The sequence below is a fragment of the Passer montanus genome, unplaced genomic scaffold, assembly GCF_014805655.1.
Source record: "Passer montanus isolate IOZ18808 unplaced genomic scaffold, ASM1480565v1 scaffold43, whole genome shotgun sequence".
NCBI lineage: Eukaryota > Metazoa > Chordata > Aves > Passeriformes > Passeridae > Passer > Passer montanus.
Window position 1 is genome coordinate 2,767,354 of NW_024369151.1, and position 144,179 is coordinate 2,911,532.

A 144,179-nucleotide genomic window follows, 5' to 3' on the forward strand; every position below is an offset into this window, starting at 1 on the left:
ACAACAGCCTGGGGGAGCGGGGACATTAAGGATCATTTCATCCCATCCCATTCCCATGGCAGGGACACCTCCCACTGTCCCAGGCTGCTCCAAGCCCCATCCAACCTGTCCTTGGCACTGCCAGGGATCCAGGGGCAGCCACAGCTGCTCTGTGCACCCTGTGCCAGGGCCTGCCCACCCTCACAGGAAGAATTTCTTCCTTAACTTAAATTTCCCCTCTGCCAGCTTAAAAACATTCCCCTTTGTCCTGTCACTACTTGCTTTTGTAGTGTCTCATAGATGTATACACACACACAAATATATACCCACACATATCCGCATAGTCATGTTACCAATAAAAGATCTGAAACCCATCTTTAGAAACTCATTTGTTTGAAACAGAAATAATTTATAAGACCAAGCCAAACACTGTCATCATATATTCACTTCACAGACACTCTTAACCTGAGTCTGTGTCTGTGTGCACACCCACACCTATCTCGGGAGATGTCTGAGGGGCCCTCAGTCCTGGGTGTCCCCACCCTTCTGTGTCCCAGAGGGTCCCTGAGTGTTCTTGGGTGTCCCTCTGTGTCCCTGAGTGTCCCTGGCTGTCCTGTCTGTCCCTGTCTGTCTGTCCCAGTCTGTCCCTGTGTGCAGAGGTCAGGGCAGGCCCAGGCTCTGCCCCAGGCCCAGCCATGGCCTCAGAGCCACGGGCAGGGCCTGAGCCCAGCAATTCCCCTGCCCAGGAGGCAGAACTGCTGCCCTGGGCAGTGCCAGCCCTGAGCAGAGCCCAGGGAGGCTGTGGGGTCTCCCTGACTGGGAATATTCCAGAACCATCAGCCCTGTGCCCTGTGCTCTGGGGTGGCCCTGCTGGAGCAGGGAGGTGGCACCAGTGACCCGCTGTGGTTCTGTGATTCTGTGAGCTAACACAAAGCAAGATTCTCAGTGAGGGTTTCCAAATCTCCACATGGCCATGTAACAGGCTGATCTTTGTGCAGAAAGGCCAAGTGCAGAACAGCCCCCAGCAATCTGCAGTACCAGCAGGACCCGGGCAGTGTGACCCTCTGGGAGGGAGCAAAGCCCTGGCAAAGGGCAAAGCCCTGGCTTTGGAGCTGGTCATGCAGCCTTGAAATGAAAAACAAAGCAGCTGGAGTTTCTTTGGCCAGGGACAGATGCAAAGCTCAGAGCTTTTTTGCTACAGAATCACTGAAGTCTCTCCATGCATTGTCACTCTGCAGTTGAATAAAAGCCCCTTGCCAGCCACTGCTGCTATTTCTTCTCCAGATCAAGGTCTAGCAAGGTGTGCACAGAGTTACCCTCTCTGATGTGGGCCCTGCTGCTCACACAGCTGAGTGTGCTCACTATTTGCTTTCCTGCTCTACTCCAGCTCCAAACAGCCCAGCCCTGGCAGCTGCCTCTGCTTGTGGTGCCTTTGGGATGGAGCTGAGGCAAAATCCTCATTTTTACTGCAGATGAAAATGGCTCTTTTCCTGTCCCAGGGGTGCTGTGTGTCCCCAGTTTTGCTGCACTGCAGCATTCCCTGGGTACCCACAGAGGTACCCTGATCAGGTGGTGATTATTCAGTGTTCAGCTCACAGGAGGAAAATAGATTTTTCCAGCAGCCTGGGTGTCACAAAGCCTCCAAAACCAACACTCTGCTGAGGTGAGAAATCTGTTGAGAAGTGCCAAACTGTAACAAGGAAAGAAGCTCTGAGGGCACAGATTGATGACATTTTTCATGGGAGATGCAGAACTTTCCAGACAGGAGCACTAAAGCTGGGAGTAGACCATTACTGTTCCTTTACCTTAATTTTGTTCACCACCTGCTCGAGCCTGAGGCACATGACACAAGCTCTGATCTGGCTGAATCCCTCCTGGGATACATACACCCTTTGGCTCTCCTTTTCTTTTCCTCTCATGTCCTTTGAAGCAGAGACATCAGTGATTTTACAGGAATCACAGAACTCTTACTCATAATCACACCTGAACAAGAAAGAACGTTATTCACTTACTAGGATGGAGTGGAAGGGGGGGATCCATCACAATATTTGGGAGTGCTGGTGATCCCTGAGTGCCTCAGTGTGGGGCTGAGGGCACAGCAGCCCCAGGGAGTGCTGTCAGCTCTGAGATCAGCACCTGCTGCCACCTGAAACCTCGGTGGTTTCCTCTCGCTTTCTAAGCTGAAGGAAACACTGACATTTCTGCTGAGCTGGCAGCACCCTGGGGTCTGAGTCCCAGTGGTGCTCCCAGACTGGAAATCATTATGGTTTTATAATTCTTGTAGATATTCATATGTAGTTTTATAGTTATATGTGGATGTTTGTGGGCAAACACAGACATGGATGGTTTTTACATGTATATACACACCTTTATACCCATATATCCTTTAAAGTTATACACTAAAGAATTGCTGGATTACAATAGATGAAAAATATAAAAACTAAAATCCTAAGGCATCGTTCACATCCCTCTGGAGGCTGTCCCTGTTTGGCAGCACACATCAGTGCCCCCCTGCTCTTGGGGCATCACTGAAACCCCAGGAGGCAAAGGCTGGCAGGTGGAACCCAGCCCCAGGAGATGCCTTTGCCATGGCACAGCCACAGCCCCAGTGATGCCTTTTTGGGCTATCTAAAAGCAGAGGCTAGACAAAATTAAGGCAATAAAAAACAGGTATATTTATTGAAGGGCCTTCAGGTACATTTTGGGCAGACAAAGCCCCTTAGGGGCTGCACGCAAAATGGACAACGGGTCATGAGTTTCACACTTTTATAAGTCTGGTCCATTTGCATACTGGGGGTTAATCTGCCAATTACAGCTTCAGATAATGAAGGAATTGACCCCAAGTTTGCTCCCCCCAAAACTCACTTTTGTTTCCATCTCTGGGGACCTGAGGCAGTGAGGTGTCCTTGATTGCCAGGCCTGGAGAGGAATTGTTGTGTCTGCCCAAAATGGGAAAGCAGCAGCTCCCACTGTGTGTGGAGTGTGGAGTTATCCACTAAAGAACTGCAGGGTTACTGGTCCTTCAATAAATAGAACTGCTTTTTATTACCTTCATTTTTTCTGGCCTCTCTTTTTAGGTAGCCCCCAAAAAGACATCATCACATCCAAGAGCTGCTTTTCCCTCCAATGTCAAGTGAGATGAGAAAGGTTTGGCATGGGGGAGATGCTTTGGGCTCAGAATTGCTCGGGGACACTGAAATTTTGGTGGTTGAGAGGCTTTTCCCCATTTCAGTGACAAGTGTTCAGAGCAGTGGCTGGAGCTGTGAGTGCTTGGAAAGCCATGAATCCAGGTATAGCCAGGGTTGGGATATCTGCACACAAAAGGCTTCAGAGGAGACTCCTCAGGGCTGATGGGAGACTGCCAAAGCACAGAGCTGCCACCTGTATGTACCTTTTATCATGAAAAAATTTCAATTGGTTTGACTGCTGCGCCAGTGCTGCATTGTGTGTGTGGGTAATTTCCAGGTAGTCTGGTTACCATAAAGCAGAGAATGCACATAGATTACACTGAAAACGAATAAAAATTATAATCTCAGGGGTCCAATCTAATTTTTACTATTTATTTTCTAGGGAAAAGTCAAATGCTTCAGCATATAAGGCAACTTAGAATATGATTTTTTAACTTTTGTTCCAATTTCAGCCATTTACACTTCTTTGGTTGATCACAATAGAGTTGAAACATTCAAAATAGTCTTTTAAAACCTTTTTCTAGGGAAGATCTGGTGGGTTTATATTTGCTGAGTACCTTCTTTGCAAGCAGCATTCTATTTGCATGAAAGCCTAGAATATCTTGTTAATAAAAAAGTCCCAGCACTTCCTGAAGTTGTGACTTTTACAATTGGTGTGATGACAAAGTGGAAATTATCTCTCAGACTAAATCTGGATGCTTGTGCTCTCTAGTGACACAGCCAGGCATTTTTTCTTTCACTTGGACAAAACCCAGCCTTTTTCACATTATTTCTCCTCTCACTTTCACAGAATCACAGAACTAGAAGGACAAGGCACGAAGTAAAGTAAAAGTAAAGAGGCAGAGGAAGGGCGGGGAGGAAATGAGCACTTTGAGTCCTGAAAGTAGTTTCGGTTTAAGCAGGTGACCAATTTTCAGGTTAGATGTTGCTTTTAACCCTCTCTGCTGCTCTAAAACAGAGGGATGTCTCTGGCAGAGGCAGCCACGAAAGTGGGAGTGAAAGGGATTATCTGCACCAAAATCGCTGTGTATTGGTTTTCCCCCCACCTCAATCTCTCTATCTGTGCTGGTGTCTTTCTCTCTTTCCTATTTGCAGCACAGAATTTACAGTAAAAACACAGGAAGCTGAATGATTTCCTCTGAGGAAAGTACCTGACGAGAGGTGAAGGAGCAGAGTCATCAGCAAACCCTTTCATCCATCCCTGCCTATGCAGTCAGTGATGCTTTCAGGAGGTGCTGCCTTGGAACCAGACACCTTTCAGGTGGTTTTTGCCAGGTCAGGCAGGCTGGCACAGGAAGATTGGCAATCCCAGAAAAGGGAGTCCTGAATTTGTGAGTAGCAGTTGGTGATTTGTGAATAACAGCAGATATTTATTTATTTGTGATGCTGCATTTTGTGCACCAAAAACCACTTAACCACAGTCACTCTGCTCACAGTGGTGTGGAGGCCCCTCTGTCCCTCCAGAGAATGTGAGATAGCCCTGAGGAGGGACAAAGAAGGCACTTAGGGAGGAACAGGCACATTTTTAGCTGCCATTCCAAACCTGTCCCTCCCAAAGGAGCTGAGCTGGGAAAGCCAAACAGCAGCACTAGGGAAGGAGACCTGGGCCCCCTCCATTGCAAGACTCCTTGGAAAACCTCAGCCCAGACTTCCAAAATTTCAGAGGTCTTGAAAGGGGACTTTTGCCCTAAAAATACCCAAAGCCTTATCCTCAGTGTCATCTGAAAGGGCACAAGTGAGTAACTCTGCAGATAGCATCTCAGAGAGACCATGAGCTCCCCCATTTCACTAGTGACTAAAGCTGAAGTGGATTTTTCAGCTGAGTGGGCCTAAATGTAGGAGTGGAAGGGATACAGCGATGGGTACAGCACCAGCCTCTTTATTTTGCAATAACTTCTCCTCTCCAATAACTCCTGCCTCCTCCAGGAAACTTTCCTTTAGCTTACACAGCTGTTGAAATGCTTGTGTGGGGTTATATTTTCCTGCTGCAGCCTCCACTCGGGATCTCATTGCCACTGCAAAGTGCAACAGGCCTGATTCATTTTGCAGCAGGAACATGATTGATGCAAGCCCGGATGGAGACTCATTCTCAGCCCCGTGGAAATTCCTCACCAAGGCTGCAAGTCAAGTGAAAACCTCACTGTACAATCATCAGGTTGTGTTTCTACTCCTAAACCTTTGGGATGGAGCCAGGAACAGCTTGTGAGCAGGCGAGGGTGACCCAGAAAGCCAGAGCAGTTCTTACATCATCTTTTATTCTGGTTTTGCTCTTTTTTTTTTTTGGATATTTTTTTGCTGAGAATTGTCTTTCCCTCTCACCTACACCAACTCCTTCACCTTTAGATTGAAGGCCTGATTAAGATGTGTGTTTTTCCAGGGCCGTCCAAGAATAAAAATCATCCGTGCTGTTCTGGCTGAGCTTTGCTTGTAGTCTCCTGCTGACAAACCACACCTTGTTTATCAGGACCAACATTTGTTGAACACACACAGAGCTGCTGGAGCTCTGAGCGCTGAGATTTCTGTACCTGCTGGGGAAATCACTGGGGGAAAGGTGGAGGAACAAAGACTGGAGCCGACTTATTTCAAAGAAAATGTTAAGGCAGTGCTGAACATGGGCTCCAAAGCTGCTGGGGGGGTTCATGTCTCCTTCTGTATTTTCATTTTACATTATTTTACCCACTTCTCATTAAACAAATGGTATCATTTTGTCAATTCTCTGTGTTTGTAACACTCTGTGAAGAATTATTCTCTGCCTTGACCTCCTGATGGAGTGCAGAGAACCAGCAGCAACCAGCCAAGCACCACCTCAGCAATCCCAGCTCTATTCCTGCGTCATCTTCTCATCCCTGCAAGTTAGAAATAAAAAGTGGCAAGTTACCTGTGAGGCTGATGCCACCTCCTTGCCATTTTTTGGGATCAAGCTACTGCTTGTTGATGACACTTGAACATTTCTATTCTGCTTTCCTTTCTAATCAAATTGTGGTAGAAAATGTTCAGTGAGTGAAGCACAAAGAGTGCTGAGAAGAAGAAGAAGAAGAAGAAGAAGAAGAAGAAGAAGAAGAAGAAGAAGAAGAAGAAGAAGAAGATGATGATGACGATGATGATGATGAAAAGGAGAAGGAGAAGGAGAAAAGGAAGAGGAGAAAAAAAAAGGAAAAAAGGTACTGCCCCTTCAGAGTTTAACAGCCCCAGGATTAACATGGCAGCTGCAAGAAGGTTTTTCAAGGCTGCAGTTTTGGATTCAGATAGTGAAGCCTGAGACCAAATGAGTCACAGGGAAAGCCACTGGATCTCTGTGTTCTCAATTTCTTGTTTTCCATGCTCTCTGACCCTCAGTTATGCTCAACTGCTTTTAAAGCAAACCAAGCCAAACTTGTAATTTGATTGAAGGGACATCCTTGGACAGGAAAGATGGGGAATTTGTGTTTTCTGTCACAATTCACTGAGCTATTTATTCACTATTGCAGGCTCAGGTGAGATTTCCTGGCTTTCTGGTGACATCCAGCTCAGCAATGGGTGAGATCAGTTCCCTTGGCTGGAATTGCATGAGGAGAGGAGGTGAGGGAGCTGTTCTCAGAGGTGATGCAGCAGATGTGGGTGCTCCAGTTCAGCTGACACCAAGGTGACACCTCTGTTGCAGAGGGAAGAATTTAAGGTATCTGTCATCTCCCACATCACTCTGGAGTGCTCTAATCACTACACACTCATGCCTGGAGTCAGAAACAACCACAACCACTTAGCAGTCCAAGTCTCACAAAAAGCCAGGGGATTGAATAACTTGAAAGCTGCCATCAGCCTTACTCCCCCAAATCATGCATCCAGCTGACTTCTGCCCACCTGGCTTGAAGTTTTCACCTCACTTAAGTAAGAAACCCAAGCATGAATTCTTTCTCAGACTGTAGTTAAGGTTAGGGCAGTGACACTGGAAAAGGAATTTTCCATCCACTTGTCTCAAAAATACCTCATGGATACAGTCCTAACCTCATAAACCCCTCTCATGCCCCCAGATATCTCCTTCAGTGCCTTTAGGACCTTAAATCTGACTGAGGAAATAATTTTGAAGCCCTTCCTCTCCTGCCCCCTTGAGGCTCCCAAACTGCTTCATCACGTTAAGGATGAACCCCGGCACTGAGGCTTGGCAGGCTCATGAACAGATTTTAAATCTGAGCATGTTTTTAAACTCTTCTCACGAGTTACAAACAGGAAAGGGGGAAAAGCCAGTGAATTTCCCTTCCAGGAGCCTGTAGTGGAGCTGCTGGTCTCAAATCAAGCTTGTGTCAGCTCTGAAGGGTGTTTTGGCAGGTCTGACTCCAAGGATTTGCCAGCTTCCCTCTCTCAATGGGGATCATGGAGAATACCAAGCAGGGCATCTGTCAGTGAGTAATTACAGGAAATATCAGCTTCCTTTTGTGCAGCGTGTTCGACTCCTGTCTGGGGCGAGGCACAAACCTGAGCCTGTCTCCAGGAGCTCTTTGGAGCTGCCAAGGTAAATGACACCAGAGGCAGAGCCAGACAGCTCTGGGATGTTACCAGAAATGAGGAAATCATCCCATAAATGTCACTTCTTCCCCTGACTGTCTGCAAACAGACTGCCAGAGCTTTCCAGCACCCAGAAACACGGATCCAGTGTCATTTCCTCATAGCATGGAAAGCATCTGGAGGGCAGAGCATCGTTACTGGATTTGTTCTCCTTTATGCTGACTATCATTTACTGTGATGAACACCTAGGAAGGGTGTTAATTACAGAGAATTAATTTAATATAGTGCTGCCAGTGCCCTGGAGGGTCAAAGGAAATTTATATTCTCTGTGCAACACAAACAATGTTCAGGAGTGTAACTTCAGCCAGGAGTGAGGCAAGAAACATTTACAAAACATTTGCAAAATGTTTGCAAAATGCAATCTTGAAGTAGGGCAGAGAGACTGGATTAAAACAAGAGATCTTTTATTGTCTTGAACTGCAGGGTGTGATACAGAGGAACTACATGGATTTTCATTCATATTAAAAAAAAGAAAAAGAGAGCCCTTTATTTACACAAGTGTTCAAACTGCCCATGGTACCTAACAACTCTGGGTTCTCTTTGTTTTGCTTTGTTAGTTATTCCCACCTAGATGGAGCAAGCATTGGTCAGTAGCACTTAGAAAAACATGGAAGAAGCTTTTGGGTAGGAAAAAAAAAAGTTCTCTTCTGAAAGAACCCAAATCCTCATGGGCATTTCACTGTAACAAACCCACCAGAATAATTACAACTAGTCACTGACAAAAGGAACAGTTTTCAGTAGGGGCTCAACACCTAATTCATTTCAGTCTGTCTTTATTTCCCCATCTATGTAAATATATCCTGGACATGCACAAACTCCACATGGATGAAAAAAAAAGGTAGAAATTTATTTAAAAGTAATTGTGCTTTTATTTATAAAAAAAAAAATTTACAATCAGACACTGTCCTGCTGTGTTTCCAAAAGCATGGTTCTCTTAAAAATGACAAAATGTAGCTTATTATTATTATCATTATTATTATTATTTCTTTGTGTTTATATTAATAATATTAATCTTATGCTTAAGTTTAAAAACCTACTGCTTTCCCTTCCCATTCCCTCCTCTGTGGTACTTGATATATATAGAAAAGGCATCCACACCACCAATTATTTTAACTTATATCTAATAATAATAATAATAATGATAATAATGATAATTAATCTTACACATTTCTGTGTGTAGAATGTGGCTGGTTCTAAAACAAACTACCAATGTACAAAGCTGTTCTCCCTCCCCTCCCCTGGGCCACCCAAGAGATTGTCAGATGTCGGAAGAACTATATCCCAGATGCTTTCTGGGAAAAAAAATTAAAAAAAAATTAATAAACCAACACAGAACCCTTGAGATCGTTGTCTTTGGTGTGGAGGACGTTCCTGGTGGGCAGCTGGAGCTGCTCTGCTGGAAACTCTGGGATGCTTTAAGGCTTTTTTTGTTTGGAATGCTGCAAAGCCTCTGCCGGGCCTCGGCTCACCGATGCTTTGGTACCAGTCCCAGCTCCTCACAGCCCCAGGCCAGCGATGCCCGAGGGTCTCCCCACACCCCCCTGTCCATCCCCTCCCCAGCCCCTGCCCGCAGCCCCCGGGCTCTACGCCCGCTTCCGACGCCCCTCCAGGTTCCGGAAGCTGGAGGGTCTCAGCTTCATCTCTGCAAACTGGATGGAATACTCGTGGCCCTTCCAGTGGAACCAGTTGACGCCCTGTGAAGGCAAAGGGGGAGGTTGGAGGTCACACTTTTATTTGCTGCCCCTGGTTCAGACTGAAGAAGTTTCTGGTTTGGGTACCGAGGCACCATGAAGTGGAGGAGCTTTGTGAAGCACAGGGGTTGTGGAATGTTCAATCTGTACAAACCCACCCACATGAGATCACAGAAACCTGGAAATACACACTGGATGGGCTGGAGTTGACATTAAAGATCATCTTGTTCCACCCCTGCTGTAGGCAGGGACACCTCCCACTGTCCCAGGCTGCTCCAGCCTGGCCTTGGACATATCCAGGGATCCAGGGACAGCCACAGCTGCTCTGGGCATCCTGTGCCAGGGCCTGCCCACCCTCATAGGAAAGAATTTCCTCCCAGTATCTCAAATAAACCTATTCTCTGTCAGTGCAAAGCCATTCCCCCTTGTTCTGGCACTCCAGGTCCTTACAAATCTTCCCTCTCCATCTTTCCTGTGGCCCCTTCAGGCCCTGCAAGGCCACACTGAGGTCCCCCCAAAACGTCTCCTCTCCAGGTGAACAATCCCAGCTATGCCAGCCTCTCCTCCCAGCAGAGCTGCTCCATCCTCTGATCCCCCTGGTGCCTCCTCTGGATCTCTGCAGCAGCTCCAGCTCCTCCCTGTGCTGGGCCAGGGCTGGGGCAGCTCTGCAGGTGGGGTCTCACCTGAGCCCAGGGCACAGGGGCACAATCCCCCCTGCCCTGCTGCCCACGCTGGCTCAGCCCAGGGCAGGGGTTCAGGGCTGGGGCAGCTCCAGCTCTCACCCCCAGAACCCCCAGGTCCCTCTCCAGGGCTGCTTCAGCTGCTCATCCCAGCCTGGATTGATCCTGGGCTTGCCCCAACCCAGGTGCAGCACCCTGACCTTGATCTTGTTAAACCTCTGTCACTCAGAGCTGTCCCTCCTTGCCTGGCTTTCATGGGAAGAGAAATATTTTTGTTTCACATGTTGAAAACTACAATTATTTCCTGCACAGTTGGGATACTCCCTTGGAAAATCAGACACAGCCAACAAGATTTCACCAGCTGATGTTAAATTCCTGTTTTGTGAGCCCATACATTTCCCTATGTTCCGGGAGAGTGGGAGGAGGGGATGCTGTGAGTTTTTGCTGGCTGAACAATCAGAAAATCTCGTAATTGCAATTTCCCTTCATCTCAAGCATTAGAGATGCCTTCAGAGCCAAACTCACCTGACTGTGGCTGTTGTCACCATATCTGCCCATCAGGTTGACTCGGTGACAGTTCTTGTACCAGAAAGCTCCTTTGTACGACAGAGCACAGTTGGTGATGGCAGAGTCGTGGTCCTTGTCAAAAGTGGAGAAAGACCTACCATTGTGGTAGGTCATGGAGTCACCTGGATGGGGGGGCAAAAGAAAGAGCAAGGTCAGTGGGTTGCCTGGTTTAGCTTTCATGAAAATATTTGGACTGTGCCATGCTCTGTCTGCATCTAAATTTTTAAAGTTTGACTTTTTTCATACAGAGAGAAAGGCACAATTTTTGGTTTTGCAGGCAGGTCAAAATATTTTTTCACGTGGTCTCTAATCCCCAGTATATGAAGTGGTTTTTTTTTCCATGCAGGCCAATTTCTATACTTCTTGCTAAAAGCTGGATTTTACAGTGTAGACAAGCCAAGACCAAAAAGGTGTTCACAAGGAAGGAATCAAGATCAAAAGAGTCTCTATACTCACTGAATCTTACTCATGATAGCTGTTACTACTACTCTGCACTAGACAATTTGCCTTAAATCACAGAATCATAGAATGGTTTGGGCTAAATTAAATGGACATTAATTCTGCTGCTGCATTTCCTTTGTATCTCTGCAGTCTGGGTAAAAGCTCCTGTGCTCGTCACAGGGCAGAGCCCACACCCACACCTCTGCTCTGGTTTATGCACCCAGCAGTGTGAAATTATCTCCTTTTAAGACATATTGTTAAACTGGATTTATCTCTTAATCCTATGAAGCCTTAAAAAAGACTCACCAAGGGCTGCAGGGTTTGCCCCAGTGTGATTACAAAAGGCAGATGATTTGTTCAGCAAAATCATAAATCACATTACAGCAGGGCTTTGCTGCAAATTCTACTGACAGGAGAAGAAGCTGTGCCAGGCTATTACTGGCTGTATAAATGACAGCCAAGATTGGCCAAATGAGATATATTGTGCTTTAATACACTTGTTTCAATGCTGCCATAATCAGGCCATTAAATATGGCACAAAAGTGCCTGGAGGATATAAAACAGAAACATAAATATATTGATATGTTTGATTTTTGAATACCTCACTGTCCTGGGTTGTAAGGTATGGTTTGGGGGTGTGTATTTCCCATCTGTCACAGCTGGGCAGTTCTCTGTTCATGGGGCAGTTTTTTCTTTCTCTCTCCCACAGCCAATCCTCCCTCCAGCAGATCTCTGCTGTCCATGGCCACTGAGTGTCCCTGCAGGGCTGATCAAATTCCAGCATCCCATGGGGAGATGCTGCGCATTTCCCATCTATCAGAGGTGGGGCAGTCCTCCTCTGTTCATTGGGCAGTTTTTGCTTTATCTCTCCCACAGCCAATCCTCCCTCCAGCAGATCTCTGCTGTCCATGGCCACTGAGTGTCCCTGCAGGGCTGATCAAATTCCAGCATCCCATGGGGAGATGCTCTGCCCAGGGCAGGAGCCAAGCATTCCTACCTGGATACAATCTGAGCCTGGAACAGCACAGCAGCCTCTGCCCACTGCATTCCCAGAGGAGCAGCTTTCTCCTGCCCTGCATTCCCAGAGGGAGAGCAGGCCCATCTCCAGCAGCCCTGGAGCTGCAGAGGAAAACTCCCCCCTTGTGCAGGATCCCTGCTCCAGCAGAAGCACAGCTGGCACTGCAGGAGGGCTGAGCCCCCATGGGATGGGACTGTGCCACCACCCTGACCCACAGTGGGCAGGGCCTGTTCTGACTCTGGCAGTGTTGTTTTATATTACTGTATTGTTTATTTTATTTTTAAAATTTTCTTCCCTAATAAAGAACTGTTATAATTTCAAAATTATAATAACTTGGACAGAAGGTTTACATTTTCTATTTCAGGGGAGGCTCCTGCCTTCCTTAGCAGACACCTAAGACACTCACGCAGGAGAGGCACCTGCTGATCTGCAATATTCACACAGTTTCCTTGAGTCAATGGGAGGAAATGGGTCATTAGAAGGAGGAAAAGTCAGTTTTTGCTCTCACCTGCTGTGCCACTGTAGCCATCCACGCGCAGGCGGTAGCGGCTCTTGGCGTCGCCCACGCTGAAGCGATCATACACGGCATAGGCCGTGTCCCCCTTGTCCCTCAGGTCCACCCGCAGCTCATACTGGCCCTGAGAAGTGATTTTGTGCAGGTTCTCCAGACCTGTGGACAGGAAGGAACGTTTGTCTTGATGCCGAATGGTTTTTTGCCTTTTTTCTTTTCTGAATTCTCTGTATTCTTTGCACACATATTTGGAACTCTGTAGCCTATTGCTGCATTCCTATTTTGTTTTCCCAGTGCTTTTCCCTACCTTTTCCCTAGGCAGAAAGACAAAACACATTCCAAAGCCCCTATCCCATCTTGGTTCTCCCTGGGAACCAAGGCAAAAAAACCCAACTCTTTGAGACTCATTTTCATCAACAAAGTTCAGTTCCATCTGAGGGGGGAGGATTCAGAAGGGGCTTGAACTGTGGGGAGATTGCATCACCACTTGCGGTCCTAATTGGTGATTTTTTCAATTATGATAATTTGCTAAATTTATAAAAACTGTGTTCACCCCCTGGTGGAGGGGCTTTTGTGGACATTTTCCATATTCACCTCTAGAGGCCTCCAATAAAGATCAACATTTGCATTACTCCTATACTAATGTTACCTCGAAACTGTTTTGTTTGATTTCTAGGTTTCTTAAGGCATCAGTCTCTCCATGTTTTTTTCTTTTTTGTGGTGGGTTCAGTGCTGGTCACTGAACCCAAAGCCATTCAAAGATATTGCTGAAATAGAGAAGTGGCCAAATCTCTCCCTCCCATGCAAAACCAGGACATTTGCCATGCCATTATTCCATAAATGGGACCCTACTGGACTGTACAAACAGAGCAGGACACCAGCACTGGTGAGGACACTGAGCTGGATCAGCTCTAGGGTGATGTCAGCACAAAAGCAAATAAATAGTTCCAAAGTGACTGGGAGAGCTCTTCCCTTCAAATAATGGAAACAGGTTGGGCAAAACAACCAAAGTTGTGTTGTGTGATCATCATCAATCATCATCAATCATCATCACCATCATCATCATCATCATCTTTCATTTACAACCAGAAAAATGCAGCACAACCTTTGAAAATGTGGAGGGTTTACTTCTGTTTTTCCAAAATGTGAATTTATGACTTCTATTTGCCTGCTTTTCCTCTCTGGATCATCAGCCTTTGCTGCTGAGGGTGTCCCAGGAGGACAGGAAGCAGAACGTGCTTCCCAGGTCACATCTGACTGCTCCCAGAGCCTCAGTGAGCACTGGATGGGTTCAGTTGGTGACCCCAGCATGGCACCTTTGAATTGCAGCTGGAGGACTGCCTGAGCCTGGCCCTTTCAGTCTCCCTCATGTAGGGTGTCCATGGCTCCTTTTCTCCTGTTCCCCTTTACAAATATTCCTGCCAGCTAAATGAAGGCCTCTCAGTAGCTCCTGGACTTTTGGGCTGTGCTTCTGTTTTGTTTGTTGGGTTTTGTTGGTTTTTATTTCAAAAATACAAATTTGCAGCACTTACCTATCCAGAATTCATCCTTAGGATCTCCAAACCCTGCCACGTAAGTATTCCAGTTCTTGTAGAAATCTTGCTTTCCATTCTGACGCCTCAGGAACACCTAAAAGCAGGAAATGTTATGGACAGACTGCCCTGGCCAGAGGGGAAGAGCTTTTACAAACACAAAGCTCAGCATTGCTCCTGCCCTTCCTTTACCCCTCCCAGCAGAGCTCACTGCAAGGACTGAGTTGCACACAGGTTTTTGGATGCTCCATGTATTTTTTAAGTGTCCAATTTCTCTGTTGGGTTCCCAGGCTCCTCTGTATGACATGGCCTCTCAGTTTCTGTTTTCTGCTCCTTTAAACCCATCCTGCAGCTCTGGATTTCTCAGCCAAGGGTTTTTCCATCCCTCATCTCCCAGCCAAGCATTCCTCCAGCTCCTCCTGCCTTTCTGTGCCCTGGCTCCCTTTGGCATGTTCAGATTTGGGGATGTCAGTGTGGAGAGGTGGCGTTTACTGCCATTCCTTTGTTGGCTGGGTGGGATGTGTCACTTGCACAGTGCCTTTGGAAGCCACTGCACCCTGTGGCTGCTGAACAAATGCTTCCCCTGGGCCGTGCTTTAACCTCCCTCACTCTCTCATTCAGACAGAGTCAGTTCACCCTCCCCTCTCCTTGGTGATTATTTAGATGATGTGTTATCCAATATGGTCATTTCAGCAGCCCTTCCACCAGTGGAGAGAGATCAGGGCTGAAACCAGGGGTGTGACCCATCCTTTGGAGACACCTCTCTTTCCTCCAGCTACAGACAGAGCTGGCAACCCTGTTCTGGGCACTGGGGCATCCTACTGTCAGAATTTTTCAAGAGGGACTTCTCTGCCTAAGTGAATTGAAGAAAGACTGTTTTAGAGGTGGTAAACTGACTGGAAATTATAAGTTTTGTTTCTTTACATTGTCAGTGCAAAAGGAAAGGTTGTGGGGGGAGGAAAAGTGTTCTGAAGGGTTTGTTTAAATTCTTACTTTTTTTCTTTCCTTTTAGTTACTGTTAATAAAATTTTCTTTATAGCCTTTTAAGGTCTGGAGCCTGCTTTGCCTTTCTCCTAGTCCTACCTCACAGCAGGAAGTGAGTGCAGTGGTGATTGGCCAGCACCGAACCCACCACACTCATTGGAGCATTGGCTGGGAAACCTCAAAATCGGTGAAATCTCAAATTGGCGAACCAAAACCACTACACCTATCCAGGACAAAACTCCCCAGATTTACAGACAGGCCAGCCCTACTGTGATAATAACACTATTGTCCTACTGTGATAATAATCCTCCACACTCATTGGTGCGTTGGCCGGGAAACCTCAAAATTGGTGAAATCTCAAATTAGTGAACCAAAACCACTACACCTATCCGGGACTAAACTCCCCAGATTTACAGACAGGACAGCCCTACTGTGATAATAACACTCTGAGGGTGCCTGGGATGAGCAGGATGGGATGTGCTGTCCCTGCCCCATACTCACGATCCAGCCGCCCCCATCCTCGCCCATGTCACAGAACACTTGCAGAGGCTGAGCCTTGTCCCCGTTCAGGTAAATTGTGTAGAGCCCAGAGGTGGCTTCTCCATTCAGCAGGGCCTGGGAGCAGTCCTTGGGGTAGGGATAGAGGAGCCCAGCTGCACACACAGGGAGGAGAAAGCATTCCTTAGGAAATCAGCAGTTACAAGGAATGTGCCCAATGCAGACGGCTGAGGAAAATCCCTTGTGGGACAGCTACAGATCCCAGGAACAGGTTTGTAATTGCATCCTGCATATAGAACATCCACAGGGTACAGCTGGTCAGCTGGTGAGGTGAATTCTTCTTTTGAATGTGGTTTTTCACAGCTGTCTACACTTCTGGATGTGCTAGGAATGTGAGATAACTACTCCCTGCTAGGATGGCAGTGCATCCTCCAGCTAAAAGCTGAAATTCAGGAGCTGTGTTACAGCAATTTTTGGGGAAAAACAAATCTACCAATCTCTGCTCATGTGACAGAAAATGGAAGGGGGATATAAAGACAGGACTTCAATCAAAAATAAATTAATTGTGAGTGTTTTGCTAGCAAGGACAATATTAAATGTGTTATAAAGATACACTCCTAAAAAACTAAACAAACAGCAACATTTGAAACTACAGGAAAATGTTGTTAAGCTTTTCTTTCTGACAACAAGGCAATAAAATCATTGCAGTCAGAACAATTTCTAACCCCCCTAAAAAACCTTTTCTTTTTTTTTTTTTTTTTTCCTTGACTCAGGTCATTAAATTTTTCAGCCAATTAGATGTTGTTCCAGGTGTATCCAAAGAAGAGTTTTTACCTGCAGCTTCTCACAGAGTGGCTTCTGGTCCTTGCCAGTGTTACACATCCCTGCCTGTACTTCAGCTCCAGAGAATTTCACAGAATCATGGCATTGTTAAGGTTGGAAAAGACCTTTAAGATCAAGTCCAACCATTAGCACAGTCCCACCATCATGTTCACCACCATGTACCCAGGTGCCACCTCCACGTTTTGAATACTTGCAGGGATGGGGACTCCAACACTGCTTATTCCAATTCTTTACAGCTCTTTCCATGGAGAAATTTTTCCTATATAGAATCTAAACATCCCCTGATGTGACTTAAGGCCACGAAAGTTTCCACCAGCTTTGGGATTTGGAGAAAAGTGATTCTACAGAGGGCTCCTTCAGTGTTGCTCTGTCACTAAATAGACACAAATGTATTTTTGGAGTTAAGGCCAGTCTCTGCCTGAATGAGTCTGACGCACATGGCTGAAGGCACCTGGTCAGTCCCTATTTGTGATCAATTTGCCAAACATCACCTAAACACACCCAGATTTAATTCCTCTCCTGTTTCTGGATGTGTTGGTGAGTTCATCCTGCTCTGCACAAGCAGTAACAGGGCAGACTTGGGGCTGGGTAACTTTTGTCAGTCCTTGGGCTGGAGTTGGTGCCAGCAGCAGGAGGGGAATGGGAATGACTGAAGGTCCTGCTGGGCCTGAAAGGCTGAAAACTGGGAAAAATGAGACAAATGACAGGCAAAGTGTCACAGCTAGTACAGAACAACTCCTTTTTTAATGTCAGCTGTGAAGTGACCTTCAGAGAAGCCAATTTATCCTTGCAGAGCTGTCCTGTTGGGCCGGAGCTGACATGCAGAGGGGCTTTGAGACAGCCCATCTCAGAGAGAGGAGAAAAACCTGCCCAGAAATCCATCTGCTCAGCCCCCAGCACTGATTTGTGTGTGCCTTTGTGGTTTGCTTCATTTCAGCTCCAAACTCTGATTTGTTTTCCCTGCTCACTGGAATCAATACAGGGAGAATTCTAAGTGTCAGCTGGATTTTAAAGAATTCCTGCTGATATTTCACATGGGCAAGGAAGGATGTTAAACCAGACTGTGAGGGTGATGTGGATGGATATTGGAATTTCATCCTGCCAAGGAAAAACAGGTCTGGGGTAACAGGGACTTTGCACCAACACTACAAATGGATTAAAATCTTGTGTGGGGTCTGTGTGTCCTCACAGCAGAGCTCAGCAGTATTTAGATTATTTTAGATTAGTATTCAGCATTATTTTAGATAATTTGGATTATTTTAATGTCCTTACTGGTGGTGAAAATGGTCTGGATGGTTTTGCTCCGCAGGGCTCTACTCAGGGCCTGCAGTTTCACTGTGTACTGCGTGGAGGGGCTCAGCTCTGTCAGGCTGTAGGAAGTTGTCTCGGGGTTTAGGATGACTTCCTGTGGAGAAAAGAAATAATACAGGAAAATCTCAGAGAAATAAATCATAATGACCAGAATGGTTACATATTTTAGTAGTTTTTTTTTTTTTTTTTTTTTGTCATAATCATTGATGGTATCTTTAACCATCTAAAATAATTAATATAAAGCTACTCCTCTAAGATTTTTACCAAGCTAATCTTTAAAAGTTCAATAAAGCCTGCCTGGAAATGAATGTTTACCATCATAACGTACAGGCTGGGAGGTTTGAAAGCAAGGCAGCATAAATGTTTACATGTCCTGAATGTACAGATTGTGAAATTAATTTAAAAAATGGGGAACTCATCCTTTAGGCCAGGGAAATGTTGCAATACAGGCTTTAAAATGCAGTTTTGCTGTGACATTTTTTAATGACCGATTTTCGGTGTGCTTGAGGAATTTGCCTTCCTGAAAATTAGAATCCTCTCCATTGATCCAGGCTGGGCATCCAATTTTTTTTTTTCTGGGATTTACCTGATTTACATTTAAGCATTTATTGTTATCTAATTACGTAGGAACTAATTAAAATTATAGGAGAATAAGAATTACTTCCACAGGCAGTTCATCCTTCCTTAGACACCCCTTTATGTTGCAGTGTGTCGTCATGGTGTGCCTCAATTTCCCTGGTTTCTCCCTGAAGTTTCCTTCCCCAGGTGGTGTGTCAATCACCTCTCCCTTCCTTTACCTTGACACCTGCTGGGCACTGTCTATCAACCCAGAAATTCCAGGGGAGCATGGAGTGATTGGCAGGTTCAAAGGATGCTCTCCAGCCCCTGGGGGGCCATTGGCCCATGCAGGTGTCCCTCTCACCTGAGACCCGCTCCCCCCATACCTGGTTGGTGGTCCTGGTGTTCCCTACCCCTCTCTTCTGGGTAAAATGATGGGCACACCATGTGCTTGAGGAGTCCTTGTGGACTTGTTACTGCATTCAGAGTCCATGCGGCCCGGAATAAAAACTCTGGATTAACCCTCCATCAGGACCGACTCCTTCTTCACCATCACCTTAAAAGGTTTCTCCAGCACAGGGAGGCCTCAGGAGTGACCCTTTTCTAGCAGAAAGCCCCAGCATGTAAGAAGTGGAGCTCGGCATGCCCTGACTTGTCCCCACGTGCTCATAGCATCTCTGGGGTGCAAAACACCACAGGTGCCGCTGTTTGGTTCAGCAGCAGGGATCAGACAAGCCAAGGTACATCCCTTTCAGTAATATTGGTAAAAACCAATACCTTTGCACAGGGATTCCCCTGAGTTTAGAAAAGTGAGTCACATCCTTTTGGGGTATGAGTTTACTCCATGATACAGGTCTGGAATGAAGTAAAATGTTTGTGCTTTTATCTGTATTGTGGAGGGATGAAAGGCAAAATTCAGTCTTCAATGGAGCTTCTGTTTCAGGGTATAAAGTAAGAAAGACCTTTAGGAGGTTTTAAATGCATCTGTTTTCAGTCTAGCACTGAAAGAGGCAGTGAGTAGTTTTAAATTTAGTGTTTAAATTAAGGCACAAAGTTATGTTGCATTGCTGGACACTTCAGAGCCTCTCTACTTCCCAGATTTGAGACACAGCCCCTCAGGTTTATTTACCTTGACTCTGCCATCGATGGATTCATAGATCAGGAGATATCCAGTGACTGGAGCACGGGGAGGCCTCCAGCTCATCACAGCTACTTCTGACTGCACCTCGGTGGCACTCAGATCCCTTGGAGCATCCAGCCCTGCAGGAGACACCACAGCAATTACAATCACATCCATACAAAGTGAATTCCACAGGTTATCTTGTGGGCCATATATTAAAACAAGCCAGGAAAACAAACCTTCTCTCCAGAGAAATTTGAAATGAAAAAAACATTTCAACCTTAACTTTTGTGGTTAAGAATTATTTTTCTCGTTGGTAATTTAAAATAAAGGTGTTAACTTTATCTAAGTTAAAATATTGGCTTGTTCCAGGCACCTTATTTTATGAGCAGTTGCACTGAAATGTCTTTTGAGACAAAATTGTGCATTTCATTATTTCTCACAAGAAGACAGACTGGTATTTACATATTCCCAGGAAATAAAACTCTGGTTCCAGTTATGCTTTTTTCAGAACAGGAAAACTTTTGAGAATAGGAAACCTTTATAGAATAGGAAAACTTTTCCTGCTTGGTCTGGTTCCAATCTCCAACTTCCCTTCCTCTCTGTGATTACAGGACTGGATTGGTGTGGCTCCCTAATTAATACCCAGGGACAAGCCAAGGCAGGAAAATGAGAAACATCCCTGATCCCAATGATGCTCATTGAAAGCCATGAGTGTGAAACCAGCTGGGCACCTTCAGTAGCCAAAGAAGAGCTCCTGCTCTGTGATTATGCAGAACTGGTGAGCTCATATTTTTATAAGTTTTGGTCCATTTGCATATTTGGATTTAATTGTCCAGTTATAGCTTTAGCTTATCAAGTCCCCTCCTGCTGGTTTTTCTCTCTTCACTCCACCATTATTTATGCTCTTGGGCCTGAGATTTGGATCATTTGTCCTTGGTCCCTGGCACTGTTGAGTCAGGGACAGAAAGACTCCAGTCTTTAGGTGGATCAGAAGGCAGAAGTGTTTAATGAAAGTAGCGGGTCTTTAATAATGTGACTCGTTAGGGTGAGACTTGATTGATTTCAAAGTAGAAATATCTCACACTATTGGTGAACTATGAATAGCGCACTGTGGAAAACTATAATTATAAAAAAATTATTACAGAAGGAGAGACAATAATTGTTTTAATTCTTTCCTCTAAGATTCTCAGGCTGAGCCTGGGAGACATTATCTCTGTTATTCCCTCAACTGAACTGAGAATATCCACAGGTCCCCAGCTAGAGAAGGAATTGTTTTGCCTCCCTGCTCTGTGAAGAGCGCTCACCATCCCGTAATATGAAGACCAGACCCACACACCAAAGCAGCACAGAATAGGAAAAAAGTAAAAAAGTTAAAACCTGAGGCATCAGTGACAGAAAACCACCTCTGGTCAGCCCCAGTGGAGAAAGGTTGATGCAAACACTATGAAAATTCAGGTTTCCAGTGAAAAAGGCACCAGAGGAACAGAGAGCAGGTGGGCCTAGGAGGGCTGGCAGCTGTGGGTGGGATGGCACCTGTGGTGAAGTGGGTGGAGAGGCTCTCGCTCCTCTGCGTGCCCTGCTGCGCGTGGACGCTCAGCGTGTACTCCGTGGCAGGCTGCAGCCCCTTCAGGTCATACTCCACCGTGTTCCCGGAGACCAGCTGGGTCACTTCTGGCTCTGAGAACAGAACACAGCAGAAAAGGGGTGTTGATTTCATTCAGACACATCATGATGTGCTCAATTCCATGCTCCACTCACTGATTTGTTTTATTCCTAGCTGGTGCAAATGCAGAATGGTAAAAGTCCAGGGCTGTGCTGGCACGTCTGCTGAGTCTGAGTTCCACCAGAGCCCTTTCTCTAAAACTGTGAGCTCTCTCTAGTGTTCACAGGGATTATAACACCACCTCTGCTTCCCAGGAATCTCCCTTGTGTTTGTTCACGGCTGAATCGAGAGTGCTGAATTAAAACGATCAATTCTTAAATGCTTCCAGCAAAGCCCCTACTCCAAATTACAGCCCTCAGGCTGCCAGAGCTCCAGGAGCCTTTGGACAGCGCTGCCAGGGATGCCCAGGGTGGGGTTGGTGGGGTGTCTGGGCAGGGACAGGGGCTGGACTGGATGATCCTAATGGGTCTCTCCAACTCTGGATATTCTGTGATTTTCCTAGAGTTACAATCAGCACCTCTTGAGAGCTTTAACCCTTCAGCTCCCACATTCCCAGGTCCTCTCACCTTCCTCAGAAGAGTAGGACACCACGTAGTTATCCACAGCAGCAATTGCTGGCTGCCAGGTTGCCAGAGCCTCAGAATCTGTGATGTTCACCACTACCAGGCCTGACGGGCTGTCCAGAGCTGGAAGAAAAACAGATTGAAGGAATTTGACAAACATTCTCAGCTCTGTGAAATGCTCTGCTGGAAATTCATGAGAGAAAATGCCCAAAACTCAGTGCAGATTTTATGACTCCCTTTGGAACAGTGGAGCTCTGCAGGAAAGACGTCAGTGCCTATGAAGAGACATCAAAACCTCCACTGGAAAGGGAGGTCAGTGCTGGAAGAGATGAAATTCTGGGAACAAACAGACCTAACCATGTTCTCAGATCACTCTTGATACCATCAATCTCAACAGCTCTGTCAGAGCTGACATATTTCTCTTAACACCCTAAAATCCGGGTTGTTTTTTAGAACAAATTCAGAAGACAGAGCTGGGAAAAATAACCAAAGTGACAGCAGCTGATGGCCACTGTGACCTTCCAGCAGCTTGTTTGGGACAAACCAATCCCACAGCCAGCCAGGCATCCAAAATCCCCCCATGTCCTGCTTTGCCTCCTCACAGGACTCCACTTTTCACACAGGTTTATCCTCTCCCTGAATTAAGATGGATCTTTGCCTCCAGAACAGCTGGAATGGTTATAAATCTCCTGTCATTATCCAGTACTCATCATCTTGCTCTTTGCCTCAGCTCTCTGAATGTTTGTTAGCCCCCCAAAAAAATACAAGGAGGGGTCAGCAGGAGCAGAGGAAATGAAGCCTCATTTCCTGCACAGATATTTAAAGAAAAAATCAGGAGACAGAATACTAAAAAAATATTGAGAGAATATGGAAGGAAAAAGTCAGGAGGGAGAATCTTTTTATGCTTAGGACAGTCTGGAACCTGGGACATGTGAAGTCCACAACAGAAACTGGCCTGAACTGCTCAGCTGAGCTGGCCCTTTTCTCCCTCATCTCAAAACCAGCATTAATTAAAAAAAGAACCAAACAAACTTCTGTTTGTCTTTTTTTTTTTTTTTTCCTGGTGAATTAGAACGGTAAATACATGAATTGTCTCCCTCTCACAGGTTTATTTAGCATTTAGCAAATGGGAGCCTGACCAAATTTACAAGTTCCATCTTTGTGTAAAATGCAAGACAAAGAAGGAGTGGGAAAAAGAGCTCCTTACAGTTTCTGTGGGCAGCAAAAATAGAATCTTGGTGGGCCTGCAGCTCCAGTCCCTGAGTCAGATGATCCATTTAAAGAGCTGCTGTTTCCTGCTTTTACATTATTACCTGTTTTCAGGATGCCAGAGACAGGCTCGCTTTCTTCAAAGCCTTTCACGGAGATGACGCTGACGTTGTAGTCCACACCTGGGACCAGCTTCACCAGCTTGGTCCTTGTCTTGCTCCCTTCAACTGTGACAACATTTGGAGTACCTAGGATGAGGCCAAAAGCCAAGGGATGAGTGACACAATACTCCAGGAAATCCTTGAAGGGTGTTTTTCAAGTTAAAGACATTACTGCCACCATGGATGTGCTTCTACAGCAGGAGATGAATTTTCCCAGTTAGTTACAACCACTGGTGTCAAATACGGTTGCCATAACACCTAAATCTAAATCACTGGTTTGTATTCAGTAAGAAAAATCAACATTTTTAGTGGAAGGTGTCCTTGTCTGAGACAGGGAGTTGGAATGACATCAGCTTTAAGGTCCCTTCCTATGCAAACCATTCTGTGATTTCTGTTCAGAAAAATACAATTTCCGAGACAAGGTGTAAGGAGAAACCCCAGCAGTTTCTGCCTGGGAGTTCAAACACCTTGAGGACAGGACTTGCAGTTTAGATCTGCCTTGTTTGTGGTGAGGGCTGGAAGAGTCTCCTTTACCCACCTCATTTAGAATAAAGATAAATGTTTTTTTAAAAGGTGCTCTGTGTGTGGCTGAGGACTTAGCACCCATATTTACTCCAAATCCTGGGTTTATTCCAGGAAAGCACTTAGACAAGTGCCTAACTTTATGACTGGATTCCTGCTCTTCTGTGGGACCACTGTATTTAAAGCTGCATGTGTGCTTTCAGGCTATATTGTCTCAAGATCTAAATCTTTCCCTGTCTCAGCCAACAGCAGCAGGTTTTTGCTGCTGATGTCTTTAGTGTTTGTTCTTTAGCTGTTTCTCTTCAGAGATGTCCCTAAATTAGGTTAAAAATCTGTTGAAGCAGAGGAAGTTTCTGAAGTTGGACACTGAACCAGAATGAGACTGAGTAAATCACTGCCTTGAAACTTGATTATAACCATGGATTCTGATGATTATTTCCAAGGGCCATCTTTTCCAGTGTGCTCAGCTCATGAAGTGCCTACAAAATAATGACAGTTTGGAAACTAATTCTTGCTGAGGAGGCTCGGACCGACACTTCCTAGGAGTACAACCACTCCAGCATCCACTTCTGAGCTGCCTTACAAGTTCTGCCCATGGGATGTGGACACGGTGTCCAGACAGAGGTTGGCTGCACTCCCTCATTCCTGAGGAAGAAAAAGAGATGATCTGTGCAAGATCACCTGGAGATGCACTGAAAGGAGGGATGGTAGCCCAGCAAACCCTTCCTGCTATCCCTGGCACCCCCTGTCCCTGCTCACCTCCTGTGACGGGGACGTAGGAGATCCGGAAGTTTTCCACACGGGAGCGAGGTGGGGTCCAGCTGACTGTGGCAGCATTTTCCGTAATGTCAGAGAAAGAAATTCCCTTGGGAGAGCCAACCACTGTTGGGGAGAACAGAGAACACACCACACAGGAAGAAAAGGTAAATAATTTGTTTGTCAGTCCTTAGTGCTGGAAAACTGATTTGTTTTATCACCCTAAACCATGAGCTGGTGCTGTCAGTGTTCTGCTCTGAACAACATTAATGCAGGGGGTACAAAACAGCAACAACCTCTTTGCAACAAATTTTCCTTTTTTTCAGGACCATTCCAGTATTGCATAGGTTAAAAATACCCAATGTGAATCTACATATAAAAATAAGAGAGATTTCAGTGCTCTAGAAAAGCAGGAGGAGCATGCACAGAAATTACATTCTGCTACCCATGGGATGCTGTATTTAAGGTTTTTTCTATCCCAGTTTCACTTGGAGGATTTTTAGACCTCCCATTGAGCCCCAGAGCTCCCTGTGACACACAACAGTGACAGCCATGGACAGATCTCTCTTCCTGAGCACAAAGTTCCTAATGCAGGATGCTCCAAAGAGACCTGGCCTCAGGTGTGGGAGCCCATCAAGGCTCCTCTCAAGGACTCACTCCTGGAACTTCTGTTGGCTTCAAACCAGAATTAACAAGATTTTCCTCGTGGAATCTCTGTCTGAGCCCATGATTTTTCTTTCAAGCACATCCATCCAGAGAATGTCCAAGTACAGCCATCATGAGGAAGGCACTTGCAGCTCTTTGTCATAAAACTCAGCCTTTCCTGTCAAAACCTGAGCACTGCACTTGCCCACATAAATTAAATCAGTAAGCTGGGCAAACAAAGCCCAGATTTTACCAAAAAGAACCCAAACTTAAACTCAACATGTATCTGAAACATTCTAGTTGGAGGCTTAATTAAGATCCTGCAGAACAAGCATGGAAAGGGCTTTGGAAGGATGTTGTGAAGAGAGCTGCCACTTCCAGGTTTACACTGAGCATCCCATTTCCAATCTTTCCAGCTTTTTTTGGCTGTAACCAAAACAATCCTGAGGTATTAAAAAACAAACAGCACACACAGAGGAAGCCATTAATACAGAGAGGAGAGATCCCAAACATCAGCCACTTGAAGAGGAATGGAGACAGGCTGAGAGCAGGGGAAGGGGGGCAAGAGGAGGAAAAAAAAAGGGATTGGGCTTGAAATAGTCTGGAAAGAACGTGCCTGCGGGAAAGGAGTCAGAGGCTGTTTGTTCCATGTGTCCCCAAAGCAGCAGGGCACTAAATCAACTCAAAGACAAGGAAAGAAAAACAACTGAGCTCTCAAGAGAAATGTAAATTATGTCTCTGGAGCTCGCTAGAAGTGTTGTGTTGGTGGGGTTTGCTCACATGGATAAGCCAAGGGAAGAAAAGAATTACAGATCAGAAGGGAAGCTAGGTAGGGTTGGAAAAGCTACGTGGCAAAAAAAGGTGCTGCTGATTTAGGTACAGGCTGAAGGAAATCAGAGAAAATTTTAAAAAAAGGTAGGAAAAAATAGAGAAATTAAAATTAGGTTGGTTTTGCTTTACTTTATAGGTGGCCTGAGAGACTGAAGAAAAAGGGAAGTGGTGGTTTTGGAGACCAAACAGATGGACCAGCACTTAGTGTGCATACACATGGAGAATTTCAGCCTTTCCCAGAAAATAAAATCCCCAATCCGTCCCACTTGGACTCTGCTGTGCACATTTCCATGGGCCTCAGGCTTGTTTTCTGCTCCAGGTGAGCTGCATGACAAAGAGCAGTAAGAAGAGCTTTGATGTGAGTTTTCCACATCCCCAAGTCCCCCAGCTGCAGCTTTCCTGGGAGAGAACCTGGCAGGAAATATAATAGACCATCAGAGCATCTGTCCTGGAATGAGTCCCAGAGATGGGAGAGATTTGCACCTTTGAGCACAGGGAAATGAAAAAGAAGCAAATGAAATAATCTTCTTGGGCTACCTGAAAGCCAGAATGAAGCAGGCATGGAAAGCAGCCAGTGAGCTCCTGGCCTGGCCCTCACAGAGAACCTCAGGTCATCCGTGGGTCAGGCACAGGTGAATTATCTTTGTCCTCCAGCATCATCCCCAAAGAGCTGTATGAGAGACAGGGAACTCTCCTGAGAGGCTGCTGAAGCACCCAAGGTACCTGGGAGAGGCTGTTTTTTTAGGGATTTTTTTTTGCTAATTGTTCTTTCACTCCTAGCAGACTAGAGGAGGATGTGCCCTGGCTTTCTTCTCCCAGTCAACAGGAAGCAGCAGGTTGCATTTATCACAAATCAAGAGCATGTGAAGTGTTTTGTGATCATCTCAGGAAAAAAATGCTGTCACATTGTGGCAAAACAGCACTGGAAGAAGAGGAAAGGAGCAGCATGAGACTCACACCTCCCACAAGGATATTAATTGGACCATAGATGTGTTGTGATCTCCTAGTGGGGGTTAAATTGCACCTTAACTGAGATTTTACAGATAAATATCTAAAAACCACCAACTCTGAGAGCAGCAGTGGATAAATTCCCTCTTCAGGAATAGAAATGTTTCCTTGCAACCACACTGGAAATGCTATAAATATCCATATGTTTGTGCAATAATCCACTCCTAAAAAAGAAATTATTTGGCTGCCTTGGCAGCCGCCCACCCAATGTGGTGTAACCTGCAGCCCAAATTATTTAGCTGGGTTTTTGTGGCTCTATTGTCCATTATTCATGGGCTATTTACAGCTGACAAACATCTCTTGGGCTATTGGCTCCAGTAGGTGACATGTGCTAAATCTCCCTGCAAAGGCTGCACAGGGATGTAGTCATGAGGAAAATGATGACTCTCAGTGGCTTCCCATAAATATCCTGGAGCCTCTGAGGATGGGGACCTGCTGCTAACAAGTGCAGTGGGATTTAAACATCCCTCTCCATTAGGAGTCAACGAGCAGGAGCCTGGCCAAGGGGGGCTGCTGATGCACCTTCTGCTTCATGGAAGTGTCTGGGGGATTGTGAGGGTGGCCTGGCTGTTTATGGCAGGGATGTGATGGCAGGAGTGCAGCTGAGCCCACAGGCAGCAGGGTGGAGGATGAGGAAGAAGAGAAGGAGAAGCTGTTCAACACTGAGGTTTTGCTGCCTGGCAAACGCCTCCTTTAGGCATTCCTGTTGCTTTGCTCACTCGTGGAACTTACAATCATATCCTGAGCTGGAGGGACTCACCAGGATCACCCAGCCCAGCCCCTGTCCCTGCCCAGACCCCCCAGCAACCCCACCCTGGGCATCCCTGGCAGCGCTGGCCAAAGGCTCCTGGAGCTCTGGCAGCCTCGGGGCCGTGCCCATTCCCTGGGGAGCCTGGGCAGTGCCAGCACCCTCTGGGGGAAGAGCCTTGCCCTGAGCTCCAGCCTGAGCTGCCCTGGCCCAGCCCCAGCCGTGCCCTGGCTCCTGTCCCTGTCCCAGAGCAGGGATGGGAGCTGCCCCTCGGGAGGAGCTGCACCCCTGGTGAGATCTCCTGTCTCATCCTTTTCCTTTCCTCCCATAATTAATTTGATTTCAAATTACCCCATTTTCACATCAGCAAGCTCAATATTTTTTAAAGACCAAATTTGGCTCACAAGACTTTGCATCATATGCTTCAGGTTTGAATGTGCTCCAGAATGCAACCACGATTTTGGTGTGGAAAAAAAGATTGGAACACTTCATTCAAAAGTGCCAAAATGAAACGCTTCAATTATGAACCTGAATCAAAGCTTTGATTTTGCAAAGAAACTCAAGTAAATTTGAATTACCCAGCACATGTTGCTCCTGGTAAGATCAGTCTAAATTAATGGTGCTTAGGCCTTTGCTGATCAAACCATAAATAAACTTCTCAATGGCCCTGGTAAATTCATTTTGTCATAACTCTTTCCTAGGGAGGTAAACTGTTGTGCAGAGCTGGGATGTAATTAGTCACAGAAAATCACTGAAAAGGCTGATGCACAGACAATATTTCTTGGCCCTCAAAGACAGTGTTTTAATTGCCACACTCTGCTGCCTAATTCCTGGTCATTAAAGTAATTCAATTAGACCATATTAAATAGACAGTGACGAAGCTTGGGAAGCTGGGACTGATTACAAATAACCACACCACACTGAAGCAGTGACTTGGACAAGAGACATGCAGGAGCCAGTTCAGGACACCTCTGGAACAGCACGAGCTGGCTGTGAAAAGAAGCAGGGAATGTCACACTTTCCCCACTGCAAAGACAATACCTGTGGATGCTACTGTGTTTACAGGCTGGGAACGTTGTCCACTGCTAATTCCATAGAGCTCAATCTCATATTCAGTGCCCTCTTTCAGCCCTGTTATATCCTGGGTGCGCTCATGGCCTGGCACTATCAGCTCCAGGGGGTCAGATTTCCTTTTGGTGTCCCTGATTTTTAGAACAAAGCTGTTGAAAACCCCCTCATCTGCAGTCCAGGAGAGACGGAATCCATCTGGGGTTGCATCTGAAACCAGAAGGTTGTCGACCTCGGGTTCTGCTTCTAAAAAAGGAGAAGATAGCAGTGGGGGAAAAAAAATAAATTTTAATCAGTTGATCTGAGACCTGCCTGAGGTCTGGCTATAGCACACTGCAAGAATCCAACCACAGTTCAAAGCAAGGGGAACAATCTGCCAGCTATTAAAAAAAAATAAATATTAGTGTTATACAGAAGAGATAAATGTGAGTGTGTGCAGGCCCATTCTAATTTTCACTCTTGAACAGCAAACCACTGCACGGACACACAGGTTTGTCTCCCACATGCAGAGTTACACATGCTAAAGGTGAGTTTCCTGGGCATTTATCCCTCCCTACCTGTGTGACACATTTATGGCAATGAAAACAACCTCTTGTTACAGAACTGCATGTCTGGAACATTGTAAGACCTCTCTCTGCTAGGAGGACAACATAGGAGCCTCTGAAAATTCTTTTTCTCCATGCAAACCCCTTATTTCATGCACTTCTGGCAGCTGTGATGATTCTGATCTGATGAATCCCTTACTGTGCTCCTAAACAGCAAAGGGGAATAATGAAAATTCCTCTCTTAAACAGCACCCTTCAATCTAAACACAAGAGCTGCTGCCTTTGGTTAATGAACCCATTCAAAAGGATCCCAAGGGTTTTAAGTTATTAATTACCTGCAAAACACCTCTAACTCTTATGGTCAGGCACCATTAGCTAGAGAAATGCTGCTGGAGTGGTTATGTCCTACAGCCCCTCCAGTGCAATCCTTCCTTCCACACACAGCCATTCCTATTTATTTCCTCTCAAACCTCCCACCAGATTCCCTTTCCCAGCTTCACTGCTGCCCAGACAGGAATGTGCAGATGAGAACTGATGGTTCTGGGGCTGGAGAATCAGCCTGCAATCATTTCTCAAGAAAGCTCAAGTGCTGCTGGAACACAGCAGCTCTGATGTGGTTGGAAACAGGAGCTGGTTTGAGGAGAGAGGTGCCAGCTTTGGGGTGGCAATGATCCCACTGTGGGTGGAACCCAAATGGAGAGACAAAGAGAGGAGGCCATGGGAAGAAGTCCACGGCTCTTCCTGAAGGTCCTGGTGGCTGGAACGTGGGAGAATGCTGCTGTTGGAGAATGCTGATGTGCCCAGCTGTTAACAAGACGAGCTCTGCATGCAGCCATTCTTCTTTCAAGACTTTGTTAGAGGTACCTGCAAGACCAGAACTTTCACCCCTCAGGCCCCCACATGCTCCTTCACAGGATCCCTCAGAGGGAGACATCCAGTTAAAGGGAACAGAATTCCACTGGTGAACCCATCAGTCACGAGGAGTTACGTGGAGCCACGATGCAGAGAAGGATGCAAAAGCCAAGGTTTGCACTAAACATCTTCCATGTGAGAAGGAAAGTGAGAGAGAAAAGAGTGGAAGGGAACAGTTTGCTCACATTGAAATACCTGTAACAGCCAGAGCGCTCAGGGGCTTTGTTTGGTGCCCCTTGGCAAACCCATAAAGCAAAACCTCATAGCCAATGCCAGTAATTAGGCCTTTAAGCTTCAGTTCTCTCTGGGCTCCTGAAAGGAGGAACTCCTGTGGGTCCAGCAGCTTGCCAGAATCCACCACGACTACTAGAAAGTTGTCAAAGGCATTCTCCGATGCCATCCAGGACACTGTGAACCCATAGGGGTTCATATCAGACACTGTTAGGTTTTCCAGTGGGGGCATGGCCTCTAAAAGAAGGGAAGGTGCAAAAACACACACACACAGACAAAAAAAGAAGTGAAAAACATTGCAAATTAGAAAGTGTCACAGATTCCATCAAACAAAAATCACATTTCCCCCCCTAGTGTGGATCTAATAGTCAGGACCACAAGATGAGGATTTTCAATGGAGCTCAATTTTGAATTTTTCTCAAGGCTGTCTCAGCACCTCCTCTCACAAGCTCCACTGGAACCCCTCCCAAGTTCTCTTTGTAAGCAGATTTCTGCTGCTACCCTTGCACTGTAAGAAAGTTATAACCAAAACTGCTTTAGAAATTATTCACATAAAGCTTTCAATTATATTTTTACTTCTCTCCACCATCAGTGCTTTAGGGACAAGCCTCAGTTTGGGCATTCCCAACTCCTGTATTTTGCTTTTTTACCTATTGCATGTGAGTATCTCCAGTGTTAGTTTTCAGTTCTGGAGGGGTCAGAGGTGCCAGAACAGGAACATTAATCACTCAGGGTCACAGCCAGTGCAAATCAGCTGCTGCTGGACTCTGTTGACAACTTAAAGAAATTCCACTGAGGGCTCCTTTTTCACATCAGTGTGACATTTGTCAAAGTGAAAAGATGTGGAAAACACTTCAAAATGTATCCACTAAGTCTCAGCAAAAAAAAGGCCACAAGGTTCTCAGTGTATTTTGTTCACTCAAAATCTGACAAGTCAAAGAGGAAGATCAGGTGGCTCTGCTAAGCCCTGGCCTTGATCCTGGAGCTCAGGCACTGCTTGTATTTCTCCACAGTATTTGTCCAGCCTTGCTCTGTTGGCTCAGAAGCTGATTCAGCCAACCTTCCAACCACTCAAAATCCCACTCACTTCAGAAAACACCAGTGAGTTAAAGGCAGAACCTTCTCCTGAAAAGGGCTTTGGGCTTGCTTTTGACATTTCACAAACACTGAAATGGATTTTGTTAGAATTTGGCATAAAAATTCCCCCATGAAGAGTTATCATTTGGAATTCCTTATGTGTTAATATTTACACATTTGAGTACTCATTTTAGAGATATTTTTGCATCTTATTTACTTCTAGTCAAGCAATCGCCAATATTCATATTTTGGGTAGGTCTCTGGAAAGGAATATCCTGGGACAGGAGGTGTTCCATGAGCCAGTCCTGTCTGATGAATTTCTGAGCAGCAGGCAAATTTCTCCCTCAAACTTCTGGAGTTATAAAAGATTATTAGACATGGGAGAAAGGCTCCAGAGGGGTCTTAATGACAGAACCATGGAATCACAGAATAATCTGGTTTGGAAGGGACCTTAAACTCATCCAGTTCCATGGGCAGGGATGCCTTCCACTATCCCAGCTTGCTCAGAGCCCCATCCAACCCAGCCTTTTAACTCCCTTTAAACTAATCCTGCTCCTGGGAATTTTTTTAAGGTCAACATTCCTGTTCTGACCCCTCCTTGCAGCAGGTTTTCAAACAAACTCTGTGCTGTGGAGGTCCTTTTTGGGACACACACATTTCCCTGAGCCAAGAAAGGGACTCGAAAGCTTCGAGGTACCTGTGGTGACAAAAGCAGTGAGGGGCTCAGTGTGGACACCTGCCCTGGTGGTGCCCTGAATGTGAATGTCATAGGCAGTGTGGTCTGTGAGGCCTGAGATGTGGGCACTGCGGGTGCCCCCTGGCACCGTCAGCTCCTGGGCTTCCTGTGCCGCCAGGGAATCTTGGATTTTGATAACAAACGTGGCAAAGGGCCCATCTCGGGTGGTCCAGGACAGGTTGAAGCTGTCGGGGGTAATGTTTGTGAGGGAGAGCGTGCCCAGCTGTGGCTCAGCCTCTGGGGGAGAAAGGAACACAGGTGAACAGGCAGCTTTACTCAAGGGGGTGGGGGAATCAACAGAGTGGGGGTTGGAGGTGCTCAAAAATAATGTTTTAGGCTTGTTTTGCTGTGGTTGAATAAAAATAAATAAAAGAAAATTTTTTTTTTTTTAAAACAGCATTGCAAGAGCTATTTTCTCAGGTTTTGGAAAGAAGCCACTGAAATTAGTGCTGACTTTTATATTTTTTCATTAAATTTTCTTAAATAAACTCAGCTTGCCTAATGAAATCTGGGCCTGGTTTACAGAAGCACCCACCAACAACATACACATGCAAATTGTGGAAATTCCACACTGGGAATTTGATGAGAATACAGACCCACAGCAATTCCAAAATAGAGAAAGTTGGATTCAGGCAGGAATCCTTGAAATCACAGTCCAGGTTCTGTTTGGTGTTTCTGTTGCCTGGAGTTGTAGATACTTCTATTTTTGGACTCTGGGGTTTATGAGGGATTTCAGGGATTATCTCAGCACTAATCTCAGGCCAAAACCTCCCTGGACTCCATAGATAAGGTGTTCCTCATACTCTGATTAGGCACAATCAGAGAATGTCTAATAAACAATAAGCTCCACAACACTGCTCTTGCTCTCCTTCCTGACTGTTCAGTGGTCAGGGCACTTCCATAAGAAGCCAAAACTTTCATTTTCTGCTGGAGAAAATTCAAATTCACATCTTTTCCCTGCCAGGAAAGAAACTTATCCTTCACGAGAGGGAGAGCTCCTTACCCATTCTCTTTTGAAACTCTTACACTTAGCACAAAAATCATTAAAGTTTCATTAAAGCCCAGAGAGAGAACAAACACAACCCAACAGTCAGAGGGTCAGAGAATCCTGTGTTTGCTCTCTGGGCTGATCTGCTAATTTTTATGTTGCCAGTTGAGTAGGAACCAAGAACACCTTGAGAAATGCAGCCAGTGAGACACAGAAAAATAATGATGGAAGAGTGATCCATGCTGGGAAAGAAGTCAGAGAGGGGATCCCACCGACAGAGAGTGGTGAAAGAGTGAAATATTTTTCTTTGCTAGAACAAGTACTGCTGCAAGATGTTCCAACTTTTACTCCCATCCCTCATTGCAAGACTTTTAAATAATAATCCACCTCCTTCTCTGGAATTGTCTGGGAAGAGGTGAATGGAAGTGGCCCCGATTAAGGACACAGATGTCACAGATGGCATGCTATCAACCAGTGACCATGGATGCCTTCATGGCCAGCAGGGAAAGGAAAGTACCACCATGGTGCTCTTGAAGACAGGCAAGGAGATGAGAAAGTATCCACAAAGCAAAAAGGCTTGGGTGGAAAACCCAGGAAAACTGAGCCCTCAGCCCCACATGCAGCTCAGAGAGGGCAAATGGAGCCTTTCCAACCTCAACATGGCATGGCCACATTCTTTCACATGCCACCTGCATCCATGGTCAGGCACATTCCCATCATGACAGCCTGACTCCCAGGAATGTTACATGCAAAATGAGGTGGAATCATATCCTCAGGCAAGTCTTAGTGATCTCCTGCCATCCTGGAATCACCACCATCCAGGGAAACAAGACAGGCTGTGGAGACTCAAAGGGAGCAATGCAAGGGACACAGTGGTGGGCTGACCACCAAGAAAAGGGGAATTTGTTTTTTGAGCCCTGCTCTGTGATGAGAACATAAAAATCCTGGGCAGAGAAAATATCAGAACCAGCAAAAGGTGGCCAGACCACTCCATGCAGTTTGGGTTGATCATTTCACATGCGGCATGAAACGCCTACCAGAGATGCAAATGCCTTGGGAGACATTTGGGTTTAAGGAGGACAAAACTGACATGCAGGAGCCTCTCCAGGCTGAGAACCACATGGAGGCCTCTCTCCTACCCCCAGCAAAGCAAGTGAGGGTGGGATGAACAACTTCATTCAAGATCAAGTGCAAAGATGCTGAGTGAAACACATCAACCATCTGGAGCAAGGCAATTATATATACACTGAACTTGCAGAGAGGTGTGTATATATAAGGAAACCATCACGGTTTACTACTGCCTCCCTTAATGCTGGGGGCACTTTTCCAGCCTTTTCCATTGCCACAGATCTTTTTCCAAGCCCTCTCAGTGCATTTCAGCCTCCCCTCATCGTTGGAAGGATCCATACTATAATTCTCCAAGGGAATGATGATAAGTTGGAACCACGTTCTAGAGCAGTTCAGTGAACAGCAAGAGAAAGGAGAATAAAAAGCAAACCTGGAAGGTGAAACAGTGAAATACCTGTGGTTGCCATGGCTGTCAAGGTCTGCCCACCTTGCCCATCAATTACCCCATGGAGCTGGACTGTGTAATTAGTAGCAGCTTTGAGGTTGGTCACTACAGAGTGCTGGGAGTCCCCTGGCACTGTGAGCACCAGGGAGTCCAAGGGGAAGTCAGAGTTCCTGACTTCCAGAATATAGTGATCAAAAGCCTTGTCCTGTGCCTCCCAGGTGAGTGACAGGCTGTCTGAGGTAGCATTTGATACACTGAGTTTGCTAAGGAGAAGTTCCTCTACTACAGGAAGAAAAACAAATGGAAACATATCACAGTTATTAAAAGCCAAAGCAATAAAATAAATTAATAGAGAAGTTTGAATTCACAGGAGCACGGGTCACAAGGGTCACCCAGCCTTGTGTTTCCCTATGTTTCCCATACACCTGCTGCCACCCTGACCCTGCCACTCATCCTCAAATGAGGGTATTTACAATCTGCTGCTGGAAATTGATATTATATTATCTGACAGCTGAGATTTGATATTTTGCTTTCACTGACCACATTACTCCATTCCTATGACAAATCACTATGGCAACTTTTCCTAGAGGGGCAAAACTTGGTGGAGGTGTTTAACAATCATAACATGAGCCATTATCTGCCTACAATAACAATGTTCTGTTTCTGTAGTCCAGTCCTCACTTTCTGCTCTCATCCTGAACATTTGACTTCCCTGTCTTTTCTGGGAGAACTGTCAGCTGTAAAACCTTGAAATGTTCAACGTGCCAACAACCCAGTGCCTGCCTATTCCTTCTCTGACATCAACTTAAATGGACTTTCAACATGCCAACAACTCAGTGCCTGCCTATTCCCTTCTCTGACATCAACTTAAATGGATTTTTCAATCTCTCACCCAACACAACCCGAATAATGAAGCTGAATTCAAGCAGTGAATGTGCCTCGCAGGATTGTGCTGGCACAGACTGAAACGTGCCTGACATCTTTTGGGAGAATCGGGGTAAATCTGTGTCTAGAAATCAGCTTTTCTGAGAGAAGCCGTGTCCTGTCTGAGCTGTGGGACAGATGCACACACAGGTTGAAAGGTGAACATAAGGAATCATCTCCCACTTTGTTCTTGGGATATTTGCTTTGCTTCTCCTCTGCGTCAGAGGCTGCCTCAACCTTGATGTCTAGACTCATTGTGTGAATGAAATCCCAGCACGATGGGATTGCCTGACTTTGCTGGATGGGATGGTGGCTCAGCATTCCCAGCTCACAGTGTCCCCAGCTGGTCTTCCTTGGAAGGTGTAGAGGCAGAGGGTTGGGAAATGGGTGGGTTGTGGGGTAGCTGAGGGCAGGGAAGGGGGCACAACCTGTAAGGAAGAGTTCAAAAAAGCAGAGTTAGTGCTGAGGTAGGTTTGGTGTACCTGTGGTAGCTGCAGCACTGATTGCCTGTGTGCGGAACCCACGAGAGATCCCGGAGAGGTAGACAATGAAATCAGTGCTGGGAGAAAGCCCTGAGATATGAGCAGTCCTTGAGTTGCCTGTGAAGTTGAACTCCATGGGCTCCAGCAACCTGTTAGAATCAATAATTTCAATGGTAAAGACGTCGAAGTCCCCGTTGGAGGCTGTCCAGGAGAGGTTGAAGCTTTCAGGGGTAATGTCGGAAACCATTAGCTCAGCAACGCCGGGCTGCTCTCCTGGGGAGGGAAACAACACCGTCAGAAGGGCCCCCGACCTCCTCCTGCTCTCAAAGGCTCCTCTCTGCCATGCTGGCAGCACTGCCAGCTGGGGAAGGGGTGTGAGTAAAAGCTTGCTACGAGCAGACAGGTACTAAGGGGAGGAAATCAAATTAAAGCATTGCAAAATGTTAGATAAGGAAAAAAAAATTAAATAACATTTAAAACTATGGTTATTTCCCTTTCCCTGTGGGAGCAGCCATGTCTTTGAGGTCGGAGCATGAAAGCAGATGCAAAAAGACTGTCTAGAGTGCCCCATGGGCATTTGGAAAACACAGCTTCCAGTTTTAGGAGAAGCTAAAACCAAAGCTGTTACAAAGGGAAATCTTGTGTTTTGTTTACTCTTCTACTTTCCCTTTCAGCTTAAGTCTGTGAAAGCTGGCTTGTAATTTTAGAGCTGGAGCCAAAATGCAAAACAGGGAGAGATGCCTTGGGGTTTCTTCCTCTCTGCAGACATCCCTGTAGCGTTACAGGAAGGTTCAGATATTTTTTAACAATTGGAAGTCCCCTGAAGGGAAGATTTTGAAAAGCCGGGTGCTGAGCATGACCCAGAAAGGGAAGGGAAAACCTCAGCAGGGCTTTTTCTGCTGTTTTCACGAGTGTAAAGGAAGGGAGCACATTGCATATTTAGGCAGGACACCCATGATGAGTTTCCTGCTTTGTCTCTTTGTCCAGCACATTGCTCTGTTCTCCACAGGCATCTGCTCCCATCTCCTGGTGAGGACTCTCAAAGCTCAGCACTTTCCTGGGACACAGCACAGCCATTCCTGCCCAAGCCAGGCTGCCCTAAGCACTACAGAAACAAGCAAGCTCTGCTGCTCTCCATGCTGTAACTCCAATTAGTTCTCACAGGTGCTTTAATCCCTGTCTGGGCTGGGTACCATGTGCTTGGGGGGGCCTGGCGCAAGCCTGCTCTGGCTGTCTCACAGAGAGAGGAGGTTGCAAAGGGCTGCAGGGGAGCCCCGAGGCAGCAGAAATTGTCTACAAGAAATTATCCGAAGGCAAGGCCACTGGTGCCCCTTTAGTGCCTATTAATTCACACTGCTCATTACAGTTATCATAGCACCTGGGAGGATCAGAGAGCCACACAGCAGAGGTGTAAATATACATTTATCTCTCATGGTCAAAGCCTGTGATAAGCTCTTATTTCAAACTGTTGCTGTTTATATGACGAGCCAAAAAATTATTTTGGGGCCCTTGATGAGCTTCATGCAAACTTCTGATGGCACAGAGCTCCCCTTCCTCCTGTCAGGCCAGTTTTATGCCAGGGTAGTTCTGCTGAATTTAATTTTTTGCATTATATCTTTTTCAGGCCAGACTGTTTCATGATCTTAGATAACTTAATAAATTTTATTAGTCTTATTAGGAATTAATTTGTGTCCTTTCCTATATGAGAACATATGGAAGGTGTTTGTCCTTGCCCTGAGTCAGGCACACACAACTTTACTGAGTCTGAATTCACACAGAAGCTACTGAAGTATTTCAGAGGCAGCTTCTGAAGGGTAAAAACTGAACACACTCTCAGACTTTGATTATCTGGGCTGGTAGAGGAATGATTTTTATAACTTTAACAGGCAACCTGGCCTTCCCCAAGCGGGTACAGTATCCAGGTGGGCTTTGCTGTTAGTGTCAGCCAGGTAAGTGAGGAAAGGGAACAAAAAAGCTGTTCTGAGATGGGTGGAGGAAAGCAAGGAGGGAAGGGCTGCACCAGGGCACTGAAACTCTGCTGGGAAGCCTGACCATGAGGCATTTCCATGCCAGATGTGTTCAGCCAAGCTTTAAGGAGCTCAGGGCTGGGCATGCAAGGCTGTCCCAGAGAGCAGGACCTGCCCAGCACTCGCAGGAGCTCGGGCTCACATCTCTGTCAGAAAGAACGTGGGGCTGCAGGAAAGGTACCTGTGGTGGTCTCAAGAGAAAGGGGCTTGCTCCTGTAGCCCCGAGTGAGCCCCTGAAGGGTGATGGTGTAAGAAGTGTTGGCCTTGAGGCCGGTGACGTTCACAGAGCTCAGTGTCCCTGGAACTGTGACATTGCGGCTCTCCTCGGGGCTGCCAGCCTCCTGCACCTGCAGGACAAAGCTCTCAAAGGCCCCGTCTGGTGCTGTCCAGGTGAGCTGGAAACCATCCCAGCCAGGCTCTGACACTGACAACTTCCCCAGCTCAGGTTCCTGCTCTGGATAAGGACAGAGAGGCAATCTGTTACTTGGGTTGCAGAGTGGTGCTGATGTCGGATTATTTAATGAGGTTCTGTGTTAATGAATTTCACATTTAATCATGGCCACAGAAATGGCCCCCCTGCCCTCCTACACTTACATTATCAGCTGCCTCAGATAACTTCAATAAAGTCTCTTTGGAGACATGACAAAACACAACAGTGAGAGAAGAATTGTAATAATTAATAAATATTGAGAGGCTGCCCAGAGAAAGCAGCTGATAGAAAATCTTACAGCTATAAGTGCTTTATCAACATTAATTAAACTCCCTATGAGCTAAGTAGGTATTACTATGACAACTTTACTCAGTGTGATACACTGAGCTGTGAAACAACTTCACTTCTGTGCCATTCTGAAGTAACTGTGTTGTAAGGGTAGGAAAGGGTATGGTTTTGAGTAGCTGGGATTCAGATATTTATGCTTTTAATTGCATCCACTTGAAGGATGCTGCTTATGCTTCCAAACTATTTCTAATGCAAAACAATAAAGAAGAGGAAAATGCCTCCATGTCTGTATGTCTTTAATGGATTTGTCTTTTAGCTCATTATTCTACACACAAAACCTTTCTGTGGGTGGAGACAGGACTTCCACAGTTACTGATATTAATCTAAAATCAAAGTGTTCATTCACAGGAATTAATATTCTCGCAAACCCCCACAGGGGTGGCCAAGGAGGTTGGGAGCCATCAGAGGTAATTCTGCTGCTGTTAAATCTGAAAGCTGAGGTAATTTGCTCAGCAAGAGTGGAAAGTTCTTTGTTACAAAGGAGATACAACTGATTCCTTAACATTAACAGTCAGAGGGGAAAATGAGAGAGCACTGCCTGGTTTTTCTACCTGGAAACTCTTCTGTGCTCTATCACTGACCTGTGGCCTCTGCTGAGTTTCTAGCAACCTTCTGATTTATTCGAATTGTTGCACATAAGTGTTACAGTAAGAACAGAGTGTCTCTGAATACTCCATTCTGCATGACTGAGAATTGATAAGAGATACTGCATGAAGGGAAATGGATCTGATTTGTCAATTGTAAACTTCAACTTTATGCATATTGTAATACAGAAGTTAAGGGGGCACTGGAATAAATGAAATTTAGGATCAGCAGCATCACTCATATAGAGTTTCTCCCTGTAAAACCAGAGTGATTATTGCATGACTGCTCAAAGCCTTAGGCAGGCAGCTGGGGCTGGATTTTCAGAGCTTGAGCACTCATAGATCATAACAATCTTCAGTAAAATTCATTAACAAATCAGTAAATTGCTACTATTCAGGAACAGAAGTTCTGTTGAGCTTTTCCCATCCTGTTAGAAGGAAAGAGATTGTTTATGACATGATGGCAATGTGCAACAACAATAAAATAAATGCATTAATCCAGAGCTGTCTTCCTTTATCAGAAACAGAAAGGAAACTCATTGAGATAAAATATGAATTCTGTCAAAACAGGACTGTAGTCTGGAAAAGAGAAAGCAGGACAGAAAGGGAACTGGTTGTATCAGAGATCTGTTGGTGGCAACAGAAACAAATAAAACAAATTTGTTTCCTTAAAATTAAAGTAAAACTAAAATTATAGTGAAGGTAAATATTTTAAATAGAAGTTTGGTTATAATAAGTAATGCAGGAACCATCACAGGTTGAAAGCAATCCAGATTTTTCTGAAAATGCTCAGTTTCATTCTCCTCCACGATGCAGAGCCCCTTTTCCTGCCATTTGTTGTTCATGCATGTCTGACAGAAAAGCAAACAACCCTCTCATGCCCTCCAGGGACCAAGGGATTCTCCTGTGGAATCATGCACCAAACAGGATTGCTGGGGATCTCCAAAATCCTCAGCCATCCAGCATCCAACACAGATGACAAAGCAAGCACAGTGTCATGGTAAAGATCAAGGGATGATCTTTCTTATTAAAAAAACCCCAAAACCAAAACAATAATCAGAGAGAACAAACCATGGAGAGGTGAGGCTGTTCTGGCTCTGTGAAATAATCTTTGTGTCTCTACATGAATAGTTTACCTCGTGTTGGGAATTTGGTTTTGAGGGATGTGCAGTCCTTAGTCTCCAGATCTGAGCTCACACCCTGGTGCTTTGGTCATTACTGAACTCAGCCCTGTCACCTCATGAAATTCATGGAACAGGGGTAAGAGGTGGCAGTTTTTAGAAAGGTCTCACAATCTTTTTTTCTCTCTGACATCATCACTTCCATGCTAAACTCTTCCTGTGTTCAAGCACAATCCAGACAAGCACGTGCAGCATCTCTCTGTTCCCACATGCCTTATCAGCAGCAGATGCATCAACGTCTCTCTTTGCATGCAATTTGAAAAGAGAGATTTGATGCTGCATCACCTTCAGAACTGCATGGGGCATTGTCCATGCTGCAGCACCCCAGGCTCTCATTCCATATCTGTAGGAGTTTCATCCCATGCAAAAGTTAGAATAAACCAGGCAAGAGGAAAAGCATCACTCACAAAGCCTATAATCTGTACCAAAGCCATATGGAAATGAAGTTCTGGATTTTGAAGCAGGAAAGGAACACGTGGCTGTGAATCCATGGGAAATACCTGTAGCAGCTAGAGCTTCCAGGGACCAAGAGGATTGGCATTGGGTACTTCCATGGAGGTTAATGTGAAATTGTGTGCCAGCTGGGAATTTCCCTTTCTCAAAGATTTCCCAGCAGAAATATTTCCTGTGTTCTGTTCAAAATGAACAGTCCTTTCAGGGTGATAGGGAACTGATCAAATACCTCATCCTGTGCTGCCCAGGACAGGGTGGAGCTACTGGAAGTCCTGGGGGTTATGTTAAGGTTGTGAAGAGCCCCAGTGGCTTCTGAGCTGGGTGAGTGAAGGGGGAATAAAAGCAGAGCAGGAGGCTCAGGGCAGGGGGATGTTAAATAACTGAGCTGGGGAGGTGCAGGGCTGGGAGGATCAAATGGTGTTTCACTGATTGGTTCTCCAGGTGTGCTGGCCAGAAGTGCTAAAATTTCCTGATAATAACCACCCAAACAACAGCTGACAGGTGCTTCAACACACTCCGTGTGCTGTGCACTGGGGGCTCTGAAAACAAATCAAGCAGAGGAGTTCTCCTGGTTTTGGAGACTGAATCCAGGCCTTGAGCAAAGGGAGCAGCAGCACACACAGCCTGGTTCTCACAGAGCCATCCTGAGCAGCAGATCCAGAGCAACAACCAGCAAACAGAGAGGAGCTGGAATGCTTCCAGCAGGGAGCTGGCACATCCTCAGCTGATGGAAATCAGTTCTCTTTGATTATTTCCAAAGAACTTTGCTCATTTACATCACATTGGAGTATCCAAACATGCCCTTTGTCTCTCCTACACCCATCAGTGACTACTCCTGATACAAATCATGAAGGGAATTCATGCTGAAAATCACAAACACATCCAAACCCAGGCTGAGAAATCACAGCAGACACATGCTAAAGCTCCTCACATCCTACCAAATACAGGCTTGGAGGAGTTACCCATTGTGATACATTCAGAAGAAAGTGGAGGGGACACACATTCTTGCCTAAAAACTAGGATAGAAAGAACTTAAAAAATATTGCTTATAGGAGACTTAGGAATGGAAAGGGGAGAGCCCTGGCTTTCAACATGCTGAGTGATCTGTGGATATATCCTGTAGGACAGTCAGATTCTGGAAATCTGAGAGCTGTGGAGGTCACAAGCAACGTGTTTCTGATGCCAGCCACAAGGCACCAGGCAGAGGATTTCTCTGACATGCAGAATTATCTCCTCATTAGTGGGAAGCCACATCATTTCACACCTCGGTGACTTCCTCGCTTTCATGCTCCACTTGCATTCAATAAGAGAGAGCAAGCCATCCAGCACCATCCATCAGCTCAGCACAAATATCTACTCAGGATTCATTACATGTCTCCAAATTCACACATCCATCACAAAGAAATACATTTTCAGAGGAGCAAAATCAATTAGAAATGTTTTCAAATAGATGCAGAAATGTTATCTTGTAACTATGCTCTCAGGTAACTACAGGTGTGAAAACATTGTTTTCTGCTCACCTCTGGGAAGGAGAGAAGCCTGTAAGGCAAAGACTGATTTATACTTATATATAATATGAATATTTATATTTACATATGTCATTGATATTCTTGATTTAGGTAAGAACTGCTCTTAAATCCCCCCAGACATGACCTGAACAGGCTCTACCTGTGCTGCAACCTGGAGATAAGCATGTTTCCATCACACCAGCACAGCTACAATGCTCACCACTGCCATCATCCCCTCTTTCCCAGTAAAACACTGTCAAAACTGTTATCTGCCTGCTCCAGGGCTGCTCGTGGAACAAAGCAGGAAGGTTTGGAACCATTCTGCAACTCCCAGCTGCTTGTGCATCAGCAGGTGCCAAGCAGGTCTTTCCTGTTCTGGGAACAGGCAAAAAATTGCAGCATCAGGAGCGATGGTACTTGTTTAGTCTAAAAGTTGTTCATTTAACAGGCACAGAGATGGCTGGGCTTTGCTGGGCTGGGCCTTACTGGGCTGGGCTTTGCTGGGAAGGTTTCTGCTGAAGACAAGAGTGGGCAGCCCAGTGGGGAGGAGAGGGCAGCAGTGCATCCCATGGGGACATCTCCCCCTGGGAAACTGAACCCTGAGCTGGAAACTGAAGATAAAACCTTCCAAAATACAAGAGACAACATAAAATAAGAGTGGCATTTCATTCCTGATGTACTGAGGGTGTGTGAGAGAACCCTGTGTAAGATCAGTCAAAACTGGCCTCTCTTTTTCCCTCATTTTCCCTCATTTTCCCTGACCACCCCAAATTTCTCTCACATCCCTGCCTGTTCTTGCACAGCCATACAAGGATTTGGTGACTCCAGTCTGGATGGAAAATGCAGCAGCAGTTCAAGTACATTATAAAAACCTGAGGGACCAACCACCTGTGTGAGATTTAAATCCAGAAATTTGCTGGATTCACAAGTGAATTTATTTTGTTGTGCCAACTTTGGCAGCTACATGGAGGTTGCCATGTACAGGTTGTCCCATAGAACACAGGGAATGTAATTCTGAATATTGCCTTGGGCTTAATTATTCCACAAACGAATTTGTGGGTGAGAAAGAATGGTTTTCCTCTGCCACAGATATAAACACTCATATACCTCACATTAAATTCATGTGTATCAGGGGAATATGTGGCTTTGTACAAACAAACAGGAGATGGACAAATGAAAATGATATGAATACATGGAAAATTCTCTGATACCACAGAAATATCAGTGTTCTTTGTTTAGCAGGCAGAATGTTGTAACAGATAATGGAAAATCTGGAAAACAATCAAACTGTGGAGCTCAAACACTTGATTTAACAATGAGGGCAGAAAAAACAGAGAGCTCTGGGAGCTTTAGGTGGGTGGGTGGGTGACAGCCAGAGAATGATTCACAGTGGTGAGATGAATGAACAGAGATAGAGGTTGAAAAGGGAAACTGGATGGATAACAAACATACTCTCTTCCCAGGCTGGAATACTTCTTACTGTCAGCTTAGGAAATAGCTCAATATCTCTTGGTAAAACATCCAGGCTGAGCCTGGCCTGAATATGTCTGTGGAATGGTGTTGGCCTTTTGAGGAATTCCACTGGAATGTTTCTCTGGTGGTTTTACTAAACAGGATACTTGTGACATTTCCCCAACTCCTTGGGATACAGCAAGAAGTGTTTTGTATTACTTCCTGCTTCTGAATCTGGGATTTTCAATTATTCCCCAAGAGGGGCTCTCAGCCACTTTCCCAATCTTGTGTGAGACATGATGACCCAGCAAGGTTTTCTTTTCTGTCTTCTATGGCTAAAGCTCTTTCCCCTCTCTTAATCAGCTGATTGAACAGTGCCTGTGAACCTCTGTAGTTCATGAAGAAACCACTGCAGCACATCACAAGCCAGAAATACTCCAGAAATGGAGTAGCTGCCTCTAAAAACCCTCATCTTGAACTCAGGCTCCAGGTGCTCTCAGAGGAGGAGTCAGCTGAACAAATGGACAATCTTCCCTGGCAAATTTAGTTTCCCAGTGCTCAGCACTGCACTTTCCCATGGAACTGGCTCACCTAATCATTCTTGCTAATGTTTCTTTGAGTTTGTATAAAAAAGGGTGGCGCAATCTGAGCCTTGGAGAAGCCAGGAGAGGAAGAGGGGCTGACGCACACCATGGACAAGAGCCTTTGGTAAACAGCATAAATCTTGTGAAAAACATTCAGCAGAATGGAAAAGTCACTTCTCCAAGCATGCTCTGCTGTACAAGCTCACTTCCAGAGGCAGGACAGTATCACATCCACGATTCATCAACAGTTGCTCCACAATCTGGATCCTTCAGCAGAGGAATTTGAGCTTGGCTCTTGGTTTCTCTAATGCTCACTCATTTATCTCCCCAGGCCTCTCATGGCTAATGGATTGCCATCCATCCTGCTCCAGGCCCCACATTGTGCTCTGCAGGCAGGGCTCCAGAGGCAGAGCAGAGAGAACAAAGCTGCAGTCTGAGTGCTGGGCTGCTCAGAGCTGGGGACGTGCTCACCCTACAGATGAGCTGCTCATCTGCTGGGACATGCTCAAGGCAAGGTCCCTCCAAGGAGTACAATGGCTCCTTTTCTTTAATTTCTGAGTCAAACCTTCATGCAGTGGCAGGTGGGACCCTTGTGATACCTTCACTAATAAGAGAAAGGAGATTCCTGTTGGAGCCACAGCTTCCAGAGGAGCAAAGTGCTGCTCTCCAGCCCATCCACATACCTTGGTTTTTAGGAAATATTGGTTTGGAGGCTGTCAGTCCCAGCTCCCAGGGCTTCTCTGGGCAGGAAGAGCTCTGCTGTGACACTTCCATGACTCTAACACAAAACTGCTGTGACTTCCTGTATTCACACACCACAAGACACTAAAGCTGTGTGGTCTGTTCCCCTCAGGACCACAAAGTCCCTCATGGAATTCTCCTGCATTCCTGAAGCCTCTGGAGCAAAAAAAACCTCATTCCAGGGAGCTCCTCTGGGTCAGGACCCAATGCTTACATTAGGATTACACTACATGGAGCTACAAGAGACAAACAAGCAAATGGAAATGTGAACTATTCAGTCTTTCCTTTTCAGCAAAATTTAGCAAACTTCACTCTGTAATTTTTTCCATCCCTTGAGTGCAGGATCAGGGATATCATTAAAAAAGACTTTGTCACTTGAGCTATACTTCATCCCTGTGAAAAGACAGAAGCAACAGTGGCTTCCATCCTGTGTTATGGAAGATTTTGTGATGTGTGCTTTGCTAGAGGTTCACAAGTTCTGGATTTTTCAGCTTGCCTCCACAAGAGAGGGCAAAATAAGATTGTTTGGCTTTAGCCTGAGGACTTGGGACCTCCCAAGTCCTGGAACATGGATAAAGAGGAGTGTCTTGAGGGTAGATGGAAAAGCAAAATTTTGGAAGAGACCACTTGTCTTGTTCTGCCCAGGCTTCCAGAGAATTTCTGCTCCCTGTGCTCTGTGTTTGGATTTGTCCATTCCTACGCAGCAGAAAGGTCACAGAGCCAGGTTATGTCAACTGCTGCTCCCAGGAGCCCACTGCAGAGCCCTCTTTGTTTACTGGTGCTCTGAGTAAAGACATCAAACAAATACAGCAGCCAGACTAAGGTATTTTTAAAGAGAGGGGAAAAAAAAAAAAAAGGCAAACTAGGAAAAAGAAGCCTCCTTGTGAAGCTTTGGGAGCTGGTGCTGGAAAGACCAGGCTGTGAGATTCCACAGCACATTGTTTCTGCCTCTTCACCATCTCTGCACACTTCCTTGAAACCTCTCAGTCTTCCAATAGAGAAAGCTGGGAAATGGAAGCCTGCTCACTCCTGCCACACAAACCTATGGCTTCCTTTTTTCTGTATGTGCCTCAAGGCTTCCCAGATTTTCGCTGCAGTGGACACAGGCCTGACTTAGGCATCAAACAACTCATTCAGGACTGATAGTTTCCAGACCATGTAACTCTCTGATGGATTGCTATCTCTATAAAGCATTCAGAGGTTGTGCTGGAGTGAGCACTGCCAGGGAACATGAACCCAGCTTTGATCATTTAAGCTGTGTAATTATTAATTTGTAAAATCCACAATGTCTGGCATGTGCTCACCTCATAGATAGTCTTTGGGGAGAAAAGGATAAGCACCTCGGTATCTGCTAAGGGCAATAACTGTAGCCCAGATGATTGTGATTTCCCTGTCTCTGTGTGCTTAGTACAGTTAAGGCTTCGCCTCACAGGATATAGGCTGAGAAACCTAAAGATTCAGGACTTATTTGTGTTCTATGCTGAGATATAATTCTCTATGCAACAAACTTGGGCTCAAAATGTTTCACAAAGGATAAAACCTTGTTCAGTAAGTCATCTGATACTGGTCAGTGGGAGTGGTTTGCACAAATGGAGATGGCAGAGACAGAAAAATATAAGTCACAGTACCCAGTGGAAATGGTGGCTTGCATCAGACTGGGAAAGGAGCCTTTTCCCCTTTTGGACGAGAAAACTGAAAGAGGGCAACATCAGAGCCCCACTGGCCCTGCTGAGGGATGATGGTCTGCTGTGAAGAGAACAAATTAGGCAGGAACAAACCACGTTAAACACATTCTGGTTACTCTTCCTCTTAGGTTTTTGGCTGTAGAAAGCAAAACACGTTAGAAGACGTGATATACAAAAATACCCAGCCTAGCCTAAAACAAAGAATGAGTTCTACATCCATGCAGGACCAGTGGATGAGCTCTTTGTGAGGCCTCTCAAAGGATGAGCAAGAAATCATTGGGAACATGGAGGTGAACACAGCAGGGAGGGACACACAGAGCTATCCTTTACTCTCATGCTGGCAGAGCTGTCTGCTCTGCAGGAGGTTCCCCAGACATGGAGAGGAAATCAGGTGAAGTTATCCCTGGGCTAGTCCTTGCCCAGTGACCACCATGAGCTGCTACTCACCCGTGGAGCCCTTGACAGTGGTGGGTTTGCTCTTGTGCCGTCCCTTCTCTGCCAGCAGGCTGATGGTGTACTCCGTGCCTGGCTCCAGCCCCCGCAGCAGGAAGGAGGTGCTGTCCACTGGGATCTCCACCTCGCTCTTCTTCCCCGAGGGACCGGTGTACACCAGGCGGTAGTGGTCAAACTTGGCCACCGGCCTTCTCCAGCGGAGGGACAAGGTGGTCTCAGTGGGCTCGCTGACTTCCAAGTCCTTGGGGTTATCAAGATCTGCAGGGTGAAAAACAAGCAAAGTTGAGGTGTCTCTGAACTGCCCTGAGAGAGTTTTTCAGGCATCTGTAGAGGAATATTGTGGGATTAACATTCTCTGAACCTGAGAGGAGCAGTGAGAGAAGCAAAGTATGATCAAAACAATTCTTATCTCATTTGTTGTGCCTGTGTTGTGCCAAAGTGAAATACAATATGAAAATTGTTTACCCAGAGTGATGGGGTTTTGTTTCCTTGGCCTATCAGGGCCAAGTGTGTGTGTCAGAACTGTCAGCTGACAGTCATGAGATGAGTGCAGTTGAGTGCAGTTAAGTGTTTAGCAAATTCAGTTTAAATGTAATGTAATACAGTGTAATATAGTATAGAATAATATAGTATAATAAAGTAATTAATTAGCCTTCTGATATAATAGAGTCAAATGCATAATTTCTCCCTGCCACGGGGGTCACTTTAATTACTATAGAATATCTCCATTGGTAGTCTGGCAGCAGCTCAGCATCTGCCCACCTTTGGGACCCTTTGAAATGGGTAGAGAATGATGATGTTCTCCTTTACAGAAAAAAACAGAACAAATCTCTCCCGCTAACACTTGAGAGGCAGAAGTAAAGCCTTCAGATAATTCACCTGGGAAAAGGGGGCATTGTGTGAAAAATTCTGTATTGGGAGGTCAGTCAGGAGTACTGCAACCTCTCTTTGTCACATCAACATTTTGGCCACCACCATGCCTGCCAGAAACCCTCACAGATAGAGGATGGCCAGAGTGATCAGTGCAAGCATAATCATCATTAAGAAGCTCACCTGGAGATGAAACTCCCAGAACATTAAGAGGAACAGGAAAAAGAAGTCAGATTCAGAGGTCATGACCCCTCTGGGAATTTTTTTTTTCTTTTCCTTGAGGTGAAAAGTAGCAAAATGGAATCGAGAACTTTCTAAAATATCTCTTCCAGCATCTCTTAAAAATGAAAGAGTGGCTCTATCTGAATGGCTTCCTCCAGAGCTGTAATGGGATCAGGACACTCACCAGTGCCAGCATTGATGGTAGCAGGAGCACTTTCCCTGTCATTCCTCACTGCTGTCACTCCAATGCCATATTCAGTTCCAGGCCTCAAACCTATAAGATGAGAAGAAGAAATATGGGTTCCTGTCATATGAATATGCCTGCAGGTATTTATTGGAATAAGGAAGGCTGAATGGATGCAAAGTAAGAGATCTGCTTTCCTCTATGCAGAGAACTGAGGTTTCTGTTGACCCTCCAGGTGACAAGCTGCAGACTGGCACCAGTGAATCCCACCCCTGGCACATGAAAATGCCTCTTGAGGGATGTGAAGCCACTCCCACAATGCTGCTTAGAACTAGGGGAACCGATTCATTGGATTCAGGGATGCCTGTGGAAGTGAAATGGTTTCATATCTTCTGCTGGCTGGTAAATCCATTTCACATGGCTTTCAGTTCAGTTTGGTCTACTCAAATTATAGAATCATGGAATAGTAAGAGTTGGAAGGGACATTAAAGATCATCTCATAATTTCTAATTTGTAACCTCTTGTCCCAAAAAAAAAGTGCTTGAGATCACTGAAAACTTGTTTATACCTCTAATGTATAGTGACCTCAAGGACATTTTTTCTCCATGTCCGTGCCCTGGGGTGACAAAACCAATGTGACATTAGTGGCAATCTCTCCATTCTCCTACCTGTGAGTGTAGCTCTGGTTGTGGCCTGGCTGCCCTTGGGCACCGTGATCTCCACGTGGTCCCCACCAGAGATGGGGGCAAACTTGATTCGGTAATTATCGACATTGGCGTGGCTGTTCTTCCACTCCAGGGTGATGCTGCTGTCCGTCTGGGACACCCGCTTCAGGTTCCTTGGAGCATCCAGGTCTGGAATCAACCAAGCAATAAATAAATCGTTAGGAATATTTATCTTCTGACAGCAGTCTCTTGTGACAGTGTTTTTTAGAAGGTGAAATGATCCATAAAGCTCCTCTCACATTATCCTGTTATGTCTTAACTACAAAAAAACAGAGGTTTTCTAGCATGAAAATCAGTTCACCAGCTTCAGTTCAAGAAATTTAACTTCTATCTCCTGAGACAAAAATAACATTTTCACTTGTAATAATTAGCTTTTATTACAAAATGGGTTTGTGGAAAAACATACTTGGATGAGAATAGTTTTCCTTTACAAATAATTTAATTTCAAAAAAAGGTGAATATTATGGAGAAATTAAATGAACTTTCATTTTTCACACCTGCAGTAGCCTCAAATCCTGCTCCAAAATAACAACTGTATTTTAGGATTGAAAGGGATGTAATTAGCAGGTTTCTTAATGCATCAAGCCTTGATAACCTGCTCCTCAGCTTTCAAAAGGTAAAAAGAGAAAAGAACTGGTCATCTCTAGAATTTCTGTTCAGTAACGTCTTGCATTCATGGCTGGAAGGATCTCTAAGTCTCAAAAAAAGGTGAATATTATGGAGAAATTAAATGAACTTTCATTTTTCACACCTGCAGTAGCCTCAAATCCTGCTCCAAAATAACAACTGTATTTTAGGATTGAAAGGGATGTAATTAGCAGGTTTCTTAATGCATCAAGCCTTGATAACCTGCTAAAGGACCCACACTTTCCAAAAACATTCCCGGAATCACTGAGGAACACAGTAAATTTATAAAAGAATGGTAGGAAATATTTGCAGAACCGAAGAAGAAAAAAAAAACCAGTTCTCTGCTTCTAAACTAATTAGGCACCTTAATTGATGCTTGACCTTAATGCATCAAGCCTTGATAACCTGCTAAAGGACCCACACTTTCCAAAAACATTCCCGGAATCACTGAGGAACACAGTAAATTTATAAAAGAATGGTAGGAAATATTTGCAGAACCGAAGAAGAAAAAAAAAACCAGTTCTCTGCTTCTAAACTAATTAGGCAAAGACAAATAAGATGGAATAGGAACTATGGAAGATATTTAGCTCATCAGACAGACAAATGATGCAGAGGAATTTGCTTTTTGAAGAAGGGATTTAGGGTAAAAGACACAATAACCTAATTCCCATTTTTAAAATACATTTAGGTTCTTGTGGGAGGGTCTAAATATTTTGGTGACCCAACAAGACATAAAAGGCACAGGAAATTATTCTCTTCTTTCATGTACCTCTAAGATTGGGCTGATTTTGTGTTGATCAGTAACTGCCAACTCCAGCAACAAGACACAAACAGCACAGGAGGATGGGTGGTCCCTGTGGCACCTTCCCAGCCCCTCACCTGTGACAAAGACTTCCTTCACAGGGTCGCTCTCCATGTCCCCTCGACGAGAGACGAGCGTCACCTCATACTCCGTGTGTGGCCTCAGGTTGCCAATGGAGTATTGGTTCTCATCTTCAGAGAGGTCAATGGTTGTCCTGTCCCCTGGAATGTCCTTGGGGCCATAAGTGAGCTCTACACCTTCAACTTCAGCCAAGGGTTTGGACCACGTGATGAGAGCCGTGGTGTCAGTGACATCTTTGGCCTCCACCTGGCTGGGGGCATCAAGCTCTGTTACCAAGAACAAGAGAGGGGAAAAAGGGCTTTAAAAAGAAATCTTGCCATGAAAACCACCCATATTCTTATGCTTTTAATTGATGATTCTGGAAAAAGTTAAAATTAGTATCCTCATTTACGTTCTTCTTTGGTTCCTATAGTTTTAGACTCCAAGTGGAATCAATCCATCAGAAGCAAATCCATCAAAACTCCTTCAAACCAGGATATGCCAAAGGAAAGACAAGCAGGAACCTTAAGATCTTCCCCACCTTCACACACTCTTCATGCAAATATCACCAGGATGAAACAAATTCTAGCAAGAAATTCTCGTTCCTGCTGATGTACATCTTGAAAAGGGAATAAAAGTGCACACTGCCTGCTACCTTCTAGCTGGACATAAATTTCCTTTCTGCTTCAAACAGGTAATGTGGAGAAGAATTATTTTTTCCTCATGTATTCATTAGCACTATTTCCTTCCCCTGCTCCCATTAACTCACAGTGTAGAGCTTGACTTTCTCTGTTTACAAAACCTCAAACAGCAGATGTTTTGTTGGTGGCCAACTAAAACCAGACCAAACACAGGCTGTGCTTACTTGTGGTGATGACTTTGGACAGGCCTGGTCCTCTGGTGTTGTTCTTCACTATATGGATGGACACATTGTACTGCTGCCCAGGTGCCAAACCTGGCTGCATGTAGGATGTCTCTGGCCTTTTCAAGCTGCTGGTTATGTCACCATTATCATCTTTTTTCTGGAACACATGGGACAATTGGTGAGTAAAGACATAAAAATACAGGAATTTTCACTCTATACATGAAACTGCTTCCTCACCATATTATGGAAGACCAGCTCCCAGCCATCAAAAGAAAAGTTCAGAGGGTCCCACTCCACCTGGACAGATGTTTCCCGAACAGATTTGAATCTCAGACCTTCTGGAGCAGGCAGATCTGTGGCAGAAGAAAGATATTCTCACATGAGAGCAAATTCCCATAAATGGGGCACTGGGGTAGGACATCTTTCCACTTCTAGAAATATCTGCCAGGTGGGGATCTGTAGTTGAGGTGGTTAAGCTCTCCTAAGATCCAACTATTGTGGCTTTGGAGAGATGTTCCTGAGCTGGTTAAATGTCACCTTAGAATAAGAAGAATTTTACCCTCAAAATCTCTTTTTTGTGCCCTCTTGAAAGAAGCCTGTTGTTAACTTTGGAAGTCAGGAGAAGTAAATCCTGCCCCAGCTCACCAGAAATGAGCTCAGTGACAGAAGTCAAAGAGCACATTTTAATATTTGGATGTTTAGATATGACAGTGATGTGCACAAAACAAAAAGAAGATGAACAACAGAAGTACAGACAGGCAGATAAAAGGTAAGACGTAGTAAATCACAGCAAAGATGCATAACAAATATAACCTCTACTTTAGGCAAAATAGTTTGAATTCAAGTGATTTCATATTGCTCTTGTATATGCTGCTATATTTTTAATTTTTTTTTCAGGAAGAATTACCAGAATTTTTTTAAGTTAACATTACAGTAAAGAAATGTACATTATAATAAAGAAATGTGCATTTTAATAAAGAAGCCAAGGTTAATTCACAAAGACACCATATTGGGAGACATTGAGAGCAGAAGAGCTTGTGAACTGTGCTTCTAACACAGTCCCTGGCATTGGAAAAAAGTGCAAAATGGAAGTGCAGAAGGCTGTTTTCTCCAGGCCAACATTTGAATTGGAAGTAGAAAATACAAAAGAAATTATATCCCAGAACTGGAATGTAAATCAATACATCTAAACCGAAAATAAAAAATGCAGAATAAATACCCCTAAGAAAGGAATGCAAGCCAACACATATGAAGTGAAAACAGAAAATGGAAATTAAGCAACACCCCAAAAGAGAGATGCAAATGGAGTGGACAAAAGGATGAATACAGGGAATATTAAACTCACATGTGGCTACCCTGGCGCTGACTGGAATACTCTTCTTGTTTTTCAGGATTGCAAAGACACGGATAAAGTACTCCACCCCAGGCTCCAGCTCGTGGATGGTGGCAGCTGTGTGGTTCCCTGGCACCGTGAACTGCATGTCCAAGCCGCCACTGCTGGTGGGGACGTAGGTGATAAGGTACTCGTTAACGAGGTTCTCATGCTTCCACTCCAGATTGACAGTTTTATCTGTCACGTTGGTCACAGTCAGCTCAGTTGGAGGAGACACTGGGAATGGGAAAAAAAAAAAACCAACACAACAAAAAACCCCAAACCTAAGTTATAAGAAGTTCTCAAGGCTAAGGAAATAATGACTTGCCCAGTTTCACATTTTCCCAGGAGCGGTTCCTAAGGCTCATCTCACACGCAGGGAATGGGGAAGGTATGTCCCACAAATTAGCTGCTGAGGAAAGGAATGCTCAGCTGATGGAGACTACAGACATTTCCAGAAGCCAATTTCTGCTCTCACACTTGCACACAACCTCTGGCTGACTGTGTTCCAGCTGCTCCTCTCATGGCTGCAGCACAAGACTGCTATAGCTGGGTCCCGAGGGATTCAGATGTTTAATTCAGCTGCCAGCAGCATGTGATTGTAGAGCTAGAAGTCCTGGGATGTGCACAGATTTTCCAAAGTAAAATAAAATATTATTATTTGAGTAAATACTTGCAATAGATCTGACTGTGCAAGATCACAAAGTGGGGCTTAGGCACCTTCCAGAAGGAGGAGATGAAGGATGGGAATTTCTTTTAAAGGGTATTCATTGTCTTTTATAGTGTTCCCAATCCCAAAGTACTCTTTCATTACCAAAATTTAGTTTCACAATTTCTCCCCCAGGATCTACTAAAGAAAATGACCTCATTTACGGTGTATTGCCTGTCATTATGAGGCTGCCAAAATTTTCTATCAATTTCCATAGAGTCACTGGTCCTGGGAAACCAAGCATGTGACTTTATAGCTAAGTTTCCACTTCAGGTGATCCCATGATTTTCCTCTGAGCTTCTGTGAGATCTAATATACACAACATCCATATATATACATATACATATATGCATATATATATATACATATACATATATAAGTACACACACACTTGTGGAGAAGACTATGGACCATTTCCCTTTTCTCCTTAGCTAGAACAGCTTCCTTCAGCTTTTTTTCCTAGCATCAAGAGGTACTATGAGAAACTGAAGTGTCATGGTGACAAATCCCAGCCAGTACTGGCTACAGCATCGTGACATTATGGTGGGAGCTGACATGGAGGTGACAAAGGCACTTCAACACCATCAGCAGCCTGTTGTATTGATGACCACCAAAAGCCACCAGAAACTACTACACTACTTGGCCCTAATATTTCAGGATGCCAAGAGCTACTGGTGTTGTTGCATCCCTGATCCTGCTGTTTGGACTATGTTGGAAAAGCAGCAACAAGGCCCAGCGCTATGGAAAACTTCCACAAAGTGTTCAGGCTATTGGCCGGCCCAAGGGGAAGCAGTTCAGAGGGACACTGCACCTACCATCAGAGCAGTCATCCCCGATGTAGCCATCCTCGCAGACACAGCGCCCGTCCACGCAGCGTCCCGCGTTGTTGCAGTCATTGGGGCAGGAGCGTTCCCGGCAGTCCTCACCCACGAAGCCCTCATGGCACACGCAGCGCCCATCAATGCAGCGCCCACGCCCGTGGCAGTTGTTGGGGCAGGCCAGCTCGCCGCAGTCGTCCCCTGTGAAGCCGTTGTCACACTCGCAGCGGCCCTCCACACAGCGCCCGCGGTTGTGGCAGTCATTGGGGCAGCGCAGCTCGGCACAGTCCTCGCCCGTGTACCCCTCATCGCACACACACTGCCCATTGACGCACAGCCCGCGGTTGTGGCAGTCATTGGGGCACCGCAGCTGGCCGCAGTCATCCCCGGTGAAGCCCTCATGGCACACGCACTGCCCGTTCTCACAGCGCCCGCGGTTGTGGCAGTCACTGGGGCAGCGCAGCTCCCCGCAGTCCTCCCCGATGAACCCCTCGTGGCACACACACTGCCCGTTCTCGCAGCGCCCACGGTTGTGGCAGTCGTTGGGACACCTCAGCTCCCCACAGTCCTCGCCCAGGTACCCCTCGTGGCACACGCAGCGCCCGCCCACGCAGCGCCCGCGGTTGTGGCAGTCGTTGGGGCACCTCCTCTCGCTGCAGTCGTCGCCCACAAAGCCCTCGTAGCACACGCACAGCCCGTTCTCGCAGCGCCCATTGCCGTGGCAGTCGTTGGGGCAGGTGAGCTCCCCGCAGTCCTCGCCGGTGAAGCCCTCCTCGCAGAAGCAGGTGCCGTTCACGCAGCGCCCGCGGTCGAAGCAGTCGTTGGGGCAGATGAGCTCGCTGCAGTCCTCGCCGGTGTAGCCCTCGTCACACACGCACTCACTGTCCACGCAGCGCCCGCGGCCGTGGCAGTTGTGGGGGCACAGGGGCACGCTGCAGTCGTCACCCACAAAGCCCTCGTGGCACACGCATTGCCCGCCCACGCAGCGCCCGTGGGCGCCGCAGCCCTGGGCGCAGAGCTCCTGGCTGCAGTCTGGGCCCGTGTAGCCCTCGAAGCACACGCACAGCCCATCCACACACTTGCCCTGGTCGTTGCAGTCGGAGGGACACGAGGCCTGGCTGCAGTTGGGGCCCTTCCAGCCTGGCTCACAGATGCAGCCACAGATCTCGATGCTGTAGTTGCCGTGCCCGCTGCAATAGGGCGTGGTGTCCAGGCGACCTGTACCAACGATCCCAAAAGCCATTACTCCCAATGGCACTAGGATGCCTTAGGCCAGAGTGGCACATATGACCCAAAAGGGCTCTGATTTTCCTAGTCCCCTACAGGACATCAATTTTTAAAGTTTTTAAATGAGAATCTCTCTTTCTTTCTCCAGCTAGATTTACCTTACCAGGAAAGCTTTAATTCACGCTAATGCCAGGGCAGATCCCCTGCCAGCAACTTTGTAATTGAGCATGCTGAATTCTTCCTCCCTTCTCAAAATCCTCTTCCACTGACTGAGCAGCTTTCCTGACTGCTTCATTAGGGCATGCACTATGGAACATCATTCATCCATTCACCCCAGAACACAAAAAGTCAGGGAGCACATTGTGTCATGAGCTGTATCAGCAACTAGGAGGCTGCTCTGAGCTCAGAGGGACACATTGCACTTAATAAGACTTGTATTTCTTCTTTTACATGACTAACCCCTTCCCTCAACTTAAAAATCAACCAGACAGACACATTTTTCCCTCTTCTATAACTATTTGTGCTTGTCTATTGCTTTATGTCCTGCTGTATTTTTATTGGTCTCTACTAAAGAAAACTTGGAAGGAAAAATAGTTACATTGGCAGCTTCCTCAAGGGGACAAAAAGTGGAGCCAAGAGCTTGGACTGTGAGTTTTAATCTCAACTCCGACACAGATTTACCATGTCCAAGTGCTGTCCATGCTCAATGCCACAGCTACAAAGGGTCCCAGACCAGCTCCTGACCCACAGATCCATAAAGCTGTGTAACTGTGAATGAATGTACCTTGCACACTGGCCAAACACATTCCCAGGTTTGATTACTCATTTCAAATTTAAGAGGTTGACTTGTGCTCCTTCTTGAAAGAGATTGGAGTATCACTCTAAACAACATCAACAGCCAGCACAAGAATTTCCCCCAAGAGCAGCTCCCCAGCCTGCCTTACCTTCTACTGCCTGGGAATTAGGACAGCATCCAGCCCCGCTGGCACACTGCTCCCGCAGGGAGGAGACCAGCCCCTCCAGCTCCTCTAGTCTGCTCAGCAGATCCTTAATGTCTGGGGCAGCTGCACAGCCACAAGCCCGGCGGGGAATGTTAATCCTGTGTGTAAAGACAATCTGGTTCCCCTCATTCACCGTGTGCTCCTCGTAGTTCTTGACGGGCTCAATTTCTGCCTTCAGGTCGGAGTCTCCACTCGCTGTGTCCAGGTCTACGGAGCAGAGGGAACCAACGGGCAGCTTAATGTTGTAGACGTGGTTGAAAACCACAGGATGATTATCCTCTGGCAAGGTCACGTTCAGCCCAGCCTCCCTTTTCTGCCGGATAGTTCTTTTGATGAGTCCCCCAGTGACGTGCTGGGACAGTAAAACAAGGATGGCACAGGCCAAGACCCGGCTGGGGAGTCCCATTGTGGTGCCCGGTTCCCTTTTGAAGCTGAGAGAATCTTAGGTCTTCTTGGCCTTTGTAATCTGTGGCAGAAATTGGTTTGAGCCAGCACAAACCAAGCTGGAGATCCTTTTTTTTTTCCCGGTGTGTTTGTTCCCTGAAAGAAGAAGGAACATTGTAAAGGATTAACAGCAGCTACACCAGCCAGAAAATGTGTGACACTGCTCGTGTGCTGCATCCTCAGAGAACAGGACCATCACACTTCACCCAAGTGAAGTGTGCTCTGCTGAACTTTCTGTGATGTATCATTAACAGCCCTTTTCCAGGATCTCAGTGTGATTCTGAAGGAAATGACACCAGAAATGAAGAAAGCTGCTGTTGTTTCCAGGTTAGAGCAAATACAGTGGGTTGTAGAAAGTTTAACTGCCTCAAGCAGAAGACGGGGGCAAAGATGCCTGCTGAATCTCAGCTCAACTGAAAACTGAGGTAGATAAAATAAATATGTGCTCTGTTATGATTTAACCAACATTAAACTGTGTATTTCCTTCATCCCTCCACTGCTTGAAGGCTGCTCAAGGTTGGACCATGCAAGAAACTTGAGACATTGTCAAAAGATGCATCCATATCACCAAGCTCATTCTATCCCTTTACTATATGTTTTAAATTACTCCAAGATTGCTGTGGAACTGAACTCCAGGGCTTGTAGCTCCATAGTAAGTTCCACTATACGATGATTTATCAAGAGCATGAAGATAAATGGAACTCTCTGCAGGTGGAAGTTTCTGGTGTCAGCACTTGTATCACAGGGATATTTTAGTATAAACGTAGTGAGACTCAAGAGAAGCAGAGACTTCAACAACAGAGACAGCAATAAAACTACATGTGTAAAAATGCCTTTTTAGCAGCCAATATCCCTTTCCATTAGGCAGCATTTCCCACTGTCTGATCTTTCCTGAGCTGCAGCACAATAACTCGTATACAGTTACAAGCACCTGGCTGGGCTCTACAGCTCCTCCTGAAACTCATTCCTTTTAATTAGCTCCACTGTTTCCTCTTCCTCCTCAGTCTGTGACTGTTCCTTTTCAATGGAATGAGCCAGGGGAGTGGAAAGACATCCATTGCCTTCCATGCAGGATCAGCCCCTCAGCACGTAGAGTGAGGAGCCAGAGCAGTAATGGACTGCCTGAACAAGCACACCTAATAAATGTCATCTCAGCATTTGTTTTCCTTCCCACTCCCAGAAGAGCTTGGTTTAATGGTTAGATCAGTGACTGTGCTTTCAGTGGTTGCAAGCTATGAAATGCCAGTAATGGAGGAAACAGCAATTTATTCTCTGAACATCATAGTTTTGATGCTAATTTATTTGTCAGATGAGAGACCAGCCTCTTCCACCCTTCTGATTCCCCCAAAGTGGTGGGATTGTTTTTCCCATGCTATCCCAGCTGCTTTTGTGAGGGAATGACAATAACACATCAGACACTTCACTGAAGTTTAGTGGGTTTTGTAGGGAATGTTGAGCTCACAGAGGGCAAAATTCACCCCTTTATACTGGGGAATAATTCAGAAGTAAACAAGCAGCAAGGAAGATTTTTTTCCTTGTTACAGAAAACCATTCAGCTTTAAGGCATTTCTAACACTTACCCCATTTGCTCAAATATTTCTGCAAGCTCTGCCTGCATCAGAAGAGATCACAAGGTTATTAATAAAGAATAACAGAGATAGACATGGTCCAGGTCTCATTTCTGACTCAATGCCTAAACTGGGTTGCCAGTTCATGAAATGTGTTCACGTTGGTATTTGAAGTGGGATTTTAGTGTTGAGCACTCCACTTGGGCTTTGCAAAGTGCTTGCCATGTAATTCCATGTGCTGCTATGCACTTTTTGCCCTACAACAAGGTCATACAGCTACAACTGGTGCCTGGCCTTCAAGTAGTCATTGAAGGGGCAGGCTGCTTGACAGATGGATCACCAATGGAAAATGGAACAAACTGGAGGCAGCTCTGCATCTCATTCTCACTGAATTTTAGTGAAAGTTGAGCATCCATTTCCTTATGGTTTCTGTAAATCCCAACCCACAGGAATATGGGCTATGCCCAAACCAAGGAAATTGTACTTTTTTCTGCTGACCGGTGTGAGCTGACAAATCACTTAAAAATGGTAGAAACTTTAATGATTTCTTTAATATGCTTAAAAAATGACAAACCTGCTGTGGCAAGAGCCACTGTCACTGTCATCTTCACTACTGGTGAAAGCCACATGAACCCCAGGACTCTGAGTGGACACTTGCTGCATTAGAGGCAGCCAAACCTCTCAGCTCATAGATGAAACTGGAAGAATTAACATGTCTGAGCTGACACCTTTTGAAGTTTCTGAAGAAACATCGTGGTGGTCTAGGAGCAGCATTCCTTGCCAGCTCTGTGACCCCTGTGCTTTGACACCTCGTGTGATGTCTGAGCTAATGCATCCCCATCAGGTGTTTCCCATCCCATCTGCCACGGGCCCAGCATGGTTAGCTGAGCTCCACTCCTGCATCTGACATCTACAAAACAAGACACCTTCCTCCAGTTCTTTATACGTCAGCCATGGTCTTGGCAGGGAGAACAAAGAGGACATCCTTCTCTCCAACCCCAGCTCCTCAGACACATCCAAACAACAGCTCTGACCACAATCGACCACCCGGGAGCAGGAGAGAAATGAAGCCACAGCGACTGCCAGGCTCTGTTGTCCCTTCATTTTCCCTCCTCCTCCCTTCAGAGCAGTTTGTGTAGATTGTATTTTAAACCTGCCTCTTGGCGTAATCCTCTTGATATTTTCTTTGCAGACATCAGCTGCTGGATTATTTAGGGGCACCTAAAAGTCTTGCAGCAAAGTTTGGCAAAAAATGACCCTTCCCAGCATGAGTTTGGCCTTGTGGTCTGTAAGAGGAGCTAGGTGATGTCTGACATCTCTCAGGTACTTTGAGAGGTTTGTATGACCCAGAGTATGTCTAGTTTTGCAAATATTTTCTCTAACAGGGAACACCTATCATCTTAATGAGCTGAGCCCTCAGGTCTTTCTGCCACCCTGATTACAGAAATCCTGAACATGATGATGTGGATGATCTGCAAAATGTTCTGCTTGTCATGCAGGATAATAAATCTAGAGCTTGTGTTGTTCCCATCTGGACACTGGTACCTTCCCATCTTCCCTGGGCAAGAGTTATCTCCTGCTCTCCTGCTCCCCAAGGCACAACCTCAATATAAATAAGAAAAAAATATATTGTGGCCTTTCACACATCTAAAATATCTGATTAAAAAATAGAGATTATGAATTGAGAAGCAAATTGTTAGCATCTCTGCAGCACCAGATGGAGGAAAAGGAGATTCAGGCAAGAATTTTCTTACATTAACTTTAAAAGTTAGGTTTTAACCAAAGAGCAGAAAAGGGCTGTTTCTAGAAAACACTCCTTAAAAACTTGATCACTGCCTGGTGATACATTTAATATGTGGTGGAGGTAAGGTGGACTGTCAGTAGCACAAAGGCAAGGAATAATTTTCATTTGCACTGCAGTCCTTTCATCTGAAGATCTGAAAGCACGTCACAGTCTGGCTGTAAAAATGTTATTAAAAAGGGTTATTTCTTTGTTTAGACATCCCCCCTTCCCCTCACCCCCTCCCGGCATCATAACTTTTTCAGGACCTTTCCATTTAATTAGAAATTTGTTTCTTAATAGGAAATTTTCAATCAATATTGAAAAAACCCCCCAGGAATCCTGACTCCTGGGGAATACTAAGCAAAGGTAATGCATGAATATTTCCCTTCCCCAAAGCCATATTTGCTGGAAAGCAGCAGGTGTGAGAAACTAAATTAATGTCTGCATACTTTAAAGTCCTGGTGTAGCACTCCAGTCTCTCCTGAATGTTCAGGAGTGGCAGAATTGTGAGATGATTTGTGGGTATGCGGAATGATAAATATGCAGATGAGAGCCCTGTGCAATTTTAATCAAAACAGATTGCAGCAAGGAAGGAATGGAGGTGTTAAAAAGTATCTCAGCTGTCCTTCCTAACGAAGGCAGAAGGCTGATTAGATTTGCTCAGACACCCTCTACATGTCATGACTTGGAAATTAGACATGAAAATGGCAGAGAAAAAAGAGGTGTGGGGGGGGGGAGTAGGAAACAATTCCTGTCTAAGCAGATATTTCCTACATTTCAGCAGGAGGGGATCAAATATTGTCAGCACCATACTGGATTCAAGAATATCTTGTTAAAATCTGGGTAAAATAGCAGCAGGCTGGATTGTGACAGGGAGGAAGACTCAGTTGGAGAAGAGCCAAACCCCTCTCCGGGGAACACAACAAGGAGCATTTTGAGGTTTGTAAATTGCTAACCCCAAAACAGCTCTCTGTGATCTGTGAACTGCAGGAAGTTCATGCTTCCAGGGCTTCCACTAAGGCGTGGTCCGTGTGCTCCCTGCAGCCTGGAGTGCCCAGCAGGACATGTGTGGAGGCACTGACACCACGTTATCACTGCCCCCCTCCTCAGCTACTGCCACAAAGACAAAAAAAGAATTATCTCCTGGGGATATTGATCTGACCTGGACCATTCCTGTCTGCAGACATGGGGAACTGGGGCATTTTCTGCAAGGAATGCAGGCAGTGCTGTTCCACAGGACTCCTAAATTGAGACCAGAGGGCATTTTCACAAGGCAAGGCCTCAGAAGATGCAACCCCTCACAGCCGGAGTGCTGGGCTGGTTTTACCAAGACCCAGTGACTCCTGGGGCTCTGGGAATCTACTCCAGAAAAAGTGGATTAAATCTAAAGTCAATTGAAATGTTCTTAAAGCAAGGGACTGGGGGGCGGGCCTGGAAGTTTTGACGTGTCAGGCCAAAACATGAATAGCTCTGACTTCATCATCTTCCACTGCTGTTTCCACACATTCATAACGGCAGAAAATAATTTTCTTTCCATTCCCAATTCCAACAGGGTGAAGGAATCAGCAGGGATACTCAGTGCAGGTCAAACTACATTAAATCACAGTAGAGAGCAGAAATTCATAACAGTCCTAAGCCATCAGGCCTGAATCTTTTCAGCAGAAATGATCAAAGCCAAATTGTTGCCTTCACCACACCCCCCCCCATCTTCTTTATTTACATTTTATGCATTCTAAGGAGAGGAATTTTAAGGCAGCCGAATTTAGAGTAATTCAGAAAATCCACTGTGCTCCCCAAGGCTCCCAGAGAATGTGTGTGCAGAGAAGTGTGGCAATTGTTTCAACCCCAATTAGACCCCACAGATATGAACAGGCCCTGAGGGTGTGCAGCTCCAGAGGGAAATTTTCATAATTCAGGGATTTTCTTTAAAGTCTTAATTAAATCGGCTGCACAAAGAGTTGAAAAGAGGGTCATAACTTTCAAAGAGGACAGGAGGAAGCTGATTGCCTTTTTCTCAAATGGTTCTAACAGATAAAGTGCAGAGTGATAAGCAGGAATCCATCCAGGTTCCAGGCTGAGGACTTACCTTGAATTTATGTTCAGGCAACTTCACTTCTACCTTCACGGCCAGGTCACAAAGAATAAAAACCCTTCAAATGTTCTACAGTTTTCTAGATGAGAAATCCCACATCTGGGAAGCCCACACAAAATTATAGATCCAGGCTCGGTGACATCCCTTTAATAAATAGCAAAATGTGAAAGCCCTGAATAAAAAGCCTTTGCAACCCCACCTATGCCATATTTTCAGACTAAAGCTCTTCCTGGAAATGACAAAGGGAGATAAGCATTAACCAAAATGATCTGGCTGGTTGTGGGAGTGCAATGAGAGTGAAAAAGAGGGAAAAAGCAAGAAAGGATTCTCTGGGAAAACTCCATGGAGAAAGGGGCAGAGAGGAAACAACTGGAAGGAAATTTTAAAAGTTGTTTAACTAGAGGAGTTGAAATGTAGGGATACAAATGACACAAATGCATTTTTTTCTATCATGGAAGGGACTCAGTGATGTTCACAGCCCCACAAGAGGAGCCTCATGGCATCCACATGTGCTGGAGGAAGGCAAAGAGCCTCTTCTCTGAAAGCTTTTTGAAATAGAATGGGTAAGCAAAGCACACTCCTCCACTTTAAATACAGAAAACTGGGACATGGAGAGGCTGACACTGAGGCTCCCAAGCTCCCCAGGAGCCTCTGCCTTTTTACTGAGGTATTTTACCCACTGCAAGCCAGAGGAAGCTGATGCAGCTTTGCTGAGTCCCACCACAGTGGTTCAAACACCTCCCAGAAGGCATTTATGACTCTGAAAGCACATAAAAGCACATTTTCCTCTGGATGTGCCTGCCTTTGTGACTTGAATCCTTCTCATTCCAGAAGAAGCCAGCAGTTTGTGTTTGATGTGGGTGAGCAGCCACAGCTCAGGGCTCTGGATGCCCCCTGGAGCCACCTGTGTCCCATCTGCTGCTGGCACTGCACATTTCAGAGCAGTGGAACTCTGTGGGACTGAGGAAAGACACGACCCAGAACACTCTGAGTGCAGAGATGGGAACTGCTCTGCACAGCTAATTCAGGATTGACTCCTGAGCTGTCACAAATGACAGTTTCCAAGCCCAGAGTGCATCCATCATCCATTCCAAGGGCTTTGCCCATGCCACTGGAATTAGTCATAAGAACAATAGGAATTTTACATTATATTAAATCCTATGAGAGGTCCTGTGATCACATTTATGCTTCAGACTCTTTCAAAGAACTGCAATTAAAACAATTCATGGGTACTTTTTGCCCTGTGCAGACCCTGAGATCCTGCATTAAATATCACTCATCTAAGCCTGAGCTCTTCCCTCCAGCTCAGTTTTCACCTTTGGCTCTTGGATGATGTTCCTGTCTTGGGGAAGCTGTAGGGTCTCTGGTTCACAGATCCTACTGCACAACATCATGGAATAAATCAACGTGGATGCATTTTAGCTTCCACCCATTCTACCTTGGCTGGAAAGCAGCACTGCCAGGGTTTTGCCAGGGCTGTTTTGGAAGGAATTTTAATTAATTGCTTTGTGTACAATTTAGAATTTAGCAAAGGCTCATATTTCAAAGCCATCAGCATGACAGTGCCACAAAGGGGAAGGAGAAATAATCCACTGAAGCCAACATCCATAAAATGTGAAAGAGCTCTGGTAAATTCTGAATGATAAGCATAAAAGGAGACCCATGAGAGACTAAACCTTCTGTTGTACTGTGACTATTTTGAGGTAAATTAGCATGATTATTCCATTATAAACTACTTTTGTTTCAGAAGTTTTGTCCTCTGAGCCATGGAAAATCTCTCCAGGTCTATCCTTGTTCAGGATCTCAGAGAGAGAACAGAATTTTCCAAACTAAACAATGAATTTGGCTCTTTTACAAAGCAGAGTAAAAATGCAGGGATTGGAGGCGGTCTTATTCCAGTATCACTGACATCTTTGATCAATGAAATATTGAATATATTGAGCAAATCTCATGAATTAAATGAAAAGCAGAGATACAGCTGGGAGAAAATGACTGCTGAAAACATGTAATAATTAAAGAGAAGTGAAAAACAGATTATGTGATGCAATAACAGGATATGGAACCCAGCAACCAAGAGGTGCCTTCCAGTTTCTGGGTCCTACAGGCTCTGCTGATTTATGTTTCTTAGGAATTACCTGGCTGATGATGAGAAAAGCAAAGGAATACTGCCTGAACATTCCATTGCTATTGCTATTCCATCAGGAGCAAAGCAGCAAGAGCTCAGGGGAGAGCCAGGAATGTGGGAATGGCACTGATCTGGGACTTGGGAGAGCTAAGATCATCCCTCAGCTCTGCCATTTCAGCCCAGTCAGTTCTCACCCTGATTTCCAATAAGTCTAAACAAAGTACAAATAACTAAGCTTCCTAATTCTATGTTTGCAACTGCTCTAGAAACATTCCTCAGTTACCCCAACAAAAAGGATTCCTCTGCCCTCGATTTCTCTGCATAAACTCTATTATGCTCTTCATGCTAGAATGTCTTAATTCTTTCAATATATCACCTGGATTAGAGGTAGCCCCAAGGGTGTTAAATAAGAGGAGCCAAGTATCTACAGCTCTTAATAAGGTTTAATCACAGCCACCCTCTAAACAGGTCACAGGTGGGGACAAGATTGATGGTGAAAAGGACAAAGGAGAACTTTGGAAATGGTACAACTTGGCAGGAGCAGAGCTGCTCTGACACCATCACTGTGGTGTTTAGGGCAGTACTTACTCTTCAGGCTAATTTATTTGTAGAATAAACTCAAACCTTGAGGCTTTGCAACATCTCTCTCCAACAGGTATCCCAAGCATGATGAAGAATTCACATTTACAGGAGCAGAGCCAAGGAAATGGCATCTGCTGAACCCTGTGATATCCAGCTTGCCTTGGCTCATGTCAGAGCCTTGCAGCTATTCAAGCTGTTTAAATGGGAAGCATCCAATGTGGCATTATGTAATAATTATATATAGGCAGCCAGCCTCAGGAAGAGACCACACTAAAACCAGGAACCCAAAGCTCTTGACTCATTTTTGGTACCACTACATTTAATAAAATTATCTGTGTTAAAAATGAGTGAAGGTAATTGCTGAGTGACTTAGAAACATGGTGCAGAATTAATCAGACCACACTCATAATGTGGCGTTTAATCTTTCATGTAATTTGCTGCTAAATGTGCATAATTAGAAACAAATAAATGATACATCTCAGTGTGAGCCACAGATGTGCTGCCTTCCAGCATGGTTATGAGCTCCTAACTAGGGATAATGACCCAACCAGGTCTCCAGCTGGGGACTTGAAAGTGATGCCTCAGGTTTAACTTTATTTTTTTCAGTTTCTGTACTGCTATAATGTCTGGGTCTGGGCTTCATATGAGGGGATGGTGAGCTCTCTGCACAGAGCAGGGAGACAAAACAATTCCTGCTCTAGCTGGGGACCAAGGACAAATGATCCAAATCTCAGGCCCAAGAGCACAAACAACGTGGGCTGAAGAGAGAAAAACAAGAAACATGGGACTGCATGGGCTAAAGCTGGAACTGGACAATGAACTGCAATCTGCACATGGAGCAGAGCTGATCCCAGGGAGAGACCCCGGGAGCGCTCGTGCATTTTGGGACCATTTTGGTTCATCTTGGGTGCAGCCCTGGCTGGGGTCTTGTGCTGCCCAAGGTGGATCCATGGAGGAGATCCTTTTAATCAATCCCTGCTTTATTCTGTAGCTCTGTCCATCTCTGTTCTAGGTCAGCCTGCACAAGGCATCAATAGGATTTTGCCTTTTAGTTCATTTTACTTCAAGAACTGCAGGAGTCCTTCCTACATCTCCCTGGAGACTTTGTTCAGCAAAAGTGTGCTGGGGTGGGGAGCTGCTTACCACGTCCTCCTCTTCATCACAGGGGTAACAGGAGCTAAATCTTGAACTGAGATCCCAAAGCAGCTGGCTGGAAACCCACCAGCATGGATGACATCCTTGATATCCTTGGCATATTGGTGCTGTCCAGTGTTAGGTGCTAAAGGCCTTGAGAGGACCAAGACACAACAATGCTGATGTTGCATTCACATTCTTTGGAAAAATCCCTTCACCCAGGAAATTTCTCCTGGGAAGACTGAGAAGCCTCAGAGAAAAGAAAAAACATTCTTATCTCATTTGCTTCTCCTGTGTTGTGCTCATGTGGAATGTGTTTGGAGATTGTTCACCCACAGGTGATTGTTTCATTGGGTTCTGCTGTGAGATGTTTTCACTCTTTGGCCAATCAGGGCCAAGCTGTGTCGGGACTCTGGAGAGAGTCACCAGTTTTCATTATTATTTTTTTAGCCTTCTGTAAGTATCCTTTCTGTATTCTTTGGTATAGTTAGTATAGCATTCTTTAATAAAATACAGTATCATAAAATAATAAATTAACCTTCTGAGAACATGGAGTCAGATTCATCATTCCTTCCTGCCACGAAAGTCTCTGCAAATTTGATATGGTGTCATTTCTCATCCATCAGGGAGGGATTTGTGCCACCTTTTTGCAGAGGGGGAGTTTGGGGATCGCTGTGTGTGACCCCCAGAGCTGCTTCCAGCTGCCAGGGCTCTGAGCATCCAACAAAACCCCAACACACAAAGGGAGCTGGGAGTGAAAACCAGTCCTGCTCCATGAGTGCATCCCTGTGCCAGGGCTGGCTGCTCCTGCAGGGCAGTGGCCCAAAGGCAGCTCCAGCCAGCAGGGCAGGCTGCTTGGGAGCAGAAAATCTGAATTTCCATAAGCGTTTCATCCCAGCCACTGAGGAGGACATTGGCAAAGTGTATGCCCAGCCAAGAGGAGGTGGATAAAGCACTTCCCAGCAAAGGTTTATTTTGGGTGTGCTGGAGGCTGAATTCCCGTGCTGGAGTAATCCTGGGGATGAGGTCATGTGTTCCCTGAAGGGGTTGCTTTGTAGTGCATGTTAGTTAGCAACGCTTTTTCTCTTATCAAGCATCTGATTAAACTCACAAAAGAATGATCTTTAAGAAACAGGCTCAGGCAGAATTTAGAAGTGAATAAATACATTGAATCTGGGTTTTTTTTTGGTTTATTTGTTTTGGGTTTTTTTATTATTATTATATTTTGAATTTTGCCCAACAGTAAAAGCAGACAGGAATAAGATGGGAAAGGGGGGTAAGACACTGATTCCTTGTTCTGAGATGACAGAGCAAAGATCTTCATCTATTTTCAAGATTTCTACAGAGGCAGCCCTGTAGCAGACACCAGTTACACCATCCATGTGGTAAATGTCACCTGGGAGAGTCACAGTGCAGCACCCAAAGAGCACAAACCATTCCACACCTCTCCCTGTGGAGTGACCCAGCACCCACCTTCTGCAGCAGTGAAACCCTTCACAAACCGGGCTTTTGATCCATTTTGGAGGAGGTAAACTGAAACTGGACTCCAATTTTTATTTGACCTGAAGAAAGACTTGGCTGGTTTGCACTGATCTCTCTGTAAGCACTCAAGGATATTTATAAATTATATCTACTGTACTTATTAGAATTACAGTATTTCAAATAAGTTATTTGGTGGTATCAGTGGTCCCCTATATTAGAAGAAAACATTTCTTTTTGTTCCTCTCACTTTGTCTAATTTCATTCAGTGTTTCCCTCCATTGAGGGAAAGTTCCAAAGGAACTGGAGCCAAGTGATGATAAATTAACAAGTACACTACCTGAAAGTTTTTCACAACACATATTTGGTCATTGAAAGGCGTCATTTTTCATTTGATTCTGAAGACTCAGCAAGAAGGAAACTAAGAGGGACTCAGCAGCATTTCAGGAGTTCCTATTCTTGAGGAAAAAATTCCCTGACAAATCTTTTTTTGCAAATCTTTGGAACCAGTAATGGCTTGCGTTGAACCAAATGGCTTGTTGGAAAGAATACCAACCTCAATCATTTCTTCAAAGGATTCCTGCTCCCTTTTCTAATAAAAGCTGGAGCAGCCTGGCCTTCAATTACTGAGTGAAAATTTATCAAAGTGAACCCACAGTGCTCATGCTCTCCTGCACCCCAGGACAGAAAAAAGAGAATTAATCTCATGTTCATCCCACCTCTAAAAGCTCAGAGTCGTGCCCATCGGGGAGTAAAACATGTCAGTGCATCTCAAGCACCAAACTGTATTTTCAGGCAGCAAAATACTTCAAAAATCCTGATCCAGGAGCCAGAGGGCTCCTTATTGCTGGCTGCTCTGCCCAATTACCTTCAGCTTGTTACAATCTCAAAGCACAGGGATTCTCCTTTTCCCAAGACAAATTCTGCTTGTTATCCACCAAAGGGTTGTAACTATGGATAAATAACACTCTCCTGCCCCCCAAGATGTTTGGCTGAGAGTCAGCTTGGCTCGAGATGTAAAACAAACAGCTTGGAAGAGAAGAGAACAGAGCTGGGGAGGGGCAGCAGAGGAGACAGACAATGAGATTTCTCAGGTTTGGGATTTGATGGTGCTGCTCTGGTGTCTTAGACAACTCCACTTCCCCTTTGCCTCCACAACATGTTAGACCAGCTGGTGGATTTGACCTGTTGGCACTGCAGGGATTCACAGCAGCTAAAAATATGTCTGTGTGTTATGTTTTTTAAAATCCTGGTTTTGTTGGAGGCAAAAAAAAGGGATAAGACTATGCAAAAAGGATGCTGCTGAATGAGTACAAGGGAATCATGCAGCTTGGAGTAGGTTGGCTGAAGTAATGTCTCACTCATGGTTTATGTTGCTCTTTCTTAGAGGTGCAAAGCCCAGGAAATGAAAAAGCTGCATCTATAAAAAGCAAAGGGTTTTTCTTACAAATTAGATCTATTCCCTTTAGGATGTGAAGAGATGAAACTCTAAATGCTGAGCTGGAAAAGCCAAAAAAAATGCTCATTTGGAGTAATTTTTTTTTTTTTAGAATGTATTTCAGCTAACAGTGGCTCACGTATGGGTGTGATTTTGATCCTCGTTCTCATGCAGCATAAGGAAAAGAGCAAATTCCTTCTGGATTTCTCCTGCAGGCTCCTATGGAAGGTAATGGATAGGAAAGGGGGCACAGAGCTCACCTGTGCTTTACCACAGAGCCTTGGTTTGGCTCTGTGACCTTGGCTGTAACCTTTCTGGAGAAGATAAAATCTTCTTTATGGAATCTGGGAGTACAAATTGCCAGTTTGGTTTACCAGGGAGTCTCCTGAATAATGGGGAAATCTAAACTGGGATAAAGTTTGAGGTGAACCAATAGGGCAGCCAAGGAATATGTTCACTTTGGAATTAGAGTTTAGTGGAATGGTGAGGAACAGAATTAAGGTGTCTTTGCAAAGTGGGAATGAACAGGTCTCCCAATGAATGGATTCCCTGGGCTTGGAAAAACTACATCTCAACAATAAAGGTTGAGATAAAACCTTCCTGACTGAGGGTCTGCCATCCCCAAATCTTTTCCATAACAAGAGAAATGGACCCATGGAATTGCCACAAAACCTTGTGCTCTCAGCAGAGATTCCAGGAAGTGCCCACAACCCTGGCATTAAAGATGTGGTCCCATGGTTGGGACTGAGGACTGAAACTCAGGCATCCTGCTCTGAAATTATTTCATAAATCATCTGCTGGGCCTCTGCTGAACCTCTGGTAAAACCTCACAGGGACCCTGTGTGTCCCTGTGAATGAAGTATTCCAACAACCTCACAGGAAAGGTGCTGTTAAATCCTCATTTCCATAATTAAACATCTTCCTGAGGAGTGCTGTAAAATTGTCAGAAAATACATCATTAAAAAGCATAGAGCTGGAGTGTTATCCCTGCAGTGTAGGAGGGAAAGGGAAATCTGCAGAGCTGCCCCAGCCCTGGCCTTGGGAGGAGCTGGAGCTGCTGCAGAGATCCAGAGAAGGCACCAGGGGGATCAGAGGAATGGAGCAGCTCTGCTGGGAGGAAAGGCTGGGACAGCTGGGATTATTCACCTGGAGAGGAGAAGCTTTGGGTAATTACAGCTTTCCAGGTCCTGAAAAAGCCAACAAGAAAGATGGAGAGAGACGTTTTACAAGGGCTTGGAGTACCAGGACACGGGGAATGGGTTTAGACTGACAGAGAGCAGGAATACATGGGATATTGAAAAGGAGTTCTTCCCCATGAAGGTGGGCAGGCCCTGGCACAGGGTGCCCAGAGCAGCTGTGGCTGCCCCTGGATCCCTGGCAATGCCCAAGGCCAGGCTGGACAGGGCTTGGAGCAGCCTGGGACAGTGGGAGGTGTCCCTGTCCATGGCTGGGGTGGTAGAATGGGATGAATTTTAAGGTGTCTTTCAAACCAAGCCATTCTATCACTGCTTAATTATCTGAAATTTTTTTCTCCAAAGAAGAAAATCTGACCATATGTGCAGCACAAAAGCAAAGAGCCACAGGACAGCCTGGAATTCTGGGGTAACCATAGAAAACTGCAGCCTTACTCTGAAGCCAAGAGGTTGTGCCAGGCCAATTACCAGAATGAGAGGATGAATCCATGGAAATAAATTGTAAGGTTACCAAAACCCACGGGGAAAGACACCAGAGAATTTGAGAAAAATCTGTAACTGACCCAAAATGCACGGGTCCAGCTCATTCTCTTACATCAGTTGAAGGTTCTTTCATCTCTGGAAGTTTTATAGGATCTGAGGGATCATTCTCACACATGTGCACGATCCTCCTGCACCTTGGTGTGCCAATGTTTGCTGCTGTTACACAATGCAAGTGATTCACCCCTGTGCATGGAAGTGCAGGAGAATCCTTCATCCAGCTCTGACCACAGAAGGAATTTTACAGCAGCCACAAGAAACAGCCTGGTTATTTTATAGAGCAGATCATTCAAATGTGTTGCATATGAAGTAGAAAAAAAGAGAAGCAGCATTAGAAGAGGTAACCATGGGAGAACTCACACCAAACCCAGCTGGTCTAACTCACAGGGTTTGGGATGAGGCACAAGTTAACAGGGAAGTCAGTCTGCCCTTGGAGCTTGGTTTTTTGTTAAGGGCTCGGACACTTGATCATCAATTTCTGGAAACGGGAGCTCAGAAAAGAGAAACAAAACGAGCAGGTCAGTGGGGTGCTCTGGAGCTGCATTCAGGCTCCTGGCAGGGGGCACAGCAATCAGCCAAGTGGAGCAATTTGCTATAAACTCGGGAGAGGGGAAGAAAAGCCATCTTCTAAATACTTCTTTCTCACATCTGCAAAGCAACCTCTGTTCTTGCTGTAGCTGTCAGAAGGGAAAGAAAAAGTCCATGGCAGATACAGCCTGGACAAAAACTGTGGATTAGAAACAGCAGGGCACACCAGAGATGGGAGCAGCAAAGGCAATAATGGATTCAGAAAAACTGACGCTGTTCTAAAAACAGAAGCAGAGCCGTGGAAATGGGTCACATCCAAGGGACTCATGGAAAGCAGAGTGGATGGGTCACACCTGCCTTGTGCCTGGTTTTTAATCACCTGGCTATCATGACCAGACACATATTCTTAGTGAAGATACTGCAAAGGAAATATCTTTCTCATACTTTTGCACGTGGGTTTGAGTTCAGAGCAGCAATTCTTGGCATTTCTACTGAAAATGTTTTCCACTCTAGGACTGATTTACAAATATAAAGAATTACTTGATCCTTCACTGTTCTATGAAACATGTATAGTACTAATTTTATAGCTGGGTAAACCAATCAGGAGCATATTAAGGCCAAATTTATAAAAGGAGAGTATGCTGCAGCTTCCTTTTCTTTCATATGAAGTTACGAGCTGAGCATTTTCAAAACCAGGGTTGAAGAAACACCTGGTTTCTGCCTGAACCCCCTGTTTGCATTTCCAGCACAGGAGTGACTTTTACCCTCTCTGAGGACACAAGCAGAACTCTGGGCTGCTGAGCAGGGAATTGAATGCAGGCCATGGCAGAGCTTCCACAGACACAGAAGCCTCAATTAGTGCCTTTTCCAATATTAAAAAAAAAACCCCTTTCACAGCAAAAGCAGCTCCTGTGCATAACCTCCCAGCAGAAACCACTGCTGCCTCTTAAGTACGTCCTGTACCTTTTAATAAAGCCTTTGCTAATAGCAAAAGCATTCGCTTGGGCTCTTGGCTTTTCCCTGCTCGCAGCAAAGACACGGAGCTGGAAAAGATCGACGGTTTTCTAAACTTGGCTTTGGAAAGTTTCTCTGCCAAGTTACACTTTGTCAGGAGCTCATTATTTTCTGGAGGCTTCACTTTGAAATACTTTGAGGGCTTTGCTGATGCAGTGTCAGACCATGAGGTTCGTGTGCTCACTCGCATGAATCATGGCAACTCGTGTTCCTTCCCCACACACAGCTCTGCTTAATTTCCAGGCCCTTCTCCATGCTGCTGCTTCCAAAACCACCTATAAATTTTCCAGAGCCCATTTCACAAAGTTCTAGGTGGTTTTGGGATGAGATGGGAAGAGCAGAAATTCAAGACTTCTGAATTTTTTTCCCACTCCTTTCATGCCAAGCAGGAGTTGCTGAGAACAAAGGAGCAGCCAGTCCTGGAGATGGGAACTTGGCCAATGTAATTTGTCTCACAAGTTGATGATTTAGGTATCAAACATTATCTTTTTTACGGATAATGACAGGTCCTACCTTATTTCCTAAATAAGCCACCAATACTTTTGATAAATATAATCACAATAGGTGAAGGAATACCTGATCTGCTATAAAAAAAACCAGATGCCAAATTAATACATTTACCAAAAATACTGGTGAAATCTGTGCAATAACATTAAGGATCATTGACAAGAATCATAAACTACTGACATATTAAACAAATACACAGTGAACAGGTACTGAGACAGCACTGCTTTGTACAGCACCTCTGAGGAAGCTGCTTTTCAAATTTCTCCTGGAGGTCAGGAGCAAGAGATGAGCCAAAATTCTTCTCCACATGCCCAACCCCACACTTTTCCATATTTAAAATCATTTTAGCTGAAGGAATGTCACGTACAGAAGCAAGAGAGGTGGAATTCTTCTCTTTTAACAGCTTTGCTGTAAGTAAGAGCACGAACAATTTACATTTATATTGGTCTGGAATAACGGAAAGTATTTAATTGTATGGATTGCTGCGGATGATGTTGGTGAGCAGGCAGCGGGGTACTTTCAGAATCCATTGTGAATATTTGCATGTGCTTTATAATTTTACTTTGATTTAACCATATGCTTATTCAAGCACTAAAAATTATTCAGAACTCAGCCATAAATGCCTGCACTACTCCTAGGGACCAGAATTATCATTCCTGTCATTAGCAGACTTCAGGCATGGTTTTAAAAGAAGCTGAGGGAACAGAGGGGTAACCCTTCACCAGGCAGCTCCTTGCTTTTAAACCAATTACGAGTTTCCCTGGGCAGCTTTTCTTCCCTGCTGGAGCTCCTCTGTCCTTGGTACTAGCACCTCAAACACATAAGAATGTGCACATTTTTCTAACTCACAAGACCACAGAAGGAGTTCCTTGAAATCTGACTTCCAGTAATCGCCCCCGGGCTGCAGATCTGCCTGGCCTAGTTCTGTCACATGTGGTAGCATCAAGAATTTACATCTTTGGCAACCCAGGGAAGGGTAGCAAACTCAGAGTAGAGCAAAACACTTCATGAAGAGAAGATGGAATGAAATCAACCATGGCTTGGCAAGGCAAAATGAAATATAAATGAGAGGCACAAGATATGAAACAAATTGAGTGCGAGGCGTTTGGAAAAAGAGAGGAGGCTGCTTCTGAAAAGTCCAGTCTGGGGTTGTTTTGCAGTGCTCTGATGTAAAGCAGAGGCACTTATGTAATGTAATGGAAATTACAGCCATAAACACAGCCCTGAGCAGTGATTAGTGACTGAACTCGGACAAAAATCTGCACTGCTGCCTCAAATGTCAACCAATTGGGCACTGCCACATTAATGGGAGGCTTGAGAGACCTCCACCAGCTCTGACCTTGTTCTCTTAACCCACAGTGACTTGAGCCCTGCCTGTGCTGAAGCCTTGGCTGGCAGCAATTTGAGCCCTGGGATGGTGAAAGGAGGGACATGGAGCTCAATTATCCAGCACCAGATCCCCAGTGAAATCAATGCCATTGTGTCACATGAGAATTTGGCTGGCAGCCCCTGAAGTCTGCCCAGGAGAAACCCATCCCCTCAGCAGGGCAGGCTGGAGGGGCCACGGGACAATGCAGGCAAAGAAGGGCATGGAAAATGCTCCGTGGGTTTTAATTTCCCCTCTGGCAGCCTGGATTTGGCCCTGTGCTGCTCCATGACCTATATGAGCACAGACCAAACTGGAGCAGCCCAAGGCATCCTCTGCACAAAGATATCATCAAGGCAATGGGTGTTCTATGGACATCCAACACCCTGCACCAAAGGGAATTCAATATTGCTCCTGTCAGCAGGAAAACTCTCTCCCAGGTAGAGCTTCACACCACAAACTAAATTTTTGGTTAAATTAATTAATTTATTTTAGTTGAATTAATTAATTAAATTTTTAGTTAAATTGAGGACCCCCTTTTTTCAGCTTATTACTGGGACAGTAGGATACAGGATTACAGGATATATAGGGCATAAATAACACAGAGAGGCTGTGGATTCCCCATCCCTGGAATTGTTCAAGGTCAGGGATCAGAACAACTAAATAGGTCTCCCTGCCACATGGCTGGTGGTAATAAACTGAATTTCCTTGTTTCTGACAGCAACCCTGGCAAATCCCAACGTGCTCTTGCTAAGACAAATAAACAATATATGAGGTAACAGCCAGAGAAGGACAAATAAACAACAAATAATGCTGATGTGTTTGAGAATGGCACTCTGTGGTTGCTGCAGGCTTTCCATCAAGCCTGGAGCTGCAGCACTTGGAGTGCTGGCTCCCTGTGATTGACTTGCTAACCTGTAAAGTGGCTAAGTCGACATCATAATTAACACTTGGCAGTGGAAATATAAATTCCCTGGCTTGTAGGTGGTATATCCTCCTCTAAACACTCCACTTGGCCACCAAACTGGAAAAATAGATAGGACATTCATAAGGAGAGCTCACCATGGGAAATGCCAGAAGGTTTTGTTTTTTTTCCTGGAAACTGTTTACATGGCCAAAATCCTTCAGTAAGAAAAATGATCTGAGAACTTTCCCTTCATATGTATCCCGTTCTCCTGTGCCTTGTGGCCCACAGTGTGCAGCATTCATCGGGAGTCAGCCCTGAATTACTGTGCTACAAGCAATGCAGGAGGGAAGTACAAGCCACAAGCAAAGGGAAAATATGCATTACACTGGCTCTGGCCAAGAGGAATGGGCTGCCTGCAGATCACAAGCTACCTTTATATCTTTCTTGGCATAGACCTTTGTCCCGAAGCACAGAGAAGCTATTTAGGAGGATTCAGCAGACCCAAAAGAGGCTGGCCTTCCAAAGGAACCAGGAGAGACAAAGAGCCAGTGCAAAGTGGCCACTGAGCTCCTTTTGAGAGGCCAACAAACGGCTCCTGACAAGATGAAATCCGGAGGAGGGAGATAACCACCAAGGGTTGGTGCTGAAGTGCTCAGCACACGCTCAGAGTGACCCTTTGCTGTCCAAATAAAGGATTTTCTTCACAGCAAAGAGGCAAAAAACCACTGTCCCCAGAGTCCTCAGCCCACAGCCTCTTTCACCTGCATCCTGTGCCTGACATAAACCCCAAAGCAACCAACAAAATCTGCCTCTTTCCAGGTCTTTTGATTTCTTGGCAAGGGAAAGTGAACGTATGTCTTGGAAATAAAGCTTTTTTAGCCCTTTTCCAGCCTTTCCTTAATGGTGGAAATAACTCTTTAACCAGTTCTGCTGGGCACACAGGGAAAGGATCTCACAGTTTGATTTTCATGGATAAGAAGAAATTTATGTTCCCTTTTAGCTTTGTGCTGCCAACATGGTGGAAAAGAAGATTAATTTAAAGAAGTATCAAGACTGGTTTAGATTAATATTCGGGTAAATATCCTAATTCCATAACAAAATTAGCATTTGCAATTTTAGGCTTATGAGCTTAGCAAGTTCTGGTGCACGTTGGGCAGAGTTAAAGCCAAAATCATTATAATGGAATTTCCCCAGGCTCTCAGTTTCAGCCTCCTGGGGGGCTCCTGGCCAATATCTATCCACACATAGTCAATGCTCCAGCCTGCCATGGGAAGAGACAGCCACTACAATAGACCTTTGTTGAGCCCAGGATTCAAGCAAGCACTTTAGGAAAAATCGGTATTTAAGGTTTCTGTCCTACCACCCTGCACTTTCTCCTCAATCGCTGAAGAGAATATGTTTTCTGAGCATGAAACAATATCATTTTTGTGAGGAGTTTGGAAAGCGAGCGCTCGTATGAATCGAAGAAAAGCTTCCTTTCTCTGGACTGTGCGGGGTTGGGTTGGGGAAAGGGCTTTCTGTGTGAGTAATCTTTCAAAGTAGGAAGCAGAGCTCCCCCATTGCTTGGGAAGAATGGACCTCCAGTGGGCTAATATGTGATGGATGACTGAATGCAAACTTGGCAGCGTTGCCCTCCGCTCCCCAAAGAATACAAAATGCCACTGCCTATTCGGGCACCGGGACTCTCCCCTTGGAAGTGCTGAAAACTTGGCACCATCCCACCTTGGTTTAATTGAAACTGCAGACAATTAAGGATGGGAGCTTGGAGAAATTTCTTGTGACGAGATCAGCTCAGGATGGATTTGTCTTGGGTGATCGGCTCATGCATAAGCCAAACAAGGACATAAATGGGGAGTTATTTCCCATTGACTCCACAGCCTGAGCAGCAAAATCTCACATTACTTTAGGAGGGGTGTGTTGGGAGGTATACCTTATATTAAGAAGTAATATTCAAATTCTACATCTGGATATGCTCTCTAAAGCTATAGGTGGAGGTTTTCTGATGTTATTTGGTCAGCAACAGGACAGGCACCATATAGGAGAGAGAAACAATGCATTTAGAAATCCAGGAAAATCTTACATTAAAGACAATTCTAGTTATAAAGGCACATCTATCATTCATTCAAAGCTAATAAGTAACACAAAATCATTCAAACTTTGCCTTTTTAGCAGAAGGATCCCCATCTATTCCTCTTTTCAATGCCCAGACACTTCCTGCAGGCTCCAGAGCCGCCTCTTGTCAAGCAGGATCCCATTGACTCCTCCTCCCAGTCTGCCCATTCCACACCGTGGGGTTACATCATGCGCTCAGGGATTTCAGGGGCTGGAACTATGCCCAGTCTCTAACTTTTCCCACATGTGGAAGGCTTTTAACTCCAGCTCTGACTGACCAGAGGGTCAGACACACGAGTGGACATCAAGCACTAAGGGAGAGGAGGTTTCACACTTGCAGAATCCCTGAGCTCGGTGGAAACTGCGACAATTCAAGATTGTCCCTCAGGGTTCTTCATTTCTCTGCTTTCCAGCAGTCCCCTTCCTCAAAGAACTGCCTCCTTATATCCTTTTTCTCTTTACTATACAAATAATTTTTTGGGGAATGGCTAATAATAGGAATTGCAGGTTCTCTGTGGCAGAAAGCATAATTTATTAAACCACTCCTCATACAGTGAGGCTTTAAAATGCTGGAGCAATTATTATAACATCAACCAAGTAAAGACATGGACAACAAGTCCTCTTTAATATCAAGCAGTTTAATGAACTAAATTGCATCTTAAAAATTCATAAGCAATCTGTACACATTCCTAATTTTGAGCTCATGACCTCAGGTTATGGTGTTTCCTGTCCAGAACTCATTAGTTACTAATCCTATAATTGTTTGCAGTTTTGAAGATTTCTGAGCCTGGTAGATGACAAAATATTAACTTATTTCACTTAGATTGCTGTCTTTCTTAGTTTCCCACTTCAGCAACAATGATTTTTTTCTGTAATATGACATCAGCAGCTTCCTTAAAACCACTAAGGGCAGCAGCTATTTCATTTTACAGTAGTTTCCGTCTGCAGTTTATAACCACAGGGTTAGATCAGAGCTCAGTCTTTGAGCAGGGTGTGCTAAACTCACACCAGTAATTAAGTCTGAGAAAGCACATGTTGGTAAATCAGAGACCAGTTTCAAAGCCCTGTATCTCAAACTGACAGAGTTCAAAACAAATTCTTTTTATTATTGGAAAGCTGAGATTTCGCAATTTCCAGGGATGTAAATCATCCACTCTTAAGCCTGGAATTTTATGAGCCACTAGACCTTAAAACTGTCAGTGGCCCTTCAGCTTAGCAGACTGTGATGGCATGAGGCCAAGGAGGAATTTATCAAGTCACAGGCTTCAAATGAGAGTAATTATTTAAGCACTCTGGATTTCTCATGGCACAGAGGTAGGACAGGTGGATGTGTAGCTGATAACCAAGCAGATACCACCCTCTGCATTAATCTTCTTTCCAAAGGTTATATTCCTCCAGGGATACCAGGGCTCTCTAAGGGATACAGGGCTGGATGGGAACTGTTTCTCTCTCACATCCCCTTGCACCAGACACCCATTGTCTAACCCAGGACAATTAAATGCCATCAGCACCACTTAAACCTCCAGACACAACCTACAAGGCTGGGCAGACAGAAGCACTGTGGTGTTGTACCAGGAAAGCAGCACGGAACTGGCCAAGCTGGTTTACCAAATTGTTTCGCCAGGAGGGATGAAAGGGTTAAAGCTCTGGCTCCAAAGCAGCATCACTGTTTCACAGACACTTCTGCTTTTTAGTTCTGCCTGACTCTTGAAAAGGATGAGAGTCCCAAAAGGCACAGACCCTGCCATTTAATCTCATTTTCTTATCAAAAAGTGAGACAATGCTCAAGAACAAACTTTGACAGTCTCTTTATAGCAAGTCAGAACGTCTTCACCCATGAATAGTCTTTGGCTTTTTTTAGATATTTTTATAAAAAGCACTAATATGAGAAAAAACTGAATGTCAAACACCTTTAGAAATTATGTTAGAGCAACATGATAGTTAAGTTTGACTGAATACTGAGGAGAAATGATTCAGTTTTAAAGAGATGGGATAATAAAAGAGTATGCCTTTCAAAAAATCTCCAGCTAACAGTTATTCAGAATTTGTGGAGCACATTTTAGCCTGTGTTTAGGGATTTTCCCAGAAAGTTTTAACACCATTAAGCATCACTATTTCAACAGGAGATTTGGGTCTGGTTGTTTGTCTTTTCCACATGCCCATGACACTGTCAGTGATTTCTGTAGCAGAGCTGCTTTCTCTCCAGGTGAGACCTGACATTCTCATCTGCAGGCTGGGGACTTTGCAACAGATCCTTTGGCTCTTCCAGGGCTCTGGAAACACTGATAAAGTAACTGTAGTGACAGGATTAAGGGCTGGGACTTGCAAAGAAATTTCTCTGGGCTGAAAGGAGCCAGAGGATAAAATTAATGAGCAAAAAATATGGGAAGTAAACGGCAATTTGGTATTTGGGAGAGTGAGTGTGACTGGGTCAGTGATGGGAGGCACAGTCCTTGTCACTCCTGTCCCATCGCTCTGCTCAGTTCAGGAGCAAATCCTTTCCTGGACATGGGGCAGCACCTGCACTGGGAACACCCTGACAGCTCTTCCAGCTGCTCCCCAAATTCCCTGCCAAGGAAGCTGAGCTGCAGACAGACCAGTTATCTTCTCTTGGCTAAGCACTTTCACCTGGTCAAACTTCTTCAGATTCAATTTGCCCCTGCGTTCCCAACAACCCCAAAGCCATCACATTTCTGCAAGTTTCCCTAGGATTCAAAGGATGGTCCCTAATCCCCATTGTCCACCTCATTTTTGGACTCCAGCACCCCTAAACTGAGCAACCTGGTCTAGTGGAAGGTGTCCCTGCCCATGGCTGGAGTTTGATGATCTCCAAAGTCCCTTTCAACCCAAACCATTCTGTGATTTCACAGTTTTAAAAGGCAAATGCACAAACCCAGCACAATTAAAGAACCCCCACATGTCACATGAATCACAAAGTGTGTAAAATGAATTCCCAATATGTAATATGGTGTTAAACAATTAAACCAAGAGAGAAAACCAAACGCAACAGCTGGACAGCAAGGCTTTTACCCAGACCATAGAATCACATCTATCTCACTGTCATCTGTTTTGTCATGAAGAAAAACTTATAAATGTTTTTATTTTGCTTTTTAATTTTATATTTCCACTGTGCAACACAACATATCCCCAACATTTCAATCTGAACATTCTTTTCCATAGTGTGAGACCGACTTTTCAGAAGTTTAGATTAGCTGCCAAAAACTCTCTGTCCTGGTAGCCAGACAGAAAATCAGGCAGGGAAAACTCTGCAAAGGTGATGTAACACAAAGTCTTGAGTGAATGAGTTTAGCTCCTAAATGAATCTAAGTGTGTTCACCTTCTCCCAGCCAGCTTCTCCTTTTTAAGCCAATTTGAGCCTCACTGGTAAGTGCAGACACAGTCATGCAGAAAATCTCAGTGCACCAGGGAGCAAGGAGCTGAGACATGGAGCAAGTGCCTCTGTTTTTCCATGAGGATGGAGAATTTCACCCTCCCACTCCCAGAACACACTCAGCAAAGCAGGAGTAATAAAATACCAGTTGAATCTTCCTTTGTGCTTTGCTCCCCACTGCGGGCAAATCACATCTACCTCATTGTCATCTGTTTTGTCATGGAGAAAAACTTTTATAAATGTCTTTATTTTGCTTTTTAATTTTATATTTCCACTGTGCAACACAACACATTACCATCATTTAAATCTGAACATTCTTTTCCATAGTGTGAGACCGACTTTTCAGAAGTTTAGATTAGCTGCCAAAAACTCTCTGTCCTGGTAGCCAGACAGAAAATCAGGCAGGGAAAACTCTGTAAAGGTGATGTAACACAAAGTCTTAAGTGAGTGAGTTTAGCTCCTAAATGAATCTAAGTGTGTTCACCTTCTCCCAGCCAGCTTCTACTTTTTAAGCCAATTTGAGCCTCACTGGTAAGTGCAGACACAGTCATGCAGAAAATCTCAGTGCACCAGGGAGCAAGGAGCTGAGACATGGAGCAAGTGCCTCTGTTTTTCCATGAGGATGGAGAATTTCACCCTCCCACTCCCAGAACACACTCAGCAAAGCAGGAGTAATAAAATACCAGTTGAATCTTCCTTTGTGCTTTGCTCCCCACTGCGGGCTAATATTACCAGACTTTTAAAAGAAACTGGAGCCCAGTGGGGGCAGGGAGGAAGGTGACAAAGGCTTTGGTGCAAAATAAAAAAAGTGTGGGGACAGCAAATGACCAGCGGGAAGGGCCCGGCTCTCATCAGGTCACAGACAGGAGCACAAGAAGAGTTGTGCCTGGGAGGGTTAAAACCTGCAAGTGGATTTAGTCTGGTTCTCGAGATGAGGCTGGGGGAAACATTTACAGCACTCCAGGAGTCAAGAAGAAATCCCAAATCTGCTTTCCTGCCCTGCCTGTCAATCTGGGCTCTGTGTGGATGTCCAGCACGCAGCCAGCTCCTGCTCCATTCATTCATTGGGTCGGGTGGATGTCATCGAGACATTTCTGACATTATTGCACTGGACAATGCTGACAGACTTCGAGGTAGGCATGCTCCAATCCCAAATGATTCCCTAACAGCATCCCTGCCCCTTGACCTGGCAGTCACAGCCACGAGGGCAATGCCAGAGCACGGGGTCACTGCAAACTTGTGTGAGAGAAGACTTTTTAATTCAGGGAGGAAGCAGACTTACCTTAGAGACTCTGACAGAGCTTAGATCCTGCTGTGAGCAGCCTCCATGAAATAAATACGGTGTTCAAAGCCAGCTGGGCTCTCCTGACTTAGTTGCCGTCCTGTCAAAACTCGGCGAAGTTGCGTTGTCCGGTGCCGTGTGCGAGCGCAAGGCAGCGAGCTTTGACAGCAAGGCAAACTGGTCAGAGCAGCCAGATTCTGCTGGGTTTATATAGCTGAGCTGCAAATCCTGATCCTTGGCTCGTTCCACTGTAATAGGACGCCTGAAGGCATTTTTTTTTCAGTTTTGCTTTAAAGGAACAGCCTCTCTCTCTCTCTCTCTGGCGTGGCTTCTGAAAGGCGCGCACACACTCACGCTGTCATCCACAGGCACACACACACACACACACAGGAAAAGAATTTGCATGCAATTTATGGCTAAAGAAGGAAACCCCCTGAACCATTCAAAAAGAAAGTCAGCTCAGGGCAAATGACTCAGAAAGCAGAATATTTTCCCTACAGCATCAGCAGAGTGCATTATCAGGAGTTTTTATCCCCTCACCCCCATTATTTGAACGTTGTGAAATAGTAGCAAGCTTACATGAAATCAGGGGAATGACAAGCAGGGTTCAAATTCTAGGGACTCCTACAGAAATTAGTGGGTTTAATGTTGGTGTAAATAGACCCCACTCCACTGGAATCAACTGCAAAATTCAGATCTACACAAACAGAGGATCCGGCATATTCCCATTTTTTCAAGCTGTGATCTCTTTTTCATCTTTTTGCCCTCCTGCTTTGAAGAGCTGGAGGTAGAAACATGGGGAATTAATGAGAAAAGTGAGCAGAGTCATTGCCTGAGTCTTTGTAAAAAAAAACACAAACAAAAAAACCCCCAAACTAAAATAGGATAGATAAAAGCCCAAAGAGCACAACACAGAAGGGATTCCCTTTCTTCCCAGATCAGATAAAAAGAGATTACGTGGCTGTCTGTGTGTACAGATAACCCAAGCACTTCTGTGAGGCTCAGGGCTTCCCTGCTTCCCAACCCGGAGCTATCAGTGACACACAGAGGGCTCAGCTGGGACCTTTACAGGGCTCTTTGTTGTCTCTGACTACCCTGGAACCTGAGGCTTGTGGCAAAAAAGGAGATCACAGTTAAAGAATTCTCCCCCTAACACTAAAATCCTGTACCCCAGCCTGCTGTGCTCTGGGTTTCTGTTTCCCTTGGGTTCTGCTGTTGGGAAGGTGGTGGCAGAGGAGGAAAGAGGAAGATTAATCTTGAACTTTCAGGTCTGTCTTCCAGGATGAAAGCTGAAATCACTCTTCTGTTGGATGGTTTAGAAAGTAAGACTTACCCAAACATGTCTGAGGGCCATGAAAACACAAACCTCTGCTCCTGAGATCCTCCTCAGGAGCAAAGATGCTCATAAGGATTAAAATGGATTGCCTGGGAATTTTGGGTGATATTCCTCTCTGAACACATCTCCTCCCAGCTGGCCTTTCCCCGGCTCCACGGGCACATCACTCTGTGAAGGAATGGTGTGAATCTGTGTCAGGCTCAGGCTGGAGCTCAGGGCAAGGCTCTTCCCCCAGAGGGTGCTGGCACTGCCCAGGCTCCCCAGGGAATGGGCACGGCCCCGAGGCTGCCAGAGCTCCAGGAGCCTTTGGCCAGCGCTGCCAGGGATGCCCAGGGTGGGGTTGGTGGGGGGTCTGGGCAGGGACAGGGGCTGGGCTGGGTGATCCCTTCAGTCCCTTCCAGCTCAGGATATTTTATGAACGTGTGGTTCAGGATTTATTTCTTTTTGCTCCTCCACAGCACTACCAATCAGCACTATCTTTAGAAAAGGATGAGGGAATCCCCGATGCTGAAATTCTGACTGTTTTAGGAGACCATAAAATGCAGAGCTTTTCTGCCCACTGAGCTACTTAAATTTTCCTTGCTGTGGCTTTCCTGTATAGCATTGACCCCCTGTGTGCCTCTTCTTATGTCTGATTATATCACTGAGCTCACCTCAAGCTCCCCATGCACAGCATAAATTTTAGTCTTTTTCAAATATTAACACCCATTTCCAATTTCTGCATTAATTTTGTGAAATGCTGTGTTTCATAACAGTCATGCCCTCAGAGAAGAAATGAGCCTGTGATGAAAGGAGGGTCGGAAATGTTACTTAATCCCTGCTAAAGGCATTAGACCCTCCTTGAGCACTGATTTCTTAGAAGAACAGCTTGTTCTGGGCATCTCCACCAACCCCAAAGGCAGTGGGGTTGCTGAATACAGTCATCAGCAGGTCTCCAGTTTTTGTGTGTAATTCTCAGAATCTTCTCCAGCTGGTCCTGCAGCCAGACTGGGCCAGCTCTGCTTCAGTTCAGGGTGTGAAATAACCCTGAGCTTGTTTGATCCTTCACTTCAGAACTGGACTCAATCCTTGTGTGTCCCCGCCAGCCCAGAATATTCTGTGATTTAAGGGAGATTTCTAATTCCATTAAGTCTAGTGTACTCAAGACCAAAACCTGCATGGGAGATGTAACACAATTTTTCCAATAAAATCAGAATGGGACTCGGGAAATGATAGTTCTCCATACAATTAACCATTTCCTGTCTCTTATTTGAGTAGATCTTTCACAAAACACTTTATTTCCCAGTCCATACACTCAGGCTCTACGCAAGATAAAGTCAAACTGAGGGAAGAAACTTGTGGAATTTATTTTGGGAGCATTTACTAATGCCATTTTTTCCATCAACAGCTGCTGAATCAAAAGTTAAACTAAATTTTTCTCCAATAATTCACCACCCACTTACCTGACTTAAAAAAAATGCTACAGGAGATAAGTTCCAGGTAAGAGTTCAGGCTTGTTCTTGTTTTATCTTTTTTGGGCTCACCCATCCTTAATCACAGTCTGTGGCAAACATTGAACCATCGGCTGAGTCAGAAACAAATGATAACATGAAAGAACAGGGAAAATGTATTTTAATCAGAAAGTTAGCTCCAGGTTGTGATCTCTAATAAGCAGGACCAGCACTGGATTCTGTGCCCTCCGGTGCCCTCTTTCATTAGATGAATGTGGATAGAAATTGATTTTTTTTTTAAATGAAAGGAACAGGGAGAAATTAAATGAACACTGAGCTGAATATGCTGGAGTTCGTTGCTGCGGATTTATGGGCTTGCAAGTCAGTGTTAGGGATGAAATTCAAAGATCTATGGAAATTAATAAATTATAAACAAATCTAGGAATAGTTTGATATTTATGAAAGACTAAAAGAGAGCCACTAATTGTTTGGGGAAATATTAGTAAAATGCAAATAACCTCCTCATTATTACCTTGGGACAAAATCGTTACAACACAGATAATTTACAGGTAAATTACACAGATTTAGTTCCAATTTAATGGCTGTGCTGGTTTACCCAGCCCTAGGAATAATCTGCTTTGTAGCAGAATATTTGAGAGTGAAATCTGCCCTGAATGTGAATTAACAGCACCTTAGTGGAGCCTGAGAATCTTTTGGCATGCACAGAGTGCAGCCAGTTTCAGGAGCACACAGATAGGAATGCGGTGAGCCACTGGAATACAACATCTGAAACATTAATGACAGGACTTGAACAGTTTTAGGAGCATTCAGTGCTTGTGGCTGCAAGGAAATGTTTTTATCAGAGAAAACTCATGTTAGAATAGAATCACACAATCACAGAATATACTGAGTGGGAAGTGACCCAAAAAGCTCATCCAGTCCAACTCCTGTCCCTGCACAGACACCCCAACAACTCCACCCTGGGCATCCCTGGGAACTCCTGGAGCTCAGCAGCCTCAGGGATGTGAGCACAGAGCAGGACAGGGCACAGAGCAGGTGAGAGAACAGCCTTTCCTTGACTCACCTGAGAACAGCCCCAGCTGAATCAAGGAAACCATCCCTGCTGAAAACAACTCCTTTAACTGCAAGAGGAAGAGGAAAAATCAAGATTTAAAGAGAGACTCTGATATCACAGGGCTGATCCTTAAGGAGACTTTAAGATCCTTTCTGTGCCCCATTTTTAAGATTGATGATTTTAGGTCAATTTCTTTGACCCTTTTTCACTGAGTATCCTTTCCCTAAATTTTCTGTCTTTCCAGACCATATTCGCAAGGTTTTCCTGGCACAGAACCAAGATCAAAATGCTTTTGTCTTTCCACCTGCATTGCCTTCATTCCTTTACTACTGTAGCCAAATACAGCTCAGTTAATTGTGGTTCATATTGAGCAATATTCCAGCAATCCTGCTAAAACTCTGGCTCTTGGATTACCACCTTATCTGCTACTTTTCTGTTGGTTTCTCAGGAATTTGCAGAAAACCAGTTGCTGCTTCTTCTTTGACAATTGTTTGCAAACAAACTGATTTTTATGAGAGCATTTCCTTACAACCACTTAACACAATTAAACAAGACACTTCAGGTTACTTCCCCAGAAAACATCTCAATTATTGCTTTAATTATCTGTTTACATTAATTCATGTTATTTCTACACTAAAATTCCCCCTTTTCTGATGTGATGTCTCAGAAGGGCTTCTAAACTCTGCAGACTTTTGGCCACTTTTCCAGTGGAAACACTCATTTGTATAATTATAATTTATATAATTATATATTGATAGAGCTTTCCCAAATACTGTGAGTAGTGGTCAGACTACCATGCTGAAGACAACATTAATTTGGAGAGAGATTGATCCTGACAATTGCAACCCATGTTAAAATGTTCCCACAGGTTTGGGATTAGAGAATGCAGAAGCTCATTCTTAACCTTGGAGAAGTCTGAACTAAAGAAAATGTAGAGAATGAGGGTGCAAGTTTACAGCTGCTGCAGAAGTAAAAACCTGTAAAGGCAAATGTCCCATAATATTCACTGATATATTAAATACCATACTAAATACTAAAAACACAAAGAAAAAATACTTGACAATTTTGGAATTTTTAAGCGATGATCTCCAAAAAGGAGAAGGAAATTTCCTCTGTTATTTGTATTTCTTGTTTGTATCAGGGCATTTCCCAGGGGCTGCATTTGTTCCCTGAGTGAAGAAATAGGAAGCAGCTGTTGGGGACAGTTCCACTGGGGCTGTGCAGTGCCTGGGGTTGGGACAGACCCCTCTCAGCCTCTCCAAAGAGCTGACAATGTCCTGGCTGTTTTTGCCAACCTGGGAAGCCACAGGCTTAATGACAAACAAACAGGAATTGAGTAAATATTGGTGTTTAATAAAGTTATTTCCATCTCTCTGGTCACATCAGTGTCCCAAAGCTAAGGGACACTTGAGAGTGGGACCTGACCTTGATCCTTCCTTCCCCTGATCCATAAAATAAAAGTCCTTTGCAAGAGAGGCATCAGCACACTGATAATCACCAGACAAAAGAATGTGTTGTTAGTGATATCACAAACATTTACAAAGATAATCTCTGGGCAAAACTCCCTCGAGGAAAATTAAAATAAAAAGAATAAACAGACAATGACGACTATGCTGGTACATAAATATTTTCCATGCAAACTGCTGGTGTCAGACTTGGTGAGACAGAGTGACTTCTTTGGCTTTTATCATATTTGCAGTAGATTTATTAGAAGTTTATGTGACAGAATATGGCTTTGGCTATGCACCAAGGTATGAAAACTGACAAAGAAAAGAACATCAAACCCCTGAGGACTGAGGGAGAAAGTGAAGCTCAATCTGTGGGCTGGTGTAAAGTTTATCAGCTTGTTAGCATCAATCTAAGAGCCTTTAATCCAGAGATGGCACAGGGAAAACAACTCAGCTGCTGAAAAGGTTTTATCCTGTGCCACAGCAATTTGTACCCTCTAAGTGCTTGGCTTCATAAAAATGCTCAAGTGCTTCTACACATCCCAAAATACTTACATGCACTTTACTGCAATCATGTTTTTAAGATTGTTGGTGTCAAAATTGCAGCTAATCATGTTAAACATATTCCTAAATGTCTTGCAGGCACAGTTTCCCTACTGACGCTTAAGTAAGGAAAACAGCAAGGCAGAAATCCGTAGTTTTTTATCCATTCCAGAGGAAACAGGTTCCAATATGATGAAAACCAGCATGTGCCCCACAGGGAAGAGGATTCCTGCTGCTAGTGAAGGCCAAAGAGTGGATAATTATACAGCACAAACAGATGTGAGCACACCTGAGCATCCATTTGATAGAAAACCTGATGGGAATCCAGGTTCTATCAAATGGAGTGGTTTGGGTTGGGAGGGACCTTGAAGCTCATTTCATTCCATCTCCCTGCCTTCCACCAGGCGAGAGCTCCATCCAGCCTGGTCCGTTCCAGCCCAAAACAACATGGGATTCCTTGTTTCTATTCAATTCACTCTAATAAGATCAGAAAGGACCTGTCTGTCTGGCTGTCTATCCTTTGAGTCAAAAGAAAAACCTCCCCCAGCAGAAAGCCATCTGTGCAATGCTGAGAATCTCTAGGTGTGGCTGAGAAGAGAAGGAAAATCCCCAAAGAAATGAAAACCTGTTTGGGTTGGCCTTAGACACTGAAGTCTCTGGCCTTCAAAGCATATCCTAAAATTGTTTTAAAGCATTAAGCCATGGTCATAGATTAGGAAAAAAAGGGATATTTAACCTCCCCATCCAGCAGATAAAGCCATCAGGGGAAGTCAGGAATTTGCTGTGCAATTCTCAGCCTCTGCAGGCAGCAGAAGGTGAAGGGGTCCCAGAAAGAGCAGAGAGGAGCCAGCAGAGCTGTGTGAGCACAGCACTGGCACAGGAGTTTTGTGTGGAACTTGAAACTGGTCTGTAATTTTCCAAGGGAGAACTAAACTTTGGATGTAGAACCTCATGTTCAAGAGCAAAATCCCAGGAACAGAGTCAAGGGGCTGGTTGAAACAATAGATGAATATAATAATGACAAACTGATGAATATAATAATGACAAAAAACATAATTTTGGCTTCCTCAATTACCAGTGAGGTTTTTATGGCTAAATTTTCCTGATTATTTCCTGACTGCTTGATAACACAACAAAAACATGGTCAAGAAAAAGCAGACTTGTGGGAATTTCCACTGTATTTCCCAGCTTCATCTTGATTTGGAGTGGAAAGTTTGAAGTAGTTTCTCTGTCTCTTTATCTGAATTTCCCCCTGTCCATCTGGAATATCACATCCAAATTGCTAAATATTGTCAAGATCCAGCTCACGATCATCCCCTCTCCCTCACAGGAGCCCTCAGAGCTGTGGGGACTGAGGAGCTGCTTATGTCCAGGTGTGAAGAGAGGGGAGCACAGCCCAGATCCTGCTGCTACCCCATTTATCTGGGATTTCAGAGGAATCAGCAAGGGGAGAGGAGAGGCTGTGTGTTCCTAGAGCTCTGACTCCATTTCCCTGGCAGTGAGGTGTTGAAGTCCTGGATGCTGAGAATTTTAAACTTTCTGTGCTGAAGGGCACAGACCTGCAAGAAAATTCTGTATTTGAGGGGAAGGATGGAGGTTTTAGGGCAGTGGCTGGTTATTCTTCTTTTCCTTCTTCTCCATGGGTTTGGATGATATTTTGTAATTGGATAGAAAACTCTGCATTGTGGACTTTGACTCATTAGTTATTGGGTTAAAAGCAAAAATAATTTAGCTGTCATTTCTTAATTGGATAGTTTAGCCTTAAAAGACCTTGTAACCAGAGTCAGTTAGCCATTCTGTAGCTTGTTCACAGAATCACAGAGTCACTGGTTTGGAAGAGACCTTCAAGACCATCGAGTCCAACCCAGTCCCAGCACCTCAACTAGACCCTGGCACCCAGTGCCACATCCAGGCTTTGTTAAACACACACAGGGATGGTGACTGCACCACCTCCCTGGGCAGCTATTCTGGAACTTTATGACTCTTTCTGTGAAAAGCTTTTCCTTAATATCCAACCTGTATTTCCTTTGGCCCAGCTTGAGGCTGTGTGCTCTGGTTGTGTCAGTGCTGCCTGGAGACAGAGCCCAGCCCCAGCTGAGCACAGGCACCTTTCAGGAGCTGTGCAGAGTGATGAGGGCACCCCTGAGTCTCCTTTTCTCCAGGCTGAGCACCCCCAGCTCCCTCAGTGGTTCCTCTCAGGGTTGGTGTTCCCAGCCCCTCTCCAGCCTCGTTGCCTCTGGATGCTCTCGAGTGTCCCAAGGTCCTTCCTTGTTGGTAGAATGCTATAGAACTCACCACTAGTAGTATAGATAAGAAATAATAAACACATAAGCCTGAACACAAAATGCCATCTTGAGAGCTTCAATCCCTCTTGACAGAGGTAGAAAAAAGAAGCTGAAAACTGGCAGTGAGGGGACCTGAATGAAGCTTCTTCTGCCCTCCCCTCTCAGCTCACTGCTTTTTGTAGTTGAGACAGTCACAATACAAAGCAACACACTCTATTTTCAGAAGGCTTCAAACTGTTTTTATTCTAGCATGCATGCCTTTTACACATTCTTACAAACTCATCAGCTTACACTTTACTCATTGGTCACAGAAACAAAGTGCTCATTGGAACAGGCAGTTGCAGGTTTCTCTTATTTCTCCTTTCTTTCTTGGTTTCTGTGTCAACGACCTTGGTAGAAGATTCTTCCAGGGGTGAACGTCGATCCTTTTATCAAATTTCTCTCTGGCTCACAGAAGTTGCTGTAAAACCTCTTCCACAACAGCTGAGGTCACGTCACCAAACGAGAGCAGAGGAGCAGAGGGAGCCCCTCTTTCCTTGCCTTTTCCCCCAGCATTTCCGGAAGGAGCCTGGACACCTCTGCTCATATCCTGCATTTGCCTTCTTCTGGGACCAAAGGAAAACCTCAAAGCAGATGGGATTTAGCTTACTTACATTCTCTATAGCTAACTCAGATTTTATTAAACACAGCTGTAATCCCAGACTTCTTCGGATGCGTGAGCTCACTGCTGACGTCACTGCTGGGCCTTTGGAAATCCAGCCTAGCAAGAATTTTGAGGGGGAAGAAAAAAAGAATGAGACAGAGTATTTGTCATGAATTGAGCAAAAAACCCTGGAAGTTTGCAACTGAGCCCAGAACAATCCTTTTGTTCTTCACATCCAGCTTAGACTGAGAGCAGAGTCCATCAAATAGCACAGAAAAAGACCAAACCAGGATAAGGCCTGACTGACTTCTCCTTATACCAGCTGCCTTCCTTGTATTCTCCAAACCACAGCAGCACCCTGTGACCTCCTCACAAATCTGGGGCTCTCTCAACAGCACAAGAGCAAATTTAGTTCAATTTTTTTTCTTGTTCATAACCACCTTTCTCAGCCCACATTTAAGTTTATCTTTGTTTCAGAGCCAGCAAATAAAGCAAACCTCCAGGAGAGAATAATCCAAATCATTGCACATTAAAACAAGGTTGATTTTATGACAGTGCAACAATAGACATCATGTAAGCTGTTTTATTCTGAATACAATCCTTTTATCGCCACATTGTTTGAGTGCCAATGGTATGATAGTATTGTACAAATACTCCTCCTAAACTTCATTTACAGCATTGAAGTTGACTGAGTGCACAAGTTCTGGCACAAAAGAACTGACAATTCCTTTTTTAAATTTCCCTGCTGATATTACACATCAATAATTTAACAATATCTTTGTTTCCAAATTGACCAAGACAGAGCAGAAAAGTCTTGTTGCTGTAAAGTGGTAAAATCAAGGGGTTTTTTTGGTCCTAAACAAATGGCAAGCATCCAACTAAAATGTGGATCTGTCCTGGGGTGACTTTATGATGCTAAGATCTTTAATTTAATTTTTCCCCTCCAGAACAACCATGATTTGTGAGACTGCAGTTTAGTTTTTTCATCTAAAATAACTTTTAGGACAAATGTCTGCATATGAGGGTTTTAGTACTGCTGTTGTTTTAAACTGCATTTATTCTGGCAAAGGCAGTGCCTCCCACAAGGCTGAGACTGATGTCTGGAGAACAGAGGGAAGTCAGAACCTCCATAGGTATCAAATTCCAAATATTTTATTTCTCTCCTAAAAGCTTTTTACAGAGCCCGTTGTGCAAGGAGCTTTAGAAGCTCTTGTGTAACAGCCAGAACTTTAGTATCCCAAAACGATCCTGTCCAAGATTGCTCATTACAGTTAGGAAGTGATTCCATTCTGTAAAGCCAACAAAAGATACTCCCATGTCATGAATTCCAGTCAATTATAGCCAAATTCAGCCCATGGCCTCCTACTGGAGTTTTCCACAACCTCAGCATGGCAACAGAAAAGTTTGTATCTCACCATGTGTTGCTAAAATAAAAATAAACTACAAAGAAAAGGAGCAGTGGGGTGGGAGCTCAGCACATCAGGAGTCTGGGATTTCAAATTGGCTTTTGGCCAAGGTTCAGGAGCACTTGGGGACTTCATACGGATTTCTCTGATAGCATTGTGACTTCTGTTTTTATTTTATTTTCATTTCCCCACCCCATTCTCTTTACACGAGCAGAGCCTGTTCCCAATTTGCTGTGTAATGCAGTGGCCCAGAGTGTAGAAACATCCCTTGGAACAGAGTACCAGTCCCAGTGCTGCTGGGGACACTGGTGGGGACAAAGACCAGGCAGAGTCTCTGTAGAGGGCTGGGGGAAGAGAGTGAGGACACATTTTCCACACTATAGCCAGAGGCCCATCTTACGGGAAATTTCAGTCAGTAAAAGCAAAATGTTACTGGAATGTTGCCTTCTTTGGGCTCGCATGGAATTTTTTATTATGATTGAATTTGGAGAAACAGGTGTGAAAAATCCATCCCGATCCCAACTGGGCTGGCTGGGATGATGGAGGTTGTGAAGACTCTGCTCCTGCCTGGCCCAGTTACCTGCAGACAAATCCCTGTTCCCAATCATCCACAGGTGCTCCCCTGCCTGCCCATCCGAAGGCAAGCCAGGAGGAAAACAATTGGCAATTACAACGACATTATGTGCTCAAAGAACTGCCAGATGGACTGGGGAGCTTCCTTTTCCAAAGAAAGGCATTGTCCTCCTTTAGGACCCCACCTCTGAAATCTGGACATTATAAGAAAGTGAGCTGGAGCATCTCAGATCCTTGGAGCAGCCACAATGAAATAAATTTTCCTTTGTAGCAGAGGATGCTCAGCCCCACCAAGTGAGCACAGGACCTGTTCAGTCCCTGCTCTTCCCTCAGCTGAGGCAGCACAGAGAGGATCCCCCAGAGCCAGAGGGGATCTTCCCTGCCTGTGCCCCCTCCCATCCCTGCTCCCCACCTCCAGGCAGGGCTGCCAGGGGCAGATTAACCCTTGGTGCACCCACTCTGCCTCTAGCACGGAGCCAGCAGAGTGCAACATTACTCATTCCAACACTCTGTTTCAGAAGGTTTAATAAAGGTTTTTAATGAGCCAAGAGTGAGCAGGTGTAAGCAAGCCCATGTCCTGTTTAGTGGAGGTGCCACAGTCCTACAACACTGGAAAACATCAAAGTAAGAAGCTCCTCAAGGAGGGAGCCAGACAAGGAATTGGGAAAAAATGTGGCTTTTTTATTCCCTAGGGCTCTCAGTTGTGAGCTGTGTTTGTTTAAAGACATTACAATTGAGGAAGGACAGAGTAAGGTGCCACAGTCCTACAACACTGGAAAACATCAAAGTAAGAAGCTCCTCAAGGAGGGAGCCAGACAAGGAATTGGGAAAAAATGTGGCTTTTTTATTCCCTAGGGCTCTCAGTTGTGAGCTGTGTTTGTTTAAAGACATTACAATTGAGGAAGGACAGTGTAATAGAATTTACTCCTTTCAGCAGCTGGCTCAGACAGCAGAAACTTGGATTCAGGGGGTCTCAGATCCAGAAATTAGATTTAATGAGTACAGAGAGAGTAACAAGCAGTGCCTCAGTGAAGCAATTTGCATGGGCAAGCTAATGGACACTTGAGGAAGTTGTTAAAATATAATCTTGGAAGTGACTCTTGGCACCTGTGCCTGTTCCAGTGCTGTGGTACAGAGGAATAAAATAACCCACAGTAAAAGAGGAAAAGGATTATTTTACATTCTTTGCATCAACTGACAGACAAAAGCAAACAGTCCAGTAATGAGAGCAGGGAACATACAGAACGTTCTGGGTTTTCCAGCTTAACTCATGTCCTGTCCAGGAGCTGGCTGCAAGGGATGCAGTTGGTATAAGAGCAATACTGAGAGGAACAACAGGAGTCTTTCAGGATTCCTCTTCTGAAAGCAATCCAGGGAATTAATACTTTCTGTATTATGTGTAAAAAAAATAAAAGAAAACACAAAAAACACCCAGAAAAAAAAAAACCAACAAAACTTTCTGGTTTCAGTCCTTTCACCTTTTTTTTTTTTTTTTTAAGTGCATCTTACCAAGGTGAGAATGAATAGGATGCCCTCCCTACAATGGGAATTTTCTCTCCAGACCCTGGACTGAGGGAGTTCTCTCAAGGCAGCACTCAAAGTGAGCTATTTGTTCCATAATTAACCATTTCAGAGACGCTGCCTGTGCTGCTGTCTAGACCTGGTCTGGCAATTCCCATTTCCTTGCAGAGTCTAATGGAGTTGCTCATGTATCACATGTCCTTTATTTCATTTTACTTTTTTAACGGTGAAATTAAATCTCTTACCTCATTAAAGAAGAATCTGATGAAAGGCAGATCTATTTCAGGGTGAGTTGATATATTTACCACAATGGTCTAGGACTGCCTGACCTCCAGGTTGCTGGGATTTAATGTGGGAGCTACAATAACTCCAATGTTTTAACTGGGCAGGAAGAGGCTGAGAGGAAGGAGAGCACTCAGGAGCAAATTCTGCTCTTAAAGGCGTGTAAATCAAAAATAGCCTCACTGAAGAAACATGTCATTACTCAGGTTTTGATTGGTGTAAATGAGTTTTGCCTCTAAATGACAGGTCAAGAGTTAGTGAGGAGGGGAGGAAGTGGTTAATGTTTCACCGCGCTGTAAAAATCCAACTGTGTCAATAGACTGAATTCCACCTGGAGACAGAAACTTTCTGAATGTGGTCAAATTTGACATCAGAAATGCAGAGCTGCAGCCTCCTCTGCAGAAGGAGGAAACACAAGGCCAGACAGAATTCCTTGCAGGGGTATTTTTTCACCTCGGGAATATGAATAATGTGATCATTGAAAATGTGGCTCAGGGACCCTCAGGACTCGGGGTGGGTTATTCTCAAATTCCTCTGCAGGTTAATAGGTCTGTTTGGAGAAATGTCAACAATCTGGCCTGTTCTACAAAGCTTTCTCCAAATGCCCCCTGTCAGTTTGGCTTGGAAAGCAGGCTGGGCACAGCAGGACCCCTGCTCTCCTCGGAGACTGGTTGAGCATAATTTGAACGTTCCTTGTCCTTGAAAAATGCAAATTACACTGGAGGTTTTGAGCATTTCATAAACATGGCGATGAGTTATTTTTCCAAGGATGAAAGTTCCTGATTGCAGACCCATCCTGGAGTTAATTTTTTTGGGGAAAAACCAACCATTTCCATTCTGCAGACAGAGTGGGCAAAGGATATGAGTTGACACCCTCAAGGTCATGGAAGTCTGAGTGCACACCACCACATTAGAAACCACTGGGCTCTTAGTGTGACTTCCCAACTCTGGACAATCATGGAATATCATATTAGAGGACTTAACTGTCCCTCTCACCAGATCCTGGCATCATTATCCACAGAAATAATGTCTTCCAGGTGCAAAAGCCTACATTAATTCTCATTATCTATCTCTAAAATCGTCTTTATCTCTGGGAATAGACTAAGACTCAGAGGTCTTCTTCTCTCCCTGGAGGCACTGGGTCTCATCACTCTTCTCCCTCTCTCTGTTCAAACTTCTCTAGATTAAAACTACTTTATTATCTACTTATTTTGGCATGGAGGCCCTTTGCTCCATATCAAATTGAACATTTTCATCTTCCCATAGTTTCATGCGTTATAGGGAAAAAGAGTCTCCATATCTTTACAAGAGGATTTCAGCCCCAAGATCAAGGCATCTCCTCATTCCTCCCATCTGAGACTTGACTTCTTTCTCTTCTTCTTAACCAGCAGGGTTGAGGAGGGAAGGAGGTTTTAGAAATCAACTCTACATCTCTGTCATTCTCAGGACCAATAGCTCTCCTATTAGTCCCTGGACCTCCATGTCCTTGACGAGCCTTTCCAGGATGTGCAGTTGTCTCCAGACTGCTGCCAAAATCTGCTCAGAGAAGTATCTTTCCTTGTTCATTTTACACTCTTGGTTCAGACGAACCCCTCTGGTTCCTCCCACCTGCAGTGGAAATGAGAGCTAGAGGAGCAGGTCCTTGGTACCTTTTGTTCCCCCAGCCATTTGTCTTCTCTTTCAACCTGAATTTGGGATCCAGGGAGAAGGTTAGAAACAGCTTGTGAAGGTCTTCATAAACTACCATGATCACACAGAGCTCTTGCAATCAGCTGCAGCCCCTTCATTCCCTTTAAAAGATGTAACATGGTTTGATGTCCAGGCAAAATGCAATTCAAAAATTGTGAGAGCAGCTGATGCCAACTGGTTTTAGTCTGGATGTGAGTGGGTGTGAGGGCACAGAAAATCAAGTTTCTATATATATTATTTACTAACATTTGCCTCACATCACAGGTGTGTTTCAGAATCCCAGGAGTGTTCAAACCCCTCTTTGAGCACCACAGAACTGGGAGTTTATTTGACTACACTTGAGCCAAGGTTAAACTTCTCTCCCAGCACTGCCCTGCAGTACAGACATCCCCAAAGGCTCCATAGACGTGTCTGGCTCTTTCAAATAAAAAGAGAAAAATAAAAGCTAAAAGCACTTGCCAAATACCAGAGACTCCCAGCAAGTGAAATATTTTTGGGAGCGACATTTGGGCTGAGCTTTCCCCTTTTGCCAGGGGTTCAGGCTGCACCTTAAGCTCTGTGTGGGTCCCTGCCAAAGCAGGCAGGACAGCTCTGCACTGGGCACAGTCCTGCCTGACTTCCAGGGAGATTCCACTTCCCATGAGCATTCCTACCTGGCTGGGGTGACTTCCCTTGAATTACTGAGCACTTCTTTAAGCACAAAGGAAAGGAATATGACAGCTGAACTGGGGACTGCTAATAAATATGGACTTTTTTTAAAACTCTCAACAGATTGTAAAACTCATCCCTTTTTATCAGCTGGGAGAAGAATATAAATAACAGAGTAGCAGAAATTTTCTAAGAATCTTTGCTGGGGAAAAATTTTCAGCAATATGGAAATTTTTATATTTACATTTAGTGAGTTCTTTAGAGATCTGTAACATCAGCTCCTTTTCAGAAGCTCCCAGGTGAGCCCTGCCCTGGAATAAGAGGGACCTTTGGCCTTGCAGCAGTGTGATCTCTGCTGCAAAGGGTCCTGTTCACACACCCCAACACATTTTTGGGATGCAGTTGCACAGCAAAATGTAGATAAATCTTCCTATGCTGCCGTCACGTGGTGACACAGATAAAGGCTGTGATAAGGAGGTCGTGCTGGGATTTGGCTACAACTGAAGTTGCCTTTGCGGGTCTGCTGGAGACTGTGACTGCCCAGTGCTAAAATCTGATCTTATTTTAATGGTCTTTACTATTCAAACCTCCCATTTTGAAGCTTACTTGGAAATCCTGCCCTTTGATGGTTTTTGTTTATCAGCTCTTTGTTGTGCTGGCCGGTGTGAGGGCAGAGAGGACAGGTGGGCTCTGAGTGAGTTCAGTGCAGGCTCCTTTTAAAGCAGCTGAGGCACAAAATGACATCTACAGGCACTCTGCCTACAGAGGCTTTGTGATTCTGTGACAGAAATCACTCCATTGTTTAAATGGGTAATGAACCACAAAGTAACAGGCTCGCGTTGGAAGGGACCCTTAAGGCCATTTCATCCCACCCCCTGACGTGGGCAGGGACACTTTCCACTAGACCAGATCCTGTCCAGCCTGACCTTGGACACTGCCAGGGATCCAGGGGCAGCCACAGCTGCTCTGGGCACCCTGTGCCAGGGCCTGCCCACCCTCACAGGGAATCAATCCCTTCCTCTCCCAATGGATCCCCTCCCATAACTCTCACATTTCAGATGTATTGATAAACACGACTTTGCTCCCATTTGCACTGTCTGGCCAGCATTTACTGCAAACCAGAGCCTGGCAGACAATCTTGTGCCATCTTCAGTTCAGAGTTCCCTTGCAGGACGAAAACAGGATGTAGGATTAATTGCTCCTACACCTTGTGAGCTCCAAAGTAGGATAAATCCTGGCGGGATATTGCTCAATGTCACGGGGTCAAGCAGCAGCAAGAAAAGTGATCTCATCAAAGGCATCAAGTCACTGCTCGGAGACATTTGGATGCAGAGGCTATGTGGGGGACTGATTTCATTTTGTAGGAATCCCAGCTATAAACAGTTTAGCAAATTATTGTGACAGACAGCGAGCCCTTCGTGAGAATGTTTACCAGCAACTTCCACGGGCCAGGCGCTGGCCAAGCCTTCATCCAGTGGTCCAGACTTCCAGGAATCAGCTGAGGAAGGTGCTGCAGACAGGCTGGGAGCTGAAGGATGGCTGTGGAAAAGGTGGCAGGGGCGTGGGGGGATGACATTCTTCCCGGGCTCTCACTGCAAGAATCAATTCTGGCAGCCAAGGGACACTGAGCCAAGGAGCTGAACACATCTGGAACTGCAGGGGTGACAGTCAGGAGAGCCTGACAAATGGAGCTGTGCCCAGAAGCCCAGCCCCAAAGCTGCCAGATTGGAGCTCTGTGAGGGCAGGTGTTTGCTGTGGGCTTCATCTGCTTCAGGTTAGAAGCATTTTACATTTAGGACCTCACCACACCACTCGTTTCTTAGTGTCCTGTGAGAGCTCCAGAACCTGCTGTGTCTGCTGCAGTTGTTGAGGTTTAATTATGGTTTAGTTAAAAAGCCCCTTCTGTGGCAGCTTTTTCCTGCAGAAAGTTATTAAACTATTGGAGTTGTATAGTGAAAAATGGGAATATTTGTAGAGGTAGTTTTCCTAAAGGAGAAAGAATAAGTATTCTGGGATACAAAATCTTATTCTTCCTGGTGTAGCAAACAGCACAAAATCCTTCCTGCAGTAAGTCAGGGCTAAGTTTGAAAGTTGTATCTGAAGAACAATGATTTGTACATACATCTATTCCTTGTCTTTCCAAAATCCTCTGCCTGGTGCCCACTCTGTGACACAGAAAGGGCTGCACAGGGTGTCTGTGACAGAGCCAGGAGCAGCCAGCTCTGCCAGCACCCAGGAGCATCCTCAGCCAAACCAAACCCTTCTCATCACTTCCCAAGACTGCACTGGAATGTGGCTTCTGGGCAAGGCAGAACCAGAAGGAAACGTTCTTTGGAATGGACATAGCTGGGAAAAAAAAACATTTCAGCTTTTCCAAAAGGAAGACAACCAACCTAACAATCCTTTCCCATCTTTTAAAAGTTACTTTTTCCTAGTGACTCATGGTGTCTGTCGCCTGAGCTTGCAGACATACTTGCAGCTACAACCACATCATGAAATCTGCTGCACTGGTGTCATTGGCTCACTGGGACCACAAGCTCTAGACTGAACAAAGCTTATGGATTATTAGAGACAGCAGGGAACAAACACGTCACTGAAATCAAACTTCTACCCTCAACAAACCCAAACACTGCCTCTGTTTCTTCAGTATGCTGATATCAACACAGGAATAATCCTCAGCCTGAAATGAGCATCTGCATCACTGCAAAGCTGCTCAGCTGTCCAGAGCTTCAGAAAGGTATCAGAAATGTGGGCAAGTATATAAATTTCACTGGCCCCCAATGTGCCTGACGAGCCTCAGCCATGTTTGCCCTTTCCATTATTATTAATGCCAAGAAACAACGCATTCCCTACCAATGATGGCTGTGTTCATAAATATTTACAACTGGCTGAATGAAATCATACTTTGTTCCATCCACCCATCCACACTTAAGTGTGTCAGAGAGCCTAAACTATTGCCCTGCCAAAATGCAGAGAACTCCATGAAATATAAAGCAGCGCACTTCAACTGTGCTCAAAGAGAGTTCAGCCAATTTTCCTCAGCTGCAGATCAGGGTTTGTGTATATTTTACATTTAGGACCTCACCACATCACTTGTTTCCTTGGTGTCCAGTGAGAGCTCCAGAACCTGCTGTGTCTGCTGCTGTTGCTGAGATTTTCTCATGGTTTAGTTAAAAAACCCTTCCTGAATTCAGGGGGTTCTCACTTACCCCTTCTGAATGCCACACCTGGAGCTACTCCAAAGGTGCAGCTCAAACACAGCTCTGCATTAACTTTTTTTGGCCCAGGGCTTAGGCTTTTTTCCCCCTTTATTACAAGGGGTTCTTTACAAATGGATTATTTATAAATGGTAGGGAACTTTTGGATGGGAAAAAGAAGGCTCTGAATCTGCTCTCATTTCATCTTCCTCACAGAAAATTAAACAGACCTCAGGTCTCATCACTTACTCTGCTGCAGGAGCAGCAGCAGGTTTTTCCCTAAAATATCAATTTGTAGACAATGAGGCTCTACCCTTCTCAGTTTTGTCTCAGTATTTCTAATTACTGATAAGACTTTTTTTTTTTTTTAAATACAGCTATTAAATATAAATAGAGTAATTTAATTTCAGCAGCTCCTCCAGTTGCTGCTTCTTTGTGTTTCTGCCCACTGGACACTGAAATTGCCACTTAATGAAGGTTTTGGCTTGCTGCATTTATTCTCATTGATCCTGAATGTAAATAAAATTTCAGCTTGTTGGATTCCAGTTGAGTATGTGACACAATGTTCTATTTCACAATATTCGGAGAGGGAAAAAAAGGAGAGAAATCAAGGAAAAAGTGAGTTCTCAAAAAGACAACAAGTAATGCAGGAATTCCCTAAACCAAATCTGCTGCTTTTCCAAGAAATAGCTTTGCCCTAAAAAGGGTCACTCATTTTCATGTGTACCTATCCCTTGCCTTGCCTTGACTTTGAAATAAAAGTATTTCTTTGTTATTCCCTGTAGTGGTAATCCAGCTTCTCAAGATTTAGATGAAAGATCCTTCAGAGGAGGGCATGCTGCATCTTCAGTGTACAGATTTTATCCATTTCAGGTTTACTTGTGCTTTCTTTGTTGCTTTTGCTTGTTAAATCAAAAGGCAAAACAGATCAATAAACAGAATATATTAAATATGATCAAAGTTCAGAAGAATGTGGAAAGGCAGTCTTGCAATAAATGCCCTGATAACCCCCAAGACACAGAAATATAATTCATATTCTTTGTGCCTGAGTTTCCCCATCCACTGATATCTGTCCTATATTTCTTCCAACTTTTCAGGTCCTCTGCCCATAACACAACAGATTAAAGCAGGGACTGCAGTAAGACAAGTAACGAGTAAAAACAGTGGAATTGAGGACAAAATTAGACAAAGATTGCTCAGGAAATATGCTCCATCTTAGTTCTTATATACAAGGGATCAAATCAGAATTAAGTTCAGTGTCAAAAAGAAAGAATCAACTCCATAAGCCTCCATTTTCCACAACCCTGGGATTCAGTGACACATTCACGTCTGGGTTTAAGGCAGGACCCTACTGACTGCACACAGAGTTGCAGCAGGTCCCTGTCATGGGGGTGTTGGAATACCTCCTCAATGTCCAGCCCCTGTCAGGCGAATTCCCCAGGCATTCTGAGGGGTGACGAGGAGGAGGAGGCTCCCTGGCTGGCCTAGCACAGCCTCTCCATCACTTTCCTCTCCCTCTTTGGAGGGAATGGGAGCTTTCCAAACATCTGCAGGCAGGAGAGGCCATAAGTCCCAAATCTCCTCAGTGATTCCTGCTCCCTCCCCACACAGCCCTGCCTGTGGCAGTTCAGTTTCTGCAGAACCTGCAGGTTTGTTATTTGCCCTGCAGTGTTTAAATCTGCTGTGAGGAAGCCCAGGGGATGTTAAGCAGAGCTGCTCCTTTCCTGTCAAAATATGTAAACATGGACAAATATGGGGCCTGCCTGGAGAACATCAAAGTCAAGTCACACTTAGCCCAGCACAACAGCCCAGAGCTGGGGGGACTGAAGTGTGAAAGAGTTCTTGTTTTACATTGCTGCTGGGAAACGTCACCAGCCTGGGCTTAGAGCTTGTGCTGGCTGGGATTCCACAGCCTCAGCCTCAGCCCTTCTTCTTCTTCTTCGAGCTGCCTGGAGCCTGATTGTTTCAACCTTTTGTTTGCTTTCAAGTGTCCTGTGCTGCTCTTCTCCAAACATCCCACGCCCTGCATGCCAGATGCTGCTCGTCCTGCTCTGCTGGCTGGAGGCACATCCTGGCCTCGTGGGGAGGGAGGAATCACTGCTTTAATGTCACACAGGACAGAGACAAATGAAGTGGCCACAGCATGCTCCCAAACTGTGTGGGGATCCACACAGAAACATCTGCTGCTGTCTCAGCCACAGACACTCCAGCTCCAAACGCTCCAGGGCAAAATGGCCCTTCCCACATCTCAGAGCCCTGCTGTGAATTGATAAAGGTGAAATTGTGGGGCAAATGTCAGTCTGTGCTTGTGCGAACAATCAAATTAATAAGTCCTGTATTTATAGATGATTTATGTCTATAAATAGTTATATAGTTTCTATTTTCTTACCTTGTCTATGTAGGAAATACTCTGCTTGGATTTAAACTTTTCAAGGATACGAAATCCTCTAGTCTAAATACATTGCGCAGGTTTTGGGATTCAGGGCCACAGCTCTGTGCTGATACAGCACAGCAGATTTTGGGGAAGCCATGCTGAGTAACAAGCTGGTCTTCCCTCATTATTTCATCATTTTGAGTTGCCCTTGCTATTTTAAAAGACCTGCCTGAGGTTTCCCATACCAGAGCTGACCTCCAGGCTGCCCTTCCTCTGCAATGACACAATAATTTCTACTTGCAAGCCCTGAGAAAATCTTGTAAGAACCATTGGACCATTCTTGATCAGCCTTCCCTCACCCAGTTCAAAACACTTGGCCCAGTGATTCTGCTGCAAAAATCAGCTAGAACCCTCCACATCTTGTTTTTACAGCAGCAAACCTGAATACACACACCACATCTTCACTCCAGATGGGGAATTCCTTCTCTCCAAAGGTCTATTTAAAGTGTAAATTGGCTGTTATGTTATAAGAAAAAGGACAAGCTGCTTTCCTTTAATCCTGCCTAAAAACAAATTATTTTTCCCCCACAGTGCTGCTGGGTTGCTGCATCCAGCAGGTGTATCTGGCCGTCAATAACATTGTTAATTCTTTGCAGGAGTCCACATCCCTCTGACAGAAAAGTCAGGCTCTCCACCAATCCTCAATGGGCAGCATGGACAGAAAAATCCCCTCTGACAATTTTGTCAAAGCTGTCTCAGAAGAACTGGATCTCTTCCCACATAAATATGTGCTTCCTTTACCACTTACTCTCCCAGGAATGAAGAACACTTTCATCAGAACATGGAAATGAAGGCTCCTCTTGCACCTTTTGTGTATCTTTCACTGGAAAACTCAAACCACCAAAATAAACTCACTGAGTAGTAGCTAATGAGCCATAACTCCATGTACAAACCCACTTTCCTGCCCAGCTCCAGCACCTCCCTCTCCATCCACTGCTAAGTGTCCCCTCCAGAGGCAGTGTGCTGACACTGTCACACCCCTGGTGTCACCCAGGCACTGACAAGTGAAGAGAATTCCCCTGTGAATAGCAATTCCTGGAATAAAAGAGCTGTAGCAGAGGGATCCTACATTCATTAGAGTTCTCACTCTAGAAGAATAGATTCACTTGAGGGTTGGGGTAAGTTTTTGGTCCTATTTTGCCCTTTAGTCTCTCTTGGCAATTCCTGAAATAAAAGAGCTGTAGCAGTGGGATCCTACATTCAGATCTGCAACAAATCCACTTGAGGGTTGGGGTAAGTTTTTGGTCCTATTTTGTCCTTTAGTCTCTCTCTGTCTTTCCTGCAGGCTCCTTAAGGTCACAATGAGGTCACCCCAAAGCTTCTCCAGGCTGAGCAATCCCAACCCTCCCAGCCTTTCCTCAAAGCAGATGGGGCTAGATGCACGATTGACAAGGGATGGAGGGACAGGACACAGTCAAACTTTTCCATGATTGTAACAATTTACCTCCAAAGGCCAACCAAAGGTTGCAGCCCAGCAAATCCCCACTGGGACAGCAACATTAAACCCGAGCCGATAAAGCCTGGCCTGCATGCCCTGGGGTGTCAGTGCCAGCTCTGAGCTCACCCTGGTCAGGTCTGTGTTTGCCTCCTCCTGCTGCACAGCCACCACCAGGCTTCCCTCACATGAGCTGAGACTCATGGGGCACTCAGCAGAATGTCCACAAGAGACCTGACTGGAAATAAAAGGAAAATGAACTTGAACAGCAGTAGTTTTACCCTGATTGATCAGCCCTGGATCCTCTGTCCCCTTCTCTGCCCCAGCAGCCAGGCAGCCACAAACTCTTTCTCCTCTGCCTCTCTGGACAAGGTCACACTACAAAACCACTTTCAGTAAATCCTTATGAAGGCATCAAGCCCCAGCTACACTCAACTCAAATTTTTTTCTGCTCTACACAGCAAATTCCACCCCCCCTACAGATCCATGACCTAATTCAGTCTCAAAGGCTCCAGCAGAAGCAAACAGAGACAAACCAACGAGTGCCCTGGAATTGTGACCCTGCATCCCTCAGACAGGACTTAAGCCATTCCATCCTGGTGTGTTTTTGTTCCCCCCTCAGCTCCCTGCGTGTGATTTGTGGCACGAGGCAGTGACACAGGGCACGGCTGAGGGAGCCTTGGAGCAACAACTGAACAAATTCCTGTTCACAGGGATCAAGGCAAAGTGACATTTGCAGAGAGCAGGATTAAGCTGCTTTTGTGTGATGCTCCAGAAGGCTTAGGAGCTCTTGACAATTGTTTGGAAAAGAGTGACTTTTTTTTTTTTTTTTCCTCTTGAGGAACAGATTCTTAGGGGGGGAAGTGTGTTATCAACTCATACACAAACCAGGCAGGCAGAAATTCACATCGAAAAGGAGGCAGTGATGGGGAGTGGATGCAAACATTGGGTGATTCCAAACCAACAAAGTGGGGACACTTACCTGAAAGGGAGTGGGGACATCTCCCAAAAACCCTCTGCTGACTTGACTTGGCATGTGCTGGTGGAACTCCTGAAATCTTCAGTGTTTAAAGACAGGGCCTTCAGGTTTCATGGAGACACTGTGCTTGACAGTGAGACAAAAGCTCTCTGCACTCACCACTAGTAAAAAAAAAGAGAAATCTAATTAATTTTTTTCCATCTTGCTGTGCAGCACGTTCAGCTTCTTGATTTGGAAGACAGAACAGACTGAATGGAAAGCTGTTGTTCATATATATTTTAGGAATCGCTTTCCTGCACTGACAGCTCCCAAGAGAGTAAATTCCCAACATTCCTCATAGAAGAAAGCAACTTGCCTCCACTAATTGTATGAGACAAAGGAAAACTAAAGTCTAGGTGTACTGAGGTGGGATGTCAGCTGAATTTGGGCATCTTAAACAGCTTCAAAATCCCATTTAACTTTGTTGTTATTGATACTTTTTCCCACCAAATCTCATTTGATGTCTAAAATTCTGTTATTTTATGTCACAGGAGAGTTCATGCAGTTCATGTGCTGGGAAGGGCTTTTCTGAACTTTGGCACTGCTGGGAACCATTCCTGTAGGAAGAGAACCAAACAGTTGTTGAGTTGACAGAGGAAAGCTGGACATAATTTATGCATTTTATATTAAACTGAAGTAAATTTTATTTAAAATAAATTTTTTATTTTATTTAAAATAAAGTTTATTTTATTTTTAAAATAAAAAACTGGGACAATTCTATCAAACTAAATAGGACTGAACCTGTATAAGGAGTTGCCCATTTCTGAGGCCATGAGCGCATATAAATCCTCTGTATTTCAAGGAAAAGGCATCAAGTTAAGCTGTTGGAGGAAAACTAATTTAAAAAAAACCACCAAAAACCAGAATAAACACCAGTGGAAGACAATCTTCCACCTTGGGTCTCCTTTTTGCTGAATAAGGTGCTAAGCAATAACTCTGCTGAGGCTATAAAAATAAATAATGTGTCCCTGACTAAACCTCAGAAGTCACAGCCTGGCATCTCCTCCACAAGCCCTGAACAGAGGAGCTCTAAGAGATAACATTAAACTGACAGAAAACCTTGTCAAATTGAGCCAATAGGTGCTGAATTTTCTTCTTCTTTCCTCCTTTTTCCATCTGATTCCCCAATTAAAACCTGAATTCCCCAATTGAAACCTGAATGTTTTTCCAAGAGTTTAGTGCAAGTCAGATCTCCTTTATATAAAAATGAATATATTCCTGCAATGATGATGATCATGATGATAATAATAATAATAAGAATAATAAGCAAACAGCAAAGCATTAAAAGACACTTGTAACTACCAACACAATCAACTCCCCAGTAGATTTGAAGTAAACAAGTGAAAAATGTCACAACCTTTGGAGGTGAAATGCAGTCAGACACAAGGAAAGAGAGAAGCACTGGGATTCTTCATCACTTCATCTGAAATTTTCAGCCACATTATTTCACCTGACAATTGTGATGATTTCTGAATACACAAATTGTGTTTTGCTTGCAATTTCTCTGCTAAAATGGCTGTGTAGATCACTGAGACAAAACAAACAGGATTCCAAAGCAATTCTATCGGACATCATGAAACAACTCTAATAGCTCTAATATTCTAACAGAACTCATTTTCCCAGAGAACTCCAAGTACCACGAACCAATTTACAAATCCTATGGACAAGCCCTTTCTGTGGAGCTGTTTTTCCTGCCTGCAAGGCAGAGGACCTGGTGAGAAAGCACGTCCAGAGGGCTGTGCCAGACCACCTACTGCCCTGTTCAGCGCATGCCAGCAGCTGCAGGATGCCAAGTGGGCCAGTGGGTTTCTCTCCCCAGATGAACTGTTTGTGTCCTGGCAAGGGCACCAAGTTCAGCCCCAAGACAAAGGCCCATTTCATTTCTCCTGCTTTCCTGCTCCACTTTTGTGGCTGCCTCTGAGTGGCTGTTGTTAAAAGCAAATGATTAATTGAGCACTGGGGAGCTGTCAGTATTATTTATTATTTTTTTTAACCAACGGACTTTCCTCAACTCAGATGCAAAGTACTTAGAGGTATTTGGAGCTTTTTTTCTGGAACTTTTATGCCCCTAAATGCATAGTTTGCTCTGGGTTTAGTTGTTTTTTTAGGATATTTTTTGTGGTTTTTTATTTCTTAAAGGTTCTTTATCAGAATTTGTACTTGATGGAGCACACAGTGATCCCTTACAATGTGTGTTAATAAGGCTACAGCCAAGTCTCTCTCCCTAACTAGTGTAAAACCCAAAATCATTCTTTTCACTTGTATAGAGAAGAAGTAAAATTAAGTACTGCAGCATAAATTAGAGTCACATTAATTCTGCTGAAATGGATCCCTGTTCCTGGTGAGGGGGTTGCAATTAGAGGATCTTTCAGGTCCTTTCCAACCCAAACCATTCTGGGATTCTGTGTTGGTTCCACCACCAAGGGGCTGTTTTATCTCTGAGGGAACCACCAAAATTGAGGTTTGGACCTGGTGGGACAGGTGGGGAAATGCTCCATCCCATCTTTGTTATCCAACTCTGTGTGTTTCCAAAAGCTGAACAATACCTGGACCAGCCACAAATCCCTTTATCCCCTGCTCTGGCCTGGCCTGAGGGACAGCTTCAAACAGACTCAGAGTCTGAGTGTATGGAAAAAAACCCTTTGCTGTGCCCTCCTTCGAGTCTGCCTCAGTTCAGAAGCTACAAAGCCTCCAGGATGCAAACAGATGCTTCTTGTGCACTTGGGCTGTGTTTGGAAGTGCCACTGGGACTCAGCATCACTCTGGGCAACAGAGCCTTTTCAAATGTCCCTTTAGCCACAGCCAGGAATGGTAAAGAACAACCAAAAGCACAGAAGTGAAGTTCTCTGCCCACAGACATCAATGGGAATTCTGTCCTTGACTCCACTGGAGCCAGGCTCTCATCCAATGTATTTGCACTTTAGGCTTCCCGTGGTGAATAAATAGAAATGAGGAGTGCTGGCACCAGGGCTGTGAGTCAGACAATCAGGAATGTGTAGAATGCATTTCCCTAAAAGAATCAGGCTTTGAGGGCACTGCTGTGGAGATAGCCAGGGCTGTGGAAGCGTTCAGCCCCACAGCAGGACCTGGTGAGCAGGAGCAGAGCCTCCTGCACGGATTGCAGACAGGAAGTCAGCGGGGTTATCGAGCCCAGGGAAGATCCGCAGGTCCAGAACTGCTCTGGGGAGCTCACAGAGCAGCTGGGAATGCTGGGGAAAGAGGGCTGTGAAAAGAAGTTTGTCCAAGCTGGGATAGACCTTGTTGAATCAGATATTGTTGTATTGTGTTTTTGTACTTTGTAATACTTTGTAAATAGTTTTGGTTTTGTATCCCCTTATTTTCCCCAAATGGTGTACCCCTTTTTGTACCCACTTATTGTCCAGCTGAGATAGCCCTTACTGAAACCTGTCAGATATTGTTGTAGTGTGCTTTTATACTTTGTAATACTTTGTAAATAGTTTTGGTTTTGTATCCCCTTATTTTCCCCAAATGGTGTACCCCTTTTTGTACCCACTTCCTCTACCTGTGTAATCATTCTCCTATGTTGAGATCATCCCCCAAATCCCTGCCCTGGCTCTCTGTCAGTCACTCAGCATCCCATCCCCTCTATCCAGAACTTTCGGTCAAAGTCATCGAGTGATTAGTTTGAGGCCAGGGGTCAGCTCCCCAAGTATTATTTGATACTCTCTCCCAAATGTCTATCCCTAAGATTTCATCCCTGAAGGGTCTTTATTGGTGAACAAATGTATCTACCTTAAGTTTCCTCCCTCCCTTTAAATGTAACCTTGAGATTCCTTTTGTTTTACCCTGAGAAAGGCACCCACTGAGGAGTGGGGCTCCCTCGGGAGCTCTGAATAAACCTTGGGCTGTTCCCTGCTGAGAGTCGGCCTTTTACCCCCTACCGATGTCTCCAGTGTCTCTTCTGATGCAAAGGTGACTGGCCTAGCTGCCCTCAGTACCCTCGGGGCACCAGAGAGTGTCCCCCCGCTGTTGGTCACTTCGGGGCTGCCCCCACCCTGTTTTCTGCCGACCCGGGGCTGGCCGGGGTTCCTGCGAGGCTCCCAGAGAGACACGTTTTCTGCCAACCCGAGGCTGGACGGGGTTCCTGTGAGGCTCCCAGAGAGACAGAGACAGGGTATTTCAAGAATTTATTTTTTTTTTTTCTGTTCAATAGTAATTACATATCCTCTGAACAGAGACAGACATGGTTCTCCCGCTAAAATCCTGGGAAGCTGTGTGAAAACTTAGAGGAAAGAATTCAAATAATTATTATCTCTCTTTCTGTAACCATTGTTTATAGATATGATTCTCCAGAGTGTGCTCACCGATAGGCGAGAGAAGATTCCTAAAGGCCAGTCAGGTCTTAGGTCCACCATTGTTTCTAGAAGAACTGTAGGTTTCTAATAATAAAGTGTTTTTCACGCCTTCTGATGATGGAGTCTCTGTATCACCCTTGGCTGGTCCTGATACCCCTTTGGTGATACAAGAGCTATTGATCTACCTAAATAGGCTAATTAGTTTTTTTATGATAACTTCAGAATTATCAGAGTTCTTCCCCACTAAGACAACAGAAACCTGTGATGGAAATACAGCTCTCCATGGAAGGAGAATTTGCTGTTTTATTACTCAGAGTTTATTATTTTATAACCCAGAGTTTACTATTTTATAATCCAAGTCAATATTTGGTGCCAAATAAGACTTTTTCCCCATGACCCGTCTGAAAGATTCTGTCCTTCAGAGTAACTTACAACACTAAACCAAAAAGCATTAGGGAAAGTATTTCCACAATTTTTACAATTGTTAATTGTTACCATGCTTTATAAACATGTGTTTGTCACTTCAGAATTTCTCTTCACATTCATTAACTCTGAGCTGTTTGATGCTACACTGTAATTTTCCATTAGGAGTGTCTGACTGGAAAAAAAAAATCAAAACTATGTGAGGCTGGTATTAAAATCATATCTGAAAATATTTTATGCTGCTGCTTTTGTTGTTTGGTCTATCTTTTATCTGTTACATGTTGGAAAAATACACTCTCCCTATTATGTGTAAAAATTCCTGGTTTTTTTCTTCTCTGATTTAAACAGGTCCACAGAATGCTTTATTTTGTATGGATCTGCACCTGTACCAACTGTACCAGTCTGGGGCATGATTTCAGAATAAAAATAAGTGAAATATTATTATCAATGTTCAGAGTAGTATTTTTAGCATCTGTAGAATCAGAAACATTTTTCTAATTACTTTTTATAGCTCATACCGTCTCCTATGCAAAATAAACCCCATCTGCTTTGTCAGATGGATGGAGGAGACATGCCATTAAAACCAGGTTAAACTGGCATTCAGCAGTTCTAAAGCCAGGGTTTTCCTCTTTTCTCTCTATTTTTGGTTGGGTTTGGTGTTGTTTTTCCTTCATAAGCCACAGGTCTGTGAGAATTGTCCTTGCCATGTGTGTTTGAACGCTACCAGTGACCTGGGAGCCACCAGAGCCATTCCAGTGCTGCATCCACACCCAGCACAGCTCATGGACACCAACAGGAGGGCTGAAGGAGCCAGACCTGGCCCAGCCTGGCACTGATGCCACCAGGAAATCCCAAGTTCTCCAGATGATGAGCTGCTCTAAGAGCTTTCAAAGGAGCTGTGTCAGAAATCCAGAGGCTTTCCTTCTCTGGGTCATCCTCACCTCCCTTTTCTTCTTTGCTTCTCCACAGGGAGCTTGGGTCTGTGCTTCACAGACTTTCCATGTCTGCAGTTGCTCAGATTCCCTTGTTGTGGTTTCTTGGGAGCATTCCTGAACTGTGAACTCGTTAATTCTTCCAGATCCTTCCAGCAGTGAAAGCAGTCCAAGAGCCTGGTATTCCCCCCCTGTTGAGAGACAGAGCTCAGCTGCTTTGCATGTGGAGCCTGAGCTCCCGGCAGCTGCTGATCCTACCCCAGCAGGATCTAACTGCACACTTTCCTGCAGAAACATCATCACTCCAGAGCTCCCCAAAACAATCCCAGCAGCTGCTTTCCTGGCTTTGTTGATGCAGATACCCCAGAGTAAGATATATGGGTGCCCGTGCCCTTTTCCTTCCTCCAGACTCCTTTAAAACCCATTTAATCCTGTTTACTGTTTTCCTCTTTAAGCCAAACTATTTTTTCAAGCATCTCAGCCAGCTGCCTGTATGAGTTTGGGGGAAAAGTATGTATACACACAGCTAGGGAGCTGTTCCCTGCCCAGCGTGAGGGCTGAGCATGCCCTGAGCAGGGAGGACACCATGCACAGCCCATGGACCACAGCTCCTGATTCAGGGTGGAGGTGTTGTCACAGTGACAGAGTTTGCTCTGCCTGTGTTCAGGTCAGACAGAGCTTCTGCAGGTGTGGATTTTTCATGGAATCACAGGTTGAAAGTGCTGGAAGGGACATTAAAGCTCCTCTCATCCCACCCCCTGCCATGGCAGGGACACCTCCCACTGTCCCAGGCTGCTCCAAGCCCTGTCCAGCCTGGCCTTGGGCACTGCCAGGGATCCAGGGGCAGCCACAGCTGCTCTGGGCACCCTGTGCCAGGGCCTCACCCTCTGAGTAAACAATTCCTTCTCAGTATCCCATCTGACCCTGCCTTCTGTCAGTTTGAAGCCATTCCCTGTGTCCTGTCACTCCAGGCTGCTGTCAATAGTGTCTCTCTCTCTCTCTTTTGGCTCCCTTAAGGCATGGAAAGGCCACAATTAGGTCACCCCTGGTCTCTTCTCCAGGCTGAACAATCCCAATTATCTCAGCCTTTTCCCAGAGGAGCAATTCTCCTTCTCTCTGATCATCTTGATATCTCTGCTCCTTTTGTCCAAACTAATGAGGTCTGCAGAGATTTGGCGTGTGCTGGCTCAGGCACAGAGTCCTGCACAGTCCTGTGCCTTTTGGTCACTTCAGTGCTGAATAAGCTCATATTTAACCACACAGGCATAATCTTAAACCCCCTCCAAAACGACAACCAGCTCCTCATTTTCCTCAGGCTGATCATGTTAAGGTTACTATTTGTTTTGATGTCACTATGGTGATTACCTGGGCAGGTGTCTCTGATTCAGATGATGTGGTTTAAAAGTATTAGCCCAAGGTAACAATATATTCTCCTCCAGAATTAGTGTTTGTAGTGGTGCTCACCAGGCTTCCAGCTGTGCTTCCCACAGACCTCCCAGGCTCTTGGGGAGGTGCAGCATCTGCCAGGGCCGTGGGCACGGGTGGCTCTTCTGAGGAAGATGCTGATGCATCAGTTCTTCCTCAAAAGATTCTGGTTACATGGCAGGAGACTGAAAAAAACCCTCCCCCTCCTCAACAGGCTAGGGGAAGAACACAAGATGGAAAATGTGTAGGTTGAGATAAAGGCAGGGAGATCTCTTAGCAACTGCAGCCATTGGCAAAACAGATATTTAAAAAAAATGTATTGCTGATTAAAATATGTTGAGAAAGAGGAATTAAAAGATCTTTGCCTCCCCCACCCCTGTATTCACAGGCTCAGCTTCACTCCTGGCTCCCCTGCTCCCCCCAAGCCCTGCACAGTGCAGGCAGCCAGGGGATGGAGGGTGATGGTCAGTCCACAACTCTTCCCTGACTCTCTTCCCTCCTTACATTTTACACCTGTTCCAGTATGGGTCCTCCAGAGGCCACAATTCCTGTCAGAAAACACCAAACACTTCCCTGCTGCAGCCTGGGCCCCCTGCAGGGTCCCTGCTCTGCTGTGCTCCTCTCCCCAGGCTGCAGCAAAATCCCTGCTCCTCCTCCTCCTTTGCTGACCTGTTTGCAGGGCTGTTTCCTCACCCTTTTCTCCTCACCCTCATTGCCTGGCTAATATTTTGGCTCTTTTTAACTCCCACTTTTCACCGAGGCACCCCTGATGTAACTCCCAGGCTCAGCAGTGCCCTGCTCTGAGGAGGCTGAAAAGGCTGTGGTGGGCATGGGGCAGCCCTGGCCTGTCCCCAGAGATTCCCCACACGCTCCCCATACCTAAATCATAACCTTAACCATGCCCTAAACACCCAGCACACACTTTTAAAAGCTTTATTTGAAATGCAAGCTGTTTTTTTTTAGTTTGGGGTCTTTCCCCCAAAGCACAAAAATTCTATACAAGTGAAAATGCTCATGAAGCTCCCTCGTTAAAATTTTTCATTCATTATTCACTCCCAGCCATGAGAATTTTATTCAAGTGCCCTTGAGCTCTGAAAGAAGAGATAAGCCTACAAATATTAATGACTTTCTGATGATTTAATGAGTTTTTATGTAGTTCTCACCCTCTCTTCTGATGACCCCTGTAGGGTCAAGGCCTGGAGCTGCTGGAGAAGTACCTGGAGACCACTCTGGCATCTGTTTCACTGAGGGTCAAACACAAGTGCTGTTGTTTGTTGGAATAATTACTGAATGAATCCATAACTAGCTCCAGTTTTGGCTGAGCCACATTGAAACTGGATTGTTTTCCTCCCTCTCTTTCTCTCCCTGTGGGTGCGTCAGCCTCCACGCTGCCGCTCAGACAGGGAGCAGCACTTCCCGAGCCTTATCTAGATTCCAGCTGAATCTGCCTCCTGCCAAGGTTCCCTGTTCCACAGAAACACCCTCGGGACGTGTGGAATCCTGCAGGAGAGCACGGACAGCCCGTGCCAGCCCGGCCTGGCTGGTGATGAATAACCCAAGATCCACCTTCCCCCCACAGCTCCCAGCCCGTGAGTCAGCACCCCGAGTCCTGCTGCCGTTCCAGCAGCACATGCTAACACAACTTCCACTGCTTTTTAAGGTCATCCCGAGCTGCTGCATGGCCAGAGGCCAAATCACATTGCAGGATTTAGCCAAGCCCTGCTCTGAGATGATCCCCATGCTCCGCTGGCTTCCTCCTCCTCCGCCACCTCCACGTGGCACTCCTGGGGCAACACGGGACAGCTCTGTCCCAGAAGCACAGCTGGAGCTCGGCTTCCAGGGCTGGCAAGGCAGGGAAATCACTCCCCAGCACAGCTGGAGCTCCAGTCAGACTGTAACTGGGGAGTTTGGGCCCATGCTGATGTTTCCTTCAGCGTTTGAACAATGTTTTCGCGTGACTGTGCATCCGGTGAGAGCGTTGTGGCCGTCGGCGTGGTGCAATCTCCTGAGCCCCCATCAGTCACCCAGGCCTGCTGACTCACCCTGCCTGGGCCCACCGAGCAGCCCCCGGCCAGGAATGCTGCTGGGTGCACAGAATGGAGATTTTCCTCTCAAGCTCACCTCAGAATCTCTCACTTCATTGCAGTGAAGACACAAGAAGATGTTTCTTACTCTTTTTGCCCAGGGATAGAAATAAAAGGGATTTTAATGTCAGCCTTGGTCACATCTTTCTTGCTTAGCACACTTCTTATCTATCATCAGTTCAGTGATACCCCCATTGCTAATAAAATATTAAAGAGCAAAGAAAACCCAACCCTCAACTCAGCAATAACTTGAAATATCAATACATGACTTCAGGAGGGGTGGAAAACTTCAGCTGAGAAAGACAATTAACAGTACAGGATTCAGCTGTGCTTAACCTTCACTTATTTCTCTACTCCCAAATAGAGACCTCACTGCAGAAATGAAGGGATTATAAATAAGGGTACTTAGCTAAAAATGTGTATTCAACAATTTCTCCCCAGCCAGAAACCCTGTGTGGTTTCCTGCCACTCTTTCTCAACTGGGAACCCCCAACCTCCATCCTGCCTTACAGAGGTGCCATTAGGAGATGCTCTTTTAATTTCAAACCCAATGAAATTTATATTCTGATTTCAGAGCAAGAAAAGCAGACAAACTTCTGGACAAGCAGAAAAATATCCCTTTAAATTCCACTTCTGCCTCAATTGTAGTTTTTCAATTCCACTTATGTCAACACCTCATTTACCCCTAATCTATTCATGTCTCCAGCTGCAGCTGAGGTGAGAACCTGCACATTTAGAATAAAAACCCCTCAAAGAACTGAGTAAATAAGGACAGGTTCTTGATCCTATGCCCAGCCAGTTGGGATTACTGAGTAATGCAAACACTCCATTAATTATCACTGTAACAAAGGAGGCCTCTCATAACGTTTTGCAAGAAGACACCAACTATATCAAGCAGCAGATCACTGAGATTTTAAAAACAAGAGAGAGGTGGAGTATGAAGAAAATCCAGTGTTTAATTCTGGACTGAAACGAATTTTAGGTTTTTTTTAAATTTCAGGACTGAAAGGAGATATTTCTCAGAGGCCATCAGTGCAGGTGAATCCCATCTCCCACAAATCCAAGGAAACAAGTTGTGCTGTCCTCTTCCACTCAAGGCCAACAGCCAAAGCCATTCAGGGTGAAGGAGACTCAGGACCAAGACCCAGAGTTGCTGGATTTGGAGCAAGGATGGGAACCCTGGAGCCCAAGCTCCCACAGCAGCCACTAATTATCAGCTGGCAGCCTCTCAGCTTCTCCTCATGAACTTGCTCTGTTTTGTGTCACTGGCTAAATATTTATTGGAGCAAGGACAGGAAGCTGTTCCCATATTTTTATCATATTTCATATCAAGTGGAGCATTTGAAATTGGAGGGCAGCTCACCCCAGATGAGCTGCTAGACCAGACTCTATTCAAGTCTTTAAGCCAGGCAGAAGAATTTGCCACTGGATAAAATGGAACACTCACCTGAGCCTTTTTCCCAGCAGGTCAAAGCACTCTCAAAGTTCAGCTGTTGAATCAGACACACAAGAGAAGGCAAAACCTCTGGTGTGGAAAGTGCCTGAACTTACCTGTGAAAGAGCTGCCAGCTTCATTAATGTGGTCAAGGAGGAGGAGAAATGAGCGGAAATTAAATCACTGTTGATTTTAGGAGTTAAAAAAGTTGAGAGATTTGAGGTACATCAGGGCAAGCTGGCAGCTGAGTGAGAACATAAAGAATAACTGCAGTATATTCCTGTGTTCAGAGGGGCACACAAGGTCCTACAGAAAACCTTACTCTCCTGCCTGGAATTGTAAAATCAAGTTCTCCTGGGTGTGCAAAATCAGTTTTCTCAGGATTTCCCCATTGTGAGAGCAATCATCTGTCCTAATTTCAATAATATCAGAATTCTAAGAAACATTGTGAAAACATTTTTAGTTCTTATTTCAGATGAGAAACTAAGAGTGAAAAGTATGTCCTTGACACCACCCAAGACTGAGTGGGTAAAAATGGAGCAGAAAAGTTCACTTGTCATGAAGATCCCACTTTTATGTTGCTCCTCAAATCTAGAAAAGGACAGTGAACTTCTCTAGAGTTCCCAGTCTGGGCACTTCTTCAGTAGCAGCAAAGCAACAATAAAATCTGGTGGAATAACAATATGCTGGCTGGATTTTTATGAGGTTTATTTCTTAACAAGATGTTGATACATTTGTAAATTAAGAACATGGTTTGTTGTGTAACCTCCTTTTACACATCAGTCAAACTTCAAATGGAGAAAATTAAATAGATGGCTCACTTACCAAGGAGAGAAGATCCTCTTTCACTTAGAAGTTGTTTTGTCTGAGGGTTGGGATTTTTTTTTATGGTCCCAGCATATCACAAGTGTGCCAAGAACATATAAATAAAATACAAACAATATGTATTTCAACAAAATAAAAAGCCAGGATTTGGTTTGAATTTAGGACAACAAAGAGGTGATTCTTTCCGTAGTAGTTGCGTTACTCACACGAGTTCCACACCCACCACAAAACTCTCCTGGTTTCTGCTGGGCAGAGTTAATTTTCATCCTAGAAACTGGTATGGCAGTCTGCTTTGGTCGAGGATGGGGTGATGTTGATAACTCACTGCTGTTTCACTTGTTGCTTAGTAGAGCTCACACCAAGTCCAGCTCTTCTCAGCTTCCCACGCTGCAGCGCCAGCGCGGGGCCAGGAGGGGACATGGCCAGGCCAGCTCACCCAAACCAACCCCAGCTGACCCAAACTCACCCCAGCTGACCCCAGGGATATTCCTTGCCATCTGCCCTGCTCAGAACCCAGAGCTGGGGCAGCTGCTGGGGGTGCCAGCCTGCTCCCTGGGGACTGTCTGGGCATCCCTCAGGAGAGCAGGGAGCAATTGCAGTGTCACTTGCTTTGTGTGTTCTTTTATTGTTTGTGCACTCTTTTATTATTATTTTAACCCCAGGGATATTCCATGCCATCTGCCCTGCTCAGCACCCAGAGCTGGGGCAGCTGCTGAGGGTGCCATGCCTGCTCTTGGGCATCCCTCAGGAGAGCAGGGAGCTATTGCAGAGTGTCACTTGCTTTGTGTGTTCTTTTATTGTTTGTGCACTCTTTTATTATTATTTTATTTATTTGATTTTCCCTTCCTTTCCTGTCCAATTAAACTGTCTTTTTCTCACCCTGTAAGTTTTACTGTTTTCCCCAATTCTCTCCCCCATCCCACTGAGGGGGAGAGAGTGACTGTCTGGGTGGTGCTCATTGCCTGTTGGGTTAACCCTCACCACATCCTCAGACCCCAAAAATTTGCACACTTAGGTTTGCTTGCACAGTCAGAGAAAAAAGGAGGCATATTTCCTGGGGTCAGCCACCAATCCTTATTTCCCAGAGAAAACAGCCTCATGCTTCAGGCAGCACAAGTGACTTATCCAGAACCTGCTGCAGGTTTTTCTCCCTGGGTTCTGGCCCTGCTGCCTGAGAACAGCACAGCTGCAAGGATGAGCTGCAGCAGGACTGCAAAGCTGCTCAAAGATGCAAAATGGTTTAAATCTGAAAGATAAGAGGTTCAGAGCAGATGTCAAAAATAAATTCCTTACTCAGAGGGTGGGCAGGCCCTGGCACAGGGTGCCCAGAGCAGCTGTGGGTGCCCCTGGATCCCTGGCAGTGCCCAAGGCCAGGCTGGACAGGGCTTGGAGCACCCTGGGATGGTGGAAGATGTCCGTGCCCATGGCAGGGCGTGGAATGCAATGAATTTTAAGCTCCCTTCCAACCTAAACCAGCCTGGCATTCCATGATTTTAAGATATACCATGAAGGTTTATAATGAGGTGTAAACATCCACCTGCCTTCAGCAGCTGAGTGCAGCAAAACAAGTCATTTATAATGTAAAGATGAAAATCTGCAAATTGTGCAAAAGGTCTCAGCAAAACCTCTGGAAGGGCTGTGAAAACTGGGTTGAGTTTCCTGTAAGCTGCTATTACACTTGCACTGAAGGGCTGACAAAAAGAAAAATCAGCATTTTGGGGGGAAAATGTTAGCTCTGAAAGAATGAGCACATTGCAAAACAAGCCTTGTGGAAATCTTAATGACACCAGAAGCAGCTCCTGGTTAGGGGAATGGATAGCACAGCTCTGTGCAGCACTCACCACCTGCTCCTGCTCTGACACTCAGGGTAATTAGGCAGAACAAACTGCTGGAGGGAATGGAGCAAAGACATGCAGGAGAACATGGATTTCAGGAAACACAGAGACAAAGTGATCTTTATCACTCCTAAATTAAACCCTGAGCCCAGGGGTACAGCAGTGTGCACATTTAGCCTGATTTCTCTTCTCATTGAAACAAAAAAATGACTTCCAGTAAGGTTTTCCATTAAAAGGCTGGTTGTCAAAATCACTTTGGTGAGGATTACTCAAAGGCTGCCCCTACTATGACTTTTTGTCATTTCAGGAGCCTGAGGTTTGTCTGCTGTTGGTTGAGCCCATTAGAGTGGCCCCATTAGAGCTCAGGAAAGCAGAACTCATCTTCCTTCATTGCTGATCCCATTGAAGAGCTCACAGAGCAATGACATTTGGAGTGACTGTAACCAATGCAGTGTTTTGCTATGAAGGGGACAATCCTAAAATTTTCTTGAAATAAGGTTTTTGTCTCTGTATGTTTGCAACACTTTCATCTTCCTCATATTGTCCCATCTGGCTGCTAATCCTTCTCCCAGTTTTGATTTTACAGAGGAATGAAAATGCAGGGAAGCTCTGGTGTGTCTACACAACGTATCTTCTTCGCCTAAATGGAATATTCTTGGTTGTTAAAACAAAAAAAAGTCTTGCCTTAAGAGAGGAATGAAAATGCAGGGAAGATCTGGTGTGTCTACACAATGTATCTTCTCCTAAATGGAATATTCTTGGTTGTTAAAACGAAAAAAGAGTCTTGCCTTAATCCTTTACCCTCATTTTCATTGTTAGTCAGGTGTGTACAACTTTCCAGCAAGGGATGCACAGTCCATCGTGATTTTAATTGGATCCACACATTTAAAAATATCCTCTTTTCCCCCAAACCATGCCTCAGACCTGATTATTTTTGCCTTCAGGAGGAATCATGCTCCTTCTGAATTTCCTTCTCTTTACAGCCTGTTTCTTCCTTGCTCACTGGGGTAGTCTAAAAGCAAAATTTTGAGCAGAAAAACTCAATTTCTTTTGACTTCCTTTCTGTAAGATACTTGAAAATTTTTCCTATTTCATAAAAATGCTGTAAAAACCAACTAGGCTGTCGCAACACTCAGAGAATATTCTGCCAAATACCTCAGAACTTACAAATCTCTGAACCAAATTAGTCCAGCATTAATTCTCCGAAATGCTCTGCTCTCTTCTAGTGCCGAGCAGAGCTCTGGCCCATGTTTCCATAGGAGGCAGACAGGAATGATTTGTAGGGGCAATGAACGTCACTGTGAATTTCTGAGAGTCCGACTCAGTGCGAAAGCCAGGCCAACACCAGGATGTTTAACACATGAGAGCATTGGGGCTAAACCGAGTCAGGGCTGCATCTGCACAGGGCATGGATCCCACTGACATCCTTGGGAGTGCGAGTGGGACCTTGGGAGGAGGGAAATTCACGTCTGCCATCTGTGCCCAAAACAGGAGTGTGGGGCAGTCCCGACACAGAGGGAAGTGGAACACAAGATCTGAATCAGGGGAACATCTCACCGTGGTCTTCAGCTCCTCCCGAGGGGCAGCTCCCATCTCTGCTCTGGGACAGGGACAGGAGCCAGGGCACGGCTGGGGCTGGGCCAGGGCAGCTCAGGCTGAGATCAGGGAAAGGCTCTTCCCCCAGAGGGTGCTGGCACTGCCCAGGCTCCCCAGGGAATGGGCACGGCCCCAAGGCTGCCAGAGCTCCAGGAGCCTTTGGCCAGCGCTGCCAGGGATGCCCAGGGTGGGGTTGTTGGGGGGTCTGGGCAGGGACAGGGGCTGGGCTGGGTGATCCTGGTGGATCCCTTCCAGCTCGGGATATTCTGTGATTGTCTGAGGATGGCACTGCATCAGTGCAGTGACTGTCAGAGCTGTTATTTTGGACAGTGAGAAGTGGCTGAACAGCAGATCCCAGAGGGTTGGAATCAGTGGCACAGGGTGAGGTTGGAGTCCTGTCACTGGTGCTGTCCCTCAGGGTTCAATACTGGGCTCAGTATTGTTTAATGAATTTATCTATGGCTTGGATGAGAAGTCGGTGCCTCCTCAGCTGCTCAGTGATGACACAAATCTGGGAGGAGTGGCTGACACCACCAGTGCTGAGCAGCCCTTCAGTGGGACCTCAGGAGGGACAGGGAAAAACTGTCTGAACTTCAACAAGTGCAAATAAAAGTTCCTTCACCTGGGGAGGTTCCACTCACCAGTACAGGCTGGGGGCTGACCTACATTAATCACCACATTCACTACATCTCACACCTTCACCTGTGCTCTGTAACATGTTCTGAAGTTGCAGCTTCACCAGAATATTCTAAAGCTGACTGAAAAAAACAACCCAAAACAAAAAATTAATAAATGATCCATCTTAGAGAAAAGGTAAAACTTCAAAGAGATTTTTATTTCATGCCAAATCAGGATGAAATCAAACCATTTTAGTTCCATTAAGGCAATGAAATCAATGAAATAAAATTTTCATCCTGTTCAAACAATGAAATATAAGCCCAAGACATCACTAAGAAATTAATGGCCATTTCACTCCCAAGAATTGTGCTGAAGTGGAATCAATTCACTGCTCAAACTGTCCCATGTCAGGAGAGTATTTTAATCAGCAAGACAGTAAATATTTCTTATCAGAGCTGCACCACTTTTAGGTAAGGAGCTGAACCTGACCTGATCACCCTCCCAAATGGGACTGAGTTACCACAGTTCACCTCTCCAAGAAGAGAATGGCTTGAATGTGACTTCATCCAGTCCAGCCTGGGACACTTCTCTTCCCTTGATTTCCACCACTGGTTCTGGTTAGGGACAAAGAACTCTTCCAGATATATTTAATCAAAATTCCTCCATTTCCAAGAACAACTTTGGAAATCGACCAAGGTTTTAAAAATCTCCCAGTCACCCCTCAGCCTTCTTCTCTTGGCAAAATGACTCCCTGCATCAAACTGAACTTTATGTTTATTAGAGAATCCCAGCAGTGTTTGCAGCTTGACTCTGGGAAACTGAGCACTGACACTTCCTGCTAACACCAGCAGCACTGGATGAATTTGAAGGGGAATTTTTGAAGATGTTGCTGCCAACAGGAAGAAGCCATAAGGCAAAACAGACCACTTGGAAAATCCCATTGCAGTAAGCCAAAGAACAACTGTGGCTATTTCCACATCTGAAGATTAGTAGAAGTTCTTCTTATGATTTCCCTTTGGGTCTGGGTTTTCATTGGTTGTTTGTTTAGGGGTGGTTTGGATGGTTTGTTTGGTTTTAAAGTGCCTTTTTAAAGCTCAAATGCAGCTGCTGAAATGGAGCTGTCTCTCCTCTGAAGGTCTTCAGAGTGGACCTGCAGCAAGGGCAGCAGGTCACACTGCCCAGCAAATCCCTGCACTTGGACAAATCTGGGTTCAGGAGGTCAAAATGTAATTGCTGCAAGCTTCCCATCTGAAGACTATCAAGCTGCTTTATTATGATTTCAGGTTTAGTTTATTTTGCTGTCTTTAGAAGAACCAAGTCTCATTTTTCACATAATAAATATATTAAAGTCTCTGGGAAACAGCTCATTACCAAAACAAAAAGGAAAAAAAGAAATCAAAAACCAATCAGAAGCCATTTGTACAGTATCTTCCCCTGAAAATTCAGTGCTCTTAATTGCTGTGTTACACTGATCATTTTTCTTCATTAGCAGGGAAGGAAACAAGAGTCCCATTTGTACCCAAGAGCAAAGTTGATCCCAATGTCTACATCCGGCTACACGCTCTGACACGCCACCTGAACAGAGTTGTTTCATTTTCTTATTTCCATTAAAATAGGAAGCTGAAAACCATGGTTGTTTGTCACTGCCTGGATTTAGAGTGCCTCCCCAGGAATGTTTTCTCTCTAAACAGTTTGTAAATAAACAAGTTCCGACTGCAGTTGTTTGCACCACAGTAAAATAAATGAATGCTTCAGTGCATCATCATCTGCCGCACAAAAAAACCTCACTGAAAATATAAACAGATCCATACTCATCCCTCAGGCCATTAATACCTCTGTCAGCAAACACCTGAGGCAGAGATATTACTGGGGAAGGTTCACATTTTAGAATTTGGTTGTTACCAAGACCTGCTAAGCCCAGCCTAAAGTGGACTTTTGTTGTAGTTGGGATGGTCACAATATAAAGCAACACACTCCATTTTCAAAGGGCTTCAAACGGTTTTATTATAGCATGCATGCTTTTTTACACATTCTTACAAATTCCTCAGTTTACACTTCACTCATTGGTCACAGAAACAAAGTGCTCATTGAAACAGGCAGTTGCAGGTTTCTCTTATTTCTCCTTCTTTCTTTCTTGAATCCTATGTCAATGGCCTTGGTAGAAAATTCTTTCAGGGGGGAATGTGGATCCTCTTATCAAACTTCTCTCTGGCTCGCAGAAGTCACTGTAAAATGTTTTCCACAGACTTTAACAGAAGACTTTTATCAAAAATGCACTGTCTCAGCATACTAAGTTGAAAAATACCCTGGCAGATGGTTGAGCATTATCTCTCCCCAAATCTCGCCCATCACTAACGCTGCTGCATTTCTGCCACTTCTGTGAAAGACAGTCTGAAGTGACAATCCAAAGCACAATTCTGTTAGCCCAACTGTGCTCACAGAGCCTCCCAGGGAACACCACAGACTTCCCCAACCTTCCCCACAGGCTACAGCAGCTACTTGAAGATTTTTGGGGAAGAGAGGGGAACTCACTCACCCCAAAGTGTTTCTGTTACTATTTCTCAGCTCTTTTCCCATTAGAGTGACTGAGAATCTGGGACAGGCTCTGAAGTAGATGATGGTGTAGGTGGTGACTGATGTCAGGAGAACCAGCTGGAGCTTTGGGGTTGGATGGGGATGAACCAGCAGAGTAGAGAAGACGTGAACTTGGATGGTCTCAGCACTGTGTCCTCTTTAGCTGATTATTTAAAAATAGAGAGCAGAAAGCAGTTCAGGCAAGCCAGGGCAGCTTTTGAGGAACATAGCCCTAAACTGCTCACTTGTCCTTGGAGCAGGCAGGCAAGAAACCACAGCTTTCCTGCTAAACCCAGAAATCTAAGTGATGCTAAGCATGAGAGATTTTTTTCCTTGGAAACTCAGAGGGTAATTACCTTTACAGTGTCTTTTACCTCCTTAGGACGGATTGTGAAGCCTTTTAGTTGTCTGGTTTCTGGGTTGGTCCACAGCTGTGTTTGGTGAAAAGGCCAGAGGCAGCAGCTCTTCATCTTCCTGCTCCTGCCCACTGTGCTTTGGTCAGAACAATTTAGAGGGATCTGACAAATACAGTCAGGGGGAGCAGAGTTTCACCATGCCCTGCTTTCCAGGGAAAAGGCCTGAAACTCAGGTACCACTTTCATCCTTCACATCATGAGGGTGGGCAGGCACAGGGTGCCCAGAGCAGCTGTGGCTGCCCCTGGATCCCTGGCAGTGCCCAAGGCCAGGGCGGACAGGGCTTGGAGCAGCCTGGGGTAGTGGGAGGTGTCCCTGCCATGGCAGGGGTGGCACTGGATGAGTTTTAAAGTCCCTTTTGACCCATATCATCCTGTACCTCTCTGATTCACTTGGATTTGGCAGGGATGGGTTGATGGTTGCAGTCGATGACCTCAGAGCTCTTTTCCAACCTAAATGATTGTGCAGTTCTAACCAAAGGGCTGCCCTTCAGCCATGTCATGCCCTGGCTTTTTGCTACTATTACATTCCCTGCAAACGTGTTTAGGCTTTCCCACCTTTTGTCACACCTGGAAGCTAAACATTTCCCTCCCCTTAAGAGAAAATTACCCAGGAGTTTCTAGAACTGCTGAACATTGTTGCATCCATTATTATTTTCTGCACAACACACAATTTCAACAATTAAATTATTTTTCCAAGGAAGACTCTGTGGTGTTTGCATTAATAACACAAATCCCTGCAAAAGCTATCAAGTATCTGCAGTGATCCTGCTCCCTCCTGAGATGTTTTTCTGTTAAAGACATTACTGTCTCACAGGAAATCATTACCTTTCATCCATACACTACCTACCTCATACTTTTTTGGTCATATTACTATCAAAAGCTAAACTCAAAATTATGCCTAAACTGGGATGGTCATTACCTGTTTGTACAGGCAAGGTACCCTATTCATGCACGACCACACAGAGACATCCCCCTGGAAAATGCAAACACACTGGAACTTCCTTATTTCCTTTAAAAATAGGCTGGAATAAAGGGCTCCTTCATTCGAGGGAAATACCGAGGAAATCGGAGCATTTTGTGCCCCCTTCCTTTGGATTACCTGCTAACATCTCAATTTCATTCTGAAAGCTGCCTTAGGTTTGGGCAGTAAGGGATGAAATTCCCCTTTTTCCAGCAGGAAAAGCAGCAGGGGTGTCCAGGGATTAACCCGAGGCTGTGAGCACACCTGGAACCTGCAGGGCAGAGCAGCTTCACCTGCACAGCCTGTCCTGGCCAGCACAACTGCTCTGCTTTCCCTCCTTACCTCAGCACGTCTTGGCAGGGGAGTGGTGAAGAAATGTGGAAGAGGTTTTACCGTGACTTCTGTGAGCCAGAGAGAAGCTTGATAAGAGGATCCACGTTCACCCCTCAAAGAATTTTCTACCAACGTCGTTGACACAGAAACCAAGAAAGAAAGAAGGAGAAATAAGAGAAACCTGCAAATGCCTGTTCCAATGAGCGCTTTGTTTGTCTTTCCTGACCAATGAGTAAACTTCTGAGTTTTGTTAGAATGTATAAAAAGTATGCAGGCTATAGTAAAAACCCTTTGAAGCCTTCTGAAAATGGAGTGTGTTGCTTTGTATTGTCTCCATCTCAACTATGACAAAGAAAGTACTGAGAGCAAAATGCAGCTCCCTATCCACGGCAGCATCACAGCCTGTAACCAGCTCAGTCATTTCCTACACAAAAACAAGGTGTGGAAGAGGGGAGAGTCTGAAAACCAGACTGAACTTGGTGAATCACAAACGTGTCAATAAATATTCATTCCTTCATTCACACATGTAAATGTCATGTATTTTGTCATATGTACTTAGAATTATGGAATGGTAAAGGTTGTAAGGAACCTCAAAGCTCATCCCATCCCTCCCTTACCGTGAACAGGGACACCTCCCACTGTCCCAGGCTGCTCCCAGCCCTGTCCAGCCTGGCCTTGGGCACTGCCAGGGATCCAGGGGCAGCCACAGCTGCTCTGGGCACCCTGTGCCAGGGCCTCATCTCCTCCTGAGTAAATAATTTCTTTCTTATATCTAAACCTGTCCTCTTTCAGTTTCAAACCATCTTGTGCCTGAGCCGTTCTGACAGCTGAGGGGCAGAGTCATCCTTGCTCACCAGAAGACAGAGCTAGAGAGGTTCAACGTGAGGCACAGAATTGCCAGAAAGGCCAACAACAAATCTTTACTCCTAAATCTGTTCTTATGTAATTTACAGATGAGAAAGGCTGGGTGGGAACAAGCAGTGAAGAGTACATTCTGAGTTCACTTCTTAATATTTCCATTCACGTTCACCATGCTTTGGTAGAACTGGGCTGCAGGAGAGCTGCTCCTCCCTGCAACATCCCAACTCCCCTCAAGCCCTGGAGCTGCACCACATCCAACAAGAAACCAAACCTTTGAGATAAATCAATTCAATACCCACACCAGTGACGAGCTTGTAAATCAAAACGCTTCATCATGTAACAGAAGTCAGACTGCAACGGTCTGCCAGCTCTTGAAATTCAAAACAGCCAGAGGACAGATACAGAAAGAGAATAAACCATACTCTTTAAAGGTTTCCACTAGAGAAGAAACACTGCAAATAACTGCCCACCTTCATTAAGTATTAAAACAAAGACTTTCTGCCACCTTGCTTGCCCCTGCAAATCTGTTCCATCAATAAAATCCCTCCCCAAAGCACTGGTGACTTCAGCAGAAATACATTCACCCATTTTCCTATCTATGCAAGTGAGCCAGGGGAGCAGCATCTCATTTCTCAGCTTGAGAAACACCTCCATGAAGAAGAATAAAATCGATTTCTGCTAAACAGAAAACCAGTAAAGCTCATAAATCCCCGCCTTCACAGTTTCTAGGAGACAGAACAGGAACTGGAAATGAAAAAGTTTCTTATAAAGATCACAAGTCAACAACATTAATTATTGTAGTACAACATCAATGGCTCATTAAGAGAAACACGTTTTCTCATCCAGGACACATTCAGCATCCTTTGTATCAATCACTACGAAACAAAGAGAAAACCCCAAATGGTCAGGTTCTCGTTGCCGCCCTGGCTGAGCCCTCCTTCCCCTCTCCCACTTCTTTGTGCCTCGTTCCATCTCCTTTCATTGCCCTTTAGGGCAGACACCAAACTCATCTGTAGGGTTTGCAGCTGGAAGTCAGAAATTCGGAATCCTCCCAGGAACATCCCCACATCCCAGTGATGACTGGGGCACTGTTCAGGGGAGCCAAGGGCAGCCCTGGGCGGGGGCAGATGGAATTTGTGTCCTTTTGGGAAGCAGAGGCACACGGAGATGTCAGACCAGGGCTCCAGTGAGTCATTCCAAAGCCGGAGGTTGGGCTGGGAGCCCCGGGCCCTTGTTCCTCTGCTCTAATCAATTAACCACTTCTCCTCTCCAGGATTTATTTTGTCTCTCTTGGCCCATGACTCAGCTGCTGTGTAAGGAGGGCATTATATCCTACTCCGTGATGAGGGGCTAATTCCTCCTTGACGCTCGCTGGTGGGTATAACATGACCCAGTGCTACCGAGATAATCAGGTCATTGTCTCAGCGTGTTAATTGAGACAAATGGCGGTAATGAGTCACGTTTAGGTGTCTGCTTGAGTTTCCTCTTTGTTTTCTGCTCCCAGATTAATGCCTCGTTCCTCGGAGGTGACTGCTGATGTTCCTCCTCTCCGAGTGCTGTTGCTGAGACCGTGCTGTGCTATCTCACTTGCAAAATATTCTGCTTATTCAGATTTGCTATTTTCAGAGCCTTTCTGGAATTGTTTTTCCATGCCAAGTGGTTTTGAGGTTAAAAGCAGACGAGAAGAGCAGAAAAAAACAGCTCCTCTTCCGCCCCCACTCTTTACACGTGAATCAAAAATGTGAACCCATCATTTACAAGATTTGCCATTTGGGATTCTGTTTAAATGAATTTATCAGCCAAACATTAGGCAGCTGTTAGCCAGTGGCATTCCCGCCTGAGGTTGCAGTGTGGGAGCCAGGAACATTTACTTACGGTGGATGACCAGAGGGCAAACAGAGCAAAATCAGTGGTACCTCAGTTGTCTACAGCAGAGTCTGATATTTGGGATAATATCTTCATCTTTGCAGGGGAATCACCTCCTCACAAGCAGCTGCCTGGAATAACACCACCTAAATCACTCCTCCAGAAAGCAACCCCAGAGCTGACAACGCAGGCAGTTAAAATTCGAGCTAAGACCCTAAACCTGAATTATGTGACACTTCCTAACTAATGGATTGCTGAAACCTGGGATCCACTTTCCTTCCTCTCTCAGTCCCAGCAGGCTGCAGTGGAAGGATTGCTTGGAGCTCTCTGGCTGTGTCTCGGGCATCTCTCAGTGCTGGGGGTCAGCAGAGACACCCAGAGAAGCTCTGGGATTTTATCCCACACACGGGACCAGCACTCACCCTCTTCACCTGCATTCTTTGCAGGCTCATTAAACTCATTGCAAGCAGCCATAGGTTCCTGCCCATTCTGAACCTGGATGTTGGGTGGGGCTTGGAGCACCCTGGTCCAGTGGAAAATGTCCCTGCCAATGAGCGAGATGATCTTTAAGGTACCTTCCAACCCAAACAATTTTATAATTCTATTATTCTAAGTTTCAGGCTGGCTAGACCTGAGCCTACTCCAGGCTAATATTATCCTGCAGAGTCTTTTCCATGCCCCTCCAAGCCCCAGGCTTGTTGCCACCTCAGCAGGGCTGCTCAGCTCCTAGACAGAGGCCAATTCATACTCAGGTGACTTCAGCAGGCACTTAAAACCAGCCATAAAGCCATAGAGACAGACTCTGCTTCTCTTCAGAAAGATCTATTTCTCTGTTTCACCAGGGGGGAGAAAGGAAATAGCCTTTCTAGAGATCCCTGCCATTTTTCTCTTCAAGGGCTTTATAATCCCACATATCATTTCAGCATATTCAGCAAATGTGGCCGAGTTTAACAGTTGCACATTTTCCCCTCAGAGGTCAACAAGTTCTCCCAAATCAAAATATTTTTCAGTGTTAAAAGCAGAAGCTAAACATGATATTAAAGCTCGAGGATTTTTAGCACAGTGAAAGGCATTGAGAGAATGCCTCCTATTCAGTAGAAATTAAAATCTTCCCCAAGACATGCCATGTGAATTAAGCCAAAGAATGCATAGAAGAAAAATCTCCCACAGAGCTGCACTGTAACCATCCATGGCCATGCTCAGCATCAGTAAATTACTGCACATCAGACAGAGCCTCGAGGGAGTTCAGCAAATGTTGTTAAAGGATTTAACAAAAGGACACAGATCTGTGTTTAGACAAAGCTCAAAATTGGGCTTGAAGAGTCAGTAGGGTGGAATATATTCCCAAAGGCAGTGCAGAGGTGGTGAAAACCTGTTCCTTTTGGCAGCTTCTAAAAAAATTACCACATTAACCTTTGTAAGATCACAAATGTCATCAGACACTTCTGTGTCCCTACCAGCCACCTGCAGCTGGGGTTTCCATAGGGTCCCTCAAATTACAAGAGTCACACATAGATGGGAGATTTGCTTATATAGAATGGCTTCAAATTGCCAGAGAGCAAGTCTGGATGGGATACTGGGAAGGAAATGTTCCCTGGGAGGGTGGTCAGGCCCTGGCACAGGGTGCCCAGAGCAGCTGTGGCTGCCCCTGGATCCCTGGCAGTGCCCAAGGCCAGGTTGGACTGGGCTTGGAGCAGCCTGGGACAGTGGGAGGTGTCCCTGCCCATGGCAGGGGTGGGATGGGATGAGATTTAAAGTCCAAACTCCCAGCCCAAACCATTTGAGGATTCTGGGATACACGCCAGGATCTGTGTGGAGCTGAGGAAGAAAAAGCAGCAGAGGGGAGCTGAGCACTCCTGCATTTGGGTGTAAGCAGGATTTAACAATGAGGCAGTGATGCCTCAGGTTTTAGCATTTCTATTTTTCAGATTCTGTGCTGCTTTAGTAGGGAAGTCAGCAGCTGCCTTCTGGGTGTCTCTTTGCTGGCCCCAAGCTTGTGGTTTCAGTCATTCCCTTTGTAACTGATTGTAATTTTGATTTGTAACTGATTGTAATTGATTTGTAATCCTCATTAGGATTTTGTTTCCAGCCTGGAAATACAACAAATTAACACAATCCAATCATATTGGAAAACATTCTGATGAAAAAAGTTGTTCCTTGGTATGCGATTAAACTGTCACCAAAATATTTGGCTGTCACTGTAAATGAAGGGGAATCCCCTCTACATTGGGCTGGCTAAAATGGACACACAGCTTTATGGGTCCCTCCTAAATAAGGTCACAGCAGGATATTCAGTCTGAAACATGCAGAAAACACTTTCTCCCCCTCTCATTGCAGTTTCCTGCAATTTCCATCTGACTGTTTCAGGCTGGTCCTCTCTCAGGACATAAATTCCCAAGGGAAGCTCCAAATATCCAGACATAGCAAATAAAATATCTTTGTAAGACTATTATTGAGCTGTTTGCTGTTTTTACATAGCAGAGACTAACCCAGGCCTTTTACTGCCTCAACAACCCAACTCTTTCTATTTTGTCCCCACAACCGTACTCCTCTTGCTTTACGAAGCTAAAAGGCTGAATTGTTTCAAAACACCAAACTGAGTCTGACTGCAGCTGGGGAAGAGCAAACATCACAAGAATTGAACTTGAACTTTATAAAGAGCAAGTGAAAGGTCACAGCTGCTATTTGACACCTGGAGTTTAATCAGGGGGGATGAGGAAAAGCCAGATACCCTCACAACCTCTCCTTCCTTCAGCCATTCCCTCATGATGGGCTTCAGCACACACAGCAAGCAGGGCTTGGGTACAGAATATTCCAATTCAATTCCCTAAGCCTTGAGTGGAGATAAAAAAAAAAAAACCTCATTTCTGTGTGCACAAGTGTTTTTCTTTATGAATGCGTGGCCAAGAGTGCCCATTGAAGACCTTTCCTTCTTGCTGCCAAAACAAACACAATTCCTGTTTATTGTTTGAAGAACAATCAAATTATGCATTTTTCAGTTTTCACTGAATTTATCTGACACTACACAATGGATTTGAAAAAAGGAAACTGCTAAAACAAATTAAACCAAAGGATTCAAAGTGAAGAGATTAAACACAAGCTGGGCAGATGAAATAAGAGTTTGAAGCCAAGACCAACATTAGTTGGAGAAGTGAAGGAAAAGTCTAATCTGTCTTCTTTTAACTGCTGCTCACCCCTGCCTTGCATCCTTCCCTGCCCATCACAAATCTTCCTCTGGCATTCCCAGACACAATCCTGAGTGTTTCATTGAACTTGGAAATACTGCAAAACCTCTGCGAGGACCACTGAACATCCAAGCTGAGACCTACAGCTACAAGAAAGATTTTTTTCAAATCTGAAGCCCTTCAGAACCCCTCCAATGCCCCTTTTATTTTCTTTGTCTGTTTTCAATGCAGAAACAGTTTTCAAAAAACAAAGGGTCCAGTGAATGATTTAATAAATTCTGGATTAAGTAAGAACTAAACTATGTCATAGACTTAATTTAAACAGCTGGAATACATATATACATCTATATATATATATATATCTTTTCAATGGTCTCTAAGAGGGGAGGAGGGAATTTAGAAAGGGAAGAGAGAGTGTTTAAAGACAGCAAAGCTCTGCTGCAGTTTTCCATGAGGAAATAGATATCCTCTAGAGGAAGGTGGATGAATGGGGACTACACACAGAATAATTTTAGGGTGTGTGGCAGGGGTGGTGGAGGAAAAGGTGTTGGGTAACAGTGGCAGAAAGGGAAGGAAGGCTCCAGGGAAGGGGAGATGCCCAGGCAGGCGCTGAGCGTGGCTCTGCAGAGCAGATGCAGCGATTCCTGCCTGGTTTTGTAATCGGGCATTGCCCGAGGGCTCTGCACACTGCGCTCTTTGTGGTCCTGTCTTTCATGGTCTCCCATTCTTCCCGGGGCTGGCAGCGATGCAAAGGGCAGGGAAAGACGGCAGAAATATTTCAGAGGGCTGAGAGACAGAAGGGAATCACAGCAAACCAGATTTCCCCATGGGCTGCAGTGCAGGAACACAGCAGAGGTTTGAGGGGAAGTTGAATTGGGAGACTGAAACTCAAAGCAAGACAACATTTTCATTTAGGGGCTCAGCCTATTTACATTCCAGCTGCAGCTGTGAATGGGCCTGGATAACCCCCTGCCCCAGAGCCCCTCCATCTTCTGGGGCTGACAGGCTCAGCCTGTGCCAGGCAGGAAGTTAAAATGTCATTTATTTTCTGCCCCGCTGTCACTGCTGTCCCCAGAGAGGCTGAGTGCAGGTAACTACTCTGCCAAGCTCACCAAAGAAAATGCTTTATCTTTCCCACTACTTGAGATCCAAATTCCCAGCTGTACTTCTACACTGCCTCAATTCCTTGTGTTTTTCATCCCAGATCTTATTTCAGTGAATTGGAGGGTGACAGAAGCCTGAGGTCTCTGTTAGGGGTGCTCACCTTTAAGGAGAGCTTGATAAAATGGATAATCCTGTTGCAGACTGCTGGGAGGTTGTTCAGGAAACCTCACTCACACCTTGCTGTGTTTAGGCTTTTCAGCTGTTCACATCCCATCATTTTCATCCTCAGTAAATTCTGTGAGACATTTTGATAACAGATTAACTCAGCTTGTTGCTCTTTTTAAGGCACCTGTGCTCTCTGCTGCCTTCTCCCAAACCACCACCTTTCTTAAAAGCATTCAGAACAACCCAAAAAAGAAAATGTGGAAATAGGAACGTGGTTTCCACACCCACCAGCAATAAATCACTATCAAACCTGGGTGCTGTTTGACCTAAGGATGCACCAAAATTCCTGGAGGAGCTGATCTGGGACAGTGGGTTCTCATGAGTCAATTTGCACCATCAGGTGCCAACAGCAAAATTTCGTGGTCTAAGGACACACCTAAGGCTGGAGTCAGATCCTGTCATGCCAAGTCCCAAATTCTTACAGAAATTCCTTCTTTGACTTTCTCCTGTTTGGACAACACCTGCCTTTAATTATTCTATCCTTTTCTGAGAGAAAAAAAGAGCAAAGTGTGTTCCTCGGGAACACTGAAAACTTCAATCTAAGGATCCAAAGTTTAGTGAACTTCATCAAACGGTACCAGCTGAGGGGGAAAATCCACATAAATTCCTTTCCTAATGTTTGTTCCCCTTTTTATATTTGTCCACAGGCAGCTCAAGGGAAAACAAACACACGAGGATTTGCGGTTCAGCAGCCTTGCCTGGGCTCCTGTTTGAAGTGGGACTGAACCCCTCCTGAAATGCCTCTACATTCACCTGCTCAGCAGCTTTTCTGCTTGGGAATGTTCCCTGTTCCAGCAGAAAGAAAACTGCTTAAATGTTACAGCCTCATCATTGGAGTACCTGCTTGGAGTGCCAGAGGCACAGGTTTGAGTATTTCAGGGAAGAGGAAACTGAGCCAGAGTCTTACACCTGACTGAATGTCCCAACTTCTAAAAAAAAAAAAAAAAAAAAGGTAGGAACATATCCTTATGATTTTGTTTGGTTTTACTTGGACCGAACTCTGCAAGTACTTGCAGTAAAATAAATTTTTTAAAGGATGGTTTCATTCCAGACAGAAATGGAAAATACTGAAAACATAATTTGATTCAAATAGGTCTCTAAATTCAGGCAAAGAAAAAAGAGGAAAATAGTTGCTCAGACAATTATTTAATCCGTCCTGTCCCTGGTTAAAGTGTCTTGGTTTTTTCTTTACTTCCAACCCAGTTTCCTTCTCCACACCCTTCTCCCAACGCCCTCCTGGTGTTCTCTCATTCTTTCAGCTTCCTCCAGGGAGCTGGGCCAGACCCTCACAGCTGAAAATGATGGGTTATACCCTGCAATGATGCAGTTTGCTGTCCTGGAACAACCCAGGGCTTGCTCATGGATCATGCACAGCCTTGACCTCCTGATCTCCTGAAGCACTGCAGAATCTGAGCAGCAGGAACCTCCCACTTCACTGGACAGCTCAGTATTTTATTTACAGGGACTGATGTCAGCTCGAACATGTGGCAATTGGAAAGACAACATTTGTGCTCTGGGAACAGCAAAAGCTGTTTCCTTTGCTTTGAAATGAGATCTCCAAGCTGGCCTCAGCCTTGTGCAGCAGGAAAATAATTTTTCTGAGCTTCCATCTTGCCAGTGGAGATCAAGGTCTGTCAGAATGTTCTAAAACCAGTCCTTAAGCCAATTTTGGGCACAAATCCCAAGACTTACCAACAAGTGGATCACAAAAGAGTCCAGCAGTGTTAAACATGACATGAGAACGGGATAACACTGCATCTCTAGAGTGAGAATGTGAACCCTTTGGAATCCACAAGCAGGGATCAGCTGCACCTTTGCCCATATTAAATCATGACATCAGGGGCTTCTGGCTCTTTCCACCATGCTGTGCATGTCCACCAAGAAGTCCAAGCATCCTCCACTCTCCAAGTCCCAGCTTCCCAGCAGCCTGTGGAAGAAGTCAGTGAAAAAGCCTGGATGTGGCACTCAGTGCCGTGGTTTGGTTGATGAGGAGCTCTTGGGTCATAGGTTGTGTGATAGATGAGTAATGCAATGACTGACTGTCACAATTAATGGACAAATATAATGTATATAGGTTAAGAAAAGTTTATAGATTTATAGTTATGTTGTACCTCCTTGCATGGTTATCAAGGGACAATGGGAGTTGTCTGAGAGAGTCAGCTTGTCACTGTGGTGACATCTGACCTCCAGTCAGGATTTGAGGGAGAGGTCTTCACCACTGAACAGTGAAGAAGGGGTTGATGAACAGAACTTTAGGAAGGGTTAAAGTATTAAAAAGGGAAAAAACTCCATTGAGATGGGGCTAAGCACATGGCAGGGAAAATCTTTTGCTCCCAGTGCCGTAACCTTTTTAACCTTTTTTCTTCATTCAGTCTTCTGTTGTATTTTTGATAAGGTTTAATAAACCTTCCTAAACTATGAAAAGTGAGTAGCTATTTCTCACAGTTGGACATGATGATCTCAAAGGTCTTTTCCAGCCTGATTAATTCTGTGATTCTGCAGAGGGACACAAACAAATCCAGAGGTTCTTGGTTGTATCCCATGCAAAGTGTGGGTGGTGCTCACCTCTGAGAGCTACAATGGACACAAGGACAGCTCTACCAGGGAATGAATCTTTTCTACATTTTGTTCCATATTTTACAATAAAAAAAAATATTCTGCAAGCTCTGGCCTGAAAACGCTTTTCAATTCCAAGTTTGCTGTGAAATATTGAAAGACCATTGCCAGAGCCAATTCCCCCATTTTGTAAAAATAAATCTCAGTAGGAAATCCACATGGACTCCATTTCCTCCTGGGCCATTTTTCCCCCACTGGGAGCTAAAACAGATTTCTGAAATTCTCCCAGCAGGAAACATTCTGTTATGTCTCTGCTCTAGCACGGCACCATCTCATCAGAACCCCCACAGTCCTCAGGCCTAATTTTATTCTACCAAAGTTTATTCATAGAACATCTTATTTTCATCAAGGAAATCCTTGAGAGCAGCTCAGCATTGGGAAATTCAGTCTGAGACTATTTTCCTCAATAAACTGTCTTTAATGTCCAGGACAGAGCTGTATTTGAGGGTTTTTTTTAATCAGTGGCAATGCAATTCTTCATCAGGCTGCACTTTAAACTGGGTCTGTGAAGTGATCTGCAATTAACTGACCTAATACATGTACCAGGGCTAAATCCATACTGCTCCTCTTTGTGATTCTCCCCCTGCCCACACACTTCCCTGCTTTGTTTTCCTGACCTAGTTTGGGAAATCTTTGCCACCAAAAAGTTGTTCAGTATCAGCCAGGACAAATTTAGCAGATTGGCAGCATGTGGAGCTGGAAAGTGATTTTATCATGGGCTTTCCTCTGAAAGGAATCTTAGCAGTAAATCATTCAATTATCTTGAAATTTTGAGATACTTTGAGAGGTTTGGGTCTATAATTTATGGGCACACAAAATAAGTAATGACTTATTCCTCATTAATAAAGCAAGAAATAAGAATGAGCAATTGTGCTTTGACAATTTAGCAGGAACATTTTGAGAAATGCAGCAATTAACTCCAATCTCAGAGTGCCAAATGTTCACAGTTTTTCCTAAAATAAGATTTCTGTTTTCCTGAGAAAAGCTGAGATTTCAATTAGAAAGCTGAAAACTCCCAATGAAATTTTTAAATTTTAAGTTCTTTTTGAAAACACGTGGTTCTTCCTAGAGAATTTTATCAGGGCTTTTGAATTACATGAGGAAAAAGCTTAGGTGGAAAAATACCTGAGGAGAGCCAGTAATGACACAATCTGTCATTAGGAAAATGCCACACCTGCCATCTACAGCACCTTGAACCATGGTCTTGCTCCTGCTTAGGGAAGAAGCCACTCTGAGAGGTGCAGCAACAATGCACAAAAAAACCCACCCAAAACCCACCAAAAACCTTCCCAGAACCATAGAAAGTAGACAATTCTAGTTTTTGATGGATAATAGACCTCACAGCTGCACTTGTGCTGATGGAAGAGATCTCTCTGGAGCCCCTTTTTGCCTTTATCAGGAGGTTTTATAAACAGCTGCTCATTGTTGACCACACATTCCACTCCAAGAATAAATTTGTAAGGGGTGAACATTGAAAAATTAGTTTATTGTTTTGTTTCCTAATTCAAAAGGGGAAAAAAAGATCATAAGAAATAAAGGGAACTTCTCCCAGCCACCTCATTGTGGACTGAAGACAGGGCTTGATTTTGACTGCATCATTTATTCTTTACTTGATTTCATGTGAAGTTAAGTAAAATAAAGCTGAGAACACCCCAGCCTGTTGTCCTGTAAATGAATATACACCCTACAGCACTGGCTGAGCAACAGGTTTGAAATCAGAAGGCAGGAACTTTGCTCTGAAGAAATGGGAGAAAAACCATAAATAGTCAGCCAAGACAAGTCAAATTTGGGAGTCTGTTTGAATTTAAAAATCTCCGTGCAACTATTGCTTCAGATCTCTGGAAAGCAGAGCAGGAGGACATGAAGAGAGGGTCTGATTTCAGCTCCCTCCAGCAGCTGAGGCTTTAACAAGGAACATTTCCTTGCCCCAACTTGTTCTGGGGTTGAATCTCATTAGTTTGTGGGAGCACAGAGAAGAACAGCGGTGGGATTAGAAATGGCCCAAGGTATTGTATTTGTGGGGTGCCCCAATGAAGGAATGATGAATCTGACTCCATGTTCTCAGAAGGCTAATTTATTACTTCATAATAATATATTATATTCAAGAATACTATACTAAACTATACTAAAGTATACAGAAAGGATACTTACTCAATGCTAAAAAGATAATAATGAAAACTGGTGACTCTCTCCAGAGTCCTGACACAGCTTGGCCCTGATTGGCCAAAGAGTGAAAACAACTCCCAGCAGAACCCAATGAAACAATCACCTGTGGGTAAACAATCTCCAACCACATTCCATATGAGCACAGCACAGGAGAAACAAATGAGATAAGAATGGTTTTCCTTTTCTCTGAGGCTTCTCAGCTTCCCAGGAGAAAAATCCTGAATGAAGGGATTTTTCCAGAGAATGTGAATGCCACCTGAGGGTGTTGTAAGAACAGAACAAATCAGCCCAGACAAGGGGAGGACAGATGCCACAGCAATCCCTGAGCTCTTGTGTTGCTTTGGGTGGCAGGAGGGGAGCAGGGGTGTTGTGGCACAGCCACTTTGTCACAGGCAGAGATTAGCTCATCTTGCAGTGACAGACAGAGCCTGGCCCGTGTTTTCTCCCAAACATCACCTTTCCCAAGGCAGAGAGCACTGAACAATGAGTGTCACTTCTCAAATGGAACCTTCTGGCAGCACTTCCCTGGAATGACAAGCAGCTGGAGGGGAGCAGCACAATGACGCATTGAGGAGGGAAAGGAGAAAGCTTTTTGTCCAAGGCAGTATTACAACTCTTTCTGAAGCTGAAGGAAAGGTAATTAGAGGTCCTGGATAATCCATTCCTCTCACGTCAGTGTAATGGAAAAAGGATCTCCACAGCTTTTCCACGAAATTTCTCCTCCTGCTGGAGACTCCCTTTGCTTTAACCACATCATATTCCAGTGCAATCCTCGAGTGTGAACAAAGTGTGAAATAATTGCAGCACTGGAGAACTTTTGCTGTACAATGACTTCACCGATTTTTGGGTGTTTGAAGTCCATCTTACTCAATGTCTTTTGCCACAAAAGCAAACTGGTCAAACTTGGAGTGTAAGACATTAAAAAGACCTGACTGCTCTTGTGATATGGAATTGAATAGTCTTAATCTGATTTTGAGTATTTTGGGAACTGGTCAAATTTGGAGTGTAAACCTCAGGTCAAACTTGGAGTGTAAGACATTAAAAAGACCTGACTGCTCTTGTGATATGGAATTGAATAGTCTTAATCTGATTTTGAGTATTTTGGTAAAGGTACTGACACAACAAAACCCCAACCCAAATAAATAGACCTGTTTTAGCATCCCAGACTGGATCTTTTGGAGTAAACATCCGAAATAAAGTTGTAAATTGAAGTTAAAAGACAAAACGGACAAAAGCCACTTTCACCTAAAAAGCCCTGCTGTAATTAAAGTCTGCAAAAAGTATCATAAAGGGAGAAGTTGTCCTGAAATGGGAGGATATCAATCATGGTGGGAAAGGCAGTGGTCCTGGGATGAAAACACTTTAAAAAAAAAGAGGCGACAGAAGTGATGAGTGAAGGAAAGCTAAGGAAGCAGTGGCTTATGGCACACTGAAAGTGTTTGGTATCTGCCAGGCACAACAGGTGTGTGTGGGAGAACGATGTGTTCCCTTAAATATAAAGAAGAAGGGAAGAGGAACAAAAGGCAAAAAAAAAAAAAAACCAAGAAAAAAGACAGAAAACATGGAGCTAGAGCAGCTTTCAGTGCTTCCTGCAGAAGCAGCAGCAAGCTGAAGTGACAGATCCCTCTCAAGAACTTTTAAACACATTGGAAGTGACTCCATTCCCAGCAACTCAAAGTCTGAGCAGACAAGGCACACAAAGGAAAGGGTGGAAAGGGAATCATTATCCAGAATTCATGGTGGGGAACAAAGGGACTAAGTTACTTGTCACACAATACCTCTTGCTTGAAACACCTCATGTCACAGGCTGAGCAATAAAGACCACCCTTTCTCCTGACAGGGTATTTTTAATTGCACTCCATTCACAGGGAAGGAAGGCTCTGACACTGAGAAGTATTAATCCTCCTAATTAAGTGGAGTCCTTGAAAAGCAGTCAAGAAAACAAGTGAAGGAGTGAAAGGAGCTGAATCCCATCAGAAATAAACACTACATTCTTGCTAAATATGACAGAGCCCCCAGGGAGGGCGGTGCTGGAGACAGATCAGTGTTTCTTGAGGATCATTAAAAGCTTGAGGAGCATTTTAATTGTAAGGGTATAAAAGCACCATGGAGTCCGTCTGGAGTGGGGCACAGCAAGTGGGAGGTCTGAATGGAACCTTTCAGCTCCTGCTGCCTGAAGTAATTCCGGGCTCTTTTCTTGGCTCAGCATTCACAGGAGAAACAACCAAAATGGAAAACTCACCTAGAAATAAGAATCGAAATGCAAGACATGGAAAAATCAGCAAACATTTTATAAATGCTTCACCCAACCCATGAATTAAGAGCATGAAAACCACCACCTTCATGAGACGGAGGACAGTTGATGGCAGACACAGCAGTGGGATGGTGCCTTGGAATTCAGATACTTCAAAGCTCCATTATCAGAGCCCTTGCAGATCAGCAGCTGTGTCAGCACGTCACAAATTAGAACCAAGGTTTCTCCAACTTGAATGGGAATAAACATTTCCAAAAAGTGTTTTATTGATGGTCTTGGGGTCTCTTCCTCTACACTCCAAAGCACTTGGGATCGCCTCCTTTGTACTAAATATTCATGGTACCTATGGTGGCAATAATTTGGGTCGAATTCTCCAAGTTAAGTAAATTAAGTTAATGTCTTCAAGTCACATTTTTAGTCTTCATTGTGAAGTTGTTAGATTTCCTGGTCTCATATTTTGGGGTTTTTGTCCTCCATCTTATCAAGCTTGGTTCAAGCCTTACATTTTACACTTTTCCTTTTACTTCTCGGTGTCTGCAGCAGCTTTCCCCCAGTTCTTGGGTTCTGCCATTGAAGATGGCTCAATCACTACTACTCTGAATCTGGATTCTTTATTTTACCACTTGCATTCATCTATTAATCCCTTTACCTCCTTTTCTTTGTTTGTTTGTGGTTTTTTTGTTTGTTTTTATAGGTTTCTTTTGTTTGTGGTGGTTTTTTTTGTTTTTATGATACATTTTCCTCATATCTTTAACATTGACAAATTCTTGTCCTCTCCCATACTCAAGTCTGACCTCCACAACCACAAGTTCATTCCCCACTTCCCTTCAAATATCTATTTCTTTTAAAACCAGTTCAGATTCACTTTTGCTTCTTGTATTACATCCCAAGTGCCTGAGAAAATGGAATTGCTCAGAAACTTTTCTGCAGAAGGCATAAAAGCCTTTAAGTCCTCAATTCCCCTGTTCAAACAATGGAATAAGGAAAGCCCTGTTGCCTCAGCACTGTAAAGGCAGCAATTCACAAAATTACAGCAGGGTATGAAGGTCAGTAATGCAGCCAGTCCTCCTCAGCTGGAATTCCTGACACACAGGAGTCATTGTCCATCAGAAATGAGCAAAAGAGAATTACTGAGGATTTCTTCCTCTCTCTGAGTAAACAAGGTCAGACACGACATCCAAGAAAACCCCTAAGTCAGCAAAACAAAAAGGGATTTGTGTTCTTCCAGGACAAATATGGTCAAAAGGAAAGGAGGAAAAGGCCTTTGGACCATGTGAAGAAAGAGTTGTCAAAGGCAACTTTTATTTCATTGTGATGCTATTTCAGCACAACTCTATCCCGGCATTTCTAGAAGAAAAAAAATTGAAAAGCCAAATGATTGCCAAAGAATTGAAGTTAAACAAACAAAATACTGATCCACATTCCCAGAAATGGATTTCAGTAAACTTTTTATTTGATCCTCTGAACTTTTAAAACAAGAAAAAGTAGAAAATTGTTCAATTAACACATTCTAGACTTTTGAGTCCAGTGGTCCAAAAGTACAGAATATATTTAATTATAATAATTCATTTAACCTCAAAGACTTGGTTTCATCAGCGCCTTATAAGGTTTTTCTTTCAGAATGTGTAGCTTTATATTGGAACCTCTATTATAAAATGAAATGTTAAAGCATTGTTTGGAAAGTAACAATGCCTTTCTAAAACAGATGTTCCCCGAACAGTGTTGGTTCTCCTCATCTGAACAGATAATCAGGGAAAGGGTCTGTGCTTATTAAAACAACTCAACATCAGAATGAGGAGTTGAGATTATAAAAAACCTACATTTTCCACACACTCAAAGAAAAATCTGTAGCTGAAAAACAGCGTGACACCACTGAAAAACTCAACAGCCTTCAATTGCTGGTATTTAGTTTGGATTATTTTTGTATTATCTTTAAATGCTGCTAGAAAAACCTTTGGGAGATGTGGGCTGAATTTCTATTTTTCTTACAGAAAGTCAATTTAATCAGCCAGGCAGAAAAAGATCAAATTAGAGTACAGCATTAGCAAAAATTTAAATATCATCTTTCTAGCATAACCTCATTTCAGAAAGCAGCACTGCTCTCCTCCCAGGAGGGCTGACATTTAAATATTTATAGGATCAAATGCTAATGACAGAAGATTTACTCAACTTTCTTTCCTTGACAAAAAATGACACGGTTCCAGAATGTCTCTCCCAGTATTTTAATTGTGCTTCCTTTCAAGAGGCAATAATCAGGGATTTCTCCTTTTTGCCTTTAGTGGAGGTCAGCAGGCCCAGCTCCATGAGGTCATGGCAGGGGCCTTGTCCATACCCTCAGTGTGGTTCAATCCAGAACAGGATGAGGGGTTTTACAATGAAATATATCAATGAATCCACAGCTTTCTAGTAGCTCATTATATCAGCTCCAACTGCTCCTTTGGGTCACATTCTCACTGACATCAAACTCACATCTCAGCTCATCTTGGAGCTTCCTGACACTTAACCTGATTTTACACCGATTTAACACAATTCTGAATAACCTGGGATTGCTAAAACTTCAAATGAGAGCTCAAGGTTGCTGTTAGTAAATCAACTACTAAATGAATCCTTTAGCTGTCAAGCCTTTGAATGTTAATTTAAAGACAAAATCAAGTTTTAGGAACACACCTTCACAGAATCATGGAATGGTTTGGGTTGGAAGGGACTTTAAATGTCATCCAGTGCCACTCCCTGCCATGGGCAGGGACACCTCCCACTGTCCCAGGGTGCTCCAAACCTCATCCAGCTTGGCCTGGGACACTTCCAGAGATGGGGCAAATTCCTTGGTCCCTCTGAGCAAAACACAATCTTATCCTAAAATTAAGACTGCAATATTACACATATTCAAAGAGCAAGCCACAGCAGATGTTGGGCCAGCAATTCTTCTGCGCTGGAAAAATTTGTGATTATCATCCAGGGAAAGTGAGTTCACCCCACAGGGGAGCTGTTGCTGTTTAAGGTGATTATGTCCCATGAACTGGCAGGGTTTGATGTCTCAGGGCATGGTGGATAAACTGCTCCTTGGAAAATGACTTCAGCTTCACCTACTGACACAGTTAAGGTGACACAACCCCCTGTGTATCAATGCATGAACCCTTTCCTTGCCCAGGGCAGAGGAAAAGAAACAGTCAGCTCCCTGCTGATGTCAGTAAAACATCATCATAATTCAAGATTTTCTTTAAAACACTAATTTCACATGTAATTTTTACTTTTCTCTGGTTGTTTCTGCAGGAATTGGAAATCTACTGATAAAACATCATCATAATTCAAGTTTCTCTTTAAAACACTGATTTCATATGGTAATTTTTACTTTTCTCTGGTTGTTTCTGCAGGAATTGGGAATCTACTGCTACTCAAGTCCTCTGATAGAGTCATGCTTTATATGGCAAAAAAAAAAGCATCAAATATTTGCAAGAAGCACTGAATGGATTAAAATAGGCAGGTAAAAACTGCTGGAGTGATTCCCTTCTCTGATCACAACTGATCCCTTCTTGCTTTCTTCGCTTAGTTCTTCAGCAGCACTGCCAACATTTCTGCCAAAACAACAACCTGAACTGAAACAGTTCTTAACCACCTTCTCACCATCCAAAGCAGAAAATTCAGCCCCTAAATATCTCCAGGGCCCTGAGCTGGCATTCAGAGGTGTGCCCAGAACACCTTATTCAGCTGAGACCACTCTTGCCTGTGAGTTTTTATGGATCAAGTCACAACTCTGGGTAGAAAAACTTGCTCATTTATTCATCTTGAGCATTGTGATTTACCAGGCTCTCAGTGTGTTCCTCATTAGAAGGGATATTTAAATTTCAGGGGGTGGTGGATGCTGCTGCTTTGTTTTCTGCTCTATTTTATAGCCATTTCCACTGAGTTGTTTTATAAAGTGATTTTAGTGTTTGATGTGTTTAAGCAGGACAAAATGTATAGTAAAATTTATGAATGTAAATGTATATATCATTTCATCTTCCAGAAAAAGCCACATATCAGCATCCACTGTTCATTCTAAGCACAAATACGACTTAATAATCAATAACAGAGGCAAAAGAACCCAACAGAATCTACCTGGCTATATTATGGAGTAAATAATTGTTCCTCAACACCCCACACACAAGAGGAGCCTTCCCTCCTCTTGGCACACCTCAAAGGAGGCCTTTTATCATGAGACAGAATGTCAAAGGGTTTCAAATGAACAAATCACAATTCTTCCTCCTTCCCCTCCCCCAAAAAAGATTAATGTAAAGCACCTTTGGATTTGTCTGCATAAAAAGTTTGGTACAAAATAATTGTTGTAAAAACGTTTGACAGCATTTGTCAAATGCTGTCCTTTGAATAAATGACATCTCTATTAAAACCCCTCTCCATCAGGATTCCATTCAGCTTCAGTAAATGGGAAGTGTCAGGCAGTCACAATATATTCCCAATTGATGCAACTAAAAAAGAATCTAATGCAAATTCGAGCAGGCTGATTCCAGCAGGCTTCAGATGCACTTTTAAAACACTTTCCTTAGAGCCTGTTTTTTTATTTGCTGACAGATGCTTTCACAGACCTGCTAAGTTCTGAAGCTGGCAGAGAGTAATCACTCAGCAGAGGCTGCACGGGCAGAATAAGCACCAGTGAATAAAATCCTGTGTTTTGAATGAAACTTGAGCACTTTTGCCAATATCAACAGGTATC

General features: G+C 44.7%; 1 protein-coding gene across 3 annotated transcripts; it reads right to left on the minus strand.

Moving 5' to 3' along the window:
• Positions 1-8,532: 8,532 nt before the first annotated feature.
• On the minus strand, positions 8,533-82,624 carry TNC (tenascin C). 3 transcript variants are annotated; one of them, XM_039720210.1, is made up of 24 exons: positions 82,459-82,624; positions 56,917-57,513; positions 54,743-55,963; positions 53,192-53,455; positions 52,084-52,199; positions 51,847-52,003; positions 50,999-51,268; positions 49,436-49,621; positions 48,768-48,857; positions 47,486-47,749; positions 38,254-38,526; positions 36,046-36,318; positions 28,611-28,883; positions 24,341-24,463; positions 23,003-23,146; positions 21,693-21,812; positions 20,997-21,140; positions 19,470-19,600; positions 17,744-17,876; positions 15,632-15,783; positions 14,147-14,243; positions 12,612-12,773; positions 10,603-10,766; positions 8,533-9,400 (listed from the first exon to the last, which is right to left on the minus strand). In XM_039720210.1, exons 2-24 carry the CDS (start codon positions 57,377-57,379, stop codon positions 9,290-9,292), a joined length of 5,331 nt encoding a protein of 1,776 aa, XP_039576144.1. In that variant the 5' UTR covers positions 57,380-57,513; positions 82,459-82,624; the 3' UTR covers positions 8,533-9,289. The 3 variants fall into 3 exon arrangements, with proteins under 3 accessions (XP_039576144.1, XP_039576145.1, XP_039576146.1); XM_039720211.1 differs by lacking the exons at positions 36,046-36,318; positions 38,254-38,526; XM_039720212.1 differs by lacking the exons at positions 28,611-28,883; positions 36,046-36,318; positions 38,254-38,526.
• Positions 82,625-144,179: the final 61,555 nt, after the last annotated feature.

Excerpts from the sequence above, each read along its gene's own strand:
- TNC (XM_039720210.1), bottom strand. The coding sequence starts at position 57,379 with ATGGGACTCCCCAGCCGGGTCTTGGCCTGTGCCATCCTTGTTTTACTG. Across the intron at positions 48,858-49,435 it reads AACCAGAGCTACACTCACAG|GTTTGAGGCCTGGAACTGAA; the intron begins GTAGGAGAATGG and ends CTCATCTTATAG. Across the intron at positions 28,884-36,045 it reads CAGTGCTGCAGCTACCACAG|AAGCAGAACCCGAGGTCGAC; the intron begins GTACACCAAACC and ends CTCCTTTTTTAG.